The 123702-nt window shown below is 40.6% G+C and overlaps 3 protein-coding genes and 1 long non-coding RNA gene across 11 annotated transcripts; 2 read left to right on the plus strand and 2 right to left on the minus strand.

The window, feature by feature from the left end:
• Positions 1 to 2170: 2170 nt before the first annotated feature.
• Positions 2171 to 65838, minus strand: APTX (aprataxin). 7 transcript variants are annotated; one of them, XR_008424227.1, is made up of 10 exons: positions 65732 to 65838; positions 33221 to 33357; positions 31858 to 31904; positions 31341 to 31643; positions 30251 to 30310; positions 29211 to 29437; positions 23077 to 23180; positions 22126 to 22308; positions 2517 to 2727; positions 2171 to 2204 (listed from the first exon to the last, which is right to left on the minus strand). XR_008424227.1 is itself a non-coding variant. In XM_053908042.1 (9 exons), the coding sequence occupies exons 2-8, from the start codon at positions 33351 to 33353 to the stop codon at positions 22154 to 22156; spliced, it is 1029 nt and encodes a 342-aa protein (XP_053764017.1). In that variant the 5' UTR covers positions 33354 to 33357; positions 65732 to 65838; the 3' UTR covers positions 2368 to 2727; positions 22126 to 22153. The 7 variants fall into 7 exon arrangements, 6 of the variants coding, with proteins under 6 accessions (XP_053764017.1, XP_019279721.1, XP_019279719.1 ...); XM_053908042.1 differs by lacking the exon at positions 2171 to 2204 and having other exon boundaries at positions 2368 to 2727; XM_019424176.2 differs by lacking the exons at positions 2171 to 2204; positions 2517 to 2727 and having other exon boundaries at positions 20730 to 22308.
• A 995-nt stretch (positions 65839 to 66833) lies between these two features.
• Positions 66834 to 76469, plus strand: DNAJA1 (DnaJ heat shock protein family (Hsp40) member A1). Its single transcript, XM_019424172.2, has 8 exons — positions 66834 to 66965; positions 67140 to 67317; positions 69094 to 69198; positions 70308 to 70535; positions 72294 to 72408; positions 73853 to 73968; positions 74262 to 74362; positions 75237 to 76469. The coding sequence occupies exons 1-8, from the start codon at positions 66834 to 66836 to the stop codon at positions 75453 to 75455; spliced, it is 1194 nt and encodes a 397-aa protein (XP_019279717.1). The 3' UTR covers positions 75456 to 76469.
• A 5777-nt stretch (positions 76470 to 82246) lies between these two features.
• On the minus strand, positions 82247 to 103825 carry SMU1 (SMU1 DNA replication regulator and spliceosomal factor). Of its 2 annotated transcripts, none has more exons than XM_019424169.2 (12): positions 103692 to 103825; positions 100066 to 100276; positions 98142 to 98294; positions 97021 to 97131; positions 93760 to 93888; positions 92007 to 92126; positions 90352 to 90468; positions 89604 to 89731; positions 88959 to 89085; positions 86805 to 86972; positions 84003 to 84155; positions 82247 to 82751 (listed from the first exon to the last, which is right to left on the minus strand). In XM_019424169.2, exons 1-12 carry the CDS (start codon positions 103715 to 103717, stop codon positions 82653 to 82655), a joined length of 1542 nt encoding a protein of 513 aa, XP_019279714.1. In that variant the 5' UTR covers positions 103718 to 103825; the 3' UTR covers positions 82247 to 82652. The 2 variants fall into 2 exon arrangements, with proteins under 2 accessions (XP_019279714.1, XP_053764016.1); XM_053908041.1 differs by lacking the exon at positions 103692 to 103825 and adding an exon at positions 103310 to 103538.
• On the plus strand, positions 82748 to 87222 carry LOC128778604 (uncharacterized). Its single transcript, XR_008424228.1, has 2 exons — positions 82748 to 83234; positions 86681 to 87222. It is a non-coding gene; the product is annotated as an uncharacterized LOC128778604 (long non-coding RNA).
• Positions 103826 to 123702: the final 19877 nt, after the last annotated feature.

Below are 123702 nucleotides of genomic sequence, written 5' to 3' on the forward strand. Positions count from 1 at the left end.
TCTTCTGGTTGCCCTGAAGATGCCATTTTGTGATTACTGCTTTCCAGATTCTCAGAGTTGCTCTATACTTCTGGCCCCTCTGAGTCCCCCTCTTCACATTTCCTTCAACTCTGTGAACCACCCTTTCATCCTACCAATAAATATATTTTTGGGTAAATATATTTACCCAATGAGTAAAATTTATTTCTGTTGCTTTCAAAGAATTCTATCAGGTGCAGATCCCTTTCCATTTTCTAACCTCCAAGGAGATGAGAGAGAGAGAGAGAGAGAGAGAGAGAAAGCAAGTGCAGTAAAGATGTCTTAAAGCAAATAATAAGGCATGCCTTCACTCAAGAATCTAGTATCTAAAATCATTTCATGAAAATGACTGTTGCCGTGGCAACCTTTCAGTGTGCATTCAGTGACTTTATGTGCATTGATTAACATTTTAATGTAAACCAAACTGTATTGGCTTATTTGGCCTTGATTCCTTTTTAAATATAGATTGTTCTGTCTCATAAAAGTAATCAGAGCTTCTATTCAAGATGGCTGACTAAACAAGTAAATTTACTTTCCCCCTACAGTTCCTATTGGAATGACACTGTAAAGGAAAGCCCTCCATGTTTATCTCCCACCCACCATTCTATACACCTACATACGCACGTACACACACATACACACACACTCATGAAAACCACTAAAGTCCCAAGTCCTGTCATCAGAATCTGTTCTGATGATCCAACATGGTCAATAAGGTTAATATCCCTCCCATTAGTTGGTAAATTAAATACAGTCAAAGTCAAAATTCTGAGACTTTTTTATTAGATTCTGACAAGTTGAATAGGAAATTCATCTGGAAAAGAAACTGTAGACAAGACAATAAAATGTTAAAGAAGAACACTGATCAGACAGGCCATGACCATAGAGAAAGTCAAAGTGGATAGCAGAAAAGTGGCCCAAAGAGTCTAGAGAGATAAAGCTCTAGGGAGAGGTGTGCCTATTTCTCATCCTACTGAACCACCCACAAGCACTCCCTTATTATCTGCATCCAGGACAAGTTCAGCCAGAACTTTAGGTAGCAAATTGTTTCCAAGGCCGTATAAACCACTGAGCACCATGTAACATTCATGTGCTACCTGATTCTGAGATTCAGCAGCTCATTGACTCAGAAAACAATTTCATCCTTCCTGAAGAAACCAGTCAGGCAGTCAAAAAAGATAAATAAAAGGAAATAAAGAGGTGGATTCACATGTATTGATGTCAACAATTGATTTTACATCTTCAGAGAACTTAGGGAAAATGTTTAAATATAGTCATAAAAAGAAATAGATTTTATACACACACAAAGGATCAAAAGGATGAAGCACAAAGAACAAGTCAACTATAAGCAGCAATCCATCCAATGGCAGCATCTCACACAATGCAAGACCCAGAAAGGTGACATTAGGCAGCAAAGAAACGCAAAGGTGCTGAGTACGAGAGGCACAAAGATTCTACAGTGAAGAAAACAGAGATGGAAGCTTGTACCAGTTTGTCTCACCCTCATAGGAGTGTCCTACAAGCTCAGCTAGGTGAAATGAAAGTAAGAGTAGAGAAAGGAGGAGGAGTGGGGAGGAAAAGAAGAAAAAGAGTGAAGAATAAAGAAATTCTACAAAACCATGGTAACAAAAATTGAGAGTTTAGTAATAGCTCAATATAACTGAAATAGGGAGCCCATAACAGACTTGTGTATGTATTAAAATTTAGTTCACCATAAATGTGGCATTTCAAATGAATGAGAATGAAGGCTAGTTTAAAACGAGTTGGAGTTAGATAAAAATTGAAAAAATAAAGATGGATCCCTATGTCACACTACCAAAATTTAAATGCCACATATAATGAAGATCTAAAGTAAAAAAAAACAAAAGTATAAAAGTACCAAAAGAAAATATGAGAACATATGGATAAGGAAGGCCTACTTGAGCAAAATATAAAATCCAGAAACAAGAAATTAGTTTTATAAAATGGAATGCCTGGGGTACCTGGGTGGCTCAGTCGGTTGAGCGTCCCACTCTTGATTTTGGCTTGGGTCATGGTCCCAGGGTCATGGGATCAAGTTCCGCATCAAGCCCACATTGGGCTCTGTGCTGAGCCCATCCCAGGCTCATCCCTCTGTGCAGCCCAATCCCCTGCTGGGGATTTCCTCTCTCTGCCTCTGCCCTTCTCCCCCCTTCATGTTCCCTCCTCTGTATGATGAGAGCATAAAAAAATTAAAGATTATAAAATTAAAAGGTAATATTTGTAAAATATTTGCAATATAAGTAAAAAATTTACTTTCCCCCTACAGTTCCTATTGGAATGACACTGTAAAGGAAAGCCCTCCATGTTAAAAGAGGGAACTCAAATTTTTTTTCATGTGCAAAGGAATACTGGTAGACACTGTTCAATGTCTCTAATTTACATTCTATGCTGCTTCTGTAATAATAAAAATTTTAACTGAGCATGGATTTACCAAAAATAAAGGTTATATTTCACAGCTGCCCTTAAAGCTTGGTCACCTTTGGCTTGTGGCTGAATTCTGGCCATGGTAATACAAAAAGAAGAATCATGGAGGAGATTCCAGGAAACTTCCTCAAAGAGTATGTGTGAATCCTTGATCCCTCTCTTCATCTTTTCTTCCATCCTCCTGCCCAGAACACAGATACTTCCATCTTGGACTTGTGGTCAAGGTGAGGAGTTGGATTTGTATAGGAAGGAGTTCCCCTTATCCTGTGGAAGACAGTCAAGAATGGTATGCATGTAGATGAGTGGCAGCAAAGGGATGGAAAGTTGAGCAAGATAATACTTACTGGCCTCAATGTGCTTCATGAAGCAAGAGAAAACCTAGCTAAGAGTAAGGGAAGTGACAACTTAAGGACAATGGTACCGACATGGCACTGTTCTTGAAAACAATGAAGAAAGAACCTGAAAACAGCAATGCCACAGAATGAAAGGAGAGCCTAGCAAGAATTTAAGGCCATAAATGTGTAGTGGTACCAATCTGCAAGGTTTATTACAAGATCTACTGATACTTGTCTCTAACATCGACTAGCTTATCTGAAGATAGAAGCAAAGGAAGCAAATTGAGGCATCAATCCATGGTTGGGATATAATAGAGTGGGTTTAGCAATAGAATAGAAGTAAAAGGAGTATTTATGGGAGAACATTTTTTTAAGATTTTATTTTTAAATAATCTCTACACCCAACGTGGGGCTAGAACTCACAACCCCGAGATCAAGAGTCACACACTCTGGGGCACCTGGGTGACTCAGTCAGTTGGGCATCCAACTCTTGATTTCGGCTCAGGTCATGATCTCACAATCGCGAGATTGAGCCCCACATCAGGCTCCATGTTCAGCACAGAGAGATTCTCTCTCTCTCTCTGCGCCTCTCCCCACTCACATGCTCTCTCTTTCTCTAAAATAAATAAATAAATAAATAAATAAATAAATAAATAAATAAATAAATAAATAATAAAAAGAGTCACATACTCTACCAACTAAGCCAGTGAGGCCTCCTTATGGGAGAATATTTTAGATGATCAAACATGAGGCTCATAGAGAAGAAAGAAAGCCTAAGATGGGTTTACTAAACTGGGAGGAAGTGGCAGGACCAAGAAATTGAAGATTTTGACAATGGTGAAAAACAGAGTGGAAATGAAGCTATAGAAAAGCTAAGGGCTGGACCCAAGGATCAGGATACTTGAATTTTACTCAAAAAAATGTAATGAAAATTTTCTTCTAAACATTTCTTCTGAGGTGCCTGGGTGGCTCAGTTGGTTAAGCATCCGACTTCAGCTCAGGTCAGGATCTCATGGTTCACGAGTTTGAGCCCCACATCGGGCTCTGTGCTGACAGCTCAGAGACTGGAACCTGCTTCAGATTCTGTGTCTCCCTCTCTCTCTGCCCCTCTCCCACTCACACTCTGTCTCTTTCTCTCAAAAATAATTAAAAACATTTTTTAAAATGTTTAAATATTTCTTCTAAAAGGAAGATGTTCTAGAAGAAGGCCAGTTCCAGAATATGACCATGGAAGAGACAGGAAAAGTGTAGCACAGTGGTTAAAAGCACAGACTTTGAGCCAGGAAGAATTTCTGTTACTAGTTTTGTTATTTATCTTCACCATGCCTGTTTATAAGATTGTTGTGAGGAATAAAAGAAATAAGTTGCTTAAAGAGCTTTGTTCAGTGTCCAGCACATAATAAGCTTTCAATAATTGATAGATTTAAAAAAACAAAAAGGAGAAAAAACATAGACATGCCCTATTATTCTGTCTACTATTAATTAAGATACACAACACATTATGAAGTGGGAAAATGTAATACCTTTAACACTGATGGTAATTTTGCCTATGGGCAGCAAACATTTCCAAATTGTAATCAAATATCTAATAAGAAACAAGTGAAAAGCCTAATCCAATCATGAGCTCTTCTTTTACTCTGATTGAAAATGTCTAAGAAAATGAATACGCACTATAGTTCAGAAGGAATGCCTATTACAATGAACAAAGTCAGCAATTACAGCAAAAACTCAACCCCCTCAACTGAGCCAACATTTTGAAAAGAGGAAAGAAGTATTTTTAAATGAAAGATATTTTTAATGAAAAATATTTTAAATGAAAAAGAACCGATTTCCAGACAACAAGTAAAAAATAATCGTAAGTAAACAACCATGGAGCCAGTAGGCTTAGAGATAGCAGAATTATTCTTGGTAAAGCTGGAAAGGATGTCAGAGTTACCTAGTGCAGTCAGCATGATCGGTGTCAGAAAGCTTTCCCTAGTCCATATGCCCTTATCACTCCTCCTTCACTCTTTAAATTATCACCTGAAGTATGGGAAATGTGTACTGCACATCAAAAGTATTAAATAAACCAATTCAGCAGAAGCCCTTACAATGCAGCTGGAGAAAAGGTATAGCCCCTGTTATGGGCTAAAGGAATGACTGCACACTTGTTATCTGCTAGTTAGGTTTTAGGGCACATGGTTTGTTTGTTCTGTGATATACCAAAATCCATTTAACTCAAGTGGCTTTAGACCACACGACTATTAGGCAATACCTGCTGTTCAGTGCCTGGCACATAGCAGGTACTCAACAAAAGTTATTAAAATCCATTTGTTTACTTATGTACCCAACATTTAGTGAGTGCCTAATATGTGCCAAACATTATTCTAAACATTAGAAATACAGCAAACCCATTTTTAAATTTTGTCTTTATTTTGGTGCTATTTGCATTATGAAAGTAATGCATGATTATTGCTCAAAGTGAAATACAAAGACATATCAAAATTTTCTTTGTGGTCAAACATGGGATCAACTGTTTTAAATGTTCCATGAACATATGGGGAGAAAAGTGTTTCTTCTCTATTCAAAGGATGAAAGGTCTTTTTCCTATATTTATGAGTGCATGTGCACATGTGGGTGCTTGCATACACATGCAAAAAGTTTACTTATTCTACTGTTCAAGTCCTACATGTCCTTATTTTTTTACCCCCTGGAGATGTCCAGTTTTGATATGCACACACCAAAATCTCTTACGATAATTATTTTATCTCACCAGTCAATGAAAATGGAGATTGAAGAATCATACAACAATGAATTGAGATGCAAGAGCTAAAGTAATCCCTTTGTTAAGCACCAAATGAATCAGAAAAACATTAAATGAGTTGTTAATAGAACTGTCTATAGCCAGACTTCAAGCTGTATTACAAAGCTAATATCAGCAAGACAGTATGGTACTGGCACAAAAACAGACACTCAGATCAATGGAACAGAATAAAGAACCCAAAAATGGACCCACAAATGTATGGCCAACTAATCTTTGACAAAGCAGGAAAGAATATCCAATGGAATAAAGACAGTCTCTTCAGCAAGTGGTGCTGGGAAAACTGGACAGCGACATGCAGGAGAATGAACCTGGACCACTTTCTTACATCACACACAAAATTAAATTCAAAATGGATGAAAGACTTAAATACAAGACAGGAAGCCATCAAAATCCTCGAGAAGAAAGCAGGCAAAAACCTCTTTGATCCTGGCCGCAGCAACTTCTTACTCAACACATCTCTGGAGACAAAGGAAACAAAAGCAAAAATGAACTATTGGGACCTCATCAAAATAAAAAGCTTCTGCACAGTGAAGGAAACAATCAACAAAACTAAAAGGCAACTGACAGAATGGGAGAAGATATTTGCAAACAACATATCAGATAAATGGTTCGTATCTAAAATCTATAAAGAAGTTATCAAACTCAACACCCAAAAAACAAATAATCCAGTGAAGAAATGGGCAAAAGACATGAACAGACACTTCTCCAAAGAAGACATCCAGATGACCGACACATGAAAAAATGCTCAACATCACTCATCATCAGGGAAATACAAATCAAAACCACAATGAGATACCACTTCACACCTGTCAGAATGGCTAACATTAACAACTCAGGCAACAACAGATGTTGACAAGGATACAGAGAAAGAGGATCTCTTTTGCACTGCTGGTGGGAATGCAAACTGGTGCAGCCACTCTGGAAAACAGTGTGGAGGTTCCTCAAAAAATTAAAAATAGAACTACTCTATGACCCAGCAATTGCACTACTAGGTATTTATCCAAGGGATACAGGTATGCTGTTTTGAAGGGGCACATGCACCCCAATGTTTATAGCAGCACTATCAACAATAGCCAAAGTATGGCAAGAGCCCAAATGCCCACCAATGGATTAATGGATAAAGATGTTGTATATACATATACAATGGAGTATTACTCGGCAATCAAAAAGAAGGAAATCTCACCATTTGCAACTACATGGATGGAACTAGAAGGTATTATGCTAAGTGAAATTAGTCAGAGAAAGACAAGTATCATATGACTTCACTCATATGAGGACTTAAAGACACAGAAGAGATGAACCCAAGGGTAGGGAAGCAAAAATAATATAAAAACAGGGAAGGGGACAAAACATAAGAGACTCTTAAATGTGGAGAACAGAGGGTTACTGGAGGGGTTGTAGGAGGAAGGATGGGCTAAATGGGTAAGGGGCATTAAGGAATCTAACCCTGAAATCATTGTTGCACTATATGCTAACTAACTTGGATGTAAATTTAAAAAATAAAAATAAAATAAAATAAAATAAAATTGTATACTGTAAAAAAAAAAAGAACTGTCTATAGCTAAATACATTGTGGATTAAATGATAAAATGTTTTTTTCTTCAGAAAAATCCTTTTTCTGTTGATGTCAAATTAAATCCCTCAAAACACAACAACTACATATCAGATCATTTACTTCTTCTATGAGTCATAATTATTCCTGTTGGCTCATTTTTAATGTGGGCTTTTGTATGGTTGAAAATGACTGTGCAATTAGGTAATTCTGTTAAAAAGACAAAAATTAGGTTTTTCTCTCCAGAAACAGAAGCCATATGAATACAGTGATGAGAAACTAAAAAGCAGTTCAGAAACACTTTTAACTATAATACAAAGTCCTGTTTGGCTAGCCTACAAACATGATTGTGAGCAAATAATCTGCCTGCATTGTTCATCTTTAAAGGTCCTTCACTTTCCGGGGCGCCTGGGTGGCGCAGTCGGTTAAGCGTCCGACTTCAGCCAGGTCATGATCTCGCGGTCCGTGAGTTCGAGCCCCGCGTCAGGCTCTGGGCTGATGGCTCGGAGCCTGGAGCCTGTTTCCGATTCTGTGTCTCCCTCTCTCTCTGCCCCTCCCCCGTTCATGCTCTGTCTCTCTCTGTCCCAAAAATAAATTTAAAATGTTGGAAAAAAAAAAAAAAAAAAAAAGGTCCTTCACTTTCCTTTTAGACAACTCCCCTTCAGGTTTCAAATAAGGAGCAAATAATGTGCAAAACACAATTATGTTACGTGTATACAGTAGCCCAATCCAGAAAGAAATGAGCCACAGAAGGAGATGCCCTGCTGATCATCTTTGCTATTAGTCACATTGTTTAAAGCTTCATAGGTTTTGTATGGATAGAACACAGAGAAAACCTTTCCATAACAAAGGGCCCAGAGGATGGATACTATGGTAAGGACAGGTGTTTATAGTTCTACAAAATGTTTATTTTTCATACAGTACAACAAATGAGTTCATCCACACCTGGCCAAATGACAGGGAGTTTAATCTTGAAGTTGACCACAGCTCCAAACACTTGTGAAGTAAATTCGCTTAAAATCTTCACTCATCAGATTATTTTCCCACTTCGAAAACGTAATACTTTATTAAGTAATGTAGAAACTAGTGCTGCAAGCCCTTATCTTTAGAGGAGGGACTAAAGATTATTTAGTTTTTCTTGAAATTCTTTTACATTAAAATGACTTGTTTTGTCAAGAACACTAACTATTCATTTCTGCATCATTCCTTATGTGAGCAAAAAAACAAAAACAAAAACAAAAACAAAACAAATAAGAATTCCTATGAATAGATTGAACCAATTCTACCATTAAGTTTCCTTTGAAAACAATTCTTTGCCATAATCATCATAGTTATTTAGTGACCATCTACCCAGTGCTTTACCCTCATTATTTCATTTAATACTCTCAATCATCCTACAAGGAGTGCCTGGGAGGCTCAGTAGGTTAAGCATATGACTCTTAATTTCAGCTCAGGTCATGATCTCATGGTTTGTGAGTTTGAGACCGACATCAGGCTCTGTGCTGACAGTGCAGAGCCTGCTTAGGATTCTCTCTCTCCCTCTCTCACTGCCTCTCTCTCTCTCTCTCAAAAATAAATAAACATTTTTTTAAAATATTCTCAGTAATCCTTAAGGGTAGACAATATTACAGGTGACCTTATGAAGAGGACTAAGGAAAGTATAACATAACAAGGCCATCCAAGTTACTGCCTTCACCTCAGCCAGGTTTAGTCATTCTCAACTTGTCTGCTAACGTGCCGTGACATAAATTCAAGGCTCAGTAATCAGTTTAAGGGAGATGTTATGTGTGGGTGCAGAAGGGGGCACCTAGACGTAAGGAAAGAGTTCTAACTTCGGATTATCCAATCCCCCACTCCCTACCTTAGACTGGGTCATTACCTCACTGAGCTGTAAATTCCTCAAGCAAAGTGAAACTAAAGCCATCTTCCCCGTGGCATTGCTGCCAAGGCTGGTGACTGGCACAAATGGAGCCTCAGTACTGTTTATCTAGTGCCTCTATTCCCAGCAGACCGTATTACCTAGTTCTTAGCAGGAGAGGGAAGAAATCTCATCTTGAAGGGACCAATTTCTATTTCTCATGGCAAACATAGCATGGCAATTCCTTTTGTCCCCAAAGACCTCCCTGTCCTCACTGCCCACCTCCATGCCTGGGCAGCCTAACGCTCTCTGTGCCCATCTTGCTCTTATGAATGAGTTCCCATCTCTTTCTCAAAAAGTAATGCCACTCTGGTGTCCCTGCCACCACCAGTAACTAAAAAACAAACTCTGCCTTTATAGAACACTGTGCTCAGCAGGTCAGTCAGGCTCCTGGAAATGCAAACTGGAGTTTCAAAAGGATGAAAAGATTCCTGGAGGATTTTGTGGTGTTTTGGAGAGTGCCTCTGGGCAGATCACACACTGTGACAAGTTCTTTCCAAATTGTAACAATTCAGTCACACCTTCTACAAAGAACTGATTTTTTCACAGTTACCATGGTGGTAGCTGCCCTTGCTCATTTTCCCCCAAATCTTGAAGTGACTTGGGATTATGATACTGACGCAAACGCATGGTTTTCTAAACACTGCTCCCATTCCAAGGTGCCTATGAACTGGCAAATAAGAACAGGCAGGAGGTGAGGGAACCCTACTGATGGCCACAATGGAGTTGGAAACAGTTTGGCACATCAGGCCCAGGGAAGGCGTCCCACTCCCCACTCCCACTGTTGTCAGAGGAAGAAAAACCAGCTGGACGGGAAGTGGAGGCCTCACATTCTAGTCTAAGTTGCATGGCCTTCTGCTGGCAGTTTTACGTTTCTCCCTTGAAATTCTTCTCTTTAATCACAGATTCTCATTACAGGGAAGAAAACATTGGGAGGGAAGGAAGAAACAGACACTTCATATAAAAAATTTTCCCCATTAGATAATGCTTAAAAATTCTTTAACTAGACATTCACAGGCAAAGAAATAAATGAATCTAGACACAGACTTTATACCTTTCACAAAAAATTAACTCAAAAAGATCACAAACCAAAATGTAAAATACGAAACTATAAAACTCCTAGAAGACTACATGAGATAAAATCCAGGTGACCCTGGGTTTAGTGATAACTTTACAATACCAAAAGCACAATCCATAAAAAATAATAATAATAATAAGTTGTAAAATAAATAAATAAATACATACATAGTACTTCATTAAAATTAAAATCCCTCAACCGGGGACAAAATTTTTTCTTGTACAAAAAAAGCTGAAATGCGAACTCCAATCTTGAAAAGATAATGTTGAGGTTTAAAATCATACTAAATATAAAAGACTAACAGCAGATCCTTGACCAGGCCATACTGTTTCATTTTTGTGGTGAAGGTAAGGAGAAAAGAGATGAGACTACCCTAACACAATTATTTATAAGAAAACAGGAAAGAAAAATATCTGTGAAACACACAAGGAACAAAACCTTATCCTAGGGAGGGATAACATGATATTTTCATTTTACCACCTTGAACATATGACTTCTCTGACAGACACAAGGAAACCTGATGGCTCAGGTGCTGAAATCAGATTAAACATTTCCTTGCTATCAACAGCCAAGGCCATCTCCGTAAGTCTCAGTCCAACCCAGCATTCAATTCACAGTCTTAAATATTTTCACTATTTTAAAAATTCTGATAAAAAGAGATGTCTTAATACTAATGTATATGAACCCGGTATTTGACTCAAAAAATATAGACAAAATAATAAAGACTAAAGAATTAGGGCAAAAACAAATTATAAAGACAGTCATGAAAGTAACAAATCCAAGAGTTACTTTTCTGAAAAGTGACACTTTAATTTTTTTTTTTAATGTTTATTTATTTTTGAGAGACAGAGTGTGAGCACGGGAGGGGCAGAGAGAGAAAGACACAGAATCTGAAGAGGCTCCAGGCTCTGAGCTGTCAGCACAGAGCCTGACACGAGGCTCGAACTCACAAGCCATGAGATCATGACCTGAGCCGAAGTCAGACGCTTAACCGACTGAGCCACCCAGGCGCCCCTGAAAAGTGACACTTTATAATAAAGTGTCAAGAAACACATAATAAAGATATGAGAAATAAGAACAACAGAGATCAAAATTTCAAAAAAAAAAAAAAAAAGAATATATAATCTTTGCTAACATCTATCAAAAACCATTGAATAGATCCAATTTCTATCCAGGGGGGAAAAAAACCTTCTCCAAATTCCCCTCCTATATTCTGTAGTTTTCTAGACCTCTCCAAAGTTCCCACTTCCCAAAGGCCTCAAAGTCTTCCCCAAATGTTCACCTCATGTATCTCTTTTCATCCTTCTCCTCCCTCCCTCTTTATCATGTAGGGTTGGTTATCATGTAGAAGTCAGATCTCCATCTCTCCCATTACTGGAATTCTCTACCACAAAGGATACCCTAGAACTAATCCAGCAAGCCAAACTCCTAACCATTCTCCTCCTGATTTTCAGGTCCCATTTGCTCCTCCTCTTCTCCTCATGCTTTACATCAGAAGTCTGCGTTCCAGGCCACAAAGCTCTCACACATGAACTAATCTATAGAATTCACCCCCCATCCCCATCCATCAAAAATATATCCTCACGTCCAAGCAACATTGAAAGAGTAGCCCTCAGGAACCAAGAGGGTCATCCCCAGAACTCAAGGATGGTCCAAAATTGGAAGTTAATATAGCATGCCACATCAACATAATACTCAAGATAAATTATGGGACCTTAATGGCTGCTGAAAGACATTTATAAATACAAATAGGAAGTTGCTAGGACAAGAATTTTGAACAAAATATAGTTGATATCTCTGTGAAAGAGACAGAGATTAAGGTTGGGGGCAGACAAATCTACTTCTCTAGATCTAGTAACAAGGAAATCGGATCCCAAACTTGAATTTACCTTCACTTGTGTCCTCCTCAGGCCCAACTGAATCTGTTATAGCCTGAAATTTGGCCTTGCAGGATGTCTTTCTGCCTCTAGAGGTCTGGAGAACTTATCTTATTAAAATTATTAGCCATTTTTTGTTTTATTGGCTATTAATATAAGTCACTGAACGTGGATTACATTCTGTGATCTATTTTTTAAAAAATAAAATCTAGGTTTTCTCACATTCCCAAATACATATTCATTGTACCTGATTAGAAATCTGCGTAATAGGGGAGCCTGGGTGGCTCAGTCAGTTAAGTGTCTGACTACTGATTTCAGCTCAGGTCACAATCTCAGTCACAGACTCACAGTAGTGAGATTGAGCCTCTCTTTCTTTCTCTCTTTCTCTCTTTCTTTCTCTCTCTCTCTCTCTCTCTCTCAAAAAAAAAAAAAAGAAAGGAAGAAAGAAAGAAAGAAAGAAAGAAAGAAAGAAAGAAAGAAAGAAAGAAAGAAAGAGAAATCTGTACAATATAACAAAATTTAAATTACCTACATTCTCACCATCCAAAAATGACTACTAATTAACATTTTAGCGTATTTTCTCCCAGCATGAATTTGGGAATATAAGCACTCTTGGTGTTTAATAAGGACATAAGTTTGTCACTGGAGTTATAACAATCATTTCTGTCTCAAACCATTCAATGGGACATCAGAGGCTACTAGATTAAAGAGTTTTAACAGAGTCTCAAGGCAAGAGATTAAACATTTGTCTACCCAAAGCACCAAGGGCATTAGATGCCCTTCCATGGTATTCACAGAGTGAATTTCTGTGTGTGGTTTGGAAAAAAAGCCCTACCAGATGGTTCAAAATAATTAGGGCCTATGTGACTTACACATCTCCACATACACACATGGACACACACACCAGTTGAGAAACTTTGCCCTAGGAATTCATCGATGACTGATTTGTTTGAAAATGTATGGAGAGGGTCCATAGCTTTCACCAAATTCCCTGAACCCATGACTACTTCAAAATGTCAGGAGTCCTAGTTTGTAGAATTCTTTCCAGCTCTAATATTCTGACACTGTTTCAGGCTGGGGCATTTTTCTGCCTGCTTAGATGACAAAACTCTTAGAAAAGCTGGAGGATATAAATGAAGCTGAGCTCTTATATCAGAAGGAGATTTTGAGGGAAGCTAACCCATGGAAAATGCACACATACCCCTTTACCTTCCCTGTATATCATTTGTCTCACTTTGACAGTGCTTCTTCTAATATCAAAACACCAGAGACTTAACAACAATTACATCAATGTAAAAATAACCCCACTTTTCAAGGATATGCCCAGAAGTGTCTGCTCCCAGCACTACTGCTCCCAGTTATACTTTCTGATGAGAATAAGAGTTACTAATCCTGGGGTCAAATTAAGAAATGGGAGGAAATAAGCTATCATATTTTCAAGGCCTACCATGCATTTGACATGCCTTAAAACCTTCATCTGATAAATTCCAGAACCAGGCCTCAGCCGTGGCTCTAGTTAATGTTAGAGTCTAACCTCCAAGCCAAACCTTCTCCCCTTATCATCAATCATGCAGGTTTTACATTCTTACCAATACCTTGGTTGTCTCTCAAACTTCTATCTTAATTAGGAGATCAGTTAAACACACACCAGCCTTATTAAAAAAAAAAAAAACTTACATATTTTACTTTGAAGCATTGATTCTGAAACATAAAATAATTTTGTAAAACCATTTTGAATTATAAAGCAGATTAAGAATTTATTGTTCAAATACTGCCATCTGGTGGCCAAAGATAGTAACCCAAAAAACAGATTTCTCCTAGAAAAGATACGGAAAACCCCAACAGCCCTGATCACCTGGTTTGTTAGCAAAGATTGAAATCTGGAACGTTACATAGGAAAATATTATCTGGAACATTATATGAGAAAATCTTAACATGTTTATGTTCCACTAATTCTGATCCATAAGAGATACGCTGTCCATAAACAATGGCAACAGGATGTTTATCAAAATGTTTCTGAAAGTCAAAGATACAGCCTCACAACACATTTGACAGTTAAATTAGCTGTAACAGAAAGAGTTCTGTTTTCTTTTTGCTTTCAAAGCATGACATGAGGTTTCATTCACTCAACAAAATTTTATTGGGGTATCGTTATGTTCTACGTTCACTGAATTTCATTGGTACTTGATGGAACATCAGTAACATGTTGTAGAGAACATCATGGCCTGGTGAAGAATAACATTCCCACCCTATACGATTGGGCATTTGTGCCGTACCTGGGCCTCTGCTTCAGGGGTGAGTGTGGGCTAAAAGCTCCCGCCTGCAGGGGCCACCTTCTTGTCATTCACATTAAGGGGACATATGGTCTATCAGTTTCTCAGGTAGGTAATTCAGATAGGTGTGCCTACTGGGGACTCTCCAAAACCTTGGGTCTCCTACCTAATGCCTGACCAGCCAGATGGATCACATTTTAGTATTTGACCTACTTCCTACCCTTGCTCTGTCATGAACATTTTCCCTTTTCTGGGTTCTTAAAAGCAAAAATAAGTTTCTGTTCCCTAGTCACTGGGCAATTCTCTAGGTACTTAGTAACCTAGAGAATATTTATGATAATGGAAATGCTGTCCATAGTGGATAAGAATCCAGCTGCTCAGCTGGCTTTTTAAGCACACCTGAAAGCCTCCTTCTCTGCCCTGGCCCTAGGCTCCTATCTCCAGAATGCAGCCAATGAAAGAGCAGCAAAGGCTGATGGTCTGCTGGTGAACCAGGACATAGAGATGCCCAAGGACGCTGGCAACTCCAACCAGCATTGTAAGAGTACACCCTATAGTTTCTGGAGAAATTTCTGCAAAAGGTCCTTGGCCAGTAGCTAGTCATTAAATTTGAAAATATGATATAGTTTTTCTTCCAATCAAAGCAAACAATACAGGACAATAGTGGGGGCAGTGGATTGTGTCAACTTTTCAACTTGGAGCTGCCAGAAGTCCAGAACTGTTTGCCTCCTTTTCAGTCTTAGATTCCATGGCAACAGTGCAGAACCAAAGAGCTACCAGCACATGGGGATGATGTGTGCAGTCCACATGAGTGGTAAACAACTATTGTTTTTGCAAACTGCTTCTCCCTCGTCCATGAAATTCTAGTGGGGCCAACAGTCTTTTGGCCCTCCACCCCTCACCTCAAGATAGTCCTGTTACTTGAGATGGCCAGAGTATGCCACCCACCTAAGAGACACAGTAATTAGTCTAGAGATGAGTATGTGACCTAAGCAAAGAAGTCAGGGTCCTTTCTGTGCTTTGGCAGAAATGTGGAGGGGTAAGGGATGGAGAGGATTGAGCTCTCTCACTCTGAGGCCCACAACTGTTCTTACTGCTCCCTAGACAGTCAACCCAAAAAAGCAGAACTAAGAAATGAAAAGGGAGCCTAATGATGTCATTTAAACCCCTAGAGATTCAGCCATGCTCTTTGCCTCCCTGATAGGTCCAGAACCAGCACAAAGTGGGACAAATGAAGACTTCTTTAAAAACTTACTTTACAGATTAAGGCAGGAGTGCAAAGAATTTCTTGTGCTTTAGAAAGCTTATTGGCTAATTTCAGTCTTAGAAAAAAAAGAAAAAAGACCCAGAGGACAGAGCAATGGGAGCTAACAGGCTGAAAGCTGAGGACTTGTATCTTACAGGGAGGGACTTTAAGTATAATCTAATCCAAGGCCCTGGTTTTAAATATGAGAAACCAAGGGGCACCTGGGTTGTTCAGACGGTTAAGCATGACTTGTGATCTCAACTCAGGTCTTGATCTCAGGATTGTGAGTTGAAGCCCCGCATTGAGCTCCATGATGGGCATGAAGCCTACTTAAAATACATACATATATACATACATACATACATATGAGAAGTTGGAAGGTTCGAAGTGCAAAAGAGCTTGCTTGAGAGAATATTCACTGAGGGTTCACAGATCAGATGGGTTTAGTTTGGGAGAGGTGTTGCGACCGGCGCAACAAACACCGAGATCAGGGTCCTGAGGGTAGGGGAATGTAAGAAAAAAAAAGAGAAGAGAAGCCAGTTTGGGAACAGGAGGGTCCCCTGGGCTGATGGCCCAAGTGACGGCTTTATTGTTGCTGTACACAATCTTTTATATCAAGGCTCTTATGGATCAGGTCATTCTAAGAATAAACAGGTTTCACATGATCGCTGCCAGCCAAAACATTTAATTCTGTGTACCTTATGAACTTTCTAAACGGGTCACAACAAGACCTTGTTGATAGATTGCTAGCAAAACACAGTTCCCCTGTTTGTTTCTCTTTGACCCAGGGTAGAAAAGGGGGATAACATTACTGCCAACACCCACAGACCACAGGCTTCAGGAATTAGCTTTCTCAGCCTTGACAAGGCTTTCGTATGCCTTTGCAAGTGGGGGAATGGGAGGGGGAATCACCGGGTTGGCTGAGTCAACAGGGAGCCATTGCTCGACCCGGTCTCAGCCTGGCACCGGGGTCCGGCCTCCCAGAGAGGAGACTAGGACTGAATGCTGGACCATCCCACTACCAGGTCCTTTCCACGTTCATGCTTGTTTAATCCTCAGTCAACATGAGAGGTACATATTTTAGTTCCATTTCACAGATGGTGAAATTGATGCCAGAGAGGTTAAATGACTAACCCAGTGCCACACAGCCAACATAGAACAGAGCTGAGCCTCGAATACAAGCTTAAGATGATTTTTTTTTTCTACTCTGCATTTACATGAAAAAAATATTATGAGGCAGGACAGAAGTGAGTGGGACTTAGGAGAGTAGCCGATCCTTATTCTCAAATAAGATATCAGTGTCTATGCTGCCTGGCTGGCTCAGTCAGTACAGCATGCATCTCTTGATCTTGGGGTCGTGAGTTCAAGCCCCACATTGGGGGCAGAGTTTACTTAAAAAAAAAAAAAAAAAAAATCTCAGTGTCTGAGAGGATCCGGGAACAAAGAGATGAGTGCAATAAAGGCCAAGATCTGGTTTAAATTGTTAAATGAGCCCCTTAAATCTCCAAGTCCCAGCTGCCTTCTAAAAATTGAGGAAGTTGAAATAGATGGTCTCAAAATAAATTTGCAAAATGGAACAGGCAAAAAGAGTTGAACAGTGAGTGGCCCAGAATCCTAGAGGTCTAAACTCCTTTCCCACTGCCCCACATCCTGGCCACTCCCTTCCCTAAAGTTTGGGTAGACAGCAGCTGCTGACAAAGGAACACTCAGGCACTTGAGTGTATCTCTGATTTGATGAGTCATTCAACAATGGCCTAAATAATGCTAATAACACATGAGAACACTAATCATTAGTAGACTCTAAAACTCAAAACCCATTCCTTTATGGTAGAGTTTGTTAAAAATTTTTAAAAAGAAAGGAAGAAGAAAAGACAAAGTTAAGAAATTAAGATATTAAGAGATTACTCCCGTTCAGAGATTCTAATGGAATTTGAGAGCCCTTTTCCCCAGCTCTGACTTAAGATTTGTCATAAACTATTTAAGGTCTACTCTTCATGTTCTCATATAAAGCATTCACTTGTTCAGTTTCAGGTTTCCAGTTCAGCTCTGTCATCATATCTACCTTCTCTTTAAGCAACAAAGGAACTCCATTTTAAATCTGGTTTCTTGGCTAGAGTTGAAGTAACCATATTCAACCATTTTATTTTAATAAAACAGCTGCCTTGCCTAGGTATGACGGGGCTAAGGTAAGAGGATAGTCCCTAATGGAGGAAATACAACTTAGAGTCACAAATGTGAGTTATGTGCATTTGTCCTATTTTTTCATGCCACTATTCCCTGTTCCTTGAGAAGACTCCACCCAACTACAACACAGTAATAAGTCTGGGATAAATAGGCAAAGTAAGACCATTTTTTCTAGTGATCATGTAACAATAGCCCACTTGGGAGAGGGGGTGGCATGGGACCTATATACCTCAATATTTCATGTCCTTTTTCTGACTCCTCATTTTCTCATTTGTTTTTCTAAAACTTCTGTTGTTCAAGGTCACAGGGTAGCCTGGCTAAACAAAGAATGTAAAGGTGGTCACCTCACTCTTCAACATTTCCCTCATTATATCTCACATGTATCACATATATCATCATATATCACATACACTGTGATATAGTCTCTCCTTGGTTGCAGTTTCTTACCATTCTCATTGTGATTTTAATATCAACATGCTAAACTACATAACATTGTTGATTAGGTAGAAAATTAACTGTTTTGGCAATACCTATTTTTAAAAAGTTCACTGGGCACCTTATCTGAAGTTCAGTTAAATGTTCTGCAATTCCCAAGTACATTGGCTGAGGCCTCATCGAAATCTCTGCCTTAGTCAGAGATTACTTACTGAATCCAGCACAGTTTGTACTGTTAACATACTGTACCCAAGAGATACTGCCATTCCCACTATCCTGGGATACATTCATGATATAGCTGATCTATTTATGCAGATGACTGGTTTTAGTAATGTAGATTCACTGCCTTTTAGATAGCTCATGATAAGTCGGCCAGTCAGGGTTCCTTAACCCCTCAGACCTGCTGAAGATTTCTCCATTTCCCAAGATTCCTGCCTGAATGTGGTGGCTAAACTAGAGCGAGCAGCTCCTGGGCCTGAATTCCATCTCTAGTTAGAAGACCCCAGGATGTGCATGCACCAAAGGGCTGAGGAAGGAGCAATGACACCAAAGGAGAGCATCTCAGGGATATCCTGGAGATAAGGTCTCTCCCCCTAGTCCTCCATAGGAGGTGTCTGGGATCTCCAGACACCTCCATAGGAGGGGATCCCAGATACCTCCTAAGCTCCCATGCAAAGTGGTGACTTTTTCCTTCAGAGCAGAGGTTAAGTTGGGGTTCACAGACCCCTTAGGGAGTCCATGGAAGCACTTTAAGGGTACATAAAATGTGTACACATTATTCTGGGGGGTGAGCTTCATGGCCTTCATCATATTTTGTTTTTTAAATCTAGTCTATGGAAGAATCTTCAGAGCTCTGTGGAGATCTCCAAGTTGTAGCTACTGGGACAGAGAGAGGCAGTTAGGGCAATTCTGACAGAGATCAATGCTGAATCTCTGACATCCAGCCATATCCAGTGTATGTGACTGATTACCAGATGCCAGACTCCAGGAAGCATCCCTGAACCTGCAAGGACTCTTAGTGGACCATCTCAAGTATGGTCCGGTCCTGGAAAGGACCATTTGTACCTGGATATCTCAGACAGACCCAGAAGAGGAAAAATATATAGGCTCTGAGCCTAAGGTTAGCTGAGTTCATCACAGGTCCCAGACCAAGCCTTTGTGACTGATGTCTGAGCAGGAAGGGATGGGAGCCATTGAAAAGAAACAGTTGGGGTGCATAGGTGGCTTAGTTGGTTAAGCACCCAACTCTTGATTTTGGGTCAGGTCATGATCTCATGATTGGGTCTCATGATCTCATGCATGGGCTTCTCTCTCTCCTTCTCTCTCTGCCCTTCCCCCCTCATGTGAGCACATGATCTTTCCCTCTCTCTCTCAAAATAAATAAATATTTTAAAAAAGAAAAAAGAAAAGGAAGTCATCAGCACCAGGCCTGGTCCCAAAAAGCTTGGAGCCAGGGGCGCCTGAGTGGCTTGATTTCACTTCAGGTCATGAACTCAGGTTCATGAGTTTGAGCCTCAAATCGAGCTCCACACTGTCAGTGCAGCCCTGCTTGGAATTCTTTCTCTCTCCCTCTCCCTCTATACCTGCCCTGCTCTCTCTCTAAATAAATTTTAAAAATTAAAAAAAAAAAAACAAACAAAAACAAAACATGGGGCCAGGGGGCCTCCCCCAAATCCTGCAGAAACAAAGGGCTGGTCCCTATAAGTAGTCATTCTCCCTTATCTAATGCCCAAAGTCTCCCTGGGTCCTGAAATAAAATTGACCATGCAGAGGGAAGGAAGGCCTGCAACTAGCCCAGAAAACCAACCAGGAAACTGTGTGTGTATCCTGGCAGGGGACAGTCTAATCTGGAACTTTCAGAAATGCAAAGTGCTTTGAAGCCCAGACTTCATTTATATTGTGGTTCTCAGACTTTAGTATGAAAACGGTCATCCTGAATGTTTTATAATACAGATTCCTAGGCCCAAAGGATTGTGATTCAGTGGTTTTGAGATAAAGCCCAAGTGTTTACATGTTGTAGAAGGACACTAGCAATTCTGATCTCAGGTATCCATGGAGTGTACCTTTAGAAACAGTTTCTAGGGGCTTTAAGGCATCAGATGTGGAAAAGGGGCTTTAGAGGAACTGACTGTCCTCAGAGAAATCAATGATAAAATGCCACGAAGAGCTTTTGGTCAGCACAGACCCAATGCCCCTATGAGTCTATGGCCCCTACTGGTTAGTAATACATTTATATTCTTCAACTAATAGGGAAAATGAGTTTGATGCCCCAGAACCAAAACCAACTTTGAAGCCCAGGGTCCTTTACAGATTATTAAATTCTTCCCCTTTAAAGGTCATAACAAGAATACCTACCCCACAGAATTACATACAGTGAGAAATGGGATAATCTGAAAAAAGTATTAGAATAATGCCTAGATGCACAGGAGTTGAACAAATGTTAGCTGCTATAATCATTAATTACTACTATTTAGGACTATATGACTATACCCATGCTCAACCAAAAAACCACTGTAGCATTCTGTTTGTTTATGAAAGATTGAGGTCAGATACGGTCTCCACAAATTGGTTTTCTCCAGAGAGAAGTTATTATTAAGGGTATTCTTTTATTTTTTTAACAAACTCAAGAGCAAAAAGAGCCACATCCTCAAATGGATCACCAATGCAATCAAAAGCAACATTTTAGATTTCCTTTTACCTTTAGTTCTGACATTATCCAAAAACAGATTTGCTCCAACAGTGACATCCAAATTTGTTCTGAGTAAAAAATGAAGCTATGGGGTTCTATGCAACTTTTCAGTTAACGATGATCTCTACATGCATCAGAACGGAGTTTGTGACTATTACCTGAACTCCCAATAATTTTCAACTACCTAAGAGAGCTGCCCCAAACAAATAACTTTATTTTCAGACAAAAGATCCAAGCAGGCCAGCAAGAAGGCTTGACAGCTGAACCCTGATGAACAAACATTTGGCCGAGTATTTCCTCATCAGCCAGGAACCCCTGATATTAGAGGAAAAAACCCATCTCTCCACCCCCTCACCAAGCCTATTTGCTCAGAGTGAATAAGTACTGGTGAGACACTTTCTGAGAAGGAAGCATGGATGGTTTTGGATAGAAAGGAATGAAAGGAACAGAAGAAACTAATTTCTCCATGAAGAAAGGAAAGAGTCAGAGAAAGACAAATATCATAGGACTTCACTCATATGAGGACTTTAAGACACAGATGAACATAAGGGAAAGAAAGCAAAAATAACATAAAAACAGGGAGGGGGACAAAACATAAGAGACTCTTAAATATGGAGAACAGAGGGTTACTGGAGGAGTTGTGGGAGGGAGGATGAGCTAAATGTGTAAGGGGCACTAAGGGGCACTACTCCTGAAATCATTGTTGCACTATATGCTAACTAATTTGGATGAAAATTTAAAAAAAAAAAGAAAAAACCCTGAAGATTTAAAACCAAATAAATAAGCAAATAAATAAGTAAATTAAATTAAGTTAAAAAAGAAAGGAAAGAGAAAGAATATTACAGAACAGATTAAGATCAGAGAACAAGACCAATTAGTACCTTTAAGCTAAATACCAGACCTCTCGAGCTTCTCTTCCTCTGGGGAGGAAGGATTAAATGTACAGAACAGAAATATATAGCCTGCTCTCTGATTCCATATCTTGCATTAGGTCAGTGTGAACATGGCTTTGCTCCCCGTGAGTCAGACCTGACATGGATCCTGGAGATCAGGGCTCAGGCCTGTCCCAGACACCATCACCAGAGAACACATCCAAAACAACCCCAAATTCCTAATTCTTGAACTATTTCAGGTCATCCCATATTGGAGCCACTCAGGAACAGAAGAAGCTTTGTTTGGGCGGGGGAAGCTGCATGTTTTAATTCAAGAAATAAAAGTTCACAAGCAATCCAGAACAGGTGTCAGAAATTTGCTCTAAACAATCAGCCACACCTGCTACAAAAGTTCAGGCTCCACAGAATCACTTTGGCCAGTGTCTCCTGAGATGCTCTTTCAGCTGAGGAATGGAAGGCAGCAGCTGCTGGCACTCGTGACAACGGAGGGGCAGCTTCAAGAGCTCAGGCATCCCATCTCGGACACTCACTCTGCCAGCGGTCTGTACCATCTCTATCACAGCTGCAGGCAAAGGAAAAAAGTTCAGAGCCCAGCTACTCTAGAAATCCAATACAAGATACCCCCCCAGAAAAGAAACTCTGACTCCACATAAAAATATGCCAGGTATCCTAAAGCTAGTAAACTTGAGGTTAAACTCACTGCTGGGAATCAGATTCTAAATCTGAGCAATCTGTTTTTGAGGTAATTACATTCCTTCAGGACACACTGTAAGGAATCCATATTATTACATCAAAAGTTTGTATCATAGTGCTTTACCCTTGGTTAGCCCTTGGTCAGTGGTAGCTGCCATCATTAACATCCCAGCATACTGAAGTTCCACAGTACATACCCTGGGAAATGCTTCCTTCTATATATACACAGCCTTCCCCTGTTAATCAACCACTCCTCACATGAGGCAGCCCCCAAGCCCCTACCCAGCTGATGGCAGAAGAGACAACTGTTAAGAGCTTTCATGTCTATGAACTCCAATAATTCTCAGGACAACCTTTAAGGCCCCTGTTGTTAGAACAAAACGTACCTTTCTGACTCTGACATAACAGCTTTCTAGATCTCTACCCTCTAACCCCACCAAGAAGGCTGCTCACAGCAAAGTGGCAATCCTACTGAACCCAAATAATCCAGTTTATTTTAATGGGTGAATCTTTATAGGGAACACAAAGCTGTACATGGGCTTTCGAGGCCAGGTTATTATCTAGGAAAACAACTAAAGCAAATATAAGAACAGGTGAGAAAATGAAACAAATGTGAAAACTAAACAACACTGTTTACCTTGCGATTCTATGAAGTATTCTGTATTGAAAGAATTCCAATGTTTTTTGTTTTTGAGGCAAGGAGAATCAAAATCCTGGCTGATCACATGAAGATGTACATGGCTAGGTGAGAGGGGGGAAAAAAAAAGACCATTAAATCCATTAAAAACTATGGCTTAATCAAAATGACAAACAGTAAAAGTACAGGTATATAAAATATTGCTAGTGTTTCCATTTAATCCAATTCATTCACCCATTCACTGAAGAATATGTAATGCTTGTTAAAGGGCCAAGGATTATTCTAGCACTGGGAATTTATCAGTGAACAAAATGAGAAAGGCCTCTGCCCTTACAGAAATTATATTCTAATAATGAAGACAAATAAAAAATAAGTAAACACATAAACAAGGAAAATTCAAACCATTAACACTAAGAAAAAAATAAGCCAGGGAAATGGGACACAGAGTGCTCAGGGAGTAGAGGTTACCGCTTCATCTAGCCAAGAGTGTTCAGGGAAGGCCCCTCCCAGGCAGTGATTTGGTCTGAGAAAGCAATTAGGCAAGCAAAGATCTGGGGAAAGAGTGTTTCAGGGAGTGGGGAGGCCAAGTGCAGAGGCCCTGAGATGAGAAAGAACTTCGTGCAACTGAGGAACAGAAAGGTGATAAATACATCTGGAATGGCTGGAGCCAGGGAGGTAGGGGCCAGAACATAAAGAGTCTTATAGGTTGACAAGGGGTCTGCACTGTATTCTGCTTACATGGTCTCTGATTTGCACTTTTAAAAGATCACTCTGGCTGGCCTGCAGAGAAGGAACTATAAAGAGGATAACGATGGATACAGAGACAAGTTAGCAAGCTACTGCAGAAGTCGAAGCTAGAAATAAACACACCTTAGATTAGAGCTGTAGTATTAGGAATACATTTTGCACTCGAACCAGTAGGACTCCCTAATGTGGAAGGATTGGATATGGTTTGGGGGAGGTGCCACTTACAGAGATGGGAAAGCTTAAAAGAAAAGCAGGTTTGAGGAAGAAAATCAAGAGTTCTCTTTTGGACTTATTAAACCAAGTAAGATGCCTTTTTGTATAGCTTTGACTCTTAGAATCAGTAATATTCCTATCCCCGCAATAAATAATCAAAACCAACCAATACATGCAGGAATTCAAAATGGAATATAGGCAGTAACAAACCTAACAGTATTACAAACAAATAAGGGAACCACACTGAAGGGGGTCAGGAAAAAAATAACTTGCCAAGTGAACTTTGAACAACAGTAGTTTGGATACCGTAAAGATAAAAAAAAGCTGTATACAAATACTGTGCCCTAATGAGTAAATGTGTTTCTCACAGGGGTGTGGGTTAGCAATTCTGTAACTATTTTATGTGTACACTAAGATCGAACAGGTAAGCGAATTTATGATATCTAATGAGAGCCAGATTTTTCACTGTTGGACAAAGAAATTACAACAAAAGAAAGAGGGAGACAAGAATGAACCTTGCAGAGTTGAACTAGAGCGAGAGGTATTAGTATAAATTTTTGCTTTTCCATACACATACACAAGTAGAGAAAGAAAGAAAGAAAGAAAGAAAGAAAGAAAGAAAGAGAGGAAGGAAGAAAGAGAATGTCTGTGTGGGTTAGGATTCATGCATGTATTTCCAGGCTCTATCTGCTTAGAGGACCTAGGAGCAAAGGCACTCTGGAATCAACCACTTCTCTCAATATAGAAACTTAGTATGCATGTCTTGGTTTATAAATATCATTATCCAATAAAAGAACTAAATAAAATAAAAGGTTCCTTCCCGGGCTAGAACAGAAAAAAATATAAGATGAACCTGGAACATCTTGCTCCAGAAAATAAAGAAGTGCTCAAAAAATGTTAGGGCCATATCAAAATGATACAGGACCCAACGTAAAGGAGCTTCCAAGGACCAAAGGCAGAACAATTTGAGAAATAAAATGAGTGACAAATTAAAACCTATAGAATAAAATAAACATCCATGAGTCCTTACTGATAAATAACTGAATAGATACATAATGGGGGAGAAAGGACAGCTCTTCCATACAGAAGAATTCTAATAAATAAATTAAAGAGAATGACGGAAACATAAAAGCACCATTAGGTAATGTGGGAAATCAAATAGCTCTGTCCTGGTTAAGGAGATTATAGGGAATGCATTACACTGCTTTCTGGCTCTGCTGAAAACAGCTGACCAGTATCTAGTTAACGTGTATTTAGGGTTGCATGTGCTCATGAATTCCTTAGACCATGTTATCTATGGAATATCTTATCTTGTTCACCACCCTGCTTTCCGGCATCTGCTCTTTTGCAGTCTGGGGAATACCTTGTTTTTTTGCACGCTTTTCTAGACATTCTTACTGGCACCTACGTGCCAATTTTCATATTGCACAGTGATTTCCCTATAATGTATGCCTAATAAATACGGGAGCTTGAGAGCAGCTTGGGGTGCCTTCCCTTAGCCTCTCTTTCACGTCTCTTGACTTTTGGAGTCTTAAGTAATCCTTTCTGCTGTCCTCAGCTTTGCTGGACAAAGCCAAAAGCCAAACCCACAACTGGTGACCCCGACATGATAAGCTAAATCAGCAAGATAAACACCACAGTAATAACTGTTGCAGGCAGGACCTACCAATAAATCCTAAAACCACTGGGTAAAAGTTTGAGGACAAACAGGATAGCAGCACAGTTCCAAACTATTCAGGATATTCATCAATTACAAAGGGAAAACAGTAACTCAAGAGAGAACCCTGGCAGACATCACCATAACAAAGTGATCAAGGTTAATATCATGAGTAAAAAGCCATCTCAGCATTATGCACTCCTTGATATGGTACACTTAGAGGGACCCAACATCATCTCTGGTGTTTTGAAAGGAGGAGAAAAAAAAAGAAGAAAAAAAGTATAACCTCAACCTAAACATGAAAAAGTAACAGACAAGCCCAAAATGAGAGACATGCTATAAAACCAACCAGTATTCATCAAAAGTGTCAGGGTCATGAAAACCAGGAAAGGAGGAGGAAGTGTCACAGATTAGGCGAAACTAAGGAAAGACAATAAATAAATAAATGCAACACAGGATCCTGGACTGCATCCTGGAGCAGAAAAACATAAAAAAAAAAAAAGTGAAATTCAAGTAAGGTCTAGGGTTCAATTAGTGGTGATGTTATGGAAGATCTTTGTTCTGCTTCATACTTTATTTTTTATATTTTCTAAATTTTTTACAATAAAAAAATTTGTTACCTTTTCCTTTCCACAGTGTTTATTCAAAATTACAGGGATCTTAAAAGGATATGTAAGCAGCAACTTTACTTACTGCTCATTTTGCTTCCCACCCACACCTGCCATAGCTTTTTTTAGCATTCTTAGCACAACAGCATTTGTTATATGATGAAGGTATGGACACCATGATTACTATGTGAAAAGTGCTCTACAGTCAAGGGCTCTGTTAGCCACAGGCTGCACAGCACTGGAGAAACAGAATTATGATTATGGGTGACTTTTGTCCTAAATTTTTTAGTAAGGTTCTAACAATAAACCTTATTAAACATATACAGTTGATCCTTGAACTGACCCCCCACACTATCAAAAATCCAAAAGTGTAACATTTGGCTTCCCAAAAACTTAACTACTAATATCCTACTGTTGACCAGAAGCCTCACCAATAACATAAACAGTCCATTAACACATTATTTTGTATGTTGTATTATATACTGAAGTCTTACACTAAAGCAAGCCAGAGAAAAGAAGCTATTAAGAAACTCACAACAAAAAGAAATACTTTTATAGTATTTTACTATACTAAAAAAAAAATCTGCATATAGGTAGACCTGCACAATTCGAATCTATGTTGTTCAAGGGTCAACTGCATTTTTAAAAACATTTTTTTAATGTTTATTTATTTTTGAGAGAGAGAGAGAGAGAGAGAGAGAGAGAGAGAGAGAGAGAGTATAAGCAGGGGAGGAGCAGAGAGGGAGAGGGAGACACAGAACCTGAAGCAGGCTCCAGGCTCAGCACAGAGCCTGTCATGGGGCTCGAACTCACTGACCGCAAGATCATGACCTGAGCCAAAGTCCGACACTTAACTGACTGAGCCACCCAGGCGCCTCAAGGGTCAACTGCATTTTTTTAACTGAGTACAACATACATCTACCCTTAGACCTAGCAACTTCACTTGTAGGTATTTACCCAAGAGCAAAAACATGAAGTATGTCCATGATATACAAGACAATATACATGAATCTCAAAATCACAATGCTGACTAAAAAAGGTCAGACACATTATATGATTCCATTTATATGAAGTTCTAGAACAAGCAAAACTAACCTATGTGGAAAGAAATCAGAACAACACGAGGGTTGAGGAAAGGACTAACTGGAAAGGAGCACAAGGGAACTTTCTGGGATATGACAGAAATGTTCTGTATCTTAATCAGAGTGATAGTTACAGGACGTATATGTTTGTCAAAACTGACCAAACTATAAATCTGATGCAGTTTGTTGCATGTAAGCTAAGCCTCAACTTTAAAGAAAGAGTACTGGGACGCCTGGGTGGCTCAGTTGGTTGAGTGTCTAACTCTTGGTTTTGACTCAGGCCATGATATTGTGGTTCATGTCCTGGCAGTGCAGAGCCTGCTTGGGCTGCTTAGGATTCTCTCTCTCTGTCTATCTCTCTCTACCCCTTCTTCGCTCATGTGCTCTCTCACCGTCTCTCAAAATAAATGAATAAACTTAAAAAAAAAAAAAGGAAGAGTACTGATGGGGAAAAAATATGGCACAAAAATTTCATTTGGTTAAAGTCACCCATAATTTAAGTCATAATTATCTAAATAAAATGTGAAGAATGTTGTTGGGTAGTTAAAAAAAAAAAAATAACCAAAACAAATTCTGATACACGCTACCACATACATGAACTTTGAAGACATTATTCTAAGTGAAATAAGCTAATCACAAAAAGAGTTTCTGTAGGATTCCACTTCCATGAATCACCTAGAGCAGTCAAATTATTAGAAACAGAAAGCAGAATGGTAACTACCAGGGACTGTAGAGGGGAATGGGAGGTAGTTTGGGAAGATGAAAAAGGTCCTAGAAAAATGATGGTGATGACTGCACAACAATGTAAATATACTTAATGCCAATAAACTGTACACTTAAAAATGGTTAAAATCCTACTCCTGAAGTCATTATTACACTGTGCTAACTTGGATTTTAAATAAAGTTTTTTATTTTTTTTTTTTTAACGTTTATTTATTTTTGAGAGAGAGAGAGACAGAGCATGAACGGGGGAGGGTCAGAGAGAGAGGGAGACACAGAATCCGAAACAGGCTCCAGGCTCTGCGCGGTCAGCACAGAGCCCAACGCGGGGCTCGAACTCATGGACAGCGAGATCATGACCTGAGCTGAAGTCGGCCGCCCAACCGACTGAGCCACCCAGGCACCCCTAAATAAAGTTTTTTAAAAAAATGGTTAAAGTGGTAAACTTTGTTACGTGTATTTTATCACGAAAAAACAAATGAACAAATACAAGATAAAAACTGCGAAATCCAATTAATCTGCTTATCTTGTTGCTTAGCTCAGAAGAACTGGAGGGGTGCCTGGGTGGCTCAGGTTGGTTAAGTCCGACTTCAACTCAGATCACGATCTTTGAATTCATGAGTTTGAGCTCCATGTTGGGCTCTGTGCTTACAGCTCAGAGCCTGGAGCCTGATTCAGATTCTGTATCTCCCTCTCTCTCTGCCCCTCCCTGCTCACACTCAGTCTCTCTCAAAAATAAATATTTAAAAAAAAAAAAAAAAAAGAACAACAACTATGGAGATCTGCCTTGGTTGAGTTCTTTGAACAGGTTCTGCATTTTTCTCTCATTTTATTTTAAATCTTAGATCTACTGAGCTATCATGACAAAAGTCAGTGATGTTTGTCTCCTCCAGAGCAATGGTCCTTAATCACTAAGGAGTTATAGATGCTTCTGAAAAATCTAATAAAAGTCACAGGCAAATCAGGGAGAAGGGTGGAAGTTTCAGCCCACCTTCCTTGGAAACATCCCACCCTACTCCCCTTGGCCTTGAGACTATCAGCACACCCAAGCTGAATCCATCTGTCCACTTAGAACCAGAATACACTAGCACTACCCACAACACTTACCTCATGCTGGGAATGGCATGGTAACCCAATCGGAAGCGGAGTTTGCTGGACCCAGCAAAATCTGTAATCATCTTTTCCCCCACAGTGTGCATGTGTTTAAGGAGCTCAAGATGTTCCCTGGTCACAGCCTTCAGACTGGAAATGGAAGCCCATGGTAAGACCAGCCAGTGGTGACGAGCCTTGGGGTATTTATCCTTAATCACCACCACCTGCTCATCTTTGTAAACCTAGGATGGGGCACAAGAGAAGGAAACAGATATCTACCACACATGTTCTGTGTGTCAGGTACTGTCATATTCACTAACTCACTTCATTCCCAACACAATCTTACGCAAAAGGTGTCAGTATCCCAATTTTGTCAGATGACAGCAGAGACTCAGATGAGTGTCTTGCACAAAGTCACATCATTACTAAGTGGGAAGTCTAGGATTTCAAACCAGATCTAGTTGACTCCAGAACCTGTGTTTTCAAGCACTACACTACAGAGAATACGCAGGAAATTCACAGTACAAAATAGTTCCTATGGATTGGATGTAAAATCCCTGCAGGCATAAATTCAAAGGCACCCTTCTCCACTCTAACACAGCAGACCATGTGACACAATCATGTGTTCCAAGACGCCCTATCAGATCTGGCCCCTTGTCACCCCAGAATGTAACTTAAGAACTCACAGACTCCTCCCAGGATGACACCTGACTATTAATCCCGGGGCAGCCCAGCAACTGCAGTCACAATACATTACCTGACACTCCCGTGAAAAAAACCCCACAAAGGTTAACTCAACTTCCCTTAATAGCACCCAGAAGTTTAGGAGGAATAAGGAAGAGGAGATCTTCAGTTGAAGAACTTAGCTTCTCTCCAAAGAATTCCAGTTGCTAACTTACTGACGATGGGAAAAGCCACTTGTTCTCACCAAGTAGACCAATAAAACAAACCTCATTCAGAAGGATTGATCTCCTTTGCTTTCATTTATCCTCACTCTGTGGAGTAGTCACTTAAAAGACATGTAATACATTTCAATGCCAAAATTTTATTCTGACCTGCATTTTGGGATCCTGCATAGAAATTTTTAAGCCTTGACTCCAGTGGCCCAATGATTCCTGAAACAAAAAGGGGCAATGTAAATTGCAAATGTCAGTAGCTGTATTTGGCATTAGTTAATATTGTATGTGTCAGCAAAGTGCAACCAAACTTAGTAATGATTCATTTTTTTTAACCCTCTCTCAAAAGGTTACTGAATTTATTTATTTAATGTTTATTTATTTTTGAGACAGAGCATGAGTGGGGGAGGGGCAGAGAGAGAGGGAGACACAGAACCAAAACAGGCTCCAGGCTCTGAGCCTGACTGACTGAGCCACTCAGGCATCCCAAGTAATAAAATTCATTTTTAAGATTTAAACTATATCTGGGGCACCTAGGTAGCTCAGTCGGTCAAGTGTCCAACTTCAGCTCAGATCATAATCTCGTGGTTCGTGAATTCAAGCCCCACATCGGGCTCTCTGCTATCAGCACAGAGCCCATTTTGGATCCTCTGTCCTCTCTCTGCCCCTCCCCTGCCCGCGCCTGCTCACTCTTACTCTCTCTCAAAAATAAGCATTCAAAAAAAAAAAAAAAAAAAGAACTCAACTATATCCACTTTACTCAATCTTTTCCCTTTATAACCATAAACCATTTCCATTTTCTTCCTATACAGTAGTGAGAGCTGTGTGTCTAGATGAAAGCTGGAAATGCCAGAGTGTGAACTGCATCTTCTTTGCCCTCTCGCACTCCATCTACAGCCTAACTACATTTCCACTTTGACATCAGGATGTGAATCAGATGATCTATGAACAGCGTTCCAATGCTAACCCTCTGCAGATACACATATGACTGACCCACTTTAGCAGTACACCGCCATTACCTCCCTACCTTCGGGTGGCTTACCTCAGGACTTCAAGAAAAATGTACATAAAGGGACATTCACCCAAGTGATTGGTGACACAAACAAGTGACTCTTTCATCATGGTTAATAACCCTTGTCATGGTTAATAACGCCTTACGAGTATTTGAGCTTTACAGTGTACAAAACAATCAAGCAGTCATTATATCTCATTTAATCTCCATGTCATCTATCAGGCACACCACCCTCACCTTTTTGGTAGATGCATCTTTCTCCTTCTTTGAGGGCACAGAGCATTGGCCAGGGTCACTCCCAGGTTCCAGTCCTGTATGGGAGTCAGCTTCCTGGGCAGCACCCCTTTCTATAGAATCATTGTTGCCTGACCTCTTTCTCTTCCTGTGTGTTTCCAGGCCAGGGCTCTCTGCCTCTTCCTCAAACTCTACAATATATGGATAAAGTTCATTCACCATGTGGAGAACCTGGCCAGGCTGCAGCTTCACCTCTTGGTCCTTCCCAATTATGACTGAATCAATGCTGGTGGGATTGACCCCTACCTATAGAAAAATCAGAAAATAATTACAATGCTAGCAATAATACCATAGCCACTGCTATGCTAACCACTTACTGTGTGCCAGATACCATGCTTAAGGTTCACTTCTATTACCCCATCACTTCCACACATGACAGAGAAGCTTTCACAGGTTGGTACAGACAGCATAAGAAAATCATCAAGTATAAAATGGAAATCCAAATTAGAAACACACATACCTGCTTTACCTTGACATATCCTTTGTTACACTCTGCTTTCAACTGTACTGAAAGAGATTGAAAAAAGTTCAATCTAAAGGCCACCAAGAAGCAAGCACATGCTCCTGTTCTTCCTACAGGACAATGAAGCCTCATTCCAGGAGGCAACTTGACAGGGGTTTCCTCAAAGGCCCATGAGCAAAATCGCCTATTATGGAAGTGGCTGGGCTCCAAATCCTTCCATAAAATTTCCAACAGCATACATACTCCTTTAGCTACTGCTAACATTCCTATGAGGCAGGTTTACAGAATCCCCACAATCCCTATTCCAGAGTCCTTGGCCCACTCAGGATCACAGACTCTGCAGTCAGGGAAGGGACCCAGTTGTTTCATAAGCTCTTGGCTCATTGTTAAATCGGGCTTCCATTATTTAATAAAACTATCAGATGCCTTCAATAAAGAAAGGTAAAAGATACATTATTGGAAAACAGAAGTTCAGCTGGCCTTGGGTAGGCAGAGTGCAGAGAATATTCTAGAAAGAGGACTGCAGGGACAGAACAGTCTGAGCATATGTGGGAAGAAGTAACATCAAACACTTGTGAGTGAGACAAGGTGCAGAGACACCACAGCTGCTCTTCAGGGAGGACAGGCAGTAGACAGGCTAACATATACATTGCTCCAGTTGCTGTTGTGAGAAGGGGACAAAGAGTGAGAAGCAGTGTCTCCTTCTGTCTTGGACCCAGCCAGCTCAAGCATGGCTTTCCCCCCACCCCTCACTTAGATTAACTCTTGTGGGAAAAACCAAAATCACTATTGCAGACTCCAAGCACTGAGAAACCCTGTTCTGAGGAACACACTGCAGGCGGAAGGCCTGGTTGCAGTGAACAGATCAAGAGTTTACATGGAACAAATAAGTACACGGTACAGCTTTTTCCTAAGGACCTTCATTTCATTAAATCCTAGGAAAGACATCTCAAGAGCTGGATGCCATAGTCTTATAAAGACGACACCCTCCGTGTGAGGCATTATATAAAGGATGGAAGTATCCCATCACTTCTCAGACATGGTTTCAGGCTGGAAATCCCAGAATGCAACTGTCTCACTGCCCAATGGGAATCTCCCCAGGCAAAGTAGGGTGCGGGATTCAGTTCCACCATACTAACAGGATGGAACCTGCCTGCTCCCAACACTGAATATTAACCGCTTCCAGAGGGTGGAATCAGGGGTGAATGGGGCCCTGATGTTGGCTGAGAGAGCTCAGTTCCTGAGTTTTGTTTATGGCAGACAAAAGGTTTCTATCAATAGCTTCCAGGAAATGTGCATCCTTGGTTATCATTATCCTAAGGAACAAAACACAGTACTGCACATTGCTATGACCAATTACCTTGCTGTCGAGAACATTTCTTGTCAATGATCTTGGTCTCTGGGCCACGCCCAACCACCACTGCCTCCAAATGTGGAAGTCTGATTCGCTGGTGCCGGCTATCCTGTCTCACCAACCAGCACACCCGCATCATTACTCTGAGAAACAAAACAGAAGAGAATCACTGGAAAAATTAGCACACCCCAGCACCACCACACATGCCAGCTACCAGCTATTCATCTTGAGGCCAGTGACTTCACCTAGGTCTCAATTTTCTCACTTGTAAAACGTGATAATGACAGGACTCATGAGGCTGTCGTGAGAATTAAATAAGATAATGTATGTACTTAACTCTGTGCCTAAATCATGCGAAGCAATCAAATATTTATGTTTACTGATATACTCTATATGCTGGCCATTAGGCTACAAGGTGAGGATAAAAGAATAATTAAACATTGTCTCTATCCTTGAGAGGCCTGGAGTATAGTGGGGTAGATAGACTCATATGTCAATTATTACAATATGATGTGATAAGCATTATAAGGGAGTAACCAAATATGGCATTTGCCCAGGGAAAGAAACAACCAACTCTTGTGGAGAGTATCAAAAATGGCTTAACGAAGAAAGGATATTTATGCTGAGTTTTCAAGGCATGAGAAGGAGTTTGCCTGGCAGAGAATTAAGGACATCAGAACAGAGGATGTTCTTCAGTCCAGAGGCATCTTTATGCGGATTAGAAGGTTTCCTTTCCTTGGGGTACCTGGGTGGCTCCGTCAGTTAAGCATCTGACTTTGGCCTGAGCCCTTGTGGGTTCATAAGTTCGAGCCCTACATCTGGATCTCCACTATCAGCACACACACCCAGAGAGCCTGCTTTGGAGCCCCTCTGCCCTCTCTCTCTGCCCCCTCTCAAAAATAAATAAAACATTTAAAAAAATTTTTTTCCTTTCCTTAATCGTCGTAACATACCAACATTAGAACAATACATTTTACTGCCATCTACCAGAAGATTGTCATGATAAATACACAAACCTACAATGTCTAAAGAGTGAATGTGGCACCTTTGTGCTATACACAACCTGCACAATAGAGAAGGTGCCGGTTTTCTTTTGAAAACAACCTGTATGGCCATGGAGAGTATCAGTAGAAGGGAAAGAGCCAAGAAATTTGGGAGAGAGATGAGGCCTGAACAAAGGCCTGAACAAAGACAATGGAGAGGAAGAAGATCCAGAACAAACTGTGAAGGTAGATTTAACTACTGAGTGTATTTGGGGAATGACAAAGGAGTAGAGGGAGACACAAACCAAGACTTTGAATTTGGAAATAGCCATTGACTAAAATGAGCAATACACAAGGAGACATAATTTGAAGTTAAATGGCAGACGAAGAAGGGATGCTTTCAGACTGAAACACAATTAGATTACATTGCCTGTGAAAGATCCACAGGTCAAGGTAGGATATATGGGTAGAAAGCTCAGGGAAGGAATGGACTGACTGTATGTATTTGAGAGGCATCAACATGTCAGAGAAGGTGAGGCAAAGAGAGCATGAGATCACCCAGAGAGGTAGAGCAGGGAACTATGGATAGGGACAGGACTAGGATCTTTGGGATACCTCCCCCGACTCCAGAAGCTTACTGCTCAAGCCTCTAATACCCTCTCTTTGAGAAATGTGCCCTGCAGGCAAGGCAGCACTTATCAGGCGCTCTGCACAAGCTTTGTGTCCAAAGGGAAGAGAAAAGAAACAAGATTTTTGAAAGTCAAAGTTTCATTACCATCTGCAAAGGATAGTGCAAAGCAGGGCAAACAAATGATTGCTGAGGAGGTGCAAAGTCACAGATATTGGATCAGTCAGGAAAGGTTTTGGAAACCACCCAAATGAAAAGGCCAAGAAGACTGATAAGGAAAATAAGTGAGACGGTATATTCCATTTTTAAAGGCACAAGCGACAAGGCAGATTTCAGCAATAAGCCATGGGTGAGGGGTGGAAAGCAGACCCTGTTGGCTGACCCAGGGGAGCTGCTCCAGAGTCATCAAAAATGGCAAAGGTATTGAACACTATGCTGAAAAGTTTAGATCTGACAATCAAGAAGAGACAACTGCCAGGTTGCCAGGTTAATGAGCTGCATGGCAAAGTGAAATGACAGCTGGGCGTGGGCAGGCTGGAGTGGAGAAGTCGAGAGTCTGAGATTAGTCAGGAGGCAGTCAACATAATGTGGACAAAAGTGAGGTCCAAAAGTTCAGCAGGTCTTCGTGAAGGGGTGAATGCAAGGCATGAAGAGTCAGTTGTAAACCTAAAATCCTCAACCTGGAGCCTCAAGTGATGATGGTGCTATAGGCACGTTCCATTTTTAAATGCTATGTATTCAGAGGCACATCTGTTTGCACTTACTGGAAACTGATGAATGAGCAGGAAGTGGACTGAGAAATGAAGTATGTCTTCATCAGGCTTTGAGAAAGTAGTCACGTGGTGACTGACAACTCACAGTAATAACAAAAGAAATGTGAAGAGAGCACAGTTTGAGAGCAGGGACAGGAAGGAATCTGATGGGCAGCTGAGAGCATGGCTGGCTGTTGCAGGATAATAGAAACTACCCCTCCTGCCCTCCACACACACTCATTCTTGTCAAAGTTCTCAAGTTATGATGTTTCTATTTACAAATTCTTGAGAAGCTAAAGTAGTGACTCCACAGTGCTTATGCAACTAACCTTGACCAACTTTTTAGCCCATTTTAGTCTTCAGATCCATTTTCTAGGAATGAAGCATTTTAGAATATGGGGAATGCATGATAGGCGCTCCTGAATCTCAATATAGTCCATACATTGAAACTCCATAAAGTGCAAGCTCTAAAACAGCATCAGTCCATTTTTTGCTTACCAATATATCCCCAGCACTTAATACTTGACATACAAGAACACAGTACATACTTGCAAGTAAATGACCAGACAATAATCCTATCCAGGTTCTCTGGCCTTCCTTCTCTTTCCTCTGCTCTGGCTCCTCTTAAGCCATCTTTTGCTCCTCTCCTTGGGCAATCCCATCCTCACATCTATGTGGATAAATCCTAATTCTCTATTTTCCAACTCCCTACTTTTCATTCCAGAGTTGTCGGGATTAGTCAGGAAAAAAAAATCTAGTTATATCTTAAGGAACCAAGTGATCTGATAGGCCATGCAAGCCCAGCAATCTGAGAATGTAGAACAGTGATGTCCAGTAGAATTTTTTACAATGATGGAAGGGTTGTACACCTATGTTGTCCAATAATGTAGCCACCATGTGACAATCAAGCATCCAAAATGTAGCTAGTGTGACAGAAAACCTCAATTTCTTAGATTTTTTTTTTTTAATTTACATTTAAATAGCTACATGTGGCTGAGGGCTATCATGATATCCAACCCAACTTGCCCAACCCTGATCAGTCCCAAATTCCTCAAGCCTGAGGTTAAGACCCTCGTACTCTAACCCTACAAAGGTTACTTATGTCACCTCCTACTTCTTTCATAGAACTAGCCCCACCTTCCTTTCCCCCAGACTCACATACACTCCTTCTTACACACAAATACATCCCTCAGGTATGATATACTGAATCATGTCTCCCAAATAAGTCATTCTCAATATGATCTCCAGGCATTCGATCATACTCTTTCCTCCCCTCCAGAATTCCAAATCCTTCTCAACTTCCAAGCCCCAACTCCCCCCAGAGGTCTTCTCTGAATTATCTTCTCTTCCCTACCCCTACATCTTGCTATTGGGTGTGGTTAATTTACCTTCACAGTTCTCTGAAAATTAAATGTGGATGTAATTCCACTCTCCAAATGAGATTATAATCTCCTTGTAAACAGACTGCATCACTGCCCATCCATACAAAAACTCAGAGGAAGGGTCTCTTAAAGATCACTGCCCTGGGCTAAGCCTGGCCTTATACTTCTGGATCCCCTGGAGTTCAGCATGCCCTTATCAAGTGCATATAAGTGCCCTTATAAGTGCTAGGCACTTGTTAAATGTCTTGCTTATATCATCTCATTTAATTTTCACAACTCTCATCCTAAGAAAGAAAAATTTAAGGCTTAAAAAAAATAGGCAACATGTACAAGCCACATAGCTAATACATGCCAGAGTTAGGATTTGAATCAATTCTAAAGAATGGATTCTTGGGGTGCCTGGGTGGCTCAGTCGGTTAAGCATCTGACTCTTGCTTTCAGCTCAGGTCATGATCTCACAGTTCTTGAGTTCACGAATTCTGTGCTGAACTTGAATTCGGGCTCTGTGCTGGACCCTGCTTGGGATTCTCTCTCTCTCTCCCTCTCACTCTCTCTCTCTCTCTCTCTCTCCCCTCCTCCCCTTCCTCTGCTCCTGCTCTTGTGCACTCTCTCTCTCAAAATAAATAAATAGACTTAAAAAGCGGGGAGGGGGCAGAGGCGCCGGGGTGGCTCAGTTAAACGTCCGACTTCAGCTCAGGTCATGATCTCATAGTTCACTTCAGGCTCTGTGCTGACAGCTCAGCGCCTGGAGCCTGCTTCGGGTTCTGTGTCTCCCTCTCTCTCTGCCCCTCCCTCGCTCACACTATGTCTCTCTCTCTCTCTCAAAAACAAATAAACATTTAAAAAAATTTTTAAAAAAGAATGGTTTCTTAATCACTACACCATATACCTTTTGTCTTCACTCTTTTGATCAATCAAAATTACTGCATGCCTACTATGTGCCTTGTGGTATTCTAGTACTGTGAATAAAGAAATAATGTGTCTCACTCATATGATGCAGGTATATCATTCCTGTCTTCAAAAGACTCAGAGTCTTGTGAGGGAGAGAAACACAGAAACACTTACAACAATTGTAGTAAGTATAATGATTGGTCTGTGCAGAGTATTATGGCAGCAAAAGGCTGGAATACCCAATACAGACTTGGAGAAAGGAGATGTCAAGGAAGATTTCCTATAGGAGGCAGACCTAAAATGAGTCCTATATATAAACTAAGTTAACTGGTGAAAGGGTCATTCTAATTAGGGGAGAAGGAAGTGGATAGAGAAATGGAGAAGATTCAAGTCAAAGGGAACAGCAAGGGTAATGCATTAAGAAACAGCATAGTGCACATGAAAAGGAGTTCAGTGTTGCTGCAATCTAAAGCATGAAGCAGAAAAGAGGCTAGAGACACAGGCAGGTCCAGAATAAGCAGAGCCCTGGGTGACTGGTGAGTTCAAACTTTAGAACTTCCACTGGATTTTGCAATTCAGTAAACAATAAATATTTGCTAAATGAATGAGAAAAAAGATCAAATGAATGAACAGACAGATCTTTAAAGATTATGAAGCAGGGCTTTGTCACAGATTTGTTTTCAAGGACTGGAGGTGGGGAAATCCATCAGAAGGCCATCATATTTCAGGTGAAAGATAATGGTACCTAAAGTAGTACAATAATAGGGATGAAGAAGAGAGCAGATTTGAGAAATACTTAGGGAATAAAATCCTCAGGACTTAGGGATGGATGTGATAAGAGCAAGTTCAGGGAAGACACTGAGTTCAGTTTCAGGCCTGTGAATTTGAACTGTCTGTGGAACTGGTAGGCAGAGCTGTCCAGCAGTGCGGTGAGAAGTGAGCAGTGTGGTAAGAAGTGAGAGGGAAGGTTAGAAAAGAGGTTTAAGCTGACAACTTTGATTTGGGAGCATGTAGAAGGCAGTTAAAACCAACCTAGTTGATGTGCTCACTCAAACAGTGTGTACAGAATGAAAAGAGAAGTGGGCCAAAGTCACAAGCCTTGGAAGCACCTAAAATTTTAGGGAAGTAAAAAGACTAGCCCACAGGAGAAATGGCTGGTGAGAGAAGCATATGGAGAAATAGCTAGAATGAAAGCTCCTAATGGGGAGGCACTTTGTCTTCCTCATCTCTGCATCATAATAAATATCTGTTGAATAAGTCAGGTCATAATCTCACAGTGAGTTCGAGCCCTGCGTCCAGTTCTGTGCTGGACAGCTCAAAGCCTGGAGCTTGCTTCGGATTCTGTGTCTCCCTCTCTCTCCCCGCCCCTCCTCCGCTCATGCTCTGTCTCTCTCAAAACTAAAACACATTAAAAAAAAAAAAAAAAAAGGCAACAAAGGGATCCAGTAGTGACTGAAAAATATCTATCTGATTTGATAATCACTGTGACCTTAAGGTTAAAATTTCAGGAGAATGATAGGTCTGAAAGCTAGACTGGAGAAAGGAGTGAAAGGTAAGAAAATGGAGGCAGAATTTAGAACACTCTTTAAAAAAGAAGGGGAATAGACTTACTGGATGAGAGCTAAAGGAAGACGGATCACTAAGAACTTTTCCTTCTTTCTAGTTTTGGAGGGTAGAAGCCAGGTGACCAGGGATCTCAGAAACCTATGTTCACATATGACTAGGACATAGTCAGGGGCAGAAAAGACAAATAAAAACAAGGTCTCATAGATGAAAACATAAACAAAAGGTGAGAAGCAAAGATAATGGGATTCACTTTGATCAGAAGAGACAGCTTATCCTCTGAGAGTAAAAGAAAGGTAAGAATGGGTGTTAAATGAGATGACTTTTCAAGAAGGGAAAGCAGGGGCAGAAATTTGAGGGAAAGCATATCCGATGACCTCAATTTTCTCCATAAAATAGCAGACAACAGAGTGAGGTGTTCGGGAGCTTAATGAACAGTTAAAAAAAAATCAATATAACATAGTGGAGAACATCCAGCCTCTTATGTGCAACTGCCTGAGTTGCAGCATCTAGTCACTGTGTGACTTGACGCCAATTATTTAACCTAAGCCTTTATTTCTCCAGCTGTAAAACATTAAGACTTGCTGAACAACAGAGAGGTAGCATGAAGACTGAACGAGGAAGTACGTAAAGCTCAGTGTCTGGTCAAAAGCATTCAACACTCCTGTCACTGGTGAACACTGAAGACAGGATAAAAGCAGAGGCTAAGGACGTATACAAAGATCGGCCGACAGCAGTGACTGTGCAACTAAGGTGGAAGGGCACAAATCCGTATTGTCTCTCCGTAAAGTACAGTCCTGTCTCAAGTATTCTAACGATTCCCAATGTAAGTTAGATTCTCTAAAGGCTCTAAACCTGGACCACATTGATTCCATGTAGAAATTATACCCCTGCTTTGTTGAACCACTACCACTGTCCCTCCTATTGGACCTGTTGAGGACGCTGTGAAGGCCCCTCAAGTTCCTTTCACGGAGAGTTTCGGGAGAAAACCATGTCCTTCCTAACAAGCCGAGCCGCCTCCTTGGGCTAGACAGTACCCACTCTCTAATCTTTTCTCTGCTTGTGTAGTGACCAAGCCAGTACAGGTGTCCGGGGTACAGGTTGGTGGGGCGACGACCAACGACGGGGTCGCCGAAAAACGGCCCAAGGGAGTTTGAGCAAAGTGAGAAGCCTAGAGCCCGAGGATGTAGCAAAGCCTGCCGGGAAAGAAGCCATAAAAGCGTTATTCAAAGAACATCATTCAAGGGTAGTAATGGCCCCGACCCAGGGCCCACACCCACGAATTTCAACCGGGTCAGTAGAGGAGGTAGGCCGACGACCGCCTTACCTCGAAACAGCGGACACAGACAACCTCACGTTTCTCTTCCGGGACGCGCCACTTCCGGCGCCGTGGGATGACGTCACGAGACAAGCCTAAGAGCAACGAGTGACGTCACCAGTGCCTGTACAAAGATTGGCTGAAAGGGTCTTGCCCAAAACGCAGATCCGGAAGCGTCCGCTCCGATCGGCCCCTCTGGGACCGAGGCCATAGTGCGGTTCCTAGCAATAATCCCTCTGCGGACGACCACCGCCAGCCTCTCTCCATCCGGGAATCTCTTCCCTGTCACCATCTCTCAGTCTCTGAGTCCGGGGAGACTTTAAGCAACTATTCCCTCTGTGGCCGTTTCTAGCCAGCTGATGCAGTATCTTGACACTCCCTTCGTTAGCAGAAGCTCACTACCCTTAAGGCCATCTTTCCTGCTGTAGACAGTACCTGCTGTGACATTGTTTTTCTGCCCCCTTTCAAAACTGCAACCGGCTTTCTCCCTTTTCTGGAGAGAAAGGGCTGGAGGAACTAGCGGTGCGGAAACCTGATTGTTTTAACGCTGGCTTCACTAAATGAACTAGCTGACAGCCAATTAGAGAGGAGACAAGAAGCAGGATGCTGGGATGAGATGGGTTTACTGATTTTGATAGCAATTCCAGGATGTTCCCTAAGAGTCATGTATTGCAATTATTCGAAGTCATTTGGGCAGATGGAAAAATTCCTATCTTATGAGTGAAAGCACAGTTTATAATTTTTCTCAACCTCAATAAAAACCGAGGCTTAAGGAGTCACATTTCTTGATCAAGATTGTTTCCTTCCATAGAAAAGCAGAGTCAATAGTATGATAAAGATACCAAAACTATCAAAACAGGATGGGAGAGTCTTCCAGGAAACACAGAAAAGAGACTTCCTCTTTTTTAGCAGAGAAGATGCAGGTTTATATTAAGGTCACACCAGGAAGTGGGCGAGCACAAGAAGCATCTTGGCCACACAGCCCCCATGGTGGTGGAATGTGATTCACACTGCTCCAGGTAAAATGAGGTGGCTCTTGTCACCCGACCAGTTCCCTCAGAATTAAGCTTCTCTTAGCTTCAGCTTCTACCTGACCTGCCTTAGTGTGTCTTGCATTCAAAATGGGATTGGATTATTCTAATTGGATTATATACCATATATTGTGCAAAACTGGGCAGTTTCCATGCCCAGTATATTAGGTCTAGCCCTTCATCTATAGCATATTACTGGCCAGAGAAGCAGGGTCACATGGCACAAGGACATGGCAAACACAACTTTCACAGACCCCAGAACCAAAGATGTATCACAAACTGATACATAGAAATTAACAGAGAGTTGTAGTCTGTGGCACTGTCTATCTAATGTAGTGGTCATCAAAGTGTAATCCTTGGATCAGTAGCAGTAGCCTCACAACACCAGGGAACTTGTTAGAAATGCAAATTCTCAGGCTTTCACCCCAGGCTTACTGATTCAGAAACTTTAGGGGTGTGGCCCAGCAATCTGTTTTAACAAGCCCACCAGGTTACCCTGATGCATGATCAAGTTAGAGATTCACTGTCAGAAGGCAAACACTTCAAAGTGCACATCATGATAAATTTTGTGAGCCTGCTTAGGGCTTTGCTTTTTTTTTTTTTTTTTTCTTTTTCAAATTCAAAAAAAAAAAATTCTTAATTGTGGCAAAATACACATAACATAAAACTTACCATCTAAGCCATTTTTAAGTATACAGCTCAGTAGTGTTAACTATATTCACATTGTACTAAATGTATCTCCAGAACTTTTTAATCTTGCAAAACCAAAACTACATGTTAAACAACTATTTCCCCTCTTCCAGTCCTTGCCAACCACCAATTTACTTTTGGTTTCCATGAGTGTGACCATTCTAGATACTGCACATAAGTGAAATCATGCGGTATTTGTCTTTCTGTGACACTTATTTCACTTAGCATAATGTCCTCAAATTTCATTACTTGTAATGTGTCAAAATTTCCATTTTAAGGCTAAATAACACTGTTACATGTATACACCACACTTTGTTTACAATCTATTTGTCTATCATTGGGTGTTTGGATTGTTCCCATCTTATGGCCATTATGAATAATGTTGCTATGAACATGATTGTATAAATATTTCCCCAAGATCCTCCCTTCATTTCTTTTGGATATACACCCTAAAGTGGGATTGCTGTGTTGTAAGATAATTGTTTTTGATTTGAGGAACAAAATACTGTTTTCCACAACAGTTGCATCATTTTACATTAGACACAGGGTTCCAAATTCTCTACATCCTTTACAACACTTGTTATTTTCTGGTTTGTTTTGTTTTTTTAATAGCAGTCATCCTAATGGGTGGGAGGGGCTATCTCATTGTGGCTTTGATTTGTATTTCTCTAATGATTAATAACGTTGAGCACCTTTTTGGTTTGTTGGTCATTTATGTATCTTCTTTGGAGAAATGTCTATTCAAGTCAATTTGCCCATTTTTTTCTTCTTTTTTGGGCCCCCATTTTTAAATCAAGTTATTTTGTTGTTGTTGCATGGTAGGAGTTCTTTTTATAGTCTAGATATTAATCCATTGTCAGATATATTATTTGCAGATATTTTCCCCATTTCATAGACTGCCTTTTCACTCCATTGATTATGTCCTTTGATGCACGGAAATATTGTATTTTGATGTTGTCCAAGTTATCTATTTTTACTTTTGCTGCCTGTGCTTTTGGTATCATATCCAGAATCATTCAAAGATTTTCCCCTGTTTTATAGTTTTAGGTCGTATATTTGGATCTTTGATCCATTTTGAGATCACTTTTTACATGGTGTAAGGTAAGGCTCCAACTTCATCCTTTTGCATGTGGATAACCAGTTTTCCTAACACCATCTGTTGAAAAAACTGTCTTTTCCCCGTTGCACGGTCTTGAAACCTTTACTGAAAATCATTTGACCATATATGTAAGAGTTTACTTCTGGCTTCTCTATGCTATTCCATTATGCTATATGTCTGTCTTTATACCAGTACCACCTGTTTTGATTACTGTGGCTTCATAATAACTTCTGAAATCAGGAGTGTGAGACTTCCAACTTTGTTCTTCTTCAAGATCATTTTGGCTATTCTGCTCAGGGGTTTTAATTATTTTTTAATTCCAACAGTTAGAAATTGAAAGATCTTGCATGAAAATCAGGATTCTTGGTCTTTTGGGGAAAAAAAAATTTTTTTAATCCAGCAAATTACAGTAAAAAGTAGCCAGAACTGTTAGTGACCACCATGTGCTCCCCAGTTTGCCACTGTCTCCACCCACACATTTATATAACCTGTCTGGTCCCTGAGGGCCCTTCTTTCTTTGAGAATCCTAGTCTCACGGAAAGGCAGTTGGAGCCAGAGGACCAACCTGGGGAGATTGCAGTGGTCTGCTCCAGAGATCTGCTCAGAAGGAAAAGTACAGAATCCTGGGAGAGGATATAGCTAGGAAACTTCATTCTGTTTTTAGGGTTTTTTTGGGGGGGGGGGTAGTGTAGGAGGAGATTGGGAGGGGTGTCAGAAAAGACCAATCTGAGGAAAGGAAAATAAACCAAGCTCAGAAAGATGAAAAGAAAACAGACAAGTGAAGACCTGATAGAAGAATATTCCAAGTCTATGATCTAGACTGAAAAAAAGAGCAATATACAAAAGCCCTATAGCAGTCCTTAAGCACATTCTTTCAGACATGACAGAAGTCCAGTGGAGCTGAAGAGTAGACAGTGAAAGGAAATGGTGAGATCTGAGCCAGGGTCAGATAGTAAACCATTTAGGAACTGTATGTGGATTCGTCCTATATTCAATGAAAAACCCCTGAAGAGTTGGCCTGGGGAATAATATTATTTGATTTTTGTTTTATTGGATGTTGTGGCTGCTGTGAGGAAGAATGGATGGGGTGGGGGTAGGGCAAGAACAGAAAGGCTGACAGCAGTTAGGAATATAGTGATGTAGTGCAAAGGATGTTCACAGCCTGGACATGAGGAAAAAGGTATACTGATTCAAGAGATATTTTGGAGGCAGCATCATCTGGACAAGACATTTTCTTCTCTGGGGGCAGGCCTAGGTCAGATGCCAAATAAGAAGACACTTAGTGGGGGATAGGAACAAAACCTAGTGAGCTACAGAAACTTAGCTGCATGTTTCATATATCCAAAAACTTCTCACTGCAAGCATCCACATCTGCCTGCAGGATTCCTCTAGCCCCAAGAGCCTTTCCTAACTGCAGATAGGCCAGAAATGAGGGGATCTATGCCCCTGCGAGCACTTGTGAATAATGTAAGGAAGTGGGTGGGTAAACTTGTTTCCTCACCTCAGGATGAAACAACTTTGAAGTATGTACAGCACTGTCTCCCAGAGGCTCTCCAGCAAGACTAAACCCCAGATGCCCTGAGGCGCAGCCTGCACACTGGCTTACTTCCCACCCCAGCCTTGCTTCTCCACTCCCCTACTGGTACTTCTTGGGATCAAATCCTAAATGACATACTCAAATCCTTGCCTTAATGCCTGTTTCTCGGGGAATCCAACCTAACAAACTCCTCCTATTTTCTAAAATAACATTTTATTTCCCTTTTTATTTAAAAAAAAAATGTTTAATGTTTATTATTTATTTTTGAGAAAGAAACAAGAGCATGAGCGGGGGAGGGTTAGAGAGAGAGACACAGAACCTGAAGCAGGCTTTAGGCTCTGAGCTAACAGCACAGAACCCATGAACCATGAGATCATGACCTGACCCAAAGTCAGATGCTTAACCAACTGAGCCACCCAGGCACCCCTTATTTCCTTTTTTAGATAAGCTAGTAATTCCCACTGGTTCCCAACTTTTTTTTTTTTTTAACGTTTATTTAGTTTTGAGACAGAGAGAGACAGAGCATGAAAGGGGGAGGGTCAGAGAGAGGGAGATACAGAATCCGAAACAGGCTCCAGGCTCTGGGCTGTCAGCACAGAGACCGACACGGGGCTCGAACCCACGGACCGCGAGATCATGACCTGAGCCGAAGTCGGCCGCTTAACCGACTGAGCCACCCAAGTGCCCCGGTTCCCAACTTTTTAATATCACAGCACAAAGATTAAGTCACATTCACAGAATACACTAGGGTAAACTTATGAGAAACTAGGTAAAAATAAATGACTACATTTTATTTATAATTAACTATGATAAGAAAAATTAAAAATGGAGTACTTGGAAAAGTAGTATTTATTTTGGCTAAATATTCAAATAAAATATTTTTAATGTTTTTTTTAATGTTTATTTTTGAGAGAGAGAGAGAGAGAGAGACAGAGCTCTAGTGGGGGAGGGGAGGGGAAGGGGAGGCGGGGAGACACAGAATCCAAAGCAGGCTCCAGGCTCTGAGCTGTCAGCACAGAGCCCAACACAGGGCTCAAACCCACGAACCATGAGATCATGACCTGAGTTGAAGTCAGACACTTAACTGACTGAGCCACCCAGGAGCCCCAAAAATGTTATTTATTTTTGAGAGAGAGAGACAGAGACAGAGCATGAGCGGGGGAGGGGCAGAGAGAGAGGGAGACACAGAACCCGAAGCAGGCTCCAGGCTCTGAGCTGTCAGCATGGAGCCCGATACAAGGCTTGAACTCACGAACTGCGAGATCATGACCTGAGCTGAAGTTGGACACTTACCCGACTGAGCCATCCAGGCGCCCCTCAAATAAAATATTTTTAAATTTTTCATAAGAAAATTTAGCATGTTTCTGAAAATAGCATTTTTTTTGACATTGGGTTTCATGATGAAATAAAACACATATTTTCTGATTAAAATTTTTAATGATAATTTTTTCAAATTCTTTGTAGTCACACCTATAATTGACACACTAGTAGAGAGGTTCTGTCCCATACATTGCAGTGTAAATGTGCTAATGTATCCATAAACTATACCCTACAATTTAAATTTTTTTTAATGTTTATTTTTGAGAGAGACAGAGACAGGATGCGAGTGGGTTAGGGGCAGAGAGAGAAAGGGAGACACAGAATCTGAAGCGGGCTCCAGGCTCTGAGCTGTCAGCACAGAGCCTGACACAGAGCTTGAACTCACGAGCTGTGAGATCATGACCTGAGCTAAAGTTGGATGCTCAACTGACTGAGCCACCCAGGCGCACTTATACCCTACAATTTATTTTAAGATCTTCCACCTACAATTTATGCCTTATTGTTTTCAACTCCTGCTTTTGGGACTAGGTTAACTTCCTACTATGGGTTGACTTCATAGCTTAACTCCCCCAAGGTTCTAAATTTCCGAGAGTTCAGGAAATAGTCACCATAATCCCAAGTAGTGACATTCATACCATTGATGGTTCATGTTGGAACTTTTATTTCAATTCAGCAATTCTTATTTGTATAAATCACAGATGTTGTGCTGGTCTCTCCTTAAATTTCTTACAAGCATACTAAGAAGAAAGTCACAAGAAGTTTTTCTAACTTATCCTGCCTTACCTCCCACCATTTCTTCATTGCCAGCCTTGTACCAGTAATACTGAACTTCTTACCGTTCAACCCCTTTCTCCCCAATACTCTGAGATATATAAGCTGTCTCTCCTTTTTTTCCCACCTAAATAAACAAATATTTATTGAGTATCTGCTACAAGCACAGTTTCAGGCATGAGGAATACAGAAATGGACAAAATAAAGTCCCCCTTTCAGTCTAGTGGAGAAAGAGCTGACAATAACACACAAACGTATGTCACAAGGTGATTTAAGTGTTATAAAGGGAAATAATACATATTATACCATGATGATTAAAAGAACCCTACTCAAGGGACCCCTGGTGACTCAGTCAGTTAAGCGTCCAACTTCAGCTCAGGTCATGATCTCAGGGTTCATGGGTTCAAGCCCCACATCAGGCTTTGCACTGACAGCTCAGAGCCTGGAGCCTGCTTCAGATTCTGTGTCTTCTTCTGTTTCTAACCCTCCTCCACTATGCTTTCTCTCTCTCTCAAAAATAAATAGGGGTGCCTGGGTGGCTCACTTGGTTAAGCGTCTGACTTCGGCTCAGGTCATGATCTTACTGCTCATTAGTTTGAGCCCTGAGTCAGGCTCTGTGCTGACAGCTCAGAGTTTAGAGCCTGTTGCAGATTCTGTGTCTCCCTCCCGTCTCTGCCCCTTCTTATGTTCTGTCTCTCAAAAATAAATAAATTAAAAAAAAATTTAATAATAAATAATCATTTAAAAAAAAAAGAACCCTACTTAAAAGCATTCATACTGATGCCATTTATATTAGGATCTAGAACAGGGAAAACTAATCTAAAATTATAGTAGAAAAAAAATCAGAACAGCTATTGCCTCTCTAAAAGTAGGGACGGGGATTGACTGAAAAAGGCACTTGAGAGAACTTTCTTGGTGATGGTGATATTCTGTATCTTGATAAGGGTTTGGCTTAACCCATATGTACATTTGTTGAAACTCATCAAAACGATACAGTTAAGACTTGTGCATTTCTTTCTATGTAAACTTTACCTTAAAAAACCTTAAACAAATATCTAACTCTAGTTAATGATATGCAAGCTGAAGTGTTGAAAAGCAAAATATACTGATATCTTCAATTTATTGAATTGTATTTAAAAAGCAGATGAATAGAGAGAGATGAAGAGAAATGAGATAGAGCATGCACAGTAAAATACCAATTACAGAATCTAGTGGTGGTTATATGAGATGAGCTAAGCTCTGGCCCAACTGCAATGCCCAAATGTATTCCTTGATGTTGATGCTATTTTCTGGAATGTTCTTTTCTCCCTAACTCACCCTTGCTCCCTCTAATCCATTCACACTGCAGCTATAGAAAACATTTCAAAACACAATCTGACCATGTCACTCCCCTACTTAAATCCTTTCTGTGGCCCTCCGCTGCCCATCCAATTAAGACTAAACTCATTGTTCATTCTTACTTTTACAGAAGGCCAAAACCCATCTACCACTCTCCCCTTGCCTGTCCTCATACCCAAACACAGGGCCTTTCTTTCAGTTTCTTGAACCCATACAGTCAAGGTTCTTGAAAACTACTCTAGCTAACTTAAAGATGATGGGGCTGCCATTGGTACAATTCCCAAACCATGAGTCCTCTACTATCCAGACCCTCAACCTCATAATTACAGATGGTTAACAATAACTCCCAGAACAGAAGGGCCTAAGATCTTAGAATTGTCAAGATCAGCTCTTCCCACTAGTAAAGGGACGTGACTGTAGGAACCCACATGGACACCTGCATCCCACATTCTCCAGTGTCTTACCTCTAGCCAGATGAAATCAGAGAGTTCTAGTTCTCCATTGGCTGGTACACTTGTTTACTCATTCAACAAGTATTTCTGAGCACCTTCTACTTGTCAGGCATTGTTTTAGATATATGGCTACCACTATGAACAAAACGTTCCTGCCTTCAAAGAGCTTACAATCTATTGGAGATGGACAGACCATAAACAAAGAAATATACATGTCATGTGGGGATAAATGCTATAAAGAAAAAGCAGGACAGAAAATTATGAGGATATTCTGTGTATTATGAAAGGGCTTTTTTGAGTACAGACCTAAAAGAAGCCATGTGGATATCTAGATGAGATGGCAAATCATCAAAGGATTTTAATCAGAGGAGTGACCTTTTTTTTGAGCTCCACCACCACCAACCACCCCACAGTGACATATTTTTAAAGGATTATTCTAATTTTTTCATGGCACGAGGATCTTAAAATGAGAGAATGGTTTGCAACTCTGTAGTTTCTTCAACCCCTAATGTCTACATGCATTCGCCACTTAGAGTGCCTTCTCTGTATTAGGCAGGGAGCTAAGTGTTGAAGATGGAGAAGTCAAGTGAGACACAGCTCCTCCTTTTAAGGGACTTTCAGTCTGGTGAGCACAGGGCCAGCATATACCCACCATTCACAGACTTACCTCTGAGCTATTCTACTCTCCTGAGCCTGTTGGTATCCTTCCTTCCTTCCAATCCTTCAGACACTGATCTAGCTGCTCTTATACTTCAGATTGGATGCCCAGTGGCATTTTGCTGACCATGGTTTGGCTCCTCTTGGCAACAGATTTGTATGTCTACGCTTTTACACTATTCAGACAACCCCAGGACACTCCTACCTTGTCATTCTTTTCACCAGCAAAGCTCCATCTCTGCATGTCAAAACAACATAGTTTAATGAAATTTAATCTTTCTTTCTATACACATAGAATAACATAACTCTAAATTATATCATTTGTAACAAAAGTTTTTAACCACTCTCCAGATGGCTTTTGATACAGAAGAGACCTCACCTCCCACCTATGTGACTTCTTCCTGATGTCTTAGAGATAGCGAATATGGCAAACTGATTGAAGAGAAAAAAGAACAAAAACATTTTTTGGAAAATGTAGATTTACCCTGTCTGTGGTAATCTATTACTTTATTAGACCCCATTGATTCTCATCTTGCAGAATTTTTTCCCTTATACAGTCCCTCCCCACACTGACTCTGTACTTGGCCAAAGGACTGGCTGTAGCCAGTGGGACGTTAACAAGTCCAAACCTTGATAAGTGCTTGCACATTATGGCCTATCCTCTTGGGGTACTCCTCTTCAGAACCTAGCTGCCATGCTGTGAAAAGCTCAACTTAGCATGCGAAGAGATCATGTGAAGGAAAACTGGGGTCCTAGCCAACAATCCCAGCTGAGCTCCTGGCTAACAGACAGCCTGTGAATAATTCAGCGTGGAAGGCCCCTCCAGCCCTAGTTAACCCTTCCCAGCAGTCACCACACAGAACAAAGATGAGCTATCCCTGCTAAGCCTTGCTCTGATTACAGAATTTTGAGAAAATAAATGACTGTTGTTACATTTTGAGGGCAGTTTGTCCCATGGTATTAGATAACCAGAACACCCTTTTCTTAAAAAAATAAAAACAAAAGGGCACCGTTTCTACTGTATGCTGGAATTCTTAAGACTGAAATGTATGAATTTCAGGTCAAGTTCAACTTCCTTAATAAGAGAACTGCCTTATATACTTGCGTAGCTGTTAGCTTAATGTCTGTGCCCCCATTCATCTGTAACCTCCACTAGGGAAGGGATTTGTGTGCCATGGTGAACATTGACTCCTTGACCTAGAAAAGACCCTAGCACATAGTAGGCACTTAATGAATAATTTAGTAAATCAATATCACGTTGACTCACTTACCTATATTAGTTCCTATGTTTAAATAAAATAGTAATTCTTTGACCATTATTATTATTAGCCAAACATTTGTTCACTACCTGTAGACACTGTTCTAAGCATTTTATATTACCTCATTATCTGTTTAGTCTTCACAATAACCCTATGAACTAGGTACTCTTATCATCCCCTTTTACAGATGAGGAAACTGAGGCACAGAAAGGATAAATAACTTGCTTGTTGCAGGGCCAGGGTTCTAACCCAGGGAGTCAGTTTCCGGAATCCATATTCTTAGCCACTACATCACCTCCCCCAGTTTCTTGTCCTAAGTCTGGCAGTGCCATTGCTGTAAAAGCAAGAATAAGGTAAGGTTACACACTAGAAGATAAGAGCGTCATTGTGATGAAGATATCACTGTAGTGAGTCTGTAGACAAAAACCTACACATAGAGACTCAGTTCTTCTCTGAAACACTTCACAATGTCAATGACATTAGGAATGAGAGATGGTGACATCCTCCAGGAAGACCCTTATGCCAGGCCCTACCCCCAAGCCTCCAATTCTGCCAGCTAAAATGACCTGGAGTGCCTGGGTGGCTCAGTCAGTTAAGCATCCTACTTAAGCTCAGGTCATGATCTCACAGTTTGTGAGTTCAAGCCCTGCATTGGGCTCTCTGCTGTCAGCATCAGCAAAGGGTCTGCTTCAGATCCTCTCTCTCCCTCTCTCTATGCTCCTCCCCTGGCCTGCCTCTCGCTCTCTCAAAAAGAAACATTTAAAAAATTAATAATAAAATAAAATGACCTGTGAACTCAGCTCAACCCCATTCTCCCTACAGGGCTGTGAAGAGCCCTGAAACAGTGTCTGCTTGTTCAGCACTCTTTTTTTTTTTTTTAAGTAAGCTCCACACCCAGAGTAGGGCTTGAACTCTTGATGAGATCAAGAGTCGGATGCTCTACCTACTGAGCCACCCAGGTGTCCCAGCACTGGGTCTCTTTTCATGCCCTACTGAACCTGCAACTGGTTCCTCCTGGTGCTCAGCACAGAAACCAATGACAAAGGTGCACCCTGGCATCATCGCAGGCCCTACCTCTACTCTAAAGGAAAGCCTGGACTTGGGAGTCTGGATTTAAGCCAGTAGCACTCGCAAGGTCACCTGCAAACTGAGTTCCAAGCTTGATGCGTACAGTACTTTCTAAACCCAACACCACCACTAGCACCACCAGCAGGCATACATATACACAGATGCCTCTGGCTTCACTCCTATATTTGGGGAAAACATAAGAAATTTAACATGAAAATACTGAAATGGCAGTTTAACCCAAGAGTAGAAGGATTCTTTCATAACTGTATTGCTAGATAGCTACAAAAGGGGTGCAGAGTTGGGGAGCAGGATGTTAGGTCTTAGAAATTAGAGGGGCCTTTCTAGAGAGAGTCTTCAACCTGGGCCTTCTCCATTTGACATTCACTCAACAAATACTTTTTGACACCTGCTATATGCCAGAAACTGGGGTAGGTGCAGGACATAAAAATGTTGCGGAGCCATGATCACTGAGATAGCCCTCCACCTCAATTTAACCCATTGAATCTCTTTTTGGTGTGTTGCCATACGGCTGTAATAGGCATCCTTGTGAATTGGCCACCCTGTCAGGGATGCTGTCAAGGACACTGCTCCTGATATAACACAATGTTCTCTTTATGAGCATCCCTGGGAGACAGTCCAACCTGATCTCAGTTCAAGGAAAAGTGTTACCTCTCCAGAGTAATGGGTTTGTTCATTATCAATGGACATCATGAACTGTGGGACCAATGAGGCTTGAGAGTTTAGAGATAAATTCATGTGCCAGCTGTAGCAAATGTGAAGGTCATTCCTACTCCCATTTTTAGCTTTGTCCCTGACTCTGTTTTGCCTCTACCCGTGTTTTTATTTCTTCATTCTTTGCACTTTTAATTTATGGCATCTTGGTGTGTGGGGGCGTGTGTGTGTGTGTGTGTGTGTGTGTGTGTGTGTGTGATTTTTTGTTTGTTTGGTTTTTTGGCTTCTTCTTGTATCCCTAGAAATGGCTATGAACTCTTCTGGAAGTAGACATCACCATCAATGTTTATAATATACTATACACATTTACATTTATACTATGTTAGAGGTATGTCCACAGCATGATGTGGCAACACAAGAGGGCTTATAAATCTGTCAAGAGCATTACAGAAGACTTTGCATAAGGATCATTACTTGAGTTGAGTCTTTTGTTTGTTCTGTCAAAGATGTTATAGAGTTTATTCACAATGTGACAAGTGTTAAACAAAATTAAGTTGCTGCCAAGTGCAAAATACTGAAAAAAAAATCTTGCAGACTAGATTTTTATGTCATTTCAGAGGTTCATGGGACACCACAGAAATTGTTTACAACAAATTGAGGCTACTTCCACAAGTTTCCTCTCACCAAATTTTTTTCTGACAAAAAGATCATGAGGACAAACAATTCATATCTACATCAGAATTTACGTGCAGACAAGGAAATTCAGATGGAACATCAAAATTAAATTGGAAAATGCTTGATAGCAAAGTGAGATGAAGAATTAAAATATTTACCTACAAGATATATATATATATATATATATGTGTGTGTGTGTGTGTGTATACATATATATGTACATACACACATATATATATACAAAATGTTATCAACTAGATTATTCAAATAAAGGAGGACAAACAAAATTTAGGAATTCGAATTATGTAGATCAAGAGTCTCAGTTTGGAAAGGATATTAAGAATCATTTAGGGGCACCTGGGTGGCTCAGTGAGTTGAGTGTCTGACTTTGGCTCAGGTCATGATCTCACAGTTCATGGGTTCAAGCCCCACATCAGGCTCTGTGCTGACAGCTCAGAGCCTGGAACCTGCTTCAGATTCTGTGTCTCCCTCTCTCTCTGCTCCTCTCCTGCTCATGCTCTCTCAAAAACAAATAAATGTTTAAAAAAAAAATTTTAATCATTTAGTTCAGTTGCATACCTGTACAGCAGTATTCTTCCTTAATTCTTCATTCCATCTTGCAGGTAGACCCCAGCCTTGGACTTTCCCTGGATTGTGTGGCTGCCTGTGTGAGAACAGGGTGAGAAAAAGAATAGTTGCTGACACATTGTTTTAAGTGTGCTGGATCAGCAGATTATCTTTAAATACATGCAATTTGAGCTCCTTTTTTTTTTCTTTTCTTAAAAAAGAGGTCTAGCAATATAAAAATTCATATTGACCAACTGCATAGAGAGGACCTCAAAAAAGAAATGTCAGGATCTCATGTTTTCTACAATTTACAAAAAGACAGCAAAAAACATGTTTACATCCTCTCATTCTCCAACAGTATGAAAAATTGCAACCATCTTCCTTCACATTAGAAAAAGAAAAAGAAAAAGAAAAAGTAAGCCAGCTATACTTCATGATGCCTTTCAGTTATCAACCAGGCCTGGCACTTTAAAGGGGATACTATTCTGTCTTTGCATTGGGAAAAATTGTTGACTTTTAACTTAGAGAGACTAAGAGAATGCATTATTCTTTTTGCCCTGCTTCCTTTCTATTAGAATAAAAAAAAAAACTTAAAACTATCAGAAAACTGCTCACTGCTAAGAGGAAAGGCTACTCTGAACCCAGCAATTAGTCATGCTGACGTTTCCTGGAAGAGGGCAGCCCAGGCCCACAGGAAAGCCACTCTTGTGCTAAGCTAGACACTTCACGAGGGCAGGAACCAACTCTGCTTCTGCACGACTATAGATACTCAGCACCTAGCTTAAAGTCTGGCACAATTCATATTCATTTATTCATTCAATGAACATTTATTGAGTACCTACTCTGTACCAGGCAATGTTCTAGATGCCTGGGATGCATCATAAAACAAAACAAAGATGCCTGCCCAAGTGAAATTTTAGTTCTATTGGGAAAGGGGTATAGAGAGAAGAGACAACAGGTAAATAATGTGCTATGTCATGAGTGCAATGGAAAAAAAAAAAAGTAGAGCAGGCTAAGGAGGATTTGGAGAGCTGAGGAGGAATAGGAGATCACAACTTTGATTAGGGTAGACATTGTAGGTCTCATTGAGGTGACATTTAAACAAAGTCTTGAGGGAGGTAAGGTGCTCAGTAAATGTTGATGAAATAAATGAATTAGAGAAAAATTAAGAGAGCAGAAAAGTGTTAAGGCATGTTCAGGGGATGATGAGGAAGCCACTTTGGGAAAGGTAGGTTACTGGAGATGAATCTGGGAAGGAGGTGGAGCCTGATTTCAAGAAGTGCCCTGGGTACAAAGCTAAAGGGTATGGATTTACGAAATTTAAAGCTTACAAAGATCTTTCACTTATAGTTATATCTCCAGCAAAGTAAATTTCATCTCCATTTTGCCAATAAGGAAACTATGTTCAGATAAGTTTAGTAATTTTCCTGAGATCACGTAGCCAATAAGATGCAAAGCCAGAACTTAAACCTGACTTCCAACTTCAGACTGTCCCTACTGCCCTGTAACCTCCCCCCAGAAAATGTACACAAGTAATAGAAAGAAAAGAGAGTTATAAAATATACTACGAAAATATAAAAATGATTACATGTCGGTTATCAAAAACAGAGATATGTAAAAATAAAAATTTAATGTAAGCCTTAATTTAAATTTTTTTTAATTTAAGCTTTTAAAATTATACATTCTATAGAGCAACAGATAGATTGTGGGAGCTCAACAAAAAATCAAAAGACAGTAAACTATGAGCCTATTTTGAATAATGTACTATGGTATTGGCAACAGAAAATATGTGGCTACAAATCTATTTCTACCATAAATGCCTTTCTTTTACTACAAACTTTTGCAAACTTTTACTTTCAGATTGAATATATGTCTCTTATAAACACAGTAATACTTTGTAACTTGTTTTTCATCAATACAAATATTATTTCCCAATTATACAGAAAATACATGAATACTTTCTTTAAACGGTTAAAGTCTTCAGTACTATCAGATTGGAACACTCTAATTCTCCAGCTCTTTTTCTCTGTATATTTGTAGATCCAAGTGTTCCTGACTACTTGTGGATACTAATGTGTTTAAAACTGAACTTACGGGGCACCTGGTTGGCTCAGTTGGTTAAGCATGCTACTCTTGATTTCAGCTTAGGTCATGATCTCATGGTTTGTGGGATCGAGCCCCAAGTTGGGCCCTACACCGACAGCACAGTCTGCTTGGGATTCTCTCTCCCTCTTTCTGCCTCTCTCACTCTCCAAATAAATAAATAAATAAACATTTTTTTTAAAAAAACAATGCACTTACCACTTTCCCCTCAGAGCTAACCAGGTCCTCTGATTTCCAGTGTCAGTAAAAGGCATCACCATCAGAAACCTTACATTCCATATTTTATCTGCCCACTCATCTATCATATCTGATCATCAACCCAGTCCTGTAAGTTTATCTCTGTAATATCTTGTGTTACCACCCTCTCTTCTCCATTCTCACTTCCACTTCTTTCATACTGACTCTCTTTACCTACTAGTTCTACTACTACAGGGCTAGGTTCATGGGTGTGTGTCCTATGGAGTCACACAGGGTCTCACACTTAGAAGGGCCCCATGTTTGATTTAATGCTCTGCTGTCACTGTCTTGAATTTATTAATAATTTTTTTAATAAGGAAGGGCCCTGCATTTTCATTTTGCACTGAGCCTCACAAATTATGTAGCCAGTCTTATACTATTGTAATAGTATCCTAACTGGTACCCATTTTCCCATTAAGGCCCTGATACAACCCACTCTCCACAACTTTGCAGGGAATTAAAAAGAAGATTTTCCATTGGAATTAGATCAAGCAATACATGGCACAGAAGTCTGCCAAATTTGAGGCGGAGAGGTTTGAAGTATAACTTTAAATTGAAAAGATGAATTATTGAAGAATTAAGTTTCCATGTAACCAAAGAACTAACCGCATAATCTATGGACACTTTTGTATTACAAGTACTTAGGGAAAATGGCCAACGTAAACACAACCCTCTATGAAGCCAGAGCGGTATGGGGAAAGAACACAGGCTTTGCATTTAGAGAGACTGAGTTCAAATTCCAAACTTGACCACTTACTGTCTGACTTTGGGTAAGTTACTCAAATTTTCAAATTTTTACTTTCCTATTGATAAAATAGAGAACACTATCTGGCAGGACTTTTGTGAGACTCACAAAATAATAGAGACCCAGTTCAGTTCAACAAACACTTACTGAATGCCTACTTTATGCCAGACCATGTTTTTACACCAATGGCATCAAGATAAATAAGACTTCCTTCTAAAGGGTACATTATGGAAAGGGGGAGAGGACTGAGGCAAGGAATAAGTTTATAATGGAAAAACCTACCAAGTGCTACCTCACCAGGTGGGATCAGGCAAACATTGATAGTGATAGATCATGTTCATAGTGTAGGCTTTGATATGATACGATGAAACTAAGCACTTTAACTCTGTGGTGTTACTCTCCCAAAGTTGTTGTAGAACCAAACTAAAATGGAGTCACTTATGTCAGGGGCAAAATGGAGATGGTTAATGCGGGCATATAAAGGAAACTTAACCCAATCTTACAGGAATTTCCAGTTCTCCTCAGAAATCAGAAAGCACACCAGCCAATCCCCAAATGCCAAGTTTGTTCATGCCATCTCTGGACTTCCTCATTCCCCTGACTCAGCTACCCTGACCCAAATAAGAAAAGACTGCTAAGAAACCAATCATCTGAAAAAACCAAACAACTTCCACATTTACCCCACGAAAAATCACTTAGACTGTGGCAACTTGAAACTCATTCCTCCAGTTGCCCTGAGTTCCCCAGCTTGTAGGTAGAAAGCCTTGCAATAAACTCATCTTTCTGGTTTATTTTCTCAGTGTGCAGAGTTTGAGTTTTGACACGATAAATCCAATCTCACCATGAGAAAAACATTAGACAAACCCAAATTGAAAGGCCTTCCACAAAATACCTAGTGAGTGCTCCTTAAAACTGCTAAGGTTGGGGAGCCTGGGTGGCTCAGTTGGTTGACAGCCAACCTCAGCTCAGGTCATGACCTCACAGTTCGTGAGTTAGAGCCTCACATCGGGCTCTATGCTGACAGCTCAGGGCCTGAAGCCTGCTTTGGATTCTGTGTCTCCCTCTCTCTCTGCCCCTCCCCCACTCATGCTCTGTCTCTCTTTCTCTCTCTCTCTCTCTCTGAAAAATAAACATTAAAAATAAACTGTCAAGGTCATCAAAAATAAGAAAAATAAATTTTAAAAAACTGAGAACTGGGGCACCTGGGTAGCTCAATTGGTTAGACGTCCGACTTCGGCTCAGGTCATGATCTCTCGGTTTGTGGGTTGGAGCCCTGCGTCAGGCTCTGTGCTGACAGCTTGGAGCCTGGAGCCTGTTCCGGATTCTGTCTCCCTTTCTCTCTGTCCCTCCCCTGCTCACACTCTGTATCTGTCTCTCTCAAAAATAAACATTAAAAAAAAAAATCTGAGAAAGTAACAATTAAGAGGGATTTAAGGAGAGGCACCTGGGTGGCTCAGTCAGTTAAGGGTCTGACTTCAGCTCAGATCATGATCTCAACGATTTGTGAGTTCAAGTTCCCCGTCGGTCTCTGTGCTGACAGCTTGGAGCCTAGAGCCTGCTTTGATTCTCTGTCTCCCTCTCTCTCTGCTGCTCCCCTACTTGTGCTCTCTCTCTCTCTCTCAAAAATAAATACTAAAAAACAAAAACAGTGACCTAAGGAGACATGATGACTAAAAGCAATGTGGTATCCTGGATGGGGTCCTGGAACAGGAAAGGGACATTTAGTAACAACTAAGGAAATTCAAAAAACAAACAAAAAAATAATGAGCTTTAGTTACTAATAACGTATCAGTATTGGTTATTAGTTGTGACTACCATTTTAACATGTTGACAATAGGGAAAACTGCATGCCAGGTATAAAGGAATTCTCTGTACTATCCCTGCAACTTTTCTGAAAATCCTCAACTATTCTAAAATAAAAAGTGTATTTAAAAAATAACACATGGGGGTGGGGGTAGGGAGCACCTGGGTGGTTCAGTCAGTTCACGCATGGGTTTGAGTCCACATCAGGCTCTGTGCTGACAGCTCAGAGCCTGGAGCCTGCTTCAGATTCTGTGTCTCCCTCTCTCTCTGCCCCTCCCTGTTCGCACTCATCTCTCTCTCTCTCAAAAATAAATAAACATTAAAAAAATTTTCTTAACACCTGGGGGGGGGAGGTGAGGGGTTAGAAAGAAGAAGAGTTCATAAAGAAAACTAAAACTAAACCATGTATAGTCACAGAGGTAAGAGGAGAACAAGAACAAATTGGTGATCCTCAAAAAAAAAAAAAAAAAAATGTTTCCAGCCCCACTAGGCCCCACAGTCAATTAAAAACTAAATGTTTCTGGGCACCTGGGTGGCTCAGTTGGTTGAGTGTCCGACTTCGGCTCAGGTCATGATCTGGTGGTTAGTGACTTTCAGCCCCGTATCAGGCGCACTGCTGTCAGCCTGTCAGCACAGAGACTGCTTCAGACCGTCTGTCCCCCTCTCTCTGCCCCTCCCTGCTTGCACTCTCCCCAAAAATAAACAAAAACAAAAACTAAATGTTTCATGAAATTTTTTTTAAAGACAGTTTTTTTAACGTTTATTTTTGAGAGAGAGAGCTTGCACACAAGCACACATGTGTGCAGGGGTGGGGCTGGAAGGAAGAGCAGAGAGAGGGAGAGAATCCCAAGCAGGTTCCACACCATCAACTCAATTCAGGGCTTGAACCCATGAACCGCGAGATTCATGACCTGAACAGATATCAAGAGTGAGATGCTTAACTGACAGAGCCACCCAGGGACCCCATCAAGAAATTTAACTCTTGATTTCAGCTCAGGTCATGATCTCACAATTCTTTGTAAGATCTAGCCCTGTGTTGAGCTCCATGCAGATTTGCTCTCTCTCTGTCTCCCTCTTCCCCTCTCCCGCTCACACACACTCACTCTCTCTCTCTCTCCAAAAAAAAAAAAAAAAAATTAATTTATACAAGCATAAGAAACAGCATTTTAGCTGAGATTTACTTTCTATTTTATGTTTTCCAATAAAAATTTTCTTTTTTTAATCTAAAGAAAAAAGTACAGCAAGGGCACCTGCGTGGCTGAATCATTAAGCATCCAACGCTTGATTTTGGCTCAGGTCATGATCACACAGTGCACTGGCAGCATGGCGCCTGTTTGGGACTCTCTCTCTCTCTCTCTCTCTCTGCCCCTTCCCCGCTCTTGCTCTCTCCCTCTCTTAAAATAAATAAATAAACATTAAAAAAAAAAGAGTATAGCAGTAATTCTACACATCCAAAATTGGACTCATCTTCACCCTCCCCAATTCTGACCCACCACAGCCTTCTCCTCCTCCTCTTTCTGGGCTCCCCATCACAGGAAGGGCACCCCCAACCATCCTGTTGCTCAGGCCAGAAAGTTGGAAGTCAGCCATGATTCCTTCTCCCTCATCTCTGCTTCTAGTTACCATGACCTGCAGATTCCACCTCTATGTTTCTGTTTCTAGTTCTCTCTCTCTCCATTTCTATCACTTAGGCCTCAACACTTCTCATCTTCTCTCTCACCATAAAAGTTTTCTAAGAATCCTTCTTTCACATTAGCACCCAAATGATTGTTCTAAAATGTAAATATGATCAAGTCATCTATAAAAATGGGGTTGCTGTAAGGATTAAAATATGACAACATTTGTGGAAAGTTTAGCACAGTGCCTGACAGGCACTCAGATAGATAAAAGTCAGATCTTAGAGGTTATATCACCATCCTCCCTAGGATCCTCCAGTATTTTTTCAAGATGAATTTCAAACTACTAGCATAGTGCTCAAGCCCTAATGACTTGGCTTCTGCCATGCCTCTAGCTATCGCCAGCTACCTCCTTGGATACCTGTATCCTGGTCACATGGTTATGGAAAGTTATGAAGCATCCCACTGAAATAAATCATAATGGTAAAACAAGAGACCATTCATGATAACAACAAAAAGACAATGTTTAGTAACAACTTCAAGAAGAAATGATCAAGGGGTGCCTGGGTGGCTCAAGTGGTTAAGTGTCTGACTCTTGATTTTGGCTCAGGTCATGATCTCACGGTTTGTAAGATCAAGCCCCACATCAACCTCTGCACCAAAAGTGCAGAGACTACTTGGGATTGTCTCTGCCCCTCCCCCAACTTGTGCCTGCAAAAATAAACATTAAGGAAAAAAAAAAAAACAGAAAAACTAGCTCACCATTTGAAGAAAAATAAAATTCAGTTACTTACAAATAAGTAATCCCCAGAGTTTACACCAAAATCAATTCCAGATAAAATGAAGACTTAAGTGTAAAAACCGGAACCATGAAAGAACTAGAAGAAAACCTGGGAGAATACATTTATAATGTTGGATTGGTGAAAGCTTCCTAAACATAACAAATGAAGGAGTGGGGAGAGGGAGGGAGAAAGAAAAGAAAAGAAAGGCAAAAACCAAAAGAGGAAAAGCGTACTTACTTATTACAATTTTAAACCTGCATTTACGTTGACCCACCAATTTCCATTCTAGATGTCCATCTCACAGCAATACTGGCATGAGTGTCCAAAGCTATATTTGAGAATTTCTCAGCAGCACTGTTTATAAAACACTGGAAATTGCCAAAATGTTTATCAGTAGGGGAATAGTTAAATTATAGTGCCTGCATACTATATACTAAGAAGTCATGGAAAATAACAAGGGGCGCCTGGGTGGCTCAGTCAGTTAAGCGTCCAACTTCGGCCCAGGTCACGATCTCATGATTCGTGAGTTCAAGCCCCGCATCGGGCTGTGTGCTGATAGCTCGGAGCCTGAAGCCTGCTTCGGATTCTGTGTCTCCCTCTCTCGCTGCCCCTCCCCTGTTCATGCTTGCACTCTGTCTCTGTCAAAAATAAATAAACTTTAAAAAAAAATAAAATAAAATAAAATAAAAATAACAAGGTAAGGGACTCCTGGGTGGCTCAGTCAGTTAAGCGTCTGACTCCATTACTGCTCAGGTCATGGTCTGATGGCTGTGAGATGGAGCCCTGCATTGGGCTCCTCACTCAGCATGGAGCCTGCTTAAGACTGTCTCCCTCCTTCTCCTTCTGTCCCTCCCCCCGATTGCATGCGAATGTGTGCACACATGTTCTCTCAAAAAACATTTTTAAAAATTAATTATTTATTCTGACACGATGACAATAAATTAAGTGAAAAGTACAAGTTGCAAATAGCATGTATGATATACCATATCTTTACCAAAAAAACTCACATACTAACTTACTGCTAATCTTTTCATATTATTTTATGTAAATAAGAATGCTTAAAAGTGCTGAGTTCTTTTACTGAAAAGCTAGATTTTTCATGAAGACATATTTTTATTTTTTTATCAATTTTTTAAAGTTTATTTATTTTGAGAGAGAAAGAGAAACAGAGCACATGAGCAGGGGAGGAGCAGAGAGAGGAGACAGAGAGAACCACAAGCAGACTCTGCACTGTCAGCTCAGAACCCAATGAGGGGCTCAAACTCACAAACCTCGAGATCATGATCTGAACTGAAACCAAGAGTCAAACACTTAACCGAATGAGACACCAGATGCCGCAGGACATATTTTTAGCATCATTAAGTTTCTATGAAGGAAAAATATTAGAACACATGTGACTACAGTTTTAATGCTACCAAGAATTACCCAACTTTGCTACTGGGGTGACAAATTACTAGTTCAAAGCTTCAGTTGACAGGAGAGAATTTTACACTTTTTAAATTTTTTTAAGTTTATTTATTTATTTTGAGAGACAAAACTCAAGCAGTGGAGGGGCAGAGAGAGAGAAAAAAAAAATAGAAAATCCCAAGCAGGCTCTGCATGGACATGGGGCTCAAACTCACAAAACTATGAGATCATGGCCTGAGCCAAAATCAAGAGTTGGACACTTAACCGACTAAGCCACCCAGGCACCCCTTAAGTTTAATTTTTTAAATAAATACTACAAATAAACATTCCAAAGTTACAAAATGATAGATTGTGAAATATCTCCCTCCCATTCTTCTCTCCCCAAAGGCAACCATATTACAAGTTTTGGGATATCCTTGAGAAATATTCTATACACATACAAGCAAACAAGCACATAGTTTTCCTTTTCTTAAAACCAACTTTTATACCCCTTTTTTTTAAATTTTTTTAAATGTTTTTATTTATTTTTGAAGGAAAGAGAGACAGAGCATGAGGGGGGGAAGAGCAGAACAGGGGCAGAGAGAGGGGGAGACACAGAATCTGAAGCAGGCTCCAGGCTCTGAGCTGTCAGCACAGAGCCTGACGCGGGGCTCAAACTCATGAACTGTGAGATCATGACCTGAGCCAAAGTCAGACGCTCAACCGACTGAGCCACCCAGGGCCCCCTATTTTATTCTTAATAAAGAATTTAGCTCACTTCGCTTGCAGGTTTTAGAAGAATTTTCAATATCACATTTTATAGCCTTACGTTGACTTCCATCTTTCTCAAAGTTGTGGGAATTTCAACTGAATTCCTGAGGCTAAAGGAAACACTAAATACAGTAATATTTAAGAAACACTAGACTTAGTACTATTTATTGGGGAAACTCAAAGTGGTTTAACATATATATTATACTTATATGCTTAACCAATGTTAGATTGACAAACGCATAGTTTACGCCATGGTAAAGTCGGAATTTTAGAACGAAAACACCTCAAAACATATGAACAAAATTTATTGTTACTGTTCTCTATTAATTGTTCATATTTTTACACTTGCTGGTCTCTTGATCTGGGATACCCATCTGCATGGTGCAAAGTTCAGCACCTCAATACTCCTTTACTGGCATTTAGAACACAATTCGTCCTTTTTTGTGTGATGAGGTTCTTGAAGGCAGGGAACAGAATTTAAATGATCTTTATATTACCAAACCCTAGTACTCTGCCTGGCAGTATTAGACTTTTAATAAGTGTTGGTTAAAATAAAAAAGTTTATACCAGAGCTGATAAGTCGAGAAGGTAATGACAAGACCTAAAGATTAGGTCTTGTCAGGGGCACCTGGGTGGCTCAGTTAAGCATCTGACATGGGCTCAGGTCATGATCTCATGGTTCGTGGGTTTGTGCCCTGCGTGGGGCTCTGTGCTGACAGCTCAGAGCCTAGAGCCTGCTTCAGATTCGGTGTCTCCCCCCCCCCGCCCCTCCCCCACTCATGCTCTGGGTCTGTCTCTCAAAGAGAAACATTAAAAAAAAAAAAAAAAAAAAAGATTAGGTCTTGTCAGCCAGAGCAAAAGCACAGAGAAGTAAAGCGTTTTTGGAAAACAGCAGATAGTTTGGTGTGACTGGGTGCCCAGTTTAAACAAAAGAGTTATTAAGTCTGAAAAGGTGCTTATCAGGAGGCCTCCAGAGTCAAGTTCAAAATCCTCAGCTTAGCAAGATACATCAAAAGGGTGTTCCCCCAAATAGCTCTGAAGACTAGCCTCCGGCCACCAGCAACCTTAGCTCTGGCAGTATCCAATTACTTGCAATTTCCAAGAAGCATCACATTCTTTCACCCCTTAGCCTTCCCTTGTGCTTTGTCCTTTGCTGGGAAAGCTCTTCTCCCTTCTTTAAAACTCAGCTCAACTGCTACTTTCCCATGGACGCTTTCCCTGTTCCATCAGATTTGATATAGGAGTCTCTCCCCTGCTGACCTCTATTTTGTGGTTCCCTTAAGTCCATTGACATGTCTGGTTCCCCACTAAAGTCTACGCAACATGAACCAGGTTTCATCTTTGCATCTCCACCTTCTTTGGTTGTAGATACTCCGATGTTTGGGATTACTGAATATAACAGACTCCGTTTTCCATTATGCCCCCGGACTCACTTGAAAGCGCATATACTCACTCTACAGACTGTAAACGCAAGTTTACAGACTGGTAGGGCTTAAAATTTAGGTCAATTAAAACGACTTGTTAGCCACGCTTGCTGCCCCTCTCTAGCCAACAGGGTGAATGCCAGGCCAGGAGTCCAAGGCCCTAAGTTTGCACCAAGGCATTTCCAACATTTCCCTGTGTCCAACGTGTAGGACACAGCCAGGGCCAAGGCAAATAACATGTGTACAGGAGACAGGACTTTCACAAAGAACTCCTCCCACTTGCAACTTGATGGATTACAAGGCCACGGGCTACGCGTAAAAAGGAGCAAGATCCAAGGCCTGTGAGGTTGCCCAAAACAAGCCCAAACCCCTTTGCTCGGCACTTCTTCCCCAGCGGGCTTCCAGAATCTCAAGGCTGAGGAACAAAGCCAGTTAGAGACGCCCAAAGAGGCAAAAGAGGGGCCGGCGGGGAGGAGGAAGGGAGGGCTTTGTTCTGAGAGGTTCTCGTTCCGAACTCCGCTCCCTCACGGGGCTCTGTTCCCAAGCCCTCCACGCCATCACAGGCCGCAGCCACGGCCCCGCGCATTTGGGATTCCGGAATTGGCCGGGTACTGCACCGCTCCTAAGCAATCCCCGCTCCCGCCCAAGACTTCCGCGCTCCCCGGCCCACTGGGTGGAGGAAGGAACTCCAGAAAGTTCCACGAGCGCCGGGAACCAAGGCTTGCGCCCACCCCCACAAGGCCCTTCGGCACAGCTCCTCCCAGTCCGAGCGCCCCCGCGCCGTTGCCTAGGTAACCGCGGGGCGGTGGCAGCGGCGAAAGGGGCGGGACTTCCGTCGAGTGACGCGCCAGGACTCGGCTACAAAAGACGACGGCTGCGGCGCGCCGGGCGGAACTTTCCAGAACGCTCGCTGAAAAGCGGAGGAGCGGCGGCTGCCCGAGCTGCGCCCAGCAACGCGCTCCTTCCCGCTCCCCCACACCGGCCTCGGCCCCCTCACCGGTGAGTTTCAGCTCTCGCGCTTCCTCTCGTCCCAAGGCCGGCGCCATTGTCGGCACGGGGAAGCCGGATGGAGCCGCGGTCGGAGGCGGTTGACTCCGCGTGGGCGGGAGGGTTGTCGGTTCCTGTATTCACGATTTTCTTTTTGGGAGGGCTGGTGTGTTGCCGCAGCAGTCCTCCGCACGCGGTGAGTGGGCTCGAGATGTTTCCTGAAGCATTTTCCACTCTATTTAGCCCGAGGTCCCCAAGGACTTGGAGCCCTCAGCTTTCCAATCGACCCCCCTTCCGTGCGCGCCCCCGCGTCCCCTCTGCTCCGGCTTGCTGGGGGTGGGCGACCATTCGCGCACGCGCGGAAGGAGCCAGGGGGCGAGGGGCTGCGGAGGGAGCGGGGCGGAGGCTGTGGTGGCTTCTCCGAGCTCCTCTTTGTTGAGGGCTGGCTGGGGTTCTCCCACCCCTTCGGTCCCAGGTGGGAGGAAGAAAACCGTAACGGTCTGCACCTAACGTAGGGGGCAACCTAACACCATGGAAACTACGCTGACTCGTGGGGGCGAGAGGTGTTCGGTAGTGAAAGTAGAGATGCTGTAAGTTCTTTGATTGAGAAACACCCTTAAGGTTGCCGGGGGGAGAGCTTGCTTTGTGGTGGCTTAAAATCAGTTTCATAAACCACTCCTTTCCCTCCTCCCCCGTGTCCAAATGTTTTTTTATCTAGGGAGTGTAGGGCTTATCCGATTTACCGGAAGATAAGGATAACGTAAGAACTGAGCCTATTGGTGCTCTTTTTGATTACTGCTGTCATACTGGGAAAGAGAAACAGGAAGAATCCGGATAATAGTGGCGTTAAGTATGGAGCTTTCCTGTGGGAGAGCGGGGACCAGCTGCTACAGAGAAAGGCCTGTGAATTATTCCCTGATAATTACTAGCCGACATTTAGTAAGAATTTATCGCTGAATTACCAAAGGATTTGTTACCTTCTCTGAAGTTTAGGGAAGGTAGTGTTCTATCAGATTTGGGAAAGGGAAGATTTCTCTGCCTTAATTCTGACTTTTCCTAATTAAAATTAATAGTTGAAAGTTAAAATCGCGTTTTATTTCAGGCTGTAGAAAATGGTGAAAGAAACTACTTACTATGATGTTTTGGGGGTCAAACCCAATGCCACCCAGGAAGAATTGAAAAAGGCTTACAGGAAATTGGCTTTGAAGTACCACCCTGACAAGAATCCAAATGAAGGAGAGAAGGCAAGTGATGTACTCCTACTTTTTTTTTTCTTACGTGTTCAGTCTTAAATGTAGCTGTGTAATTCTTTGCCAGGTATATACTATTTCCATTGCAGTCTGACAATGAGTATGTGTAATACAGTGATTGTTTTTGCAACACTTTTTTTCTGAAGGGAAATTTTCTTTCTCAAACAGTTTAAACAGATTTCTCAAGCTTATGAAGTGCTCTCTGATGCGAAGAAAAGGGAATTATATGACAAAGGAGGAGAACAGGCAATTAAAGAAGGTGGAGCAGGTGGTGGTTTTGGCTCCCCCATGGACATCTTTGATATGTTTTTTGGAGGAGGAGGAAGGATGCAGAGAGAGAGGAGAGGTAAGAATAACCTAGTCCACATGCAGCAAATTAAAGTAGCCCTTTGTGAAAGTAAATTGTTGAGAAATCACCTGTTTGAAATGCTTGTTTACATGTTGGTATAAAGTTGCAAACTGACAAAGTGCCACTTTGATGTAATTTTTTAAAGTGAGATGTAACCAAAAATAGCTAAGTCAATCAAGTTGTAACAAGTGCTTGTAAAGTTCTCCAATATGTATGACATTTGGAAGGTTAGCAACCCTTAGGTAAAGGAATAGAGTATAGGAACATAGTATTCAAAACCCTTTTTAGAGATATTTGACCCCTCCCCCACCCTCCAGCCCAGTTGGAGGTGGTGGCCTTGTTCAAAGTGAGTTAAAATTCAGAAATTTAAAATTTCCTCAGGGTCATATGTAGCAAGGCATCAGAGTCAGGATTAGCTTTTATTATCTCCCAGTAGCTTACAGTCTGTTTAATCTCGCTTCAATTTAAAATATTTTAAAATATGTACCCCTAACATTTAACAAAAATGTAGTTAAGGAACTTAAAACAATTTGTAATCAAAGTTAATTACTTAGGATGATTTGTCCCACAGAAAAACAGCTGGGTTTTTTTTGTTTTGTTTTGATTTTTTAATTTTTTTAAGGAATGGACTAGCAAAGTCTGACTCCCATTAAAAGGTTTTTTGGTCATGAAACTGGAGGATAAGTCACACTTCAGGAATTGTTTGCTCTCCCTTCTCTGTAGTCTCAAATCTATAAAGGTAAAGAAGGGCAGTTTTTAGCATGCCAGAATCAACTACATGGACCTGTATTTGACACAGAACCAAAGGTGGAGCTAGGAGTTAAAGGATGCAGTTAATGGTGCTTCATTGGAAACTAATAATACTCTTTAGGCATGCTCTGCAGATAAGAGTGAGGGAGGTTTTTCACTGAGGCTTAAGGCAGTACTCATTCCTGGTGGATAAAAGTCATTGTGGAAGAATCATTAGCTAGGAACTTATTAACTATTGGCAAGTGACTTCTTTGTAGCCTTTGTATCCTTATGCAATCTCTATTTTCCGTTTCACATTTTGAGGTGAGATATGGCACTGCTTTATAGCCACTGGCCACATTTAAATAAATTTCTGTATAGTAGCCATTCTTAGGTGCTAAATAGCTACATGTGATTAGTGGCTACTGTATTAGATATCATGGATATAAAACGTTTCTATTGTTGTAGGTGTATTGAATAGGACTGTATGAGAAATACAGTCTTTACTGTTGCCCCAAAAGTAAATATGCCACGCTTCAGAAAGAAGTGGAAATTAATAGCCTTCTGTAGAGACTGAATAAATATGTCTGCTTTCCTGGCGAATTTTGTTTAGTTGGAACTCTGTGCTGAAGGATTTTTGGATGAAGAAATGGTTGGCCATGTTCAATACAATACTAAATGAAAGGTTTAGAGTATATTAGGACAGAAATGCAGTTTGGATTAATTTATTGTGAAACCTATTTAAATAACATCGATTTCCCAAGTGATTTTGCAGTTGAGGTTTTTGATTAGCATGGTTTATAAGATGGCCACATATATGTCCTCGGGCAGATTATTCAGTGTCACCCAGTTTTCCTCAACTGAAATTACATCATAGTTCGTGGATCACGTGTGATAATGTGGCCAACTTCTATGTATGTGATAGGTGCTCAACAGATGTGTCCTGTGAGACTAGTCTTTCATTATTCTTTACTATTTTTAAAGTGCAATGAACACAAACATAAGAAATGTCTTTGATTTTTAACGAGCTGTCATTCATTCTAGGTAAAAATGTTGTGCATCAGCTCTCTGTAACCTTAGAAGATTTATATAATGGTGCAACAAGAAAACTAGCTCTGCAAAAGAATGTGATTTGCGACAAATGTGAAGGTATGGTCTTTTCACACCTTTACTATAAGTGAAAATGAGACCAAAGCTCTTCTAGATAAATAAAACTGACAGTACTCTGCCTAAATCTTGGAGAGTACGAGTATGAAGAAAACCTCCTGAATCCACCACCTTTTTCCACGTGTGTGTTTTATTCCATTTTTTTTTTTTTTTTAACGTTTGTTTATTATGGATGGGAGGGGTGCAAGGAGAAAGGGAGACAGGATCCGAAGCAGGCTCTGCTGTGACAGCACAGAGCCTGATGTGGGGCTTGAACTCATGAAACATGAGATCATGACCTGAGCTGAAGTTGGACCTTAACCAACTAAGCCACTCAGGGGCCCCTTGTATGTTTTAAATACAGTTGGGATCAATCTAATTTGTGGTGTCTTTTTTTTCCTCAACATTATTCAGAGTTGAACACTTCTGTTCTCTTTAAAACTCTTATGTCATTCTAATGGCTTCCCTGATTTGTAATAATGGTTTAAACAGTGTCTTCTTTTTTGGACACTTAACTGTTTAGACCAGTTTCTGGGTGAGAACATGTAATCTTAAGTTACTTGTTTGAAATAAAGGTATTTTCTAAAGAGAATACATGCTTTAAAATGTTCTCGTCTCACAGATAAAGTATTCCTAAAAATTGTGCTTTGGGAGCACATGTTTAAAACAAAAATCTGGGGGCGCCTGGGTGGCTCAGTGGGTTAAGCGTCCGACTTCGGCTCAGGTCATGATCTCACGGTCTGTGAGTTCGAGCCCCACATTGGACTCTGTGCTGACAGCTCAGAGCCTGGAGCCTGCTTCAGATTCTGTGTCTCCCTCTCTCTCTGACCCTCCCCCATTCATGTTCTGTCTCTATCTCAAAAATAAATAAACATTAAAAAAAATTTAAAAATCTGAAATGGTTCTTTGGAAAGACAATAAAAATGTTATCTATTAACTGAAGCTGGTGGTGGCTATATTTTGTGAAATATAAAAAGGCTGAATCGTAGATTTTTAGGACAGCATTCCATCAAACCTTGGAAACTGAATGTAGTGTTTAAGAACTTTGATTAATATTAAAACATTCATCATATCCAATACTAAATTCCAACATTTCTTTTTAAACTGTTTAGGCCGAGGTGGTAAGAAAGGAGCGGTAGAATGTTGTCCCAATTGCCGAGGTACTGGAATGCAAATAAGAATTCATCAGATAGGACCTGGAATGGTTCAGCAAATTCAATCTGTGTGCATGGAGTGCCAGGGCCATGGGGAACGGATCAGTCCTAAAGATAGATGTAAAAGCTGCAATGGAAGGAAGATAGTTCGAGAAAAGAAGATTCTAGAAGTTCATATTGACAAAGGTGAGTTCTGAGTCACTTTCTTATTTTGATAGAACACTGATATCAGCAAATGATTGAATAATGTTCTAAACTTAATTTTCTTCTATTAAATCATTAGATCTTCCACTTGTAACTGAAATAACTATTTCTTTGGGAAATGCTAGATTAAAGGATATGCCTTTTTTTTTTCTTTTTTTGTAAAGATTTTAAGTATTCTCTACACTTACCAGTGGGGCTCAAACTTGACAACCCTAAGATTGAGTCATGGGTTCCACTGACTGAACCAGCCAGGCACTCCAGGATGTGCCTTCTTTTAAGGATGGGGGGGTTTAGGTGAAGAATTCAGGGGGTCTCCTATTTTCTTGAAATTGTTCTAAACTAATGAACATGTTTTAACTGGTAAACAAGAACTTATGAACATGTAGCAGTGTCTTTCAGACATGGCTAATTTAAAATGAAACTATTACATAATGTGCATACTAATACGGAATTGTCGATATGAACCTCATTGCATATTACTACGTAAATCTGCATTAACTTAAGCCTCTGTAATGTTCTTTTGTGTGATTTATGGTACTGCTCTCCTTTCACTTTTTTTCCCTCTCTGTTGGTCCATGTGTAGTCAGGTTTGGATTTTTTTGCTTTGATAGAACATCCCTTTTGCTACCAACAGTGTTTTTAGGAGAGCATTAGTTGTAAGTGAAGCCATATTTGCTGCTTTTATCCATGCTTTTTACAGTAGTGGAACATCGAGCAAAACCAAGTACAGTTGAATTGCTTCACTGCTGTAACAAGACAGCAACTTGGCCTCAAGAATAAAGACAAACTGTTCGTTTTCTCCTATGTAATACTGGTATTGTGGTTTAAGTTCTTAGTTTTTTAGAGATACATCCTCACGCATTTAGATTTTGCTTCAAAAAGGGATTGGGGGAAGGGTGTCTGAGTGGCTCAGTCAGTTAAGCATCCATTTTCCTTCAGGTCATGATCTCTTACGGTTCGAGTCGTGAGTTCAAGCCCCATTTCCCTGCATCTGGCTCTGCTGACAGCTCAGAGCCAGGAGCCTGCTTCAGATTCTGTGTCTCCCTCTCTCTCTGCCCCCTCCCCTGCTCATGTTCTGTCTCAAAAATAAGCACTGAAAAGAATTTTTTTTAAATGGAGGGGGGAACATGGGTGAAGGTACTATAATACATGAAGGATTAGTCATGAAATGATCTGCTGGATCTAGTTTGATGGATATTCATTACAGTTTTGGCTACATAATAGAGGTTTCATATCTTTCATAATATGTAAAACAGTGGCTCTTGTTTGGGTCCCCTCAGTGATTGGTTCAGGAGACAAGCTGGATATAAGTAATGTTTATTGTTAATTATTATGGTTATGTTTGCCAGTTAACTGATTTGGTGGCAGCATGGGCTTTTTTATTTAATCCTCGAAACAGTCCTGATGAGGTAGGTGTCTGGGAAAGTTGGTATTTTGGAATGTTATGCAACTTGCTTCCCCAGGGTAATCCAGCTAGCAGTAAATAGCAGCTCTGAGATTTGGAGCCTCACGTGGGTTTGCGTCTATGGTTGGTGTTCTCCCCTATGATCACTTTCTTCAGCAAGAAATTGGCCTGATTGAATCATGTGGGCATTCTTAGTCATTTCGGTAAATTTAGCATCCACAAAGACTTTGAGCATTTTTTTCCAGGCATACACAAACATGCACCAATTTCTTAATAAAGATTCTGACATTGGTTGGATGTTAAATAAGAGTGTAAAACTAATCTTTTGTTTTTAGGCATGAAAGATGGCCAGAAGATAACATTCCATGGTGAAGGAGACCAAGAACCTGGACTGGAACCAGGAGATATTATCATTGTTTTAGATCAGAAGGACCATGCTGTTTTTACTAGGTAAAAACTTACCAATTACTCAAACTGACAAATTGCATTTTTTTTAAATGTGCTTTTCATTACTCTAAAAACTTACTGGAAATACTGTAGAAAAGTGTAGTAGAGTTAGGTTATATGTGATACCTTTTCTAAAAGGCTGTTAGCCATTGTTTCAGTAGGCTACAAACAAAAAAAGATCAGATTTTGGTTTTTGGGTAAATTTAGGTAAATCGTTACCTAAAGGATATGCTTTTTTTAAAGAAGTGTTTTGTATGAATATAAATAGTCTTTGTGTAAGCAGTTAATTTGAAATGACCTAAACCTTTTGCCCCTTTTAGTCCAGAGTTTGTGATAAGTTGAGTTGCTTTTAATTGTAAATAAATGTATAGAAACTTCTCTGTAGAAAACTAAATTAGTATATAAATTGAGGTCTGTTGCTGTGAAATGATACTGTTTATGATCTTACAGTTAAGAACAAGGATTTGTTAACCCATGTGTTAAATATATAGCTATTGCTAATTTAAAGCTTTGGACGAGAGTAGGGATCCTGTAAATCTGTTGGGAATGACATCTGAAGGAACTGGTTTTGAGTTAGTGAAAAAGAACATTCCTATAAGTGTCTTAAATAATGGGAAATGCTATCAAAGTCAGGATTTTGATAGGGTCATTTGAGGTGAATCTACTAGTTTTGTTTTTGTTTGTTTAATGCTTGCTTTTGAGAGAGAGGGGGAAACAATCCTAAGCAGGGTCTGTGCTGTCCCCACAGAGCCCGATGTGGGGCTCGAACTCAGGAACTGTTGACCTGAGCTGAAATCAAGAGTCAGATGCTTAACCAACGGAGCCACCCAGGCACCCCTGAATCTACAAGTTTTATTTGGAGAGTACTCTGTGGATAAGTTATTTTACTAATATGAACTGGAAAAGAAAGTCTAAGCCCAAGGAGGAAGTGGGCTATACAAAATACAAAAGGTATTTCATAATATGCAAAGCACTATATTAGTAATTCATGTAGGTCAGTAAAAAATTCTTTTATCATTTGGAATTGGTCATCCCCATTATTTAATTTCACAGAACCTAAATCCAGGACCCAGTTGGGAGTCTGTTCTGCCTCACACTATGTCCTTTCCTTCTTAATATCAGCACTTTTTTTTTTTTTAGCTGCAGTTGTGGGAAAATTTTTTCCCCCTTGTTAAGAAACCAGATTTAAAATTAGGTAATGGGGATGGTAAGTAGTAGAGGCTACCTAGAATGAGTGGAAAGATTCTAAAGTCTTATCCAGGAAATGGTTGGCAGGGTTCATATATTTGCTGTTTCTAGATCACAGCTGTTTTGAGAATTGGGAGAGAGGACTTTTTTGTGAAAGATACCCTTGCTTGCTGTTAAGAAAACGGATTTGCCTGTTGTGGTACTTCTAATCACGTGATTTGAGAGAATTGAGTGTATGTCATATTTATGTTGATAACAGGCGAGGAGAGGATCTTTTCATGTGTATGGACATACAGCTGGTTGAAGCACTGTGCGGCTTTCAAAAGCCAATATCTACTCTAGACAACAGAACCATTGTCATTACCTCTCATCCAGGTATGATAACTTAGATGAGCTTGTCTGTTACAGTATTTTCGCGGTCTGCTGCTAGCTAGTATATAGGCACTGAGAAAACTAGTATAATTACTTGTTCAATTAAGTCTCTCCCGTGAGCTGAGCTGAAATTGTATGGTAATTGGGTTTCTTAAGGAAGCCCCTAAAAACTGAAAGGTAACTGGATTGCTTCACATATATTTATTCCTGTCAGTGAGCTAGGACATTCCTCTTTATTTTCCCCACCTCATAAAAATGTGACTGTATTTAATAAAACTTGGCTTCTATGTTTTTAGGTCAGATTGTCAAGCATGGAGATATCAAGTGTGTGCTGAATGAAGGCATGCCAATTTATCGTAGACCATACGAAAAGGGTCGCCTAATCATCGAATTTAAGGTAAGCTATAAAGTAGCCTGGGAATACTTGACAATGATTAGCTTATTAAAATATAACAATTACATTTCTGGATGGTAAAGCACATTATAGTCTCTTGTTCGGGAAGAAATGAGCTAACACAAGGCTATAATTAGGATCTTATATTTAGTTCAGCAGAAGTACTTAGCTATTGTGAGTTTTTGGCAAAATACTACAGTACTTGGTTAATAGGATGGTTCATAAAGCAACCCCCAACCATTTTTTTTTCAATCTTAAATTGGCCCTTGACCAACAAATACAGCTTTTATTAAAAACATTTTTGGGGTTGCCTGGGTGGCTTGGTCGGTTAAGTGTCCGACTTCAGCTCAGGTCATGATGTCGCGGTTCATTGGTTGAGCCCCATATTGGGCTCTGCTGACAGCTCAGCCTGAAGCCTGCTTCGGATTCTGTCTCCCTGTCTCTCTGCCCCTCCCCTACTCATGCTCTGTCTCAAAAGTATACTTTTTAAGAAATTTAAAAAACATTTTTGGGAAAAGAAGGACTGCTTTTGTGAAGATGAATAGCTTTGTTTAAATTCTGTTACAAGGAATTAGTATGTTTTAGTGTGGGTTCTTACATTGGCTGAATAGAACCATAATCATCACAGTGCAGTTTTACTCCGATGAGGGTTTGTTTGTTTTTTTTTTTTTAATGCCTTAAATTCTAGTTAAGGCTATACTAGCTAGATGTTTTTGTGCCTTTTAGAACATGTGTTCTAACTTGGGATTGGCAGATTCACCAAAAGATAATGTTCTCAAGTGTTTTTCTGGGGAAAATGGGTCAATGGTAATATGTCTAAGGAGCTACTTGGTTAAGTAAATCAAATGGAACTTACAGTGGAGATTTCTTTTTATAGGTAAACTTCCCTGAGAATGGCTTTCTCTCTCCTGATAAACTGTCTTTGCTGGAAAAGCTCCTACCTGAGAGGAAGGAAGTAGAAGAGACTGATGAAATGGACCAGGTAGAACTGGTGGACTTTGATCCAAATCAGGAAAGAAGGCGCCATTACAATGGAGAAGCGTATGAGGATGATGAACATCACCCTAGGGGAGGTGTTCAGTGTCAGACCTCTTAATGGGGCCAGTGAAGAACACTGCTGGCATTTTATATGCAGTAGTGAACGAATGAAGGACTATAATCATAGCTCACTACTTGCTATTATTGTTTTTGTTTTAATATTCAACTATAGTAGTGTTTTAAAAGTTAAATGAAGAATAAAAAATATAAAAGCTCTGACTTTGCCCTGTATGTATGATGAATTCAGTGTGCAAGATAAGTTTAATACTTGTAAAAACTACTTTTAAAAAATCTCCCCTAGCATTTGTTAGAGGCCCGACCTTGTAATTGATTTCAGCTCTATGTACATGAACTAGTTCTAGACTGAAAATGCTAGGTAAATGTATTGACTTCAGTGTATGACCCTTAATTGTTAAGCTATGAAGTTAAAACTTGTTTAATTGGCAATCAGAAAAAGAATTTGTAGACAAGTGTTGGTCTGTAGTTCTATTAAGTGGGATTCATTGTGATGCTTCTGCATTTATTCTGTTGCCTCAACTGTTACTTAAAGATGGCATGCTGTGTAATTTGGCCTGTGGTATCAGTGGTGGAAAGGATACCTTTCTAAAGAAGGGGTTTATCATAATCTGCTGTTTGAGGACTTGCACTTGTAGAATTGCATTCCCTTCTGCTGTGCCATCTTTTTTTTTTAATATATATATATTTTATATATATATATATACACACACACACCAGTCCTGGTTACACTTTTTTTCCTTCTCTTTGGACCATGATAAGCTTCAGAGTAGTGACTTCGGGAGCAGGGTAACTTAGAGTGAAGAGATATTTACACAGAAAAGTAAATTTGCATGTATGAGCTAGGAAGGTGTTTTAGGTATGTTACAGGCTTACTTTAAACAATTTAACTTACGCTCCGAAGTAACTGTAATTTAATGTTGGTAGTATAGCAAATTATGATGAATAGCTTTAATTGTATGTTTAAAAGTCATGTTCACAAGCTTAAATCTGGATATCAGAATTAAGCAATTCTTGAAATGTATGAATGTCTCCTTAATATACTGATTACAAAGCATTTCCAGTGTGTCACTACAGGCTTTTTTTTCCCCTAGATTAAAAGCATTGGCTTTTCACTAATTAAGATAGGTAATTTGTCATTTAACTAGTTAAATGGGTAATTGAAAATGGTACTTAACTATAGTTGAATGTTAAACAAGGGTGGGGAGTGAAAGTGGGTGAGGGGTAAGTAATGAGCCAAAAGGGTTTTTAAAAACTTTGCAAACACTAGTGTGAAAATGTGAAAGTTTTTACCCATTTATCCTGATTGTGCTGCATCTCCTGTAATCAGTAAGGTTAAACATTTCTCCAGAAGTGGCCCACATCGAAGTTTCCCTCATAGAGCACATTTGAGTTAAAAAGGAGAAACTAAAACATAGTTTTCACACTTCCAGTGTTTGTCAGAGTGAAATAATTAATAACCTGTTATTTTTAGATTGTCATTTTTAGTACCATACAGCTACCCTTCTGTTTGGGTATGATGCCAGGTACGCAGGAAAACACAACAAAGTATGACCAGAAATCTTAAATTTCTCCAAAGAACCCTGAGTTGTAATACATATAACATCTTAAAAAATTGAAATCCTCATGTTTAACATCATTGAGGGCAACTATAAATTACAACCACAGTGAAATACTACTTCACACTTACTAATCCAAAATGAAAATAGGTGAAAACGTGGAGAAATTGGGACCCAGTACCTCACTGGTAGGAATGTAAAATGGTGCATCTCTTATAGAAAAGTTGAGCAGTTTCTCAAAAAGCCTACAGTTAGTAATTGACTCCTTGGCTAAGTGAGATACTTGTTGCCAGTGTTGTTTGTAAAATTCACAGTAGCCAAAGGGGGAGCAAACCCATACCCAACTAATGGACAAAAGGTGATGGTACGTGTGTGAGAGGACAAATTATTGTATGTGTATGTGTACTTAAATGACCTATCAAGGCAAATTCATAGACCAGTTACCAAGGGCTAGGGGGAAGAGGAATGAATGGTTAATGCTTAATTGGTTGTGATAAAGTTTTAGATGAAACAGTGATGGTTCTACAAGGTTGTGAATGTTACTAATGTAATGCTACTGAATTATACAGTATAAAAATAAAAGAAAAATAGAAATCTGAAAAGGAAATAGTTAACCAGGAAAGGCAGAAACAGTTTGTAGTCTAAAAGCTGCCCCTGAGAACTTGGACCAAGGTCATCTCTTACAACTCTGACCAAGTCTGCTACAGGAATGCATGTGCATCCACACAAGTGGAGTTCCTGGCCCTAGCACTAATGCTTGCTCTGATGCCTTCCCCATCCACTCATACTTGTAGGGAATAAGAATGTCCCATGAGGGTGCTAATGGAACATGGTGGCAGATCTTCCTGTATGTGAAATTAGCATCAGGTCTTTTTCTGCATATGGTACTGCTTCTCAACCTTGGCTACACTTAGTTACCTGGGAAACTTAAAAACATGTGAGCCCCACCCCCACCCCACGCCAGGATTTTAACATCATGGAGCTGGGTGTAGTAGCTTAAGCACCAAGATGTTTATCAACAGCTAAAGTTCAACACTACCAACATAGGGACATAGTCCTATTAACCATCTAGGGTAATGCATTGGTAAGAGAAAATCCAATAATGGCAGCCTTTGACACTGCAGTTAGAAGTTTGAGGCTCAGACCAGGGAGCTTCCCAGCTTAGATGTACACTTCATCACAATATCTTTTTTGAAATAATATAGGAAAAATGTGTAGGTTGTAAAAATACAGTGAATGAAACCTAACAAGCTACAGCAAAATAAAGATGCTCTTTCAAGGGCTTCTTAAGTCCTGAACAGTTATCACTTAACTGGATTGTATCTACAACCTTGTGAGGCAGAACAAGAATCAAAACATCCGTTTTAGGAGTGGAGAAACTGCCCTCTAGTGTTCTGGATCTCAAAACAGCAAGGTTGATGAGCCCCAGTGCCACGACTGCAGATTCCATAGGTCAGGGACAGGACCTGAAAATTTACCTTTGATTTATTTACTGGATGACAGAACCACTGCTCTGGCCCAAGTAAGTTAACGGTAAAAACTGCAGTCCCAGTTGTCAGTCAGTGCTCTTACTCATCTCACTTCCTGTGGCTGGGTTAGGTAAATAAATAAATTGTAATGGATTGTGGAGACACAATTCACGCATTCTTTGCCTGTTCCCAGACCTAAAGAGAAGCAGCTAACAGCCAGATTCAAAGAATAAAGAAATTGAGCTTTGGAATTGCACCTGGCTTTCAGTGTGTGCTCCATGAACAAGGTATGGGAACCTCTGGAAGTCCCTTTCTTCATGTGTATTATGGAAACCATAATAGGCTGTACTTCATAAGAGTAATTCAGAGAATTAAACAAGGCTGCTTACATAGGAAGGAAGGGCTCTTAGTACAAGTTGAAAAGCAACTGAAGAAGATAATTGTACCTGAGATTTAAAGAAAGGTTGCCTTGAAATCCCATCCTCAGATTTCAATGTATCCAGAGTCACAAATTTATTTTTTTATTTTGAGAGAAGCCAATAGGGAAAGGGCAGAGAGAGCCAAACAGGCTCTGTGCTGATAGCCCAGTTGCTGACGGGCTCAAACCCACGAAACTCATGACCTGAGTGGAAATCAAGGGTTGGACACTTAACTGAGCCACCCAGGTGCCCCCAGAAATACAAATTTAACAACTGAATGGGGAATAGGGCAAATATCCTTACCCTACTGAAGGAAACTTTACTGCCGTGTATTTTAAGTTGTAAGTGCTGGAGACAAATACCAGTTGTATCTGTAGGCTGCAGCAGAGTACCTACTTTCCTAGCTACCTGATGGAACATGTTTTCGGAAGAATGCGGGTGTCCACCTCTGCCCCCACCCTGCCACACAGTTTGGATATGTTCCAGGACCCCCAGTGGAGGTCTGAAACCTAGAAGAGTCCTGAGCGCTATGCACTGTTTCTCCCTATACATACATACGTACCTATAATGCTTATAAATTTAGCACAGTAAGATTAATAGCAAAAACAAAATAGAACAATTATAAGAACATACTGTAATAAAAGGTGAATGTGGTCTCAAAATAGTACTGTACTCACCGTTGTGATGATGTGAGATGAAATGCCCACATGAGATGAAGAGAGGTGAATGATTAAAGCATTATGACATGCTGTTAGCCTCCATTTGATTTTCTGATGCTAAGTCAGGAGGAGGATCATCTGCTTTCGGGCCGCAGTTGCCTGCATGTAACTGAAACCAGATGAGGGACTGCCGTATGCCATTGGTTACTGCCATCAAACTCCCATTTGCTTATCCTCTCCCGTTGATACTGGTTAAGAGGCCAACAAACATGATCTCTGCCATCTCTTTGTAAAGTGAAAAAGCAGTCCAGTGGTACCATCAGACAGACACCTCCAGCCTCTGACAGTTGGCTCCAGCCAGTGCACAGCACCCACAGCTCATCAGAGACTCCCTAGCCCAAGGATGCAGGCCAGCCAGGTTCCAGCACTGCTCTGCTTTACCCAGACCTGGAACAAGGGCACAGAGACCCCACTGTGTGCCTAGAGGGTCTAAGGCCCTCAAGCAGCTCACAGAGAGCTGGACAGTGGTACGGGCTGGCATGGGAGTCCAGAAGCCAGGGTGGCCCTTCTCTCACCTCAGCCTCAGTCCCTGGGGCCCCTCCCATAAGAAAAGCTATGTGCAGAGTAAGTGCAAATACCTTTTAGGTTTGTACAAAAGGAAGTTACAGACAGTTGCACAAGGGTTTCCTGGGAAAGGTGGAAGACTTAATTTTTTTTTTACTTTTGTTATGTTAATTCATTTAAGAAAAAAGTTACATTTAATGACTCTCAATCCAGGCTTCTCTTCACCTGGTCTCCCAAGACACTGCATGCATTGCAAGAATCCCACACTGCAGTGCCTGGAAGTCTCCTTCAGCTAACTTTGACCACCAAACCCCTTTACCCACAGCTCCTGCTGGTCCTTTTATGGTCAACTTCAGGAAGCCTTTCCTAACTCAGTGGGGCTTATTATCAGGTGCCCTTCTCCTATCCCATCATTTCAATTACACCTTTTAGCTGGCATTTCTTCCCTGTTCTGACAGGAACTGGTCTTACTAAGCCATCTTCAGCACTAGGTACAAGAACAGATGTCTGATAAAATTCCAAGAAGGAATAAGTGAACATGTGCTGACCAACTAGATTCTTGTTCTTCGTGAGCACAAAGTTACTGTTAAAAAAACAAAATTCAACTGAGTAAATTTTGAGATCCAATTGACTTACTTCAGCAGTTAATGAATCCAGCAGCATCCCATCTAACAGGAGTTCTGAAGAACTGCACAGAACAAAAGGCTTTTATACACAGAAGGGGGTGGGGAAAGGAGATCTCTAACAAGAGTGGATTGTTTCAGGCAAGGTTACCTTCCTATGGGGGCCAGAGGGGGTCTATCAGGTAGATTACCTCATAAATACTGAATTCCAGATTCACTGGTTAATGATTACAGTCCTGGGACAGGCAGAAACTGCAGTTTGGGTAGGTATTAAATCTTGGCCAGTGTGGAGCTTAGCACAAGGCCAGCACAAGGGACTCCACTTTAGGCCTGTTGTTTCTCATTCTTAACAGTACTGCTCAACCATTCACAAGGTCATGGGCTAAATATAAAATCCCAATTTCTTGAAGATATTTCTAAAGGATTCTTAGCACAAGCTGTTTCCTCTTTCCACCTTAAACTTCTTACATGAAAACTTTTCACTGGGCTGTGAAACTACATTCACTTGAATTCATGGATTTATGGCTAATGTTTAACTCAAAATGGCACACACTGTCAAAAAGCTGCAGGTTTAATGGCAAAAGGAAAAAAAAGTTTTGGGAATATGACTGAGGAAGAGGGATTTCTTAGTGCTGCCAAGGATTAATTCAGCCAATATTGAGCATTACTGTGCCAGGCAAAAGATCAGGCTATATTTCACTCAAAGGCAAATTAGAACACTATAAAACTTTGTTTTTTTAAGTTTGTTTATTTTGAGAAAGAGAGCGAGCAGGGGAGGGGCAGAGAGGGAGAGAATCCCAAGCAGGCTCTGCACTGCCAACCCAGAGCCTGATGTGGGGCTCGCACTCACAAACCGCAAGATCATGACCTGAGCTGAAACCACGAGTCGGACACTTAACCGACTGAGCCACCAAGGTGCCCCAACAATGTAAATCATTTAAAAAACTTTCCCCACTCATTTGTACCTAATGAGTGCTAAACTTAAAAGGAGGCATAAAAGGTCTACACAAATAAGGTCTCACTTTCTTGAAATGACACCTGGCACAGCCCCTCCAACATCAACATAAGCGCACTCAATACATCTTTGGTTCAAACATAAAAGACACCCCATTTGCAAAGTATTTTCAAGAGTTTTACTGGCTTTTAACTGGTAAGGATGCACATACCTAAAAAGACTTCTCTAAATCTCAGGTCCTTTTCTAATTTTCTTCAGAACAACAGCACATTTTCAATGCCAAACCCTCAGAGATGCCAAAGCGGAATGCTCATAGTGGATCCTACAACTAAGTTCTATCCAGAAGATGAAGATGATGTTCCCTGGAGTTGGCCAGAACGCATGAGAAGGCACAGCTAAGAAGAATGAGTGGACAGTGAGGGCAATGAAATGAGATCCTATCAATACCTGGCCTTTTTACATTCAGTCTATCCTTCTAAACAGGAACTGACTTCCTGCTAGACTAGAATGTTATGTCCCACCCTCCATACTTAACTAGTAAATATGTTAACTAGATGAGCACTTATTTACATTTAAAAACAAAACCTCCAAAAAAGGTGTAAAGTTTATTAACATCTAAAAAGAATGGACCAGCAAAGAGCTACTGAATATGGGATAGTTACTTATTTACAATTTTACTGTAGGAGATACGTCTTAATCACCATTTCAAATAATCAAAGAGTATAACTCTCTTCTAGAAACAGCAGTATTTCACTCTCCAGGTAGAAGACTACTGAAAACATCAAATGACCGCCCCAATTAGAAACAGATAAATGAATACCTTAAAAAAATATAAAAAGGGTAGCTGCTACTTGAACATGAATTTTCACAAAATTATTCTTGTGCCTAATTCAGACAACTGCTTAGAAAAGGTAGCCTAGAAAGAAAAAAGCAATACATGAATATTTCTTCACTTAAGTACATGCTCTCAAGCGAGTTGAAGAAAAGTGGAATTAGGGTTTCCAGAGCTTTAGAAGTCCGTCTTCACTGTAGGTTGCAATCAGATTCTGATGAGGGTGATGTGCAATACCGATCACATCCTTCTCGTGAACCTGGGAAAAGTAAAGCACTGATTTAGGGGATATAGGTCTATAAAAAAGTGACTCTGAAGAGGTTTCCAGAGCTGAATGGAAAGGAGGAAGAGTGAAGCTTCACTTCTCACCAAAGCAATCAAACCTAAGGCAGCCTTGAGGATGGCTAAAACACACATACCAAAAACTCAAATGAGGTTATCACACTGCTGGTTCGCCAATTTTTGTACTGTTTTTCATAATGTGTGAATAATGCTTTGTCCCACGTCACTTTTGCATGACAGCTGATCCTACTCCCAATCCCTATTTTGTAAATTCTAGGCCAAGACAGTAGCTAAGACCAAATGATTCCTTCAACTCCATGAACTTGTATTTTCCAGGCCCCTCAGCTGGAGAACACTCTCCACCTCATATTATTTTGCTCACACCTGAGATCTGTACTGGAGGCTTCATAGGGCAAGTGTGCCAAGAATCATGTGATGCAAGAGATTATATTCTAATATGGTATGTATATCATTTTTTGTATGTTCACCATACTATACTTCCAGGACCACAGAAAACTACATTTTCCCTGTCCCCCTTGCATTTGGGTTGTGGCCATGTGAGTGAATTCTAACCAAAAAAGAATGAGGAACAAAGTAATATAAACTACTTCCAGATGGGAGTCTTAAAAACATCTGGCATAGCCCTCCAGCTAGTTTTTCTCCTCCTGAGACCTTGGAGTCCCCATGTTCCAAATGACACAGCTAAACAATGGAGGAAAACTACCCAACTATCACATTGAAACAAGAAACAAACTCACATTGTGTTAAACTACTAAAATGTGGGGATTGTTTGTTACAGCAACTGGCATTATTTACTCCTTATAGTGGCTTGTACAACACAGAACTGCTAAATACACCATAAATCAATTTGACAGGATAGTGTAAAAGTAATTTGCCTTTGAAAGGACATGGAGAGAACTAGCTATACCTGTCACTGTCTGATCCCCTTGGGGAAGATATGACTACTATAACCAGCCCTTCCTTATTCTCTGCTTTATGTACACCCATCCTATCCACTTGCTGAGGGCTCACTGAAGGATAACTTCTGAGAGGAGGTAATTCCATACCATTACTTATGGGCCCTTTATTTTATTTAGTGATAGAATTTTTACATTTTTTATACCAAAGTTCACACTTACAGCAGTCTGGAAAAGGTTTACTTCAGAGTTCAGAAAGATACCAGTATTAATGAAATTTCTTTAGATGGCCTTAAGTCAGTAATACTCACTGTCAAAGTTCTCTCCAGTTTCCCAGTGACTGTGCTGAAACAATAGAGCACAAAGTCCTCCCCTACGCAGTAGATCCATTCACCACGGGGAGACAGGGCACAGCAAACAAAATCACCACCTTCTCTCTTACCAGAGCTGAAGCTTCTGACAATCTAGATCATACCATACCCCAAGACAAAAACAAAACATCTGGATTAGCAGCAGTTCTAAAGCAGCAGTTTTAACTGACATCCTTATACTGTTATTTTGCATTCTGGTTTTACGGTCATTGATAATTAGATCACCAATACCACTCATTGTGTGCTAAATCCTCTGGTCTGGGAAACAGTCCATGGATAAACTATCTCAAGTTAATCATGTGTCCCAAGTTACCAATCCCTGCTCTTTAGTCTATGGAGTCATTTTACCCTGAAGCAAATTCATTGCCACCCAATTTCTAAATCTATACCACGATTCTCAATGCTCTGTGGACTTACACTCTGTCATTTCCTCTATCTAAAAGAATGAGGTGCTCTCCTCATGCAAGATGGAACTCTGTCTCCAAGACCTTGCTTGCTCTATTTTACACACATCACCATAAATCAAGCTGAGAAAAACCAATCTCAAAAGATTAGAAGGTTGGGGCGCCTGGGTGGCTGAGTCAGTTAATTGTCTGACTTCGACTCAGGTTATGATCTCATAGTTCATGAGTTCCAGCCCCACGTCAGGCTCTGTGCTGACAGCTCAGAGCCTGGAGCCTGCTTCAGATTCTGTGTCGCCCTCTCTCTCTGCCCCTCCCCCGCTCACATTCTGTCACTCTCTCCCTCAGAAATAAACATTTAAAAAATTATAAAAAAGAAAAGTTATAAGGTTACATACATATGATTCCATTTTTATACCATTTTCAAAGTGACAAAATCATAATAATGGAAAGCAGATCAATGGAAAGCAACCCTACCAGGGCTAGGGTTATGGGGGGGAAGGTTTGACTGTAAAGGTATATAGCATGTAGAAGTTCCTTTGGGGGTAGAGAAACAGTTCTGTATTCTGATTGTGGTGGTAGTTACATAAATCTACACATCTGACAAAATTTCATAGAGCTATTAACTTGTCACCTCAAAATGAATGCATTTAAAACTAGCGAAATCCAAGTAAGGTTTGTATTTCAGTTCATTATATTGTATCAATGTCAACTTCCTGGTTTTGATAATTGTACTATGATTATCAAAGATGTTATCACAGGGGAAAGGGTGGGTACACAGGCACTCTTCGTCCTATACAAACAGGAACGTAGGAAGTGGGCAACTATAGCTATTATGCGGGGGCCCAGTAGATACTGCAGACCAGCCATCTCAACCATGGGCTCTTTGTGTTAGTTAGTTAAGTCAGTCAATTTATTTATTTATTTAATCTCTTCACCAAACATGGGGCTTGAACTCATGACCCGGAGATCAAGAGCTGTATGCTCTTCTGATGGAGCCAGACAGGTGCCCCTCAACCATGGTTTCTAAACTACAAATGTATCAGTGACAGGGACTAATGGAATGGAGAGCGAGTTGTAGACACCAGCCCCTAGTTCTTCTCCATGCTCAGCAAGATCCCCAAGGGCCCAAGTCAACATTTCAGTAGCACAACACATTCCTAGGGCCTGAGACCTCAATCTTGACACTCCTCATGTCGTTGGCACTGCAAAAGTGAGGTTCCTTGGGAAACACGCAGGTGCCCTGATTACAAATACTTATCATGAAAGCACTGTTGCCCTTCTCCTATGAGAGTTCCACCTTAGATCATGTGGTAACTAGGAGATATCCCAAATTAGTAACCCACATACTGTATCTCCCTTAGTCAGACCGGCATTGATATCTACAACAAAGGTTTGAATGGGCGGGTCCACTTACAAACACAGATTTTTTAAATTTTTTAATGTTTATTTATTTTGAGAGAGAGGGAGAGAGAGAGCACATGCACCAGTGGGGGAAGAGGCAGAGAGAGAGGGAGACACAGAATCCGAAGCAGGCTCCAGGCTCTGAGCTGTCAGCACACTGAGCCACCCAGGCGCCCCAGATTTTTTTAATTTAATATTTTTTTAGTAATCTCTACAGCCGATGTGTAGCTCAAACTCAAACCCAAAATTAAGAGTCACATGCTCTTCTAAGCCAGCCAGGCACCCCGTGGATTTTTTAAAAAAAATAAATACAGGGGCGCCTGGGTGGCTCAGTCGGTTGAGTGTCCGACTTCAGCTCGGGTCACGATCTCGCGGTCCGTGAGTTCAAGCCCCACATCGGGCTCTGTGCTGACAGCTCAGAGCCTCGAGCCTGTTTCGGATTCTGTGTCTCCCTATCTCTCTGACCCTCCCCCGTTCATGCTCTGTCTCTCTCTGTCTCAAAAATAAATAAAGGTTAAAAACAAAATTTTTTTTTAAAAAAATAAAAAAATGAATACAGTATAGTACTATAAATGTATTTTCCCTTATGATTTTCTTAACATTTTTTCCCTAAGCATATGTTATTGTAAGAATACAATACATTGTAAGATTACAGTATATAATATTAAAACATGCAAAATATGTGTTAGTCAATTGTTATTGGTACAGCTTCCAGTCAACAGTAGGCTAGTAGTGAAGTTTTGGGGGGAGACAAAAGTAATATGCGGATTACTGTGCAGCGGGTCGGTGCTCTAACCCCTGTGTTGTTCACAGGTCGACTATATAAGGTTTTTGGAGTGATGAACCCATATTTGGTTACTGGAAGGGCCAGGACCAAGACTTAATGATTTGCAAATGACCCACAGGATCTGTGCAAGGGCACTTTCAGAGCACTCACCTGCCCCTGCATGTTCATGATGACCACTGTATTCGATCTGTTGCACACCACGAAGTGCTCTGGATTTTTAGGAAGCAGGATCACACTGTTGACAGTGATATCTGTCCCTGCAGTGCTGCCCAAAGACTTAAAGGTATTTGAACATTCTGTGGTCTTCATATTCCAGATCTATGACACAAAAATTCAAGGCATAAACATTTTTTGGGTATAAGAATGTCTAAAGTTTTGGGGTTTAAAAAAATGAAAATTTGATTACTAAAATCAAATAAAACTGACTCAAAAAAGCTTCTTGATTTTTAGTCCTATCAAATACCTAGCTTTGCCATATACATAGTAAGTAAGCTGTTACCATCTGTTTGCTGATTAATGGGTATCAACAAAAGTCACAAAGCTATTTAATAAAACCTTTTAAAACCTATCTTTTCTTACAAAATTCTCCTAATTGAACTACATATCTTTAAAATTAGCTATGTGTCAACCCTGCTACTGTCAACCGGAAAGCTAGCCTCCTCTGGACATCAAATCAAATGTGGGCTTTTAGAATTAGATGCTTGGGACCCTATCCTGCGACTGTAATTTGACAGCTCTAGGGCTGTCTAGGACATAGCCATGTCCATTTTTAAACAGCTCCACAAATGATTCCAACGTACAGCTGGAACTGCTGAACAGAAGCCACAATGTTGACACTCACACACGAGGATCCACAAAGTGGAAGCCACTCTTGGCCACGCGTATTATCTCTCCCAGCCCAGCATCTCTTTTGGTAATAGTTCCCCACCCTAATGCTTTTTTTCACCTTGCCCTTCTGGGCTATTATAAACTGAAGGGGTTAAATCAGACATCACAGTTATTGAAATCTGAGATGTGCTCAGAGAAGGAATGGACCAAATATTGCATGGCACTGTCTGGACACCACTCACTCAATGAGGTGTATGTATGTATGTATGTGTATACATTTAAAGTCTCAAAGGCATGGACTATGTTGTGTTTCCTTTGTACTTTCAACAGAGCTTAGCAAAAAATGGATGTTGAATACCTATCAACAGGAGGAAATTACTGCCCCATTAACTGCCACAGTGTTTATTTTCATAATAAACATTGTTATCATCTGCCCTAATCTCCTCTCTAAAGCCTGGCTGCCTAGAAGAAAAATGAACATTTCAGGGATCAAGAGTTCTAAGGCTTCCAGTGTTTTCTGTCCAAAAAGTCAGTGAGATGCTTACCCAACTCACTGAAGGACTAAAGGAAAAGACCACAAAACAAAGCTAAATAGGCCACCTCCCACTGGCATTTTACAGACTGTAAGGCCCATATTCAAAGCATAAAGAGGGCAAATCCCATGACTAAAGTACTAAGAGCTCTGTATGTTTCCCCATCCGTCCTGAGAAAGACTTCTCCAATCCTCAGGTTTCTGGTTCAATTCCCAAGCCAGAACAAGCAATTTCAGAGGGTGGTGTTTTAGGTATTTGTGTTAAAATGTTTCAGTCTTCTGCCAAACTACACACTTACATAAGGCAATTTAAAAGCAGGTCCAGAATGTAAATGGAGTGTCTAAAAGATCTCCAGCAATTTTCTATTTGGATTTCTCATCGTTTCTAGGAATTGAGGCCTGCTATTAAAATAACTAAATCTCTTAAGGTACTGAAGATGCATTACTTTCAGCTGAGCACTGAGGACAATAACTATTTGAGAGAGGGCTTAGTTCCACTCTACACCTCTCCTGCCCCTCTGTAAGTGCTGTCAGGAAGGCCCCTAAATGTGGGGGCCCAGGCTGGGGCAGGGAGGCTGTGCAACAAAAAAGAGATTTATTCATCTGGTCACTAAGCACTTTATAAACTTGACTATTGTGGGTGAACCATACCTTTAACAAGACAATTTAACCACTATACATGGGGGATGACTTACATCCAGGCCTCCGTACCCTTCCTCTTTTCCTACAAATGATAAATGTTTTGATTATGTAGATTTGAAACTCCGGGTCCTTCAATAGGGATTCCCCAGAGAATATTACTATTGTCTCAGACTCACCTCATTTATGGCTAAACAGCTAGTAAAGAAGTTTACTCCATCACAGTCATCACCATTATCACCACTGAAAACTCTTCAAAGGACAAAAGCAGAAACCCCAAAATAAACCAGGAGCAAATACTTAACCTTTACAGTGCCATCAGAGGATGCACTAATAATATAATGTCCATCTTGTGTAAAAGTTGCTTCATTAACAAAGGAGGAATGGCCACGAAATTCCTTCAGGGTTTTCCCAGATTTTAAACCATGAATTCTATCACAAACAAAAGGATATGAAAAGAACAATTAATATTCTATACATTACAACTGGGACCGAATGTTGAATATACTTTCAAAGAATTATAAAAGCTCAACTTATAATATCATGGGGAGAAAGAGGATTATGCAATTAGGTATGCAATATAATTTTCATTATGTCACACAAAACCAAAACAAAAGCTAGGCACAGAGACTGCAAGAAAACATGCCAATAATACCATAGGCTTCTGTTCAGAGACAGATTTGGCTATATTTGTAATATGCCCTCTATGGTGATTCTGATGCAGGTGAGCCCAAAATCACACTTCAAGAAACACGAAACACAGCTATAATCCCTTTCTAATCTCTCTTCTGGGTAGACTCAAATGGAGAAAATAATAATGAGGTCTCACATATCCTCACACTCTTCATATAACACCATGCTAGTGAAAACATAAGGAATCACTAGTACCTCCCTCCAGCACTTCATCATAGCAAACTCAAGTAAGGGCAGTGTAGGGGACTTTTACTTACCTAATTGTCTGGTCAAAAGAGGCACTAAGGATCTGGCTGCTATCCTTAGAAAAGCTTAGACAGGTGACACCTTTACTGTGTGCTCTTTCAAATCTCCTTAAACACTGTCCACTCTGAATCTTCCATACCTTTATTAAAAAAAAAAAAAGTAAAAACTTGTAAATAGAGTGACCTACTCTAGCCTGCAGAGTCAAGCAACATGCAATGCTCAATAATGTACTAAAAAAGCATTAAAAATGCATGCTAATAGCTGAATATGTCTGCTTCACAATGTGCAATAAGTGAATCCTCTGAAATTTAAGCCTCTTTCCTTGTAAATTATTAACAAAAATTTAGACTCAAAGTTCACTTAAGCAGAGACCATTTCTGTATTTTATCTAGCCCTGGGTGTCTCACCAGCAATTAAATACAAACTACGTCTAATCAAATACAGAGCATCCTATTCCCTAAAAAAACCCAAAGTACAATACATCATATAAGGTGAGCCAGGGTGATACAGCAGAAAAGGTGTGATGAGCAGACCTGGACTGAAGTCCTAATCTATCACTTACCAAATGTGTGACCTTAAACTGATTACTGAACCTCCCTAGGTAGAGTTTTTATTAGAATTAAACAAGAAAAAAGTAATTAGCATAAATTTCATGTTCAACAAACAATACCTATTATTAAGCTATCACATGTAAAACACTACCTCATTGCAGAGGTTTCAAAATGTCTATATGTGAAAGTTTCTGCCACTAATAAATACCTTGATTTTTCCATCTTGGGCCCCAGTTGCTAACATTTCTGTATCTCTGCTAAAACACATGCAGAGGACAGCATCATCCATCATCATAAAGTTATCCTGGGCCTGGTACTTAAGATCCTAAAGGAAACAAAGATAAGCAGTTACTAAAATAACACAAAACCCCCAGTCATTCCAGATCTCTAAACTTACTAAAAGCAGAGTAATGGATTGTGCCTACTCTAAATTTCCAAAGCAAATACTAGTGCCATGCACACAGGTTTCTAATGAACTGACAGTGCTGGGAATAAATAATTTTACACAACCTAAAGTAATACTGTAAAAAAAATTCCAACATAATACCCTACATCTTTTTGCTTACTGATCTTTTTTCTATGCAAAATCCCCCTACAATTTCATAGTGTACATTTTTTTAAGTTTATTTATTTATTTTGAGAGAGACAGAGAGCATGAGTGGGGGAAGGCGAAGAGAGGGAGGGAGAGAATCTCAAGCAGGCTCCACATTGTCCATACAGGTTGATGTGGGGCTTGAACTCATGAACTGTGAGATCATGACCCAAGCCAAAGTTGGATGCTTAAGCCATCCAAGTGCCCCCATATTGTACACTTTTAATATATGTGAATTTATTTGAGACACGATGTGAAAAAGCAATGTCTTTTCCAAATTGCCAGCTACTTTTCCTAAAACCATGTATTGACTAAAATCTGCTTATTTGTGATGTTTCCTTTTCATCCTTATTGTTCAAAATAAAGTAACTTTATTTTTTCCTAATTAAAAAGTAAGACTGTGTCATGGTTTAAAAAAAAAAGCAGCAAACTATAAGGAAACATATCAAGTAGAAAGTGAAAATCACTCATGAATTCACTATCCATGGAGTGGAAGTTAGTACTCTATGGTAAAGATTACATTTTAAACCAGTAGATATAGTCAATAAATACCTATTTAGGAAAAAAATTAAGTTGAATCTACAGCAACTTCATCCCCCTAAACAAATTCCAGATGGATCAAAAATTAATATAAAATACGAAACATGAAAAGCACTACAAGTTGCAGAAGAAAAAGATGGATAAATGTGATGACACAAAAAAATTTCAAGTCTATAAAATAAAATGATGGGCAAAGTCAAAAGACAAAAAGTCACAATTGAAAAATATTTGCCATACATATTACAGAGACTGATTTCTTCCAACTATAAAGAGTTCCTAAAAATCAGTAAGAATCCAAAAGAAAAATTGGCAAAGGATGTGAAGACTTCACAGAACAGGAAATACTCCTGGCTTCTCACATATAAAAAGATATTTAACTTCATTCATAGTAAGAGAACACACAATTAGTACAATTACTTAGACACTACTTATATAGCTAAGGTATTGCTACATACCTTATATGTAAGGTATTGCTTACATATACCTAGAAATTCCAGGAAGGTTACATAAGAAACTGATAACCCTGGCTGGTCCAAGGAAGGGAACTGACCAGCTGAGGGACAAGGGTTGGAGCAAGACTCTTTACTGAGTAACTTTTCTATTTTATAAAATGTTGTATCAGATGTATATATTATCATTTAAAAAATAAATTTATACTATAAAAATAACAGAATTAAACAAAACTAGATAATTCTCCCACTAGAAAAGTTAATATATTTTAAATACTTCACCTTTCTGATTTTTCCAGTCGTAAAGTTCCAGACTTCAATGAATCCATCAACAGACCCAGTGACCAAATACTGACCATCTGGAGAAAATCGAGCACACTCCACATGTGATTTCTGACCAAACTGTTTCAAATGAAACAATGAAACAGATGTATTTTTATCTAGTTGACCTTAAAACAATTTTCATTTTAACCTTTTGCGAAATCCTGCCCTAGCAAAAAGTCATGGCTGGCCTATGTTACAGAGTATCGGAGGAGCATTTCTGTATCTGGACACAGAGAATGGATATATTTTCTCTGACCAGTTTTAGGTCTAGTTCTCAGTTGAATCTAGTTTTTTTAATGTGAAGTTGGTATTTCCAAAGCGATGTAAAAAACTATTTTAGCACAGGACTTGGAACAAATAATCCTATTAACTTAGTAAGTTTTTACCTGAAGCAGCTACTATTAGCATAACTTTCACACTCAACTTAATGAGATAATGTACAAATATGGGAAAAAATCCATTTTCTTCAAAATAAATGTCTGTTTTCCTATACTACTTTGTAAACAAATTTTCCATCCTAGTTCTTTTCATGACCTTTATTTAATTGATAATGTGCAGCTGACGAACACTAGAACTAATTAAGGTGACAGAACATTTGCCTAGGTGATGTATCCTGAGCATTTACAGCAATGATGTTCCCAACAGACGAAAACTACAGAACATTAGATGACAACAGAGAAAAGCTCTATTATGAATTTCATTTTAAATGGCAAAAAAGGAAAATGTATATGAAAGAAAATCTTAGCCCAGCAGCATAATTTTAATGGATTTCTTTTTGTCTCAAGGCTTCAGGCAGGTAAATATGGTACTGCTCAAAGATATCTTTACTGCTCAAAGATATCAAAGATATTATATATTCAGAATATATATATATATATATTATATATATTATATATCTATAATATATATATTATATATATATAATATATATATATATATTATATATTCTGAATATATAATCCAGGAAAGATAAATTCAAAGCTAAATTCAATCCAGGAAAGATAAATTCAATATATATTCTGAATATATATTATATATTCAGAATATATAATCCAGGAAAGATAAATTCAAAGCACTAAGCCAAAGTCCCAGATTTGAGGAACATGAAATATTTTAAAATCCATGAATTCAGTAAGAGCACAAACCAAGAGAAAATGTAATATAAAGGAGATGCAAAAGTAGCAAATATGCTTGTAATTCTGGGAACTGCAGCAACTACTTGATTGTGCCTTTTCCTAGAAAAGTCTCAAATTAAAAAATTTAAAAAAACAAGAACGAGCCCTGAGATGATAAAATTATTTTCCTCAAATGCCGCACTTGCCTACTTTACAATCCACGCCTGGTACTTTGCCTGACACGTAGCAGGAAAAACACCAATGTTGAACAGGACAAATGCACAGAAAGTTCATTGTTAGTTCCAAGCTTAACCAAAGAGCTAACCATTTTTCTAAATGAAGGCTTCCTGGGAGGAAGTGCAGGGCAGATGATGGGCCAGCTGCCAAATTTATGTCCACTTGGTTATACATCTGAGGTGTGTCACTGCCAGACCCCAGCAGGACCCCAGTGGTCACCAGCAGCAACCCTGAATGTTGTCAGAGCTGGAGAATGAGTTCTGCTCCCAAACCCAAGCTCCTGGCACAGGGCTTGGCTGAGCAAACACATGGAGTCCCCAACAAATGATTACAAAAAGGCTGAGTATCTAAGATCCTACCTTAATGTGCCTGCTCAGTTGGGTAGGAAATTTTTCTTCTTCCACATCTTTGACAGCTGCTTTGCCTCGGAACAAATCTATTGTCATGCCAGGAGGAAGCAACCCCTGGTGCTGCTGCCACTTCAGTGCCTATAGAAAAAAAAGTACAGCAATCTAACCTACAGATCTTGTAAGATCTAGTCCTGATTGCTCAAAGCCAAGCCTGAAAGGATCAGGTTAACATCCAGACCCAAATATCTTTGGCCATTCAAATATAACATAAGCTATGTGACTCTGCGTGTCGCAGGAAGACAGGCTGATCTCAGTGGGGAAGGGAATTCTGAGAGCCAACAGGTCCATATTTCCGTATCTATTTTCTTATAGGTTTGACTCTTCTGTTATAAATTTCTAAGCTTATTTATTTTGAGAGAGAGAGAGCAGGAGAAGGGCAGAGAGGGAGAGAGAGAGAGAGAGAGAGAGAGAGAGAGAGAGAGAGAGAGAGAGGGAGAATCCCAAGCAGGCTCCATGCCATCCGCTAGGAGCCCAACATGGGGCTAGAACCATAAACCACGAGATCAGGACCTGAGCCAAAACCAAGAGTTGGATGCCTTAACCAACTGAGCCACCCAGGTGCCCCAACTCAACATAAACAAAATTTGGAAAACAAAAATCTCCCATAGTTCCAACATCCAAATACAGCCACTATTACTTAGCATTTTATGTATACCTTCTAGTGTTTCCCACTTTACATGTGTTTAATTAACATAATTATACTGTAATTATACCCTATATAAAATGTTATTTTCTTCTATTTTTACCTATCAGATCATGCAATGACATACCTATCATTTATGGCTGTCAAATATACCCTTTCTGGTGAATGTTTAACAGTTTAATTAATATATTAATGGACAGTCAACTGCTACTAGTTTTTCACACAGCTAAATAATACTGCCATAAGGGAGCCTGGGTGGCTCAGTCGGTTAAACACCTGACTTCAGCTCAGGTCATGATCTCACAGTCCATGAGTTTGAGCCCCACATCGGGCTTTGTGCTGACAGTGAGGAACCTGCTTGGGATTCTCTCTCTCACCCTCTCTCTGTCCCTCCCCCACGTGTGTTTTCTCTCTCTCTTTCTCAAAATAAATAAACTTAAAAAAAAATAATAATGCCACAACAACACTTTTGAACAATAAGGCCTTTTCTATTTGGGGGATAATACTCACTTAGAATAGATTCCTCGAAGAGGAATTATTGAATCGAAAAAAGAATATGAATGGTTAAGCCTCTTGCTACACACTGACAAACTGTTTTCCCAAAAAGTTGCAACTTCAACAGTGTTTATGACTGAATATGGGAAGTGGGAAAATCATGGATTTTGGAGACAGTCCTAGGCTGTATCATTTGCCAACTCTCATTTTGACTCCCAATTTCCTCTTTGTGTTTACTATTTACTCATGTTCTCTTCCCTCTTACCTGTTGTATTTATACTACTTTTCCTATCAATTTGTGAGCTTTTGATGTGATCCAGGTATCTGTTTACAGTTGCCAAAAAGAATGTTCTCCCAATCTAGTTTTGATTATAGCTTTAGAGATTTCTATCTTAAGTTAAACTCTTAAGTCATTAAATTTGTTTATCTTTCCCTTGGTGCCTACTCCCTAAATATAGGAAGTCCTTCCCTATCAAAAAGTTTGATACATTATTTTCTGGTTTTTCTATTTTCTTTTTCTTTTTTTCAATTTTTTAATGTTTATTTTATTTTTGAGAGAGAGACAGAGAGTGCGAGCAGGGGAAGGGCAGAGAGAGAGGGAGACACAGAATCTGAAGCAGGCTCCAGGCTCTGAGCTGTCAGCACAGAGCCCGATGCGGGGCTCAAACTCATGAACCGTGAGATCATGACCTGAGCTGAAGTCGGATGCTTAAGTGACTGAGCCACCCAGGCGCCCCTGGTTTTTCTATCTTCTGATATAACTTTCAATCTATCTGAAATTATACTGTATAAAACAGGAGAAGAATCTGATCTAACCTTTTCCCCTCATTCAAACGTGCCCCAGATTTATTGCAAAGAGGCTATTTATATCATTATTAATCACTTGCATCTTGTGCTATTTATAAACATCTCTTACTCTAGGTAGCTTTCAGTAACAACAATGCTAGTAATATTACTACTAAAAAAAAAAAAAAAAAAAATCACCAGCAGCAGCTCCCATTCACTGATTGTAAAACAAGGTGCCAGGCAGGGGTACCTTTGTGGCTTAGTTCGGTTAAGTGTCCAACTTCAGCTCAGGTCATGATCTCACAGTTTGTGAGTTCAGGCACCGCATCGGGCTCTCCACTGACGGTGTAGAGCCTGCTTGGGATTCTCTCTCCCTCTCTCTCTGCCCCTTCCATATGCACGCTCTCCCTCCCTCTTTCTTTTCAAAATAAACAAAGTTAAAGGGGTGCTTGGGTGGCTCAGTTGGTTAAGCATCCGATTTCGGCTCAGGTCATGATCTCGCGGTCCGTGAGTTCAAGCCCCACATCGGGCTCTGTGCTGACAGCTCAGAGCCTGGAGCCTGTTTCAGATTCTGTGTCTCCCTCTCTCTCTGACCCTCCCCCATTCATGCTCTGTCTCTCTCTGTCTCAAAAATAAATAAACATTAAAAAAAAATGTTTTAAAAATAAAGTTAAAAAAAAAAGTTTACAAGGTGCCAGACAATACAGGAAATGCTTTAAATGCATCATCTCATTTAATCCTTACTACAATACCATGATGAGTAAATAGAATCAGAAAAGTTAGAGAGGCATCTGTCTGGCTCAGTCAGTGGAGCACGCAATTCTTGATCTCGGGAGTTGTATGTTTGAGCCCCCCACGTTGGGTGCAGAGATCACTTAAAAAAAAAAAAAAAAAAAAAAAAAAAGTCCTGAAAAGTTAGGTAATGTGCCAAAAACCACAGTAGCTGGTAAGTGAGAAAGCTCAGATTCTAACCAGAATAAACATTTGTTCCAATTTGCCTTTGACAGTGTCCTGGCACGATGATCAGTGACTATCCCAAATGGAATGATAAATTCTATGGTCACCCTAATTCTAACTGATGTTAGAGTTTATGCTCCAAAGTAATCTCTACTGCTTCTCCCAGAAAAGAGGAGGCTGGCATGATAGCATAGCTGTTGGTACAAGCAGCTCTACCGCTAGTCCCCAGTTCTTAGGATGTCCGACTTCTTTAGCTTGCACATACACTTTATATGAAGAAACAGTACCAGGAGTTCAGGGTAATTTCAGTTCCATAGACTCTGAATTACCTGTCCCAGCAATGCCATGAGACGAGACGGAGGCACCACACTGACCTCCCCAGCTAAGGCCTGGGCAATTGCTGCTCTTCTCTTCTCTTTGCTACTTCCATCTGGGTATGCCTGAAAAAGGAGAGGGAGTAGTATTATTTCTAAGACGCGGCCACAGGATATGAGTGTGCTTATTTAAAGACAACAGTAATAACCAAGCAGAAACACTAAAAAAAAAAAAAAAAAAAAAAAAGGTAAGAACAACCTAGTTTAAGAAGGGATTAATTATATTAATTAGTTAAGATGACTTCCCAGTTCTCTCCACTTGCATTTCAAAAGTATGAGCTGAGAGAGAATTGAGGTCAGCCAATCCACACCATTATTTCCAAGAAGAGTCCAAGTAAACCACATCAAACCCAGCATTGTTTTTCCACTTTTTTGAAAAATCTGCAGAGCTGAGGATTCTTTTAGTAATTCTTTGGTAATTTACGACTCCCAGCCCAGAAGTCCTTCACCACCTCTAAGCTGAATCCTGTGATGGTAATCTAAATTTCTTTCCTTTATCCTCATGGTTTCTGTGTGTTTACCCTAACTCCCCATTATCCAGTACCTATTAAATTTTTTTTCCTCCTAGACTAGTATAAGGCTGAGTGAGAAACAATGAAACTATACATATAATGAAGTTTGGGAAAAAGAAAAGAATATGAGTCACCATGCTCTACAAGTAAGCATAACTGGCTAAGACAAAAGCACGAGCTTTCTAAGAACTACAAGAGTTGAGAGAAAATTGCCCTTGTTGGGCCAAGGGACACAAACACATAGTGAATATACTAGCAGTCAGGCAGCACTTCAGAGTCAAATAAGTACTTGGGCTAATGTGGAAATTATATAGGAATAAATCTTCTGCTTCTTTACTTATCAACATAAAACCGTCTAAAATGGGGTGTGTAGGGGAGGGAAGACCTTCAAATACTCAGAAAACTGAACAAGATTATTCTCTTTAATACATGTAAATTTCAACCAACATATATAAACAGAAAAGTATCATTTTCAAAAACTGAATCAAAATCACAAACAGCACCCAATAAAATGATAAAAAACATTACATTGTTTCTAATGTTAAAAAGAGTTTCTAGTCATACCTCACGAGGATCAAAATAAGACCTGGCCAAGAGGTTCTCCAAATGAATATACCGCTCTGGCTGTGTTTGTTTTAACATGATCATGGGATCAGTCTGTCTCAGGAGTGACCTTGCAGCCCCCAATTCACGCAACTCTATCAATTCCAGAACAACCTGGACAAAATTAAAAGAAAATGTCTGTTTTATCGCATTCTCTTAGTACTGTTTCTTTTTCAGTACAATTTCTGGTTCAGAAATGGCCTCCTAACATGATTTCCAGTATTAGGAAATGTTCCTTCCTCTTTCACTAGCATTTTCAGATGGACAACTGAAGCAATTATAAGTAGTAACTTCAGGGGACCTGGATTGCTCTGTTAAGCCTCTGACTTACAGTTCGTGAGTTCAAGTCCCGTGTCAGCTGTGCTGACAGCTCAGAGCCTAGAGCCTGCTTCAGATTCTGTCTCCCTCTCTCTCTGTCCCTCCCCCACTTCCACTTGATCTCTACAGAAAAATTTAACATACATACATACATAAATAGTAACTTCAATCTTTCAACTTCCATCCTTCATTTTTATCCACCCATTTCCACTCCTCTCAGGCTTCTTGTTCCGAATATAGAAGCTGAAGAAAGCTAAAGGTAAGAATATATCCATGGGCTCCAGAGAAACCTTTCTCCAGTTAGCTAAATTTTCTTTGAGGAATTACTGAACTCATGTGGACTATAAATAAACACAAACCAACTATCCTATTTTTATTTCAAACAACACTATATTCTTATTTCCAGAAAGCCCATTCTGTTATCATACAAATGTATAATAACTAATTTGTATGATCTTTGTCCTGATTTTCTGGCATGGAGCTTCTAAAAACCTGGGAATTTCCCCAGTGATAGGAATATCTTCATTATTAACGAACTCCTTGCATCACACCTGAGTTTATGCTAAGATGACAGCTCATGGAAAGGGCTGGTTGCCCAAAAGACCAACCTGGTGATCAGAAGATTGAGGCTTTGAGCCAGCCCAACCTCCAAGGAATGCTGGGGAGCTAAAGGTTGAAAGAAATTTCAATAAAAACCCCAAAAGAGCTTCCTGGTTGGTGAATACATTAATAAACCAGGTGAGAGAAACACTCTGATTCCACAGGGAGAGAGCATTAGAAGGCATAGAGAGCATTCAGGACCCTTCCAGATCTCTTTTATGTGTCTTCATTTGGCTGGTCCTGATCTGTATCCTTGATAATAAAACTATAATCATAAATGTAGCACTTCCCTGAGTTCTGGGACTCATCCTAGTGAATTATTAATTCTGAAGGGGTCACAGGGACCCCCAGATATGCAGCCAGCTGGTCAAGAGTGTGGGTGGCCTGAGACCCCAAAAAAGTACAGCTTGTGTCTAAAGTAAGGGCAATCTTGCAGAAGACTGAGCCTTTAACTTGCAGGGTGTATGCTAACTCTGGGTGGTTAGTGCCAGAACTAAATTGTAATATACACTAGTTGGTGTCAAAACAGTTCACTTAATGATCACTTAAAAAATAAATTTAGGAACACTTGGGTGGTTCAGTTGGTTAAGCACGACTCTTGATCTCAGCTCAGGTCATGATCTCGTAGTTCCTGAGATTAAGCCCTGCATCCAGCTTTGCATTGACAGCATGGAGCCTGCTTGGGATTCTCTCTCTCCCTCTGCTCCTACCCCACTCGCACATGCACACACATACACGCACAGTCTGTCTCTCTCTCAAAATAAATAAATAAACATAAAAAAAATAATTTTAATTTAGTATAATCTTGGCTTTTAAAAAAAAGAGGAAAAAAATACAAAGTAGCACTCAAGCCTTGACAGTGTTAGTTTTAAGGGCTGTTACAGTCCCACAGTGCTTCATAATGCTTCCCAGTGAGGGGGCCCACAAAAAACCAATTCAAGGGGACTGGCATCACCTCCCCTCTTACCTGTTCATAGAGGTCAATGAGGGTTTTGTCTGGCAATTTCAGAGATTGTATGGCCTGTAAAACAGTATCCCAATGGCCACTATTAATGTCAGCCACAAAACTCTCAATGCTGTCCACGGTATTCAGAGACACCGTAGTCTCTTCCTGTAACGTGGCTAACGCCCGATGTAAACTGTTCTCCTTCAGGTACTGCATGATAAGACGGATCACACTGGAAAAAGAAAGCAAGTCACCTAGCTCAGGAATCCTCACTCACCAAAGAGGCCACACAGTAAAGACCACCCCAGCTTATGTCTTCTATTCAACCATCCTCCTTTTACTAGTTACTTCCCACTTCTTTATCATGTAAATATAACTTTCCCAAAATCACAGAATCTAAGTTACAAGAGACCTTGAGGATCACCCAGTCCCACCTTCACCCCAGAAATCCAAGAACTAGGTTTTGGAAAGGGGAAATAATTTGTCCAGGGTCTCACAGTCAGCTAGAAAGGTACCAAGGTGACGCTTCCTTCCAAGACCCAAGATCTTTTTATTATGCCAAGTTTCTTATTAATTTGTATGATTATATTGTACACTTTTGTGAACTATTTAAACCCAGTCCAGTCATTGACACAACATACTCTAAATGCTTGTAGGATGATTTGGTCTACTTTTTTTTAATGACAACCAAAAAATATGAATTGGAGATTTTCTCACTAGGGATTTGAACACAAATGAGAAGAACTATATACTGTATGTAAAAGCAAAACAAAGTAACACCTACCCACCACCTTTATTACCAAATTTTTAAGACATGTAAAAAAAAAACAAAAAAAAAACATTGTGGATTCACTTTCACAAGTAAAAGAGGAGCCAGGCAATTTCCAAATATTGGGAGAATAAGCAACCACTTTCAACATGTGACAGAAAACTTAGAAGTCACTTATAGTTAAATATAGTTATTTATAGTTAAAACTTCTTGCTCTTGGACTTAATAATAAGGAATCTGGTGAAAGATCTGTTCATACAGACTATAAAACTTCACTGTACAATGCTGTGATACACTGTTTCCCTTCTTTCTTTAAAAGCACATGTGCCTCACACTGTATTTCTACTGGACAGTGAGAATACAGTAGGTCAGACTGTCCCAGTTGGAAGGGATTTCAGACTGGAATTTAGTCAATTCCCTCTATCAGGTAGAAATAATAAACATAAAACAATGACCAATGTTTATTATGTATTTTGTCCCAAGCATTTTAGACATTGATTCATTTACTCCTCAAAACAGGCCTATGAGGTAGGTATTACCAGTATATCCATTTTATAGATGAGGATTTGACCAAGTAAAGAGATAAATGGAAAAATGAAGGTTCAATCTGACAGTGTGGCTCTTGAGCACATATCCCTGACAGGAAAGCAAACACTCTCTTCTTAAAAATTCCTCCAGAAGGAAACTGATTACTGCTACTTGTAGTAGTCTTTTCTCTCATGACCCCTTAAGAGATACTGAGGTTTAGATCACTGTTATTCTAGTACCTACTATCCTCCTTAGCACACTTCCATTTGCACTCCCAAATAAGACATGCTCCCTGTAAAGATCTATTGTGTGACATACCTCAAATCAAATTTACTTTCTTCAGACACAATGTACAACTGACTCTTGGACAACATAGGGGTTAGGGGCACTGACCCCTGTATGGTCAAAAATCTGTGTTTAACTTTCAATTCCCCCAAAACTTAACTGTTAATAGCCTGCTGTTGACCAGCCTTATTGATTGAAAATGTTACAAAGAAAATCCTAAGGAAGAGAAAATACACTTACAGTACCGTACTATAAAAAATCCTCAGATAAGTAGACCTGTGCAGTTGAAACCCACGTTATTTAAGGGCCAACTGTAATACATAAAGACCTAAAACCTTTGGCAATAGGCTGGGATTTGAATCAGAGTTCTGTCAGTTACTGTGACCTTGAGCAAGTCAGTTAACATCTCTGTGCCTGTTTCCTCATGTGTTAATAAATATACCTACCCTGTAGGGCTAGTGAAAGGGTTGACTATACTGTTTACAGTGCAACTAGCACAGAAAATACTGAATAGTAGCTATTATTGATAATAAAAACATGGTAGGGGCATCTGGCTGGCTCAGTCAGTAGAGTGTACGACTCTTGATCTCAGGGTTGTGGGTTCTAACCACACACTGGGTGTAGAGGTTACCTAAAACTAAAATCTTAATTAAAAAAGGGGGGGGGCACCTGGGTGGCTCAAGCGGTTAAGGGTCTGACTTCGGCTCAGGTCACCATCTTGCAGTTCACAGGTTAGAGCCCCACATCCAGCTCTGTGCTGAAAACTCAGAGCCTGGATCCTGATTCGGATTCTGTTTCCCTCCCTCTCTGCCCCTGCCCCACTCACGCTCTTTCTCAAAAATAAACATTAAAAAAATTTTTTAATTAAGGAAATAATAATAATAAAACATGCAGCAACCCAAGGATGGGAGAATGGTCAGTGTATACTATTTACTTAGACCCCAAAGCAGGGAACCCTTTCCAACTCCTGCCCTGACTTAGTAGTTGTCTTAGTTACCAGCACTATCACTATTCTTTGCTTTGTCTCCACAACACTTATTACTATCTGTTAAGTCTCATATTTTACTTATTGTTTTTGTCTGTTGTCTGCCTTCCCTATTACTATGTACATTCTTTAAAGGCAAGGATGTTTGTGTTTTGTTCAGTGTATTCCCAGGGTCTAGAATAGTACATAGTAGACTTCAGTATTTGTTGAATGAATAAACCTCCCTTCCTCCCGTGGCAGATCTTCAGAACAAGCCCTCTCCCTTTCTTAGGCTAAGGACACAAATGTTATGTCTGCTGGTTTAATTAGTAAGTGTCGGCAAGGGCAAAGTAGAAGGTGGAGTCCTGAAGAAGTTCACTGAAGACCTTCTTCAGTCACTCATTAGCTCCCTTCCCCTCCAAGTCGATCATTCTTCTGCCCCAATCTTCAGATTCTCTCTCTTGGTCGCTACAGAGAACTCACCGACTAACCAAAACTCAGCGCCAGATAGCGTCTGATAAAACAGTTAATAGCTCATTCATTCCAAAGGCAGTAATTGAGCCTCTACGGTGTGTTAAGCTGTGGGACTAAAAGGGAAAGGAGCTCCTAGGCGCCTACACAGGTTAGTAGGGTGGCTAGAGAAACAGTGACAATACTGGGTAAGTGCTGGGCGGAGCAAAGCTGAGGGGACATGTAAGCACAGAGGAAACGAATCATACTGTTTAAGGAGGTGCGGGAGAGAAGGAAGGCTTAGAATCCAAGCTCCCTTGTGCAGGTAGTTAGACTGGAGTCCAGAACAGATGGGCAATTTGATCAGCCACAGCGCGCGCCAAGAGTCGGCGAAGGCTAGAACTCAGATCTTCAAAGCCTATCCTTCCTCCTAGCCCCGTGCAGTATCCCATGGGGCTTTAGACTTCTCATCCGCCACTTTCTTGTGGGCCCGCCTCCGAGGTAGCCAGATCCAAGAAGCATCTTTGTGGGCCAGGAAATGTCCCTCCACTCCCTAGGCTCTCAGAAGCCTCTCCCTGAGCATCTTACACCCCACACCCTTCACCTCCCGGCCCCCGCCACTTCGCCAACTTCCGCCACCGCAGGACTCACTCCGAGGACTCGATTTCGATCGACATAGCGTTATCTTCACGGGCGCACAGGCCACTCCACTCTTAGACCCAGTCGCGCAACACACCAACGAAACCTCCGGCGGCCGCCTTACACCACTTCCGCTCGACGTCCGACGTCCGCTCCGGGGACGGCATGCGCGACAGAGGGGCGTGGAGTGCGTGAGGGGCGGAGCTTCAAGCGAATGTTAGGCGTGTGTGTCTGCACACTTGCTAAGAAAAGATTTAGCCCGGAGCGCCTGGGTGGCTCAGTCGGTTAAGCGTCCGACTTCAGCTCAGATCGCGGTCCGCGAGTTCAAGCCCCGCGTCGGGCTCTGGGCTGATGGCTCAGAGCCTGGAGCCTGCTTCCGATTCTGTGTCTCCCTCTCTCTCTGATCCTCCCCCGTTCATGCTGTGTCTCTCTCTGTCTCAAAAATAAATAAAAACGTTAAGAAAAAAAAAAGATTTATCCCCTCTCCTCCCTGGGGGATAGCTACTTAGAAGCACCGGTTTGGAAATTTTCTTTCTTTTGAGGGAAATTAGTTGACTAGGTTTCAAAATAGAATTTGCAATACCTGACTGGGAGGTGTTTTAGAATACAATCGAAACTAGCCAACATTTGCAGGAAGAGTTAATTGAGAAGAAATAAACATAGATTTAAAAGAATAATAAGACTTTGAAGCTAAAACAGTTTAATCAGTCTAATTATGGAAAGTTTGGGAGACGGTTGGGATTTGTATACCCACTTCTTGGGAAGAGCTAAACTATTTACAGTATTTCCAACTAAGTATTTAGTTGAAAAGAGTTTCACTGCAGTGGTAGGTTACTGGAAAAACAATGAAACCAAATGCAAATGTTTAAGGAGATTTGAGACTCCTTTTTACAGACTTCAGACGATATACATTATTAAATTAATAGAGGCAAATGAAATGTATGGATATCAATGAAATTCATAAAGGCTGGTTTTTTTAAATATTTTGTTGCCATTTATGTAAAGTAAAAAATATTTGCAGGAAAATGATAAGTCTATGTTGTGAAAATTACACATTGAAGTGATTTATTTGGAGATTTCCTGTTGACTTTCAGTCTTATACCTTCCCCAAAGGTCTGCACAGTTTCTCTCTAGCCTCTTAAATACTGCCTTCCCCCCCCCCCCCAAATCTTTCTCTGTTTCCCATCAACTCTTCGAGGACCTGGTCTTCAAGATCCCAAACGTCTTACAATCTAAATATTTGCCCCAACATGGGGTGAGATAGCTAGAGAGGTGTGTATGATTTCTGAGATTCTTTCACTCTTCCATCCCATGACACAACATAGATTATTACAAAATCTTCCTTGAAAAGAGCCAGCTTGGGGCACCTGGGTGGCTCAGTCGGTTGGGCGTCCGACTTCAGCTCAGGTCATGATCTCATGGTTCCTGAGTTCAAGCCCCGCGTGGGGCTCTGTGCTAACAGCTCAGAGCCTGGAGCCTGTTTCAGATTCTGTGTCTTCCTCTCTCTCTCTGCCCCTTCCCTGATCATGCTGTGTCTCTCTCTGTCTCAAAAATAAATAAACATTAAAAAATTAAAAAAAAAAAAAAAAAGAAGAAGAGAGCCAGCTCATTTTCAACAATAGAATACTCATTTTCTTCACCTAATACTTGCCATGTCGTTTTTAATTCAACTAAGGTTACTTCCCTATTTCAATTATACAAATAAGTCTTCTCTATAATTACTTAACCACATGTTTTAATCTAGTGTCCACCACACTTCTGCTTTCATTTTATTTTATTTTTTACGTTTATTTATTTTTGGGACAGAGAGAGACAGAGCATGAACGGGGGAGGGGCAGAGAGAGAGGGAGACACAGAATCGGAAGCAGGCTCCAGGCTCTGAGCCATCAGCCCAGAGCCCGACGCGGGGCTCGAACTCACAAACTGCGAGATCGTGACCTGAGCTGAAGTCAGACGCTTAACGGACTAAGCCACCCAGGCGCCCCTGCTTTCATTTTAAATGGTATGGCTTCTCTTCTTGTGATTCCTATTAAATCCAAACTTGTTCATTAAATACACATGCAAGCATCTCATTGCTTCATTATGTCTTTAGTAGTAATGGCCAACGATTTAAATATTGAAATACGTACCACTATATTTTATAACAAAATTTTCCTGTGTATGAGGCATTATATTTTTTCATTATCTATATGAGTAGATGATATTATCTATGAATTTCAGGATACCAAAGGGAATGTTACCAAATATGTGGAGGGCCTTGAGCCTAATAGTACTTAAGAAGATGTAGGGAAGATCTCCATCACAAATAATTCCAACATGACTCCAATCTCTTATTATTTTTCTTACTCCTTTTTTAACCTTAGAAAGATATTCTAGAAAATAATACTTATTTTGAAAAAGAAACATTTATGTAAAGTGAGGCAATTCCTTTGGTTTCACTTCTGTTTCTTTTTATTCAGTCAATTACAGGTACAATTAAGTTAGTTCTTTTTCCTCTATAAAAATAGCATGTATTATAATGATCCCATTTTTATGACAACACAGGTCCACAATTCCTTCCTAAAATTCTGAAATCTAAAAAGTTGTGAAAATTAAAGGTGTTTTATAAGTCACTTGGCAGCACAGTGTGTCCTGAATTTAAATAAGGCTACTTGCAGTTTTTTAAACGTCTCTTAGTGTGAATATTCATATGCAGAAATGTTAACATTTAATTATGGAGTACTGCCTAGATCCTGCTGAGAGATATTATAAGATATACAGCATATAAACCATATTATCTTTCCAAAATATAAAAAATTCTAAATTCCAAAATATGTCTAGCCTCAGTATTTTCAGAAAAAGTGTTGTGAACCTGTCCTACCTATCTATGTATCTGTCTAATCTCTTATTATATATATATACATATATGTAAAGGCTCTTTGAAGTGAGAGTTAACATCATCCATCATCTAGGTGATAGGATTTGGACTAATATTTTATTCTCTTCATTCTTCTGCATCATTAAAATTTTTCATAAGCATGAAAAAAATTTTTTTGAATTTCAAGATGAAAAGTTACAGTAGTTAAAAGTGCAAATATCAGTTATCTGAAAAATTGACTTATATGGAAAAATTCAATCTCTGATAATTCTGATTTCAGAGAAATAAAAATTGCTTCAAAACCAAAGAAAAAAGAGACGTGTGGGGCAGCGAGGGGTGAGAGGGTGCACATAAACTGTATTCTTTCTGTACCGCTTACTGCTTAAATCCCTGGCGCCAAGAGGCCTGTTTCAAGTCAGAACTTATTTGTGGCTGTGTGTGGTTTATGCACCCACAACATCAGGTCACCAGACACGTTTCTTAAGAAATGAAATTTTATTACAGTTAGCAGCCTCATCCTTTACACCTTTTACATCCTTTACACTAAGAAGTGTGTTGGATTTTTAATCTCTGATTAACAGTCAACATCCCTCGCATCACACATGCTCTTCATCCACGTCTCCTCTATAATAACAGATTTGAAATTGGCATTTTCATTACTGTATCATAAAACTGTAATCTGTACCAACTAGGAAGGTTTTTCCTCCCAAACTAGCTGTTTACGTAAGTCTCCTATAACCCAAGTGTATAACCCATCAATTTCCATATTCTTTTCACCCCCAAAGCATAAGATTTAAAATCTTGCTGATCTCTTATTAGCAAAATTATAAACTTTAACAGTTACTAAAGATCAATTTGTCCAGGAAATTTTCACAACACAGACAACTTCTAACCTCTAAACCAAGCAGCTGGGCAGTTGTATTCAACAGAAAGCTTCCCATATTCCCCTCAAGGCCTAGTTTACAGCCTCCTAGACCTGATTTCTGGTGAACATATGGCCTAGGGTACCACCAAGGGAAATCCCAGTCTACTGATCATGTCCCCTTTCCAGAAAGCTAGCTCTTCCCAAAAGTCCTTGTCTCCAAAGTCAATCCCCGTAATCCAGCAGAGGGCAGGCTGACCACAGAATAGCTGCCATTGAACTGATCTCGAGATGTTCAACTTGTTTTTAAGGAGGAGAGGTATAGGGGAGAGAGATCCTCATTCCAATGGGCAAATGAAATAGAAAACAAGATCAATATTTGAGTGCCAAAATGGGGTGAAAGATTTGTTCTTCCTATTAAACTAGATCAATTTGATCTGACATGGTAATAAGGCAAAGTCTAGAGAAAAATTATCATACAATTCTACCTGTGTGAGGCAGGACATGACTTACAAGTCTTCTAACTCAACCTTCACCTTTTTAATTCCCACCTCCTCCAGAGCAGCAATTCTCCACATCATCCATAATGAAGAACCACCTTCTTCCTCCTCCTCCTCCTCCTCCTCCTCCCCTTCTTCTTCTTCTTCTTCTTCTTCTTCTTCTTCTTTTTGTACACCTACTTGATTGAAGGTATTGAAGCCACCTGTTCCAACTTGGAGTAAAATGTGCTTTCCTGTAACTCCCAAAAAGCAAGCCTGTTCCCTTCAGAGATTGCAATGTGGCCCTGGCCCTAGAGTGAAAAGGGCAGTTCCTCAGGGGTGCATGGGTGGCTCAGTTGGTTGAGCCTCTGGCTCTTGATTTCAGCTCAAGTCATGATCCTAGGGTAGTGGGATCGAACCTTGCATTGGTCTCTGCCTTGAGCATGGATCCTGCTTAAGATTCTCTCTCTTCCCCTGTCCCCCTCCCCTGCTCTGCATTCTCTCTCTCTCTCTCTCAAATAAAAAATAAAAGGGCAGTTTTTCTGCATGGATTCATTTTTATCAGGGACAAAAATCTTTTCCAGAAACCCTTCCCCCTTCAGCTGATACATTGGCCAAGGTGGCAACATATGTCCGTTCTCAAACTGAGCATTTCCTGAGCATCCAAATACAATCACAGATCATCCAGCAAGAAAGAAGAGATGGAGCTAGTGGAATGACTGTTGTGTGGAGCTAGTGGTATGACAGCCAACCATATCCGCAGGGTCTGGTCTGTGAGGCTGGTAAGAGGCATTGAAGAGTCCCATCACACAGACAAGGAAGTGGAGAAGAGGAACTGAAGGGATCTACCCAGATCTCACAGTGAGTGAGTCCCAGCTTGTAAGAACTCATGCTGATTTCTGCCCCTTCCCTCCCTTCTCTGACCAACGTCCAAATCAGTGGCTGCAGATGCTGTCCTCAGTGGGCCAGCCAAGTCCAGGCTTATAGGACTAGAGAGAAGCATAAGGGGAAAGGTGCCTTCCTAGGCAGGCAAGGAAATGGGACTGACTTGGGGCAAAGAGAGTAGTTCTAGCCTGATGACATGATGCTTGGACAGGACCCGAGCCACGCATGCCTATCATGGAGGCACATTCTAAGGAAACAGCCTCACCCACAGCACCACCTAAAAGGGCAAACATAGGCAACCAGATTTTATAGCACGTGACTCCAATCTCCACCTCCATCTGAAATGATAGGACTAGAAGTAGATACCATACCCAAGAGCAGATTTACCATAGCCTGACTGGCATCCTATGACTTAAACTGGCTCAAAAAAGATGAGTTGAGCCAGGCAGTTTTTCTCTCTGTCTCAGCATTATGACCTTGAAAATATAGAGAGATCTGTTGAAAGGTTCTAAGGGAGGGGGAACCATGAGATGAGGAAGAAAGAAGTGTGAGGCAGCTTTAGCTGAGAGAGAAAAAAGATATTTAGCTGAGGGAAGGAACACCAGTGAGTATATACGGTGAGCCTGGAGCACACACCTGAAATATGTTGAGCGGTGTTAATGAAGGAACTCTGGAGCAGTGAGCCTTGAACCCCACCTTGCTGCTGAGGATGCTGAAGTGACCTCTGAGCCGTAGAGAAACTCCATTTCCAGATTCTAAAAGGCCTGCACCATAGTGCCTGTATTTAGATGGCTAAGCTTCCATCTCTTTCTTTTAGCCAACTTCTATCCTTGAATAACTCCACCTTTGCTTGAGGTAGCTTGTGGGAGGCTTCTTGCTTGCAGAGCCTAAGCAATACACACCATTAGAATGAGAGCAGCAGTGTTGAGAGTAGTTAAGAGCCCAGACTGCCTGGGCTGGAATCCCAGCTCTGCCACTTACCAGCTATGTGACTTTAGGCAAGTTACTTAACTTCTCTGTGCCTTGTCTCTTCATCTGTAAAATAAGGATAAAGATAGTACCTACCTCAAAGGTTATGAGAATTAGGGGCACCTGGGTGGCTCAGTCAGTTAAGTGTCTGACTTCAGCTCATGTCATGGTCATGAGTTTGAGCCCCGCATGTGGCTCTATGGTGACAGCTCAGAGCCTGGAGCCTGCTTCAGATTCTGTGTCTCCCTCTCTCTCTGCCCCTCCCACACTCATGCTCTGTCTCTCTCTGTCTCAAAAATAAACATTAAAACAAAGGTTACAAGAACTAAATAAGTTAATATTTATAAAACACTTAGAGAGGATTGCCTGGCATATACTAAACACTGAATAAGAGTTTGCAGTTACTATTATATACTATGAAGTAAAAGCCCTTCTTTGTGTTTCTTAACGCAGTAAGAAAAGTAATGCTGAAGGTCAAAATGAGGTCTAAAACTTGTTGGGGGCATCTGGGCGGCTCAGTCGGTTGAGCCTCCAGCTCTTGATTTCAGCACAGGTCGTGATCCCAGGGTCGTGGGATTGAGCCCCACATTGAGCCCCCAATGGGGCTCCACACTGGGTGTAGAGACCCTCTCTTTCTCTGTCAGCCCACTTACCCTCCCCCTTTCTAAAGTACAAAAAAGTTAAAAATTAAAAAATATACCCTTAAAATTTTAATTAATTAATTTAAAAAACTGGTTTGTTTTGGAGGGAGGGATTCTTTCCCTCTTTCATGAGATGGTGCTGTCACAGATCGGTTTGTTCCCACTCATGTGCCACCAGGTGGTGAATAGCTGTTGCCCATAATATTCCACTTTGTCTTTTTTAAAAAAATTTTTAGTTTATTTATTTTAATGTTTATTTATTTTTGAGAGAGAGAGAGAGAGAGTGCACACACCAGCGGGGGAGGGGCAGAGAGCTCGGGAAACACAGAATCCGAGGCTCTGAGCTGTCAGCATGGAACTGCACGTGGGGCTCGAACCCCCAAACTCCTGAACCGTGAGATTATGACCTGAGCCAAAGTCGGACGCCCAACCAACTGAGCCACCCAGTCGCCCCTAAAGTTTATTTCTTTAGAGAGAGAGCTTGCATGCATGCAAGAGGCACAGAGAGAGGGAGAGAGAGAGAATCCCAGGCATGCTCAGCACTGTCAGCACAGAGCCCAGTGTGGGGCCCCACACAGGACCAACGCAGGCCCAACGCAAGCCCTGAACCCATGAACCTCGAGATCATGACCGGAACCAAAACCAAGAGTCCGGCTGCTTAACCGGATGAGTCACTCAGGGGGCCCTTCCACTTTGTCTTGATGCTTGGAATCCCTGTCTGTGTCACTGCTGGCCAAGTCAGCTTCTGTGACCCAATGCCACAAGAGAGTGTGTGGCCAGCACCTCCTCTATTTATACAGAAAGGGTTCTTCCCACAAGCCTGGGGGCTTGGATGGGAGGCCAGGGTTGGAGAGCCCAGTTCCCTACACCAAAGACTTGTTAGCACTTGTGGTTTCCAGAGGCTTCCTTTAGCATGTCTTTGATCTAGTATCTGTGCAAATAGAATCAACAGGGCCAAGCCAGGATGAGCCCCAGCAGCTTCATGTACTTCCCCACAGGGACTTCCCACTGTTGTCCTTTTTTGTAAGTAACATCGCTGATCTCCTCACCCAGGCTACTTTCCTCCAACCTCCAGGGACTCCTGGGCATTATACACCTGGAATACTTGGCCTTTCTTTACATCGAGGGGAAGGTTCTAGCTCCATTCCCCATATTATTCCTGCTCATAAAGTAGATCAGGATTCCCCACCATTCTCCAAATGCAATGGACACCTTTTGGGTCGTCTGGCCAACTCACAATTCTCCTTTCTTTCTGAGGTGCTCCAGCGACCCTCAGCAGCGGGCCTGCTGCAGTCACATTTCACAAGGTATTTCTCTTCCCACCGTACCTAAGTGGCCCCCCTGGTGGACACCGACCCAAGCTAAGCTGATAGGATTTTCTCTCCCAAGTATTAAGGGTTGATCAAAATATTCTAGTTCCAACTGGCTGGTATGCTGAGGAGTTGCAGGTGGCCACTTTCTCTGCATGAGTGGGAAGCAAAGAAAGTCAGGCTGCAGAGAAAAAAATGAAACCAGCTGCATAGAGAAAAAGATGAGAGCCACAAAGAGTGGTCTCTGGGTTTCTGATGGCTTTTTTTCCTCACCAAACTCTCTGTGGTAAGGACTATTAATATCCCATTTTACAGATGAGGGAACTGAGGCACAGAATCATGACATTATCCAGGTGTTATGACATGAGCTCCTGGATCTAGGTGTTCCTAAAAATAATACAATGTGGGGCATCCTAGTTGTGTGAGCTGGAAAAGGATCCTTTTTTGCCTCCTTAGGCTGGTTGAGTTGGGATTCTGTCACACTTGATTAAAGAGTACTGACAAAAGAGAATAGAGATGGATTCTTTATTCTCTATGTGAGATATCTCTAACTGAGATCCTTTTGGGTGGATCTAGACTTGGATGTGAGGAAGGATACCCAAGGTACAGAAAAAGAGGATGAGAATGGGTGCAGCTGCAGACAAGTTGTGGGGGGGAGCTGGAAAGGGGGGAAGCTTAACCTCAGGGTTTTTTGTGGGTTTTCTTTTTTTTTTTTTCCTGTGAGGAGATCAACTGAAGCACTTGCAATGGGGCAAAGATTTCAACTGAACAAAGGAATCGCTTGTAAATAGGAGAAGAAAGGCCATTTGTATCAGGTAGAGGAATCCCCAGCTGTGGTTACAGGTGGTAAACTTTATTTAGGTAAACTCATCCACCCAACTGTATATGATTTTTCTCCAGTAAGACTCAACTACAGTCCTGAGGATTAGCTGGGTGGGGTAAAAGTGGGAGATTAGGACACTAACCTGAGGCACTGAGGAGAGAGTAGTGGAAGCGATACACCTGGAGGCCAAGGCTGAAGGGGAAAGAGAGCCATGAAAGGCTGGTAGCCCCAATAATGTGGAAGACACATGTGGTGAGGGTCAGAGCATGGAAGAACTGAAGACAGGGCATGTCAGAACCTGGAACATTGGATCTTGAGACTTCTGAGGTGGAGCCCTTCTCACTGATGACAGGATTCAGGATAGGACTACAAGAGGGAGTGGATAAAGTAGAGTCAAGAAGAAAAGTTCAAAGGGAAGAAGTCATGGAATGCGGGGGCTAAATATATATAAACATATAGACTTAGAACACATGCAAATATATATCAGATACACCCAGAAACATGATACAAATATGCATGCAGATATGCATGGGCACACAGCACAGGCAGGCACACACTAATTCACGGATACAGGACACAAAACAGACCTTCCCCTCACGCCTCTCAGCATACCACACTGACAGGCACACACCCAGGAATGCAGGGACACACACACACACACACACACACACACACACACACACAGATGTGAAATGCATATACAGAGGCACATATAATCATGTGACAAACACGGAAACTTTGACACATATGCACACCACGGCACTGTGACTTAAGGGAGTAGGTTTTTCCCCTGGGTATTGTTTTTCCTGTTGAATTTGGCCCCTGTAGTACCCACGTGGCTCAGCCCCCTTTCTTAGAAAAAAGAAACCTGAAGCCTCGCCCAAGTTAGAAACAAAGGCCCTGGCACAGCTCAGCCCTGGCTCACCAACCAGGATGTCTGCCCCTACCTTTGTCTCCCTGGAACTGGAGTCCTGGCTCAAATGCTGCCCCCAGAGACTCTCAGCCAATGGAAACAGAGCCTCCCCAGCCACAGGGTAGCCCTGGGACAATTGGCTCAGGCTGGGCAGACAAGCTCTGACATCCACTGCCTCTGCCTTCCCCAACCCAAGCATCTCTTTCTCAGTCAGGCCAACTTGATCCCACACAGTGGCCTACTGAGGAAAAGGATCAAAGGTGAAGAGGGGTGAGGCTGGGAAGACAGATAGGAATTAAGGCTTCACCCAGAGGAAAATGGGGAGCCGAGGAATATTATTACTAAGTGAGACATTGGCATGTTTACATTTGCACTTTAGAGCTCTCAACACTTGTATTCATACTTGGCACATAATATATATGAAAGGCCTGTAGGAGGGGTTGGGAACTGGTGACCCTAATGGTAGGGACCTCAGGAGAATCAGATCAGGTAAAAGTGAATGGAGGCTTAATCTAGGGCCAAGCATGGTACTGGAATGAGTAAAAGAAGAAATGAAAGTGACTAAGAGATGTGATAAGAAAGACTAGCTAGAGCTGGACCATGGGACTGGCAGGGCTCATGGGCTTTGACTGAGGCTAATTAAAACACCACTATGAGGCAGACATAGAAAACCACCTTGTTAATTTCACTGTCATATGGGTATAAAATATACTTATCATGAGGATAGCAAATATATATATCATCATACATTCCCAGCAGCTTACAAACATGCTCTAGTATCTCTTACTCTTAAAATGCTTGTTTGACCAACATCATTCCTCTTCACCTCCTACCTCATTTTTCTTCTTTCCTGCATAGCCACATTTCTAGAAAGATTGTCCCCAAATGCTGTTTCTACCTCCTCACCCCATTCACTCTTAACTTATTCCAATCTGACTTTCATTTCTACCATTCCACAAAGTGTGCTTATGTCAAGGTCACTGGTGACTCCCATGTTGCTAAATCCAACAAGCACATCTAGGTCCTCGTCTTGAGAATTAAAGTTCAGAAGGTTAAGTAGCTTTCACTTCTTGTAATTTGGCCCATCCGCCCCCCTACTGAGGAGAACTGGAAAATATAAAACAAATCTGCCAGAAGGCATAGAAGAGATAATAAATTAGTGTTGGGCCCACTTTTCCCCTGAGGGATATTTGTCAATGCCAAAGAGGATGACCAAAAGACAAATGGCTTTTTTGAACACAGGGCAGGGATTAGAGTTTATGAGTGGCCAGAATGGGGAGCCCTGATGAACCTCTCTTGGTTAATATACTGAAAGGCTGAACCTTAAAAATAAGGCTGAATTAGAAGTAGATAGGCCCTCCTCACAGGGCTCAGTTTCAAATAATCTCAATCCTCAAAATTGGAAAATATTAATTCTAGAATGTCAGTAACCAAGAGCCTGGCAGAAGCAAGTTTCGGTAATCCTTCCTGAAAGAAGACAACTTAGGCCTCAAATTATTGCTATAAACAATTTTTTGCATTGTGTTTTGCAAATAAAATGGCCCATGTACAGGCAATAGAGCATAAATGAAAATCAACAAAAACAAGAGACAATAGAAACAACTCCACGGGGTATCCAAATATTGGAATTATAAGACACAGACTTTAAAGTAACTATATTTACCGTATTACCATGTTCAAAGGGAAGATTGAGAGTTTCAATGGAGGACTGGGAACAATAAAAAAGAACTGAATGGAAATTTCAGAACTAAAGATCTAATAATAAGAAGAAATCATGGATAGATTTACCAATTCATTTGACAAGCTAAAGAGAAAACTCATGAAGCGGAAAATAAGTCCTTAAAAATTAGTTAGAAAAAAGTACAGGAAAATAAAAGTTTTGAAAGTACAAAAGAGAGGAATAATTCATAAAGAGGTTAATGAAAAGATCTAACAACGAGTAATTCAAATTCAAGAAAGAAGAGACAGGGGCGCCTGAGTGGCTCAGCCAGTGAAGCATCCGACTTCAGCTCAGGTAGTGATCTCTCTGTTTGTGAGTTCGAATCTCACATAGGGCTCTGTGCTGACAGCTCAGAGCCTGGAGCCTGCTTTGGATTCTGTGTCTCCCGCTTTCTCTGCCTCTTCCCTGCTCGTGCTCTGTCTCTCTCAAAACTAAGTAAACATTAAAAATAAAAATAAAAAAGAAGAAGAGACAGCAAAACTTGAAGGGTTAATGGCTGAAAACTTTCCAAAAAGGAAGGAGGCATCAAGCCAGGTATGCAAGAAGTCCTGGAAACCCAAATAGGTTAAATAAAAAGAAAACCCATGCCTAGTCACATCACAGAAAAGCCAATCAAAACCAGTGACAAAGAGAAAATCTTAAAAGCATCCAGAGGGAAAAAAGATACATAACCTTAAAAAAGAAGAAAAAAAAATTATTCTCATAAGAAACAATGAAACCAGTAGACAATGGAATTATATCTTAAAGGCACTGAAGGAGTATAACTGACAAATTCAATTCTATATCCAGTGAAAATATCCTTCAAGAATAAAGGTGAGATTCTGATTCAGAAAATTATAAATAAAAACATATGAAACAATTGGAGGAATTTGAACACTGACTGAATAATTGATATTAAGGAATTTTATTATTATTTGGTTTTTTAAAAAGAGTATTATCCTTCAGTGATAGATAGTAAATATTTACAGATGAAAAGTTTACAGATGAAACATTAGGATATCAGATATATGCTTTGAAATAATCTGAGACTGGGTGGGGATAGGTGGAGTGAAACAAATGGAGTACATGTGGATAATTATTGAAGTTTAATTATGGGCACAGAAGTTCATTACACCGGCCTCTCTATTTTTGCACTTGTTTGGAATTTTGCGTTCTAAAAGTTTTATCCAGAAAGAATGAAGGTGAAATAAAGACATTTTCAGACAAATAGAAAAAGAAAATCTGCTACCAAGTGAGCCACACTGAAAATGTTGTTCAGGCAAAAGGAAAATGATTCCAGATGGAAGCTTGAAAATGCAGAAAAGAATGTAAGGCAATGAAAATGGTAAATATGTGGATAAACTCAGATTGATACTGACTGTAAAACAATACCAATAATAATTTCTTGTGAGGCTTTAAAAAAAATTTAATGTTTACTTTTGAGAGAGAGACAGAGCATGTGGGGGGGAAGGGCAGAGAGAGGAGACATAGAATCTGAAGCAGGTTCCAGGCTCTGAGCTATCAGCACAGAACCCAACATGGGGCTCGAACTCACAAACCATGAGATCATGACCTGAGCCAAAGTTGGACACTTAACCATCTGAGACACCCAGGTGCCCCTGTCAGGAGGTTTTAAATATAGTGAAATTGAAATGCATGACAACAACAACATAGAAGTCAAGAAGGCATAAAAGGAGTTGAAGTGTTCCAAGGTTCTTGCGTTGTTCTGGAAAAAGGTAAATTCCTATTAGTCTTCAAAAAATCAAGGATTGATTTGGTAATCCCTCTAAATAACTACTAAAAAAATAGTAAAAGAATGCATAATTTCCAAGCCAACAGAGGGGAAACATTGAAAAGTTAAAAATATATAATCAATTAAAAAAATAGGTCAAGGAAGGAGAGAAAAATGAATATAGTTGCATGTGAGACAAATAGAAAACACTTCATAAAGTGATAGATTTAGGGATGCCTGGATGGCTCAAGTGGGCGAGTGGCCAACTTGTGATTTCGGCTCAAGTCATGATCTCATGGTCACAAGATCAAGCCCGGCATCCAGCTCTGCACTGGGTGTGGCACCTGCTTAAGATTCTCTCTCTCCCTTTCCCCCTCCCTCTGTCCCTCCCTAGCTCACGCTTGTGGCCCCCGACCATCTCTCAAATACAAGGGGAAAAAAGCATTAGGTTTAGACTGAAATATATCAATAATTACTCCAAATATAAATGGAAAAAATTCTCCAGTTAAGATACAAAGATTTTTAGATTGGGTTTAAAAACAACTATATGCTATTTATAAGAGACACAGGTAAGACATAAGGATACAGAAAAGTTTAAAGGATGGAAAACTATAGAACAAGAAGATTCTAACCAAAAGAAAGCAGATGTAGCTATATCAATATCAGAGAAAGTAGGTTTGCTCAGACCTTTTAAAGTGTACAACTTAATAATTTATTTTTAGTATACTCACAAGATATGCAACTATCACCGCTATCTAATCGCCAGATGGAGTTGACTTCAAGGCAAAAGCTGTAAACCAAGAAAATATAATAATTCTAAATTTGGAAGCTTCTAATAATATAGCCTCAAAACATGAAAGGTAGGAATCAGTAGAATTACAAGAATAACCAGAAAAATGCACAATCATAGTGCAATATTTTTAACAAGTAAAGGGTATAGAAGAATTGATATCTAACATTTATTAAGGCTATGTAATATTTGAACTATACAATTAGCAAATTTGACCTAATGGGCATACACAGAATACTGTCCTCCAAAATTCTGACTACATTGTCTTTTTATGCATAGAAGAACATTTGCAAAAGTTGACCATATTCTGGGCCACAAAGGAAGAAGTCTCAATAAATTTCAAAGGATCGATATCATACTGAGGATGATTTCTGCTTACAATGAAATTGAACTAGAAAGCCATAACAAACAAAACGTCTGATACGTTTTGAAACCCCACGTACTGATTAAAAATTTAGGAGCTTCTTGGGGGCTCCTGGGTGGCTCAGTCGGTTGAGCGTCTGACTTCAGCTCAGGTCATGATCTCACCGTCCATGGGTTTGAGCCCCGCGGCAGGCTCTGTGCTGTCGGCTCAGAGCCTGGAGCCTGCTTCGGATTCTGTGTCTCCCTCTCTTTCTGCCCCTCCCCCACTTGTGCTCTGTCTCTATCTGTTTCTCAAAAATGAATAAATGTAAAAAAAAAAAATTTTTTTTAAGTGTAGGAGCTTCCTGGGTGTGGCTACAGTACACAAAGGGCAGGGAGAGACAGAAGAAAAAGTCAGACCACTCCAGATTGGTAAGTGGCAGTTTGAATAAGCAAGGAGATTTATTTATGAGACTTGTCTTAGGCCAGTTCAAAAGGAGTAGATTTCTGCACCCATATGCCAAATCTTAAAGTTTATGTGGAAGCTTGCTCGTGGGTTTGGGCTCTGCAACGGGCCCTGTGCTGACAGCTCAGAGCCTGGAACCTGCTTCTGATTCTGTGTCTCCCTCTGTCTCTGCCCCTACCCGACTCGTGGTCTGTCTCTGTCTCTCAAAAATAAATAAAACGTTAAAAAAAAAAAGTTTATGTAGAGGCTTTATCTGGGTTTAGTCATGTATACTGTCCAGATTGTCTCAGCCAACACCTTAATTTCTCAAGGCTATGTCCTTGCAACAGCATCCACTGTTGGAATAGTAGGCTCAAGTGTGCATTCCAAGGACAGGGGAGAGGGTGAGGAGTCTCTGATTGCCCACGTCCAACTTGTGAATCAACTGGCAGTCACATGACCATATCTCCACATATGGTAGGACATTTAAAAAGTACATTTTTTTTTTAGGGCTTAGTTGTTTTTGGTGTTTTGTGTTTTTTTTAGCTTTTCTTTCTTTCTTCCTTGCTCTCTTTTTTAAAGAGAGAGAGATCATGAGCAGGGGAGAGGGGCAAAGGAAGAGGGAGAGAGAAAGAATCTCAAGCAGGCTCCATGCTCAGCATGGAGCTTGACACAGGACTCAATCCCACAACCCTGGGATCATGACCTGAGTCAATATCAAGAGTTGGGCACTCAACCAACTGAGCCACACAGGTACCCCTAAAAAGTATATTTCTATGTCATCACTGGATGAAAGAAAAAAAGTCTATTGGAATTAGAAAAAAATTTTTAAGTAGAAACTATATAGTAAGAAACATGACACATAAAATTGTAAAATACAATTAAATATGTGCTTAGAGGGAAATTTATAAATGAATGTATTTAAATATATATCAAGAGCTAAGCTTTCATCTCAAACCATGAGAAGAAAAGAAAATTATACCCAAATAAAGTAGAAGGAAATTTTAAAAATTAGATCAGAAATGAATGAAATGGAAATAAAGTACAATAGAACCAAACCCAAAATGTTTTTCCTTGAACAGACTTATATAAGATTGAAATGAAAAGGAAAAATAACTCCTTCAGAGATATGAAAACCTGAAGAGGATTTTATGAGAAGGAAAATTACCTGCCAATCTCATTTATGAATATAAATGTAAAAATCCAAAACAACAGATTAATCAACCAAATCTTGCAGTATGTAAAAAGGTTAATAGATAATGACTAAATTGGTTCTGTTCTAGGGAATGCAAGGTTGGTTTAAGATTTGAAAACCAATTCAAGCAATTCACCTCCATTAAAATAATAAGGGAGGGGTGCCTGGGTGGCTCAGTTAGTTGAGTGTCCAATTCTTGATTTGGGCTCAGGTCATGATCTCACAGTTCATGAGATTGAGCCCCACATTGGGCTCTGTGCTGGCAACACAGAGTCCGCTTGGGATTCTCTCTCTCCTTCCCTCTGCCCCTCCCCCTCTGGCCCATGCACCTCTCTCTCTCTCAAAATAAATACACATTTAAAAAAAAATAAGGGAGAAAAATCACATCATCACTTTAATAGATGCTAAAAAAAATTAATAAGGGGCACCTGGGTGGCTCAGTTGGTTAGGTGACTGACTTCGGCTCAGGTCATGATCTCACAGTTTGTGAGTTCGAGCCCCACGTCAGGCTCTGTGCTGACAGCTCAGAACCTGGAGCCTGCTTCGGATTCTGTGTCTCCCCCTCTCTCTGTCCCTTCCCCTGCTCACACTCCGTGCCTGCCTCTCTGTCTCTCAATGATAAATAAACGTTAAAAGAAATTTAAAAAAAAACTTAATGAAATTCAACATCAATTCATAATTAGGGGAAATAACCTCTTAGCAAAAAAGGGACAGAGGGAATTTTCTTAATATGGTAACAAATAGCTACATAAAACTACATCAAATATCATTTTTTTTAAAGTAAGCTCTATGCCCAGCATGGGACTTAAACTCACAACCCTGAGATCAAGAGTCATGTGCTCTACAGACTGAGCCAGTCAGGCGTCCCCAGCAAATATTCTCAATGGTGAATTAGTAAAGGTTTTCCTTCACATATCTGGATTTAGAACAATCAAAACATAAAGCAAATATAAGGGGGGAAAACCCTACCTCTACTACTTCTACTCAACATTGTAATGGAGGCAAGAGATAAAAGCTATAAGGATTGGAAAGGAAGACATCTCATTTGCAGATGATAAGAAAGTGTACTTAGAAAATCCAAAAGAATGTAGAAAAATTATTAGAATTAATTAACAAGATTACAGAATACAGGGTCAATACACAAAAATCTATTGCATTTCCATATACCAGCAACAACAGAAAAATAAATTTTAAAAGGCTATTATTTATAACAGTATAAATATATCAAATAGCTAGGAAAAAATAATAATGTGTAAAGACCTCTAAATATAGATTTAAAAAGACCTAAGCCAAAAGAGGATTACATTGTGTTTATAGATTGGAAGCTCAATGTTTTATTTAATCTTTTTTTTATGGTGAAAAAATTAATATTTAGATTTAGCCAGCTGGACTCAGTTTAGATGATCCCAGTTTTGTTGGCAACATCCAAAGCATCATAGTCAGGAGCCAGTCAAACATATTTGCCTTCCTCTCTCCATCGGGCCTCATCAGAGTGTTGACCTTGGCCATGTCAATGTCATAGAGCTTCTTCACAGCCTCTTTGATCTGCTGCTTGCTGGCCTTGATATTCACAATGACACAAGTGTGTCGTTGCCTTCTATTTTCTTTACGGGTGACTCCATAGTCAGGGGGAACTTGATAATGGCATAGAGGTCAAGTTTGTTTCTCCTGGGGGCCCTCTTTTGAGGATATTTGGGCTGCCTTCAGAGACACAGTGTCTTGGGCAGTCGGAATGTAGGTGATATGTGGATCTTTTTTTGTGATTGTGGATACCTTTCAGCACTGCTTTCTTGGCCTTCAAATCCTTTTCTTTGGCTTGGCTTTGGGAGGAGCAGGGGCTTCCTTCTTTGCCTTTGGCGCCATCTGTGTGAAAGGGGAAGGCTCAGTGTTTTAAAGGTATCAAGTCTCCTTATAGTGATCCACAGACTTAACATAATTTCAATCAGAACCTCAGTAAGTGGGGTGATGGTGGTGGTGATTTTTGGTGGAACTTGACAAGCTGATTATAAGATTTATATGGAGGGGACCTGGATGGCTCAGTCGGTCAAAAGCCCGACTTTTGGTTTCAGCTCAGGTCATGATCTCACGGTTTGTGAGTTCAAGCCCCACAGAGCCTGCCTGGGATTCTCTCTCTCTCTCTCTCTCTCTCTCTCTCTCCCTCTCTCTCTCTGCCCCTCCCCCCACTCGTGCTGTCTCTGTCTCTCTCAAAATAAATAAACTTTAAAAATTTATAAAATTCATATGGAAATGCAACAGCCAAGAATAGCCAAGACACTCATGAAGAAAGGGAATAAAAGTAATTGAAAGGTATACTAAGACCATATGGTTTGCCACAGGATAGATTAATAGAGCAACACACCAGAATAGAGTCCAGAAATAGACCCTCACAGGTCAGGACATCTGCTTCATGACAAAGGTGGCACTGCAGAGCAGTGGGGGAAGGACAAATGGTGCTGGGATTATGGGATATCTGTATGGGGAAAAAAGCAATTTACCCAGTGGCCTACAATGGCTATGTGGTGAAGTCAGGTCTTTTTTTCTTTTCCTTAAGTTTGTTTGTTTGTTTAAATAGTCTCTACACCCAACATGGGGCTCAAACTCATGACCCTGAGACCAAGAGTTGCATGCTCTTCCAACTGTGCCAGCCAGGCATCCTGAGGTCAGGTCTTTGAACCCAAATATATCTGGCTTTAATGTAAGTCCATATCCTTTAAATTCTGCCAGTGGCCCAGTCACCTCCCAAAGCTGTCATGAGCCAACAGGACCAGAAGTTATGGGAAGGCTTTGTGAACTGGGGAGTGCTATGAGCACCTGTGGGAGAGGCTATATCCACTGAGATGATGACTGCCTTCCAGGTAAGTAGAGTGGCCTTGTCCCATAAGCCCTAAAGCCCCCTAAAGAGCTGGGTCTCTCTTCTCTCCTGTAAATTGCAGCTAGACTCCACGTCTCCTTTAGAAGAGTGGCCCTCTGGCGCGCTACCAGCAGGGGAACCTGAGCAGGAGGCTGACATCTCCGCACGAAGGCTCAGGGCTGGAGCTCTCCTTGGTCACAGTGAGAGGCTGAGGCTCTAATGTTCCCTTGGGGTCTTTCTCCAGCAGTGTTGGGGAGAAAACAGGAGGTAGGCCACCAGAGACCCTTGGGACAAGTTTGTGTCTCACTTTGTGAGCTGAACTTTGTGTTTTTGCAGCTTCAGTCCAGGTGGTGAGGCAGACCGAAGAAGGAAGAGCAACAGGGCTTTCCAGGAAGGCTTGCAGCAAAGGCCTAGATCCCTCTGGACTGTGATCTATGCCCCCGGGAATGCCTCAGGACTGCCGGAAGCTGTCTTTCCTTCCACCCTCCCCCTCCCTGGTTTCCTGGATGGACAAGGGGACCTTTGTTTCTGTCCTTCAGTACTGTGTTAAGCCCCACAGCAGCAACCTCAAATGGGCAGAAGGAGCCGGGGCAATAAAACCCCCTGGAGAGTTTTCCTAGAACCATGGCTGGCAGTCTTAAAGGGACCTCATGGCCTCCGCACCCAGTTTCTGGCCTTGGTCACCCATCAAGTCAATACGGGCCTGCTAGTCCAGGGCTTCCTTAGGTCCCTCTACTGCCTGCCTCGGCCCAAAGCAAAGCACCCCCAGCAATGTCCTCACTTAAGAGTTGGTGGTGGGCCAGGGAAAGGCTTGGCAGGCCTTGTTTCCCATGAAGAAAAGCCTTGGAACAGTCTACTAGAGGGTGTGGGCAGTGAACCTGCAAGATCCAGCAGACCCAAGACGGTGAGAGAGTGCCCACAGGCCCTGGACAACAGCAGGGCCAAGCTCATCCGCCAAGCCCACCAGTCACCAAGCCCAGGGTCAGTGAGAGACAAGAGTTGAGCCCCAGCACATGAGTCCGAGACAGAGCATCCGGCTGACAGGCAGAGCCCAGGCTGGCCTCTGAGCCTGGGCTCTGACAAAACAGTCATGGTGGACAGTCATCTGTCCTCACCAGCAGGTCTTTTCCCCTTATCACAGTTTCACTGTGGCTAGGTCAGCTTCCATCCAGAGCAAATCCCATGAAACATGAAGCACTGAGGGCTGGTATCTGATAAAGTTAGACCCCA

This window comes from Panthera pardus, unplaced genomic scaffold (assembly GCF_024362965.1).
Source record: "Panthera pardus isolate Hobbes unplaced genomic scaffold, ASM2436296v1 HiC_scaffold_20, whole genome shotgun sequence".
NCBI classification, from domain to species: domain Eukaryota; kingdom Metazoa; phylum Chordata; class Mammalia; order Carnivora; family Felidae; genus Panthera; species Panthera pardus.

Bases quoted from the DNA above. Each gene is read 5' to 3' on its own strand.
- DNAJA1 (XM_019424172.2), top strand. From the start codon at position 66,834: ATGGTGAAAGAAACTACTTACTATGATGTTTTGGGGGTCAAACCCAAT. The intron at 67,318-69,093 runs GTAAGAATAACC...CATTCATTCTAG, and splicing joins GATGCAGAGAGAGAGGAGAG to GTAAAAATGTTGTGCATCAG. The intron at 70,536-72,293 runs GTGAGTTCTGAG...TTTTGTTTTTAG, and splicing joins AGAAGTTCATATTGACAAAG to GCATGAAAGATGGCCAGAAG.
- SMU1 (XM_019424169.2), bottom strand. From the start codon at position 103,717: ATGTCGATCGAAATCGAGTCCTCGGA. The intron at 93,889-97,020 runs GTAATTCAGAGT...TTTTTTCTATAG, and splicing joins TCATGGCATTGCTGGGACAG to GCACTGAAGTGGCAGCAGCA. The intron at 90,469-92,006 runs GTGAAGTATTTA...TGTTTCCTTTAG, and splicing joins CGACTGGAAAAATCAGAAAG to GATCTTAAGTACCAGGCCCA.
- APTX (XM_053908042.1), bottom strand. From the start codon at position 33,353: ATGATGCGGGTGTGCTGGTTGGTGAGACAGGATAGCCGGCACCAGCGA. The intron at 31,905-33,220 runs GTAATTGGTCAT...AATCTCTTTCAG, and splicing joins GAAATGTTCTCGACAGCAAG to TACAGTTGAAAGCAGAGTGT. The intron at 30,311-31,340 runs GTGAGGGTGGTG...TTTTTGTTTCAG, and splicing joins AAGATGCATCTACCAAAAAG to GAATCATTGGGCCACTGGAG.